The sequence below is a fragment of the Pristis pectinata genome, chromosome 25 (genome assembly GCF_009764475.1).
Source record: "Pristis pectinata isolate sPriPec2 chromosome 25, sPriPec2.1.pri, whole genome shotgun sequence".
NCBI classification, from domain to species: Eukaryota; Metazoa; Chordata; class Chondrichthyes; order Rhinopristiformes; family Pristidae; genus Pristis; species Pristis pectinata.
In genome coordinates, this window is record NC_067429.1 from 13,913,133 (window position 1) to 14,057,311 (window position 144,179).

The following is a 144,179-nucleotide window of genomic DNA, read 5'->3' on the forward strand; positions in this document are numbered from 1 at the left end:
ACAAGTGATGGATGATACTTTAGTGTCCATTTACTGCCAGTGACCAAAGGTGAATTTCTACTCCTGGATAAGTCCCTCTACCACAGTAACTAAGGTTTTGCTTCTGGTTTCCTGTTATCCGAACCATTGAACATCTTTTGCCAACGTTAACACAGAATTTGCATCCTCACTACTTTTTCTCATGTCTTCTTGCTCCACAGTTGTGGATGAATTGAAATATGGCTCCATTTGTACCTTATATGGTTCTTAATAGGCCCCTTTTATTTGTTCACTGTCAGAGTCTTCTCTATGTTATGTAGAAGTTACAATACAGATGAAGGCTATTTGGCCCAACCAAGCCGTGTTAGTGTTCCTTCTCTGCACAAGTCGTGGCCCAAATCCCACATGACTATGTTGTACATATTTCCGTTAATCTCTGCTTTGCCTCAACTATTTAACTAAACTATTCTAACCTTTTTCCATAACCTAGCACCTGACACCAGGCCCCAGTCTCATGATTCTCCTTATCACCAATTTCAGCACTCATTGTGCTTCAGTGACTAAATTGAATTTAATACTCAAAGTGCAACCAAAACAGGGCTCATTACAGCACTGTGACATCGGACTCAACTCACTGGCAAACCATCACAGCTCAAACATTCTATTTGTTTGGATGATTACTCTTCCATAGCTGTTAAATCTACACTTACTCCCAAACGTCCTTAATGTGATATCACCTACTTGAGGTTGAATCACTGGCTCTCATTTCCTGAAGGAGTGGAGGCACCACATGGAGGAAGGTTGACCTCTTAAAGATATGGAAAGGTACAAACAACTCTTGTTGATTGAAGATAATTGGCAGAAAATTTAGGGAAGAGATGGGAAGCTTTTTTTCTCAACCAATTGTTATGGTCTGAAATGCACCATTTGAAAGTTTAGTGGAAGCAGATTCAAGAGTAACTTTCAAATGGGAACTGTTTAATGCCAGAAAAGGGAAAATTAGTAGAGATAGTGGCAAGAGAGCAACGTAATGGGACAACTCCTAATGAACTGAATGGCCCCCTTCAGTGCAGTAAGATTATATGATTATAGCAATAAGGTTAAGTGTCACAAATCCTCACTGTAATTTAATTATAAAAGAGCTCACACCAAAGAGATGACATTCAGAGCCAGTTACTCTTGGTCACACTCAGAAACTGTTGGTTTAATACAGCAAATTAATTGGTTGAGGGCAATGTTGTAAACAGAGCATGGCTTTGTGTTCTTTTTATATTTTCACAGGTCAGGCACAGACAGATGGAAAAGATTGCAAACTATGCCATAGAATGGAAAAGGATTGCATTCTCAAAATAATGCATTGCTTTAATTTACACTGCACCATGGTGCAGGGTGTCTCTTGCTGACTTTTCAAATACATTACCTATGTTTGGCCCTCAGGCTAAACTACATTGAGGAACTGCTTGTAAATCATGCTGTGCTGCAGTTGTATCGGACACACTCGGCTGCCTTACTTAATTTTTTAACATACTGCGTCCAGGTTCATCTGCAGGCGCTGAGGAAGTCGTCAGGAAGAGCCAGTTAATGCATGATTCAGAGCAGAGCTCCCTGCTCATTTACTTTGCCAGCTCCTTCCATCTTTGGCCTTGTCTATACCCATTTCTTTTCAAGCTGATTCAGGGACCAGATCCCAGAGTTCAGGCTACACAATTGCATCCTATGGGCAGAATCTCGATAGGGCAGTTTCAAAATAATGCAGGGCCTTTCATAAAAGTTGCCATTGTTCTATTTCACACTTGCAGTTTGTAAGTCTGCTGGGAGCTAATTTCCTCAATCTTTTCCCTTTGATTTGACAGTTTGTCAGTTATCATAGTTGTGATCAAGGTTGCTGGCTGATATGAAGCAGGACTAACCCACCAACCTGCTGAATGAACAGAGCCTGATAGGAGAAACACAGTCTCAATTCTTTAATTTCGTTTTCAGGGAAGTCACTTCAAGCATTGCATAGCAAGAACCTCCGTAATGGCTTCATTTCTGCACCTTGGCCATCAAAGTAATTAATAGGTTGGCAAAGTTTTTGCTTGTACAGTTTCATTAGAGCTGTATTAACCAGATTTTCTTGCAAATTCTTTTAACCTGCAAACATTCATTACAATAACAGCTGTTGAAAGTATTTGTAAAAATAATACAAAAAAAGTTTTAAAATTTAAAAACATCGCCAATCATTTTTTTTCAGCAACTGGTGGATCCTTGAACCTGAATTTTGAATTGAGTGCTGCCTGATTTGGCTGAGTAGGTGTGGTGAATGGGATGAAGGAATGTAGGAAATGTGTTAAAGCTTTTGAAGTTTGAAAAACTACCATAATGAGGAGACACAAGAGACTGCAGCTGCTGGAATCTGGAGCAAAAAAACAAACTGCTGGAGGAACTTAGCGGGTCAGGAAATGTTGACAGTCCATTTCCCTCCACAGATTCTGCCTGACCCACTGAGTTCCTCTAGCAGTTTGATTTTTGCTCCAAATTACCACAAACAACAAGGTGCTAATTGCCAGATAATCTAACTTCACTTGTTGGTTGAAGAATAAATATTGGTCACGTGGTGGTCGAGCTGTGGTATGCAGAAGATGCTTGTATTTGCATGCATCCAAGAAACTGTCCACTTGTTCATCAAAGCATACAAGAGGAAGGGCCTCACACGGAACATCCACAATACCAAGGTGGTGCATGGTGCATCACGCCGCTGTCTGATAATAACGTTTCATAACAAGACCCTGGTAGAAGAGGACCACTTCTTATATCTTGGGGGTCACCTCTCTTCAAAGGCAGACATCAGTGATGTAATTCACCACTGCCTTCATTGCACCAGCACAGCCTTTGGTCGATTGAGGATAAGAGAAAGGAGTTCAGCTCTGGCACAAGAATCATGGCCTATTGGGCAGTGGTGATAATCCTTGCCCTCAGGGCTACATAGACCAGGCATCTTGAAGCACTGGAAAAGTACCACCAGTGCTGTCTCCTCAAAATCCTCTAAATTTTCTGGAAGGATGAGTGGCCAACATGCTAAGCAATGAGGCCCTGGTTACATTAAGGCAGCTACATTGGGTAGGCTAGGCTATTTGCATACCTCACATTGACTCCCAAAACAGGCACTCTGTTCCAAGCTCTGTCATGTAAGAGTTCATCTGTCATGCTGGTGACCAGAAAAAGAGATTCTTAGATGCACTTGAAGTTTCCTTTTAGAAGAGTAACAATTCCACTGACTCCTGGGAAATTCTGGTCCATGACTGCACAAATTGGAGAAGGAACATTCAAGATGGCATTGAGGACCTCAAAGCAATGGCCCTGGTTAACCGATGGATACCTTACAAACTACCCAGCTGCCCATCCCTACAGCCTCCTCCTGCTACATCTGTGGAAGAGTCTGTTTCCCCCACACTGGCTTCATAAGCTGCCACCTAACCCCGAACATCCTTGATCATGAGGAACTGCCCAAGAAGAAGAAGAAGACAACTGGATCACTCCTTTGTACATCATCAAGAATGATGGGGGATCTTACTTTCCACAACATAGAAGATCGTTCAATCATTCAGGTTCATGCCAGTTCCCAGTAGGTCAAACCCATTTGTCCTGTTACCTCTCTTCTTTCTTTGTAGCCTTGCAACTTATTGTGTCATGTCCACCCATGTCCGTTTGATTCTTTTCACCACTTACCTGCACTAAGGAATAACCTTCAGTAGCTAACCAGCAACTGTTTGGAATGTGGCAGGAAACCAGATGACACAATGGAAACCCAGTCATAGGGAGAAACTCCACACAGACAGCACCCAAGGTCCAGATCGAACAAGGGTCTCTGGAGCTCTGAGACAGCAGCACTACCTTGCCTCTTTAACAAGAGAGATGAGGCCCTGTCACAGCCCATTTAAATGATGGCTTCCTAACAGTCCAAAACTCCCTCAGTCTGCAGTAGAGTGCCAGCCTAATTCTTTTATTTTTGAAGTGAGATTTGAATTCGTAACCTTCCGACTCAGAGCCAGGACTGCCACTGATGGAGCTATGCTTGGTGCTGCTCCTGCCATAGTCTCCTGGTTACTCAGGATGGGTCGTCAGGCTTGATGGCATGGAGAAGTAATACAATTACAGTCTGCTATTGTTGATATCCTGCAGTCCTTCAAAGATGCCCAATTTTGATCTGTTCTAAATCTATTCCATTCACCAAGCTCATTCATCAAAATTCCAGAGCAATCAAAAAGTGAAGGCCAAATTCCTCTTTACACCTGTATTTAAAGTAAGAGATCTGAATGTTTAATCTCAGTAGTGGCAGAATCATGCAGTGCATAAGAATGTAAGTAGGAGCAGGAGAAGGTCATACAGGTCATTGAGCCTGCTCAACCAATCAGCAAGATCATGGCTTATCTTCTACCTCAAAGATCACTATCCTGTGCAATCACCACATCTCTTTATTCCTTTAATATCTACAAATCTATTGACCTCTGCTTTGAACACATCAATGAATGAACCTCCACAATTCTCTGGATAGAGAATTCTGTTGTGGCAAAAAAATTCTCCTTATTTCAGTCCTCAATGGCTTTCTCCTTATTTTTCAACTGTGACCACTAGTTCTAGACTCCTTAGCCAGCCGAAAGATCCTCCCTGCATCTACTGTGTTTGAGTCCTGTAAGAATGAGGTCACCATTGCTTATTCTTAACTGCTAAGCCTACTCAGCCTCTTCCCATATGACAGATCCACCATCCCAGGAATGTGTCTGGTAAATTGTTACTGCAAATATATCCTATTTTAGGTAAGGAACCCAAAATTGTTCACAATATTCCAGGTTGGGTTTCACCAAGGATCTATATATTTTTTTTGTGAAGACATCTGTACACTTGTACTCAAGTCCTCTCTCAATAAAGATCAACGTATCATTTGCCTTCCTAATTGCCTGGTGTACCTCTATGTTAGCTTCCATTGACTTGTCTACAAGGACACCCAGATCCCATTCTTAATCTCTTACCAGTAAAAAAAAAGCGCAGCATTTATGTACTTTTTTCTACTGAAGTGGATAACCTTACTGTTTTCCACATTATACATTATCTGCCATATTTTCTACCACACTTGGCTTGCCATAAACCCTTGAAACCTCTTTGCATCTTTATCACTCCTTAGATTCTCACTTAGTTTTGTGTCTCCGCTCATCGTTAATATAGATTTAGTAGCTTGGGCCCAAACACAGAACTTTGTGGTACCCCATTAGTCTCTTCCTGTCAACCTGAAACGAACCCATCTATTTCCACTCTTTGGTTTCTATCTGTCTTAATCCATGCTGTAGAAAACCCCAATTCCATACACTCTAACCTTTTTTTTTTACTAACCTTCATAGTGGAACTTTATTGGAAGCCTTCTGAAAATCCAAATACACCACATTAGTTTCCTACTCTACTCTATCACAATCCTCCTCTAATAGATCAGTCAAACATGACTTACCTTTCATATATTCACACGGCCCCTGTTCATATTATTTTCTGGAGTCAATAAAACAGTTTCCAGCATTTGCCAACCCCCAAGGTCAGGCAAAGCTGTTGGTAGTTCTCTGTTTTCTCCCTCATTTGCTACCTTCCATTCTGCAGGAACCATTCCAAGATCTATAAAAAATTTCAGAGCCTCCACTATCTCTGAGGGCACTTCTTTCTAAACTCTGTAGATCATCAGGTCCTTGGGATGTATGATTTTTCAGGTTCATTAACGTTTCAGGAGGATTTTCTCTATGAATACTTGTTTCCTTTATTTCCCCGTTTGCAATAGACCTTGGTACTCCATTGTTTCTGCGAAGTCTTTTGTGTCTTCTTCTACGAAACTCACAAAGTATTCTCTTTATTCCTCTGCCAATTCCTTAGTCTTCATCATAAATTCTCTAGTTTCTGTCTATACAGAAGAGCCTGACTTTATATCATAGAGCATATATAAACCAACGATATCATTGTTAAACAAGGGGAAGAAGACACGGTTGCCAGAGAGTTAAAATTTCAGATGAGGTACATTGAATATGATAAATATTTCCCCAGACAATCTGGTTACTGCAACACAATCAGTTGCCTCTGATTTAAATGAATGACAAAATCACTGACCCCCTCAATTTTCTGATGTTTCTCGTGTGACTCTAGAAAAATTACTCCCTGGTTATTTATAGAACAAAGAATTAAGACGGTGTGTGTTGGTCATTAAGCACACTCAGCACTCCATCCAGGTTCCCTCTCATATTGTTTCTACCTTCTGGTCATTAGATCTTCCACCTGTTCTCTGCTGTAACCTGCTGTTCTGTGCTTGTAATGCCTTTAAAATTATAAGCACAAGGAGGTTAAATCCGGTAGATTCATTCCAAGAGAATGCTTCTTGCAATACATTCATTATAGCATGCACAATTCACTTAAGTATACCAGGGTTCTTTTGCTACCTTACTCATAGTGTCCATGATAAAATTTCCCACTGTATAGTGATTCCTCTACAAAATACTATGATACTACTTTCTGCCTTGCCTCATTTTAAATGTGCATTTACTCTCCGACCCTCAGTACAGATTTTAAGCTTTTAGTCCTGTCTCCTTTGGTGACCTCCTAGCAACTGTAGCTTTCTTAATGAATATTTAAGGACCATCCTTCCCAGCTAACAGATGTGTCAGCAGCTTTCTAGTATAACTATAAAAATGATTTTTACTTGGTTTATATTCATCACTGAGTAGCTTTGAGCAAGTAATGTTGTATAGTGTGTCTATAGCACAGAAAGTGACCATTCAGCCCAACTGGTACATACCTGTCCCTGTCCCAATCCCACTCCATACTCTCTACTGCCCCCACCTTCCTACCCGTCCACCCCTTCATCTCCACTCTCCCAGCCTCCCTGTCCATCCTTTTCATTTAACCCTAGATTGTACACAGTGGAATATTTATATCAGTCATAGTCCTGTTTTGGAAAATATAAATGTAAAATATAAATATTAATGATCCATTAATAATTTTTCAAAATTATTAATGGATCATTAATACTGGCACCATATAATGTTCTGTTCTTCCTACAACCACATTCCCCCCTCCCCACACACCATGTCCAATACAAAATTCTCACCAATAGTTCTATGAACTGCAGACTCTTTCCAATTATGAATAAATCTTTTGATTCGAAATGAACATTTGCTCCAAATTTTTCAATTACAGAAAAATATTGTCCTACCAGACTGGAAAACAATTATTTTACAGAGTGCAGTGATTAGTCTGATATCCTTAGCATGGATCAATAAATTGATCATATGTGTTTGGAGGGCTGAGATCAATCATATGCAAAGATTTCTTCCTAGTTAGAATCAATAGATGAGGTGTTAGAAGGTTAGATTTTCCCTTTATTGAAGGGTAATGCTTACAGGCAATGAGTAATTGTTTCATCTATTACACTGGTGCTTGGGGACCCTTTGGATAGAGCTGACAGTTATTGATGAGCTGAAGCCATCTAGGTCTGCCATGAGGTCCAAGTTTATTTGCAAACTTTTGTAAAAAATAACTAGCTGAATATTGGTTCATATCTATTCCCAAGTTGTTGTCAGATTTTTTTTCCTCTGTGTTTGAGTCCGTTGAGAATAGTTATACCAATTTAGACACAATTATGCCCCAGTTTCTTTCTGTTGCCACACTTTTGTATTTGTTCCTGCTCCCTTTCCGCCTGCAGTTGATTTAATTAGAGGGAGTAACAATAAAACTGGTAAGTGTCTCAGAGTGCTCACTTTCCAGTTTCCTCACACAGGTATCAGCCACTCAACCACCTCCCTGCAGGTGCTTTGATTTTCTCTCTGGTTTAGTTTCGGGTGGGTGAGTAGCATCAGGAGTTGGAAACCCAACTGTAGCTCCAGAAATTAATTTTAGGCTTCCTTTAAGTACCATTATTGGACTTTCCACTTCTTTCAGGTGGGAGGCTGGTGGGAAGTGTCAGGGAAACCCCACCAACACGATTTGGGTGGCCCGATCAAATGCCTGCTCATCCTGCAGGGCTGGGGGCAGGGAGCAACACCAGTCTTCACTTCTTTTAAAGAATAACATTAATTTTCTTTGTCAGCCTAGGAGGGGCTTCCTACATCAAACATGCTTTATAAATGTCAGCTGAAAATGCATTGGGTCATTAAAAATTGGACTTCTTTAGATTCAAAATTGTCTACAAATTCAGATCTGGATCCAGGGCTCCCCCAGTGCACAAAATCTAAGCAGCAATGAAATAATTTTTGTCTGTGATCTGAAATAGTCGCAACATATTGTCGTCCACACAACTAGCGTCACACAGTAATTCAAAATGTTTTGTCCCAAATGTCGGAATGTGTATCACAATGAGCTTTATATATGGTTACATATTAATATTTCCAGACTGCTAGTGATTTGTACTAGTATTTTGAAAAGAAACTAAAGGTTTCTAAAGAAGGTTCTGCAACAGGGACCTGTTTACAGTCTACTAGTCACACTCATAAGCACATTCTTTCCACTCTCTCCACATGAATGAAATTCCCCTTCCAACCCACACACTTAACATCCAGTCAGGAATTGATGGGCACTGTACACCAATAATTTTGTTTTCCATGTGCAGTCAGACAATTCCCAACGTACAGGTTTGAAGGCAAGAACAACATAACAGCAAAAGGAACATTGAGAAGAAAGAAAGATATCTTTATTTCATGATGCACCAAAGCGCCTTGAAGCCATTGAAGTACTTTCAAAGGGTGGTTGCTGCAGTAATGCAGGAACGTGGCATCCATGTTATTAGCATTGACCAAAGAGACTGTTTTTTAAATAATTTTCAGCGAGGGATAAATATTGACCAGGATGCAGGATTGACTCTTCTTCAAAACAGTGCCATGCAATCCTTTACATCAGGGAGAATGTATTTATTTAAAGTTCCATTTGAATAATGGCACCTATGACAGTGTAGTACTCATTGTTCTGCAGTATCAGCCTACACTATAATTTTTTCATTGAATATTGTTTGAGGGTAAATGTGGGTCAGGATACATCCCTGGCTCTTTTTTGATATTTTATATCCAGTTTTAGGGGCAAGGGAGGTCTTAGTTTAACACGAAAACCATAAGCAAAGAACCCTTACTAAATGTTGCTAGCCACACTAACCAGAGAAATTCGTACTTCTGTGTTTCATTTGTAGCTTCAATTAATTTAACCCATAGTTGCAGCTGGTGAGATTGATTCCTGTGTCTTATGTTGGGTGGTTAGACAACTGTGTGAATCATTGGACTCCTTATCTTGTTGCTGCACGTGGAACAAATATATGATCACACAGTATCTACATTAAAAGCTTGCCTTGAAAAAAAGGCACCAAATCTAGTTTGCACGGCTTGCTACTGACGAACATTTTTTTAACCCACTGACCTGCATTTATCCCACTGGGAATCCGTTTATCCTTTCCTTTTAATGGGGAAAGATAAGCTTAATGGAAAGCCCTGTCAGGATGGACATGGGCTGGCATCTTCTCCATCACCTTGACTCCCTGCTATTGACATCAGAGCCTCCAGAAGACCTAGTCTCTATGTTTATTATTTATGCATCTTTCCAAATACAAAAAATGATACAGCTTCAAGAAATATTAGGCAAATATGTGTATATATATTCAGTTTTAATTTAAAAAAACTTTGTGGAGCCTTTTGTTTTATCTTTCACTGTTAATACGCATTACAACTAACATTCGCATATCACCATGGAGCACATTACAGGGTCCTTTAAGTGAGGAAGAGGGTGATACAGAACAGAGTGCAAAGGTTGGATGATAGGGGACTGAAAGCAAGTCTAACAGGGAGGTTTTGAATAAAGAAGCTCTTGAAGAAAGACTGAAGCAAGACAAAGGGATGACCACTTGGAATTTTATTGGCATTGCTTTTTCAAGCAACTGAGGGATAGATCTCATATGTGATGTAATAGTTAGATGAAGTCTGAGAGGGTGGAAAAATCAAAGGCATTTGACCTATATGTCAGGCCTAGCTCAAAGGGTTCAGGGGATTTTCTTCATTCTAGCTTTTGAAGGTTTACAAAGAGCATTTAAAAGCTTGTCATCTAACATCAGGGCTCAGATGACACCATAAATAACACAAGAAAAATTTGAGTAAGTTCTTACTTGTTATCTGAACCATGGCATTAGGTTAAAGCCTTGAAATTGTCCTTCCATTTATCATTATCAATAACTTTTTTGTCCAGTCTGGTAAGTTTTCCCATCTTCAGCTGTGGTCCAGTGGCAGGTTTCTCTGAACTTTGCATGACTCTGTAGGATAATAGGCACAACGATATAGTGTGTTCATCTGAAATTCCTTCCTGTGTTATTTTTATGCTTCCACCGAGCTGTTTAAAAACCATGAGTGAAGCCCTGCTGAAATATTGTATATGAGAGTTCGTGAAAAACATAGTCTATATCCATTACATGATTGAAAGAGCTTTCTTCACTATGCTGAATTTAAGGTATTGAGTTAATAAAGGATCAATCATTAACTTAAAAAAGTGAATCCAGAGAGGTGAAGTTGTTCCTGATTGTAGACATGCTCGGGATTCCACTCACATAGATGAAATGTTGAGAGCAGAACAATGTATCAGCAACTGTTTGGTGTTAAAGGGAATAGTGACCAGGTATTTCTGCTGTATATCATGTGATTGTAGCAGAAGCTCCAAGAAAACTTCAGGCCTCTGCCTTTCCCTCTTTCATTTCCAATTCCATCCTGATTATTATTCCACACATCTAGAAAATGAGCTCCAGTTCACAACACCCCTGAATAACAGTAATCTTGCAGTTTCTATTTTTATTTTAGTAAATTTCCATACTCCTATGCCTTTGGTTACAAGTTCTATTATTCCTATTAACATTAGTGGTGATGGCTACCTGGTGTACTCTGCAGGGAATTATATGTATCATTAATTCCTTATTCTCAATATTTGATTCACTGTGAGAAGCAGCAAAAAGAGAAGGTAAAACTGAGACTAAAGTTTAATTCTGGTTTAATTTTTTCATTGTGTCTGATCATGACTCTATAGGCTACATGCAGTCTGGCAAGTATATAGCCAAAGTCTAGTGGCAGTATTCTTTTCTCAGAGACAGGGAGCTAATCATAAAATCTGGAATGATACACTTCAGAGTAATATTAGTGAGTGTTGCAATGTCAATGGTTTTGGATGACATGTTAAACCTGGTCCCTGACAGATCTTTCACCTGGATGTAAAAGATCCCATGGTACCATTTTGAAGAAGAGTGGGGGACTGTCCCTTGTGGCCTGGCCAATATTTATCCCTTGACAGCTCCAGAATAGATTATCTGTTCATTATTTCACTGTGAGATCTTGCTCTGTGCAAATTGGCTGCTGCATTTCCTACAGCAACAATGTTAATACACTTGAAAACTGCTTCATTGGCTCTAAAATATCTTGAAGTCATGTTATGAATGCTTTATTAATACAACCCTTCCCTTATTAATCATACCATCTCAATGGTCTACCTCATTAGAATGTTCTGGAGAGTTTGTTGTTCTTTGAATCTTAAATCAGTGCCATTGTGTCCGTCAGAATCAACATATGCAAGTTAATCAAACACTAACTTCAACATTATATTTGGCCTGTAATGCATCATGTGTAGCCCTTATTGGTTCATGAAAAATCTTTACTGCCTTTCTATACTCTGAAGTATTGCCAAGAACTGTTTTACATTGTTACCTTTCAGAAGTGATTTAAAACTACATGTTAATGCTTAGACTAAACATATAACAAGTAGGCTGGGATCACTGATTTCTTCAGATTTTCCATTCATGTACTGTGATTGTTACTGAATTAACGGGATGCATCCAGATCAACTTTTGACATACTTTTTTACATTAATTACCAACAAGGGCTGCAAATGGACAATTAGACAATGTATGGCTCCCAGAATTATTCATCTGCCTGAAGGCGAATAGCCAGCCTTGTCCATGAAGTTGATAGTTGGCTAGCCAAATTGAAATCCACCCAAATATTTGTCCTCTGGAGTGACTAATATTTTATTCCTTCACTTCCAGCCGACTACTACCCCTGTTGTGGCATAGAGTGAAATTGAGACAAACTTGTCCTCAGTGTGTTGTGAAGCTAATGGGTTCCCCTGTGAAATTTCACTCATTAACGTCTTTAGATGGTGGAGGCAAAGATATGGGATTGGATTGGGGTTTGGGGGTGGGTCATATGCCAACTGTGATTTGGGGTGAATCCATGCTTTGAGCAATACAATTTGCAGACACAAACAATAAACCAAAATCATTTTGCATTGATACAAATTGTTATTGCTGTTATATTGAACCAAGTACTAGAGCCAATGCATGCACTTCAGTGAATCCATGAAGTACAGCCTGGCACTGTTGCTGATTGCATAAGACCCATTCATTAGGGGTTAATAGTGTAGAGAAGTAGAAAGGCAGCTGCAGTAGTATAACCAGTCTAAAGAACTCAGCCTGATCTTGTGTGGCTGGACTAATGTGAAACCCTTGATTCTGTTCTGGTAGGTTCTAGTCTCTAGTCACGGTAAAATGAGTTCAGTCGCTTGCAGGTAGTCACGCTAGAGTGCATGAAGGTTAATTTAGAATTCATGAAACTGATCTGAAGCTAACATTTATTGTAGTTTCCTAGGGAAGAAGGATGATGCAGTTTTTTTTTAGCCAAGTCTAATTGAACTGTCTGATATTGAAAAGACAAGATTCCACAGGTCATTAAACTTTTAGAGTTTTACCTTGAAGCGTTGAGAGTCACTCACTCATCACTGCATTCTCAAAAGGTTCCTGCAAAAGTAGTCCTGTGCACAGGAACAGAGCATTCATTCAGAACACTGGAGACAATTCCCAAAGGAGAGAAAATTGTTCAGCACAGCAGCACTTCACATCAACGATTCCATATAAAATGTTCATATGTGAATGTTTAAATACACCACTGTAATAAAGATATGTGCAACTCATTGGAGTGCACCAGTCCTGTATGACTGACTTGGTGAATTAAATCAATAAATTTGAAGTGTAAGGGGACAAGCAAGAGATCCAATAATTTTCTAAAAAACAGAGGTTATAGACATACACACCTTTGCCCATAAGGTTAAGGAACTCATACATGTGCCCCTAGAAGAGCTGACAAATTTAAATTCCTTCTTGTGCCTGTGGTTTGAAGCAAGGCAAACTCCATGGATCTGATATAATGGAGCTCAAATGTTACCTGGCTAAAGCATTTTACCTGGCTAAATGTTACCTGTCTCTCACCACAGATGCTGCCTGATCTGCTGAGCATTTCTAGATTTTTAAAAATATTTCATATTTCATCATCTGCAGCATTTTGCTTTTGTAAGCTTCGATCCATTCCAGGTCTACTGGTATTTTACCTTGGAAAATTCTCTCAGTGAGCAATTCTTCAGAAGCACAGAGGGTTCATTTCAGAGATATTGCCACATTTGTTAAAGTCCCCCAACTTTCTTTCTAGTCTGAAAGCTTACAAAGAACAAGCTTGTTAAGAATTGTCCGCTTCATCACATGTAACTACAGCTCACATGGCTGCAGTCTGAAGGAAGAATGTTCAAGCATTTGGGAGATTCTGAGCAACTGAAGTAAAACTGTAGTCAAAACATTCAATAAACTTAATCCTTGAGATTTTTGAACGTCTTATTTTGTTTAAAGTCTCATTTTGGAACATCTGGAATCCCATATCCTAAAAATATGGATGGATTGTCTTTCACAGCAAATTCTCAGTGGAAAATGATACTGAACCACCTAGTGGCTGGAGTCTGAAACCACACAATGACAGGATTCAGCTGATGTAAGAAAAATGAATAGGAAATGGGTATATTGGAATTTTTGCTGGGGAAAATAGCTATGATACAAGAGGTTATGACCACCAAATACAACAACATTAAGTACACCTTCCAGAGAGGAAAATAACAGAAGTGTGAGATCTTTCCTGTTAAAAATCTAAAATTAGAGCAGAAAATGATGGAAATACTCAGCAGATTATGTGACATCTGTGGAGAGTGAAACTGCTAATGTTTCTGGTCAGTGATCTTTCTTCTGAATAGGTTGTGATTAAAAGTTACTGACCTTAAACATTAGCTCTGTTCTTTTTCCACAGATGCTGCCTGACCTGCTAAGTATTTCCAGCACACACTTTTTTTCAGATTTCTAGCAACAACTGTGCTTTTTATTTCTGAGGAAAATCAATCCCTGCACATTTCTGTTTGTGAATATGGCTTGTTTAAATGGTCAAATCTACTTCATTACTCTCCGTTCCCCATGGTTTTCTACTTTATTTTATTACCAGCTAGCATTTCAGAGACAAGAATGCTCTAGCCATCTCTAGATTAACTATTCAATGTTCCTTATGAATGACTTGGGGTGACCCAACTTTTCCATTCATCGTGGTGAAAAACTTTTCTGCTGGCAGCTTGCTTCTAGTTGCTATTCAGGAGGGTTTATACATTGAACAAAGATTTTCTACATTCCCCCTAATGTTTTGCTGTGTCCTTATGTGAAATCTACAAAATATGCAATAGTTCTTACACTATCAAAGAAACACAAAATCTAATCTGTTTATTTCTTTTTTTGAATTCAGCCATAATTCTCTACCATCTTTATTGAATTTTTCAATTATTTAAATGGCCAAGTTAAGAAGCACAGATTTCTAATTTTAGTGATGTTAAAAGAAGCCATTAATTATTAACCTTTTGCTCTCATGTTTGTTCTCTGCTCATTTCACATTCCTCTCAGCCACACAACAGCCGACTTGTGTTACTGTCTCAGATCAAAAAACTCAGTCCAGCTTACATATCAATTGTTTTACCATCTCTCTCCCTATTCCCCAACCTGGCGTTCATGTTAGGAAGCTGAATGGCAGACTATTTAACTATAAGTATGTATATACAATAAGGCCACCACATCCTCTGCAAATATTTTTCAATGTACACAAAACATATTCTTATGGTTAAATGCTAAGGTGGTAAGGTTGAAAGCCCGGATGACCAGACTCCAGAACAGCTTCTTCCTCACTGTTATCAGACTTCTGAACCAATCACCTCTTTCACCCAGAGGTGCTGCCATGTTCTCGAAACATTAATTTTACCTCTTCCGTTATTGTCACTTTAGCATTTCTTTTTGCACTACTTCAGATTGCATACTATACTTTGCATCATTCTGTTGTTTTGCATTGTCACTGTATGTATTGTAGTTATTATTACCTTGTATACTGTTTGCCCTGTGAGCTTCACATAGGCAAGGAATTTGGAACTGGTTTATTATTGTCATGTGTATCAAGATACAGTGAAAAACTTCAGATTGCATGCCATCCAGGAAAATCATGCTATACATAAGTACATTGAGGTAGTAACAAGAAAACAGAATGCAGAGTATAGTGTAGCAGCTACAGAGAAGGTGCATTTTAGGTAAATAATTAAAGTGTAGGTCAGGGTCACCTGACTTGAATGTCTCAGACCTGGACTTTAGTAGGGAGTGGATCTCTCGGTTCATTCATGGTTTTGGGTTGGGGTACATTCAGATTGATTTCTTTGGCATGCAGTCCTCTACACACTTACTGATGAAATCTATGATGGCAGTAGCATACTCATTTAGGTTGGCCACTGACTCCTTGAATATGGACCAATCTAGTGACTCAAAGCAGTTGTGTAGGAGCTCACCTACATCCTCGGACTAGCGCCGTACAATTTTCTGTACTGGATCCTCACACTTCGATTTCTGATAAGCATGGAGAAGGATCACAGCTCGATGGTCTGATTTTCCAAAATGCCAGCGGGAGATGAACTGGTAGGTGTCCTTGATAGTTGTGTAGCAGTGGTCGAAGGTGTTTGGGCCTTTGGTGTGACAGGAGACATGCTGATAGTATTTTGGTAGCACACTCTTGAAGTTGGCCTGGTTGAAGACCCCGTCTGTGATGAACAGGGCCTCAGGGTACACCATTTCGAGACTATTGACAGCGGAGTATATTTTATTGATTGAGGCTTCATGTCCACCAGGGGTGGAATGCAGACTGCTGTTAGGATAGCCGAAGAGAATTCCTGCAGCAGGTAGTAGGCTCACTAGTTCACCGTTTGATATTCCAGGTCTGGTGAGCAGGAACTTTTCAGGACCGTCCCATCCAAGCACCATGAGGAGTTGATTAGGAAGCAGACCCTTCCACCTCTAACTTTGCCTGAGGACACGTATGGTCCATCTGGTGAATGGTGAAGCCCACAGGTTGAATGGCACAGTCAATGGAAGCAGGTGTATTCCATATCTCTGTAAGACAGAGCACACAGCAGTCTCTTGGTTCTCTTTGGTAGGTAAGTCTAGTTTCACGTTCATCCAGCTTATTTTCAATAGGTTGGATGTTTGCCAGGATTATGATGGACAGGGGAATTGAATTTCTTTGCACCCTGCTGAAAATGACAATAAAATAATCTGAATCTGAATTTAATCTGACTCTGAACCTGAATCAACTGAGTTGTATCACCAGAAATGTTTAAAGTTTGATGTCTAATACAGACTGAATTTTCTGATTTCAGAGAACAACTAAATTGCTGGTGTGGACCTCAGGTTTGTGGGTGAGAGATCCCAGTGTTAGAGTTTCTGATAGTAATCCAGAGCCTACTGTGAGTATTGGGCAAGAAGTCAATTAACTGCAGGGTAGTCCACCACAATAAAAGTCCTGCTGACACTTCCTGCATTCAGTCAACACAGGATGAGTGGAGTTTTCCTGATTCTCCCTCTATCCTAGCAATTGTATGTTGGAAGGAAGCAAGGAGAAAACAAGGGGCAAATAATCTCATGGCTTGTAAAATCGTAAGTTTGTGGTTTGAGCCACTTCTCATGTACAATGTGCTTGTGCTAACCCCCCCTCCTAAAAATGCTGATGTATTTTCATCTGTCTAATAATAAATTGATTGTTGCCAAGTATGCTGTAGGTCTCAGATTTATGAATCAAAATGCATCATCTTGTTAAATGAGAAATGTTTAAGGAGCAGTACATTTTTAGTAAGAAGTGTGCATTATTCCCCATGATCGTCTCCTACCCTCAAGAAAACTTAAGGCTAGGATTTGTAATGACACATACAAAATTCAACAGTTCTGAACCTTGTCCCTTCTACAAGACAGACTGATAATCTGCGTCTCTGTCCCATCAGTATTTGGTGGAGGGAGTGAGGGAATAGTGAGGAACAAATAGAGGAGAGCTGGCACAAGGGACTGAACCAGCTTCCTAAAAGGGAATCCAAGTTGCAGTTCCAGAAGTGTTTAAAACTTACTTTAGAATGGCAGGCACAGTAGTGTAGTGGTTAGTGTAATGCTACTACAGCGCCAGCGACCCAGATTCAATTCCGGCCACTGTCTGTAAGGAGTTTGTACGTTCTCCCCGTGTCTGTGTGGGTTTCCTCCGGGTGCTCCGGTTTCCTCCCACGTTCCAAAGATGTACGGGTTAGGAAGTTGTGGGCATGCTATGTTGGCGTCGGAAGCGTGGCAACACTTGCAGGCTGCCCCCGGAACGCTATGTAAAAGATGTGTTTCACTGTGTGTTTCTATGTACATGTAACTAATAAAGATATCAAATCAAATCAATCATTTTTCTGGTGAGAATAAGATCACAATTGACAGCAGCTCATTCCCCACTCAGTGTGCGTAGAAAACGGAAACAAAAATCAGAGTGACTCTGTCCAACTCCATGCCACATTTACTGATATGTAAAGAACTGAGGTTGATCAAAGATGCAGTCAGGATCTTTACCTTTTAGCAGTTTTTCATCAGTGAGTTACACATTTTCTCTCAACTATCATGAAATGCCGCAAGTAGGTGAGCTAGTTTCGATATCAGTGGGAGAGTGACTGGAGTTTAAGGTGTTAATACCAGCTGTGACTGGCTGATAAGGGTATGTTCGGAGAAGATTGACCTTTTGGTCCTCATCTCCCTTCACGTGTGAACGGGCTATCACATCATTATAAGGTGCTATCTTTTGCTGTCTGGCAGTGAACTAACGAAGCTTTGTAGTCGGCAGTAACAGGAAGACCTGAGGGACCTGAACTTGTGACTGTTTGGCTGGGAGGTAGTTTCCCTTTGGTTTTCAATCTGATATCTCAAGTACCATGGACAAGTCAAAGATAATTTATTTTACAGTACCTGCTGTTGAGTGGGACAAAACCATCTAATTAGGTGCATAAACAAGCCCAGGATTTTTTAAATTAATCTTTCTCCTTAAGTGATTCTGTGCATGTACCAATCAGTGATAGAGAAGATAAACAGTTTGGCAAATTATCAGTGTCATTTTTGTTCTCGCTGTTGTCTCTCAAGACAAGCCTGGAGTACCCCTTCTGCTAATATTTCTAGATGAAGCACCTTGCTTCCTACATATCTGTCCCTGATAGCATAGTTGCCAATGGTAACTGTGATTATCATGAGTGTTGATTATGTGGTTGAAATCTTATGGAATTGTGCTGTATCATACGTACTATTGTTTTTTGAAATTGCAGGCGTGAAGCTTGTTCACATGAAAATCGTTTACCTCTTGGCATGATGGACTATTCAGCTAAGACAACTGTTCGCCATGGGAACGAAGGAAACGACGGAAATGCAAGCTACCCTCAACCATTTCAAATTCTTCTTCTTCCTCCAGCTCCTATTCCTTTTGTCCTTCACCTCTGTTATGACCCTTCATGTCACCTGGTTAAATGGTTTTCCCTTTGTACACTTGTAGGTGCTGATGATTTTCAAACCCTTCTCAAGTTGCTTGAGTGACATTCAACAGAATCACAGTTAGAGCATGTTAATTGTGTGGTCCACCATTAATTCAGATGGAGGCATGAGCTGTTGTAGCTCCTGTTTGAATCGGAGGAGTTGGGGACATTGGGGTCCTCACAGGTATCTATGATCCAGTGACTAGTCTTGAATCGGAAGCTGTCTGTCTACTTGTTCTTTTAAACTCTATTGGTACAGTGGCTGCTGGAAAATAACCGTAGGCTAGTAACCAAGTAGCTACTTCTGTGTTACTGCCCATTCACTTACATCATTCTGTCATTGTAACTTAATGCCAAGCTTACGCACATGGAGTGGAAGCTCTATTTTTGCACTGTTTGCATGTTGATGTTTTCTCTGCATAAAAATCATTGACCTGAAACAAGACATTGCTAGAATTGGAGCATTTCAGTTATAAGCAGAGGCTGGGTTTGTTTTCCCTGGAGCAGGGAGGCTGAGGGGGGTAACCTAATAGAGATATACAAAATTTTGAGAGGTATAGATAGGGTAGATAATAAGAATCTTTTTTTGATGAAAAACACTATGATGCTGGAGGAACTCAGCAGGCCAGGCAGCATCCGTGGAGAAAAGCAGGCGGTCAACATTTCGGGTCAGGATCCTTCTCCAAAAAATTGCCCTGGAAAGTTTTTACTTCCAACGCTTAAAGCAATCAAATCCTGTCCAGGAGATCACATAGACCAAGTATTACCCTCTAAATATAGGGTCTCAACCCGAGTGGTTGACAATTCCTTTGCCTCCAAAGGTGCTGCTCAACCCACTGAGTTCATCCAGCAGTTTGTTTTTTGTTGCCTTCTATGTAGTCTGATTATTGTGCCCATCGGGACAGGCATCCCCTCAGATCTGTTCTGTCATTCAATACGATCATGGAACATCTGTGAGATAACTCCGTACGTGTTCCCTTTCTCTGTACCTCTTAATAACTGGTCTATCAATCACAGACTTTAACCCAATGAGTTCACCTCTCTCTTGAAAGCATTCAAGTTACTAACCAGCTGGGAAAGGAAAAACTGCCTAGTTTCCTAACAACTCCTACTCTTTTACGGTTTAAACTCCCATCTTTTAGTCCCCCCCCCCCCCCCCCCCAATCTGTTAAAGTGGAATCATCTATCATAGAGATGAAATCCAATCCTTTAATCAATTTATAAGCCTTTTATCGAATCTAAGCTGCTTTCCTTAACAAATAAGTGATGAAACAATGAGGGGTCAGTAGGGCTGGAGACTATGGGTTTAGGGGATGGTGCAATTAGTGGGTTTTGGATGAGCTGAGGTTTTTAGGAGGAGGAAGATGGGAAACCTGAAGGAACATATTGGAATGGCTGAAGGTGGAAGTAATAATGTGCGAGGTATGTGCGAGGGTGCTAGCAGCAGGCGAGAGAGAGGCAGGAATGGATTTGGATGATAACAAGGGTTGAAATTTTAAGCATTTGTGAAAGAAGGATTTGGGGACGAAAGGTAATATTTGGGTCAAACAGGACATTGAGGTGATGCTGGATAACTCAGGATTTTGGTCAGAGAAGGGGAAATGGACAGTGGTAAAGGAATAGAATTTATGGTGGTGTCCAAACAATGTTCAGTGACTACTGGTAGATATAACACACTGCTTGATGTGCTGGTGATTGTTTCTGACTTCTTTTCATTCAGTTTGGTCTATTTAAAAAACACAGTTGAAGTGGGTAGGGGAGGTATTGAAAGCCACATCTGGTGACACAGTTTGTTTCTCAGTGATTTAAAATTCAAATGGTTCTTCTTTACGTGTATTTTTCTAAAGGCCCAGAATATATCTGGTCCTTACACTTATTTATTTATACCAACATATCAGGAGAGATTACATGCATAGAGTCTGCGAATTCAAGCAATTGTGCTTCTCAAATTGCATATGCTAATGAAGCTCGCAGAGATTTGTTTAACCTTGTTCTTGCTCCTGGCCAGATTTGAGTAGGCCTGTCCACTCCATGTCGAGGCTGTACAATTTCCCAAATGAGGAAGTCTGACAGGCAGCAACGTAAAACCAAGTGACTGGTCCCCTTTGGGCACTGTAACATGACTGCTGCTTGTTCCAGGTGAACCTCAATTATGTAGGAGAACATTGATTCTCTCATTAAAATCTATAACTTGAAGATGAATTCCAGTCGCACTTTGCCCATGGCGTGATTTTCACATGTTGATAATTTTCTCAAATTAGATAACACACCATCGAAAGCAGACGCAATAGCCTGCTGAATAATTCATTGCATACACACAGCTGAGGCACCAACACAAAGCTTTCTTGCCAGATGGACAAGAATTGCTGTATGCAAATTACTGTTGTGCATAGAACAAAAGGAGTGCAGATTCTGTAAAAGAAGTTCATATCAAACTCTTTATTTAATTTGTTCCATTAAATTGAGAAATTATAGATGCAATTGAAGGGAGATAACATCTGGTTAATAATAACGGCACCAAGTCATTCTCTAATCAGACAAACCCACCTTGAGGAGATGTGACATTGTTTGACAGCACTTATCTGTGATAAATGGCTGAAGTTTGTCTGTTCACTGATAATGAATATTTTATCAGGCAGTTTGAAACACGAACACTTTCGCTGTCATTACAAGTATATCTTAATTTCAGAAGGGCTCCCTTATGCATCTGACTACAAGACTGCAGATTTTTCTATTATACTATTTAATATAAAATGATTACTACAAATCAGACATTTGATGCACTCTGGTTTATTTGACCACATCCTTAGTCCATTAGGAGTACAATCTGCTTGAGTCACCTGGAGTGATCTAACTATAGAGACTGTTGTGTATAGTGGATGCTTACTTAAGCAGGTTCTATAAATGGAAGTTTGACAATAGTGACATAAACACAGCAGGAGCTAAGTCTGATAGCCTTGAAGAAGGATGTGGTGATCGTGATCCATGATGAACTCTTCCATTGATGGCACTGCAGGGAGCATGCTAACTTTTGTCCTCCTGCATATTATAATCATTGCAGTCCTCATCCAGTGCGAATTGTGCTGCTGATTGACTAGATACACCAGCAGGGAGCCAATATTGTAGCTATCACTGGGTAAAGCTGACCTATAGTGCTTAGATCCAGGCTCCACTCTTATTGGTTGGAGCAAATGCTGGATGCCATTTTCTAAGAGAATCTGACCTGTGAAATAGAGTGTGGCAGAACGTGGGAGAGACCACGCTTCATTTGAAACGGTGGTGCAGGAATAGGAGAGATGTCTTGAGTTGGCAGGTTACCACTTGGCTTTCCAAACAACATCTAATTAGGCAGTGAGAGCAGATAGCTGTGGCAATTGATGCCAGGAGTCAAGTTCCAAGGATCTGAAAGCAGTATTGTAATTAGTTCAATGAACTCACATGAGTGGCCAAGGTCAGTGATTGCCTCTCCAAATCCTCCCAATTGCACCCTTGGATTCAGACTCTGCTATGTGTACCACACCGTCAAGATCACAGACCTAACTTTCATATGGTCGAGTGCAGGGAAGGGTCTAGCACCATTTGACACACGGTCTTGTTCAGAGCTTGGAGCCCATCCTTTCCAGTGTGGAAGTGGTGGCATCTCTGGATGTACACTTGCAAACCCAGCCATGATATAGCACCTGATGGTCTTGGTGCAGCAGCCACCCAGTGATTGGAGACTGCAGGGGAAGATCAGGCTGCTTTTATGCTGGCATTATGGCTGTGGATTTCCAGCTAATCTGTACTCCAACAAATTGATGAGATTGCTGATGTGAAGCCCCAGGGATGAGACGAAATTGGTGGTGGAAAATTTGTGAAAACTCCTTTGTATACAGTAACAGGTGATATCTCCATGCATCACCATGCTGTTGTTCTTTCCCAGGTGGATTGTGCCTATGTTATCACTGCCCTTGTCGGCCTACTTGCCACAATCCATGATGGGATGCTGCAGATCATAGCTGCATCATCCATACCCAGAGCTGAAAACAACCCTCCCCCCCTCCTCCTCTTGTTCTTCCTTCAGCTCCTCGGTCATTTGCTTTACAGATGGTTGCAAGGGCTGAACCCTGATGATAGGTTGTGCAACACACAGCAGACCATTCAAATCCTCATATTTGTTTGGATTTGAAAGTGGGGAGATGAAGGACAGACTCTTCACAAAAGGTTAGAACTACTGAATAAATAGTTTGCGGTTTCAGGTACTTATTTCTTTGCCCACAACAAACCAGCAGAAGTACTGCAACAGTGTGGCAAAAGCTACTCTGCCCTTGCTGTATTCGGTCTGCTCTTCACAACCAGTGATGTTTTCCACAACTGGAAAGATGTATTGAGCTGGCTGAGATAGAAATGTGACTTCACACTGAGAAACATATTTCAAATAACTGCTTTGGGCAATTATTAGAAAGCAGTGAAAATATATATTTATAGAATCGTAAAGTTGTACAGCTCAGAAATGGGCCCTTCAGCTCACCACATGCATGCCAACCTTTTTACCCATCAACACTAATTTCATTTGCCCGCATTAGGTCTGTATCCTTCTATCCCTTGCCTATTTAAGTGCCTGTCTATACAAAATGCTGGAGGAACTCAGCAGGTCAGGCAGCATCTATGGAGGGAAATAAACAGTCAACATTTCGGGTTGAGACCCTTCATCTGCAGAACCTTTTGGTCTCCTAAGTGCCTATCTAAGTGTCTCTTAAACTTGTGATTGTATCTGAGCATCACCACCTCCTCTGGCAGTGAGTTCCGGATATTGGCCACAAATATGTGGGTCTATGACCCAGTGGGAGTCAGTAAACAATAGATCATCTGAGTTTAGCTCCCCACCTGGGCCTGGCTGGATATGTGGGTGGAGATCCATTGCAGTAAGTGTCTGGCTCCAAAGTGCTGCCCATGAAAATGCAGCAACAAGCCTACAAGATGTATGGGGGCCTAGACTATCCCTCCCCAACTCACTGCCCACAATCCCTGCCTGGACATAGATTTTTAAAAAAGCTGATCCTCCATATCTCCCTGATAATCTGGATCATGTAAAAAATATTCAAATAAATTGAAATAAGAAAACAATTTTTTTTTGTATTTTAAAAAAGCAAAAAAATTAATTGAAACATACTAAATATTACTTAATCAAGAACTTTCAAGTAATGTAAAATAACTCAAGTACTTGCCTTCTCTAATAGAATCAGTGACTCCATTCATTTGAATGGGCTTGCAGTTCCTCCATCTGTCCTCTCTGATGTAGAGCTGAAGGCTGGAAGTATATCTGGCCCTTTCTTCAGCTCATTATTTCTCCTCCATTGTTACAAAGGATGGGTCTGGCCATGTTGTTGCAGCTCTCAGCCATTTGATGTCAGGCATTGCACCGTTGTGCCCAGTGCTGGGTACTGAATGTTTTTTGTTTGTCCTTTCAAAAATATACTTTAGTCATAAAAATTGCATTATATACTACAGTACATTCATTTATTACCATTCACCAGTCCAGAAGATCCTGGTCACAGATTGATGGCTGTTATTCCCAGCCGGGATGTTCACTTAGTACATTATAGTCAATGGGATTTATCATCTTTACAATACTACATCAACTTGCAGCTTAAGATCAGAGTGTTGCAATAGTTGTGGTTTATGTGCAAGTGCCCGCATGAAAACTATGATGAGAAAACAAAGTTTCTTGAGCCTGTAAAACCACTGAGTCAGCAACAGCTGTAAGTGAGATGAACTGTTTAGGCATTGATGTATGAGCACTTTTTTTGCAAATCTATTCATTTGGTGCATTGCCTGTCCTGTAGGGTTCAACTGCTGAGAGAAAACTTGCAAACTTTACCTGGAGAAGGACGGGTACTGGAGAAGGAGGTACTCAATTGAACAGATTAGTCAACCTTCATGAATGTTCCTGGATGGTAACAAAGAAAGCTGCTCAGAGAGACTTTAATTTAGAATTGGTTTGGTTTGGTTTATTATTATTGTCACATGTACTGATGTACAGTGAGAAACTTTGTTTTGCATGCCATCCATACAGATTATTTCATTACAACAGTGCATTGAAGTAGTACAAGGGTAAACAATAACAGAATGCAGAATAAAGTGTTACAGTTACAGAGAAAGTGCAGTGCAAGGCCATAACAAGGTAGATTGTGAGGTCAAGAGTCCATTTTATCGGACTGGGGGACTGTTCAATAGTCTAACAGTGGGATAGAAACTATCCTAGAGCCTGGTGGTACATGCTTTCAGGCTTTTGTATCTTCTGCCCGATGGGAGAGGGGAGAAGAAAGAATGTCTGGGGTGGGTGGGGTCTTTGATTATGTTGGCTGCTTTACTGAGGCAGCGAGAACTGTCGACAGAGTCCATGGAGGGTAGGCTGGTTTCTGTGATGTGCTGAGCAGTGTCCACAACTCTCTGCACTTTCTTGCGGTCAAGGGCAGAGCAGTTGCCATACCAAACTGTGTTGCGTTTGGATAGGATGTTTTCTATGGTGCGTCGATAAAAATTGGTGAGGGTCAAAGGGGACATACCAAATTTCCTTAGCCTCCTGAGGAAGTAGAGGTGTTGTTGAGCTTTCTTGGCCGTGGCATCTACATGGTTGGAGCAGGATAGGCTGTTGGTAATGTTCACTCCTAGGAACTTGAAGCTTTCAACCCTCTCGACCTCAGCACCGTTGATGTGCATCACTCCCCTTCCTGAAATCAATGACCAGCTCTTTTGTTTTGCTGATATTGAGGGAAAGGTTGTTGACGTAGCGCCACGTCACTAGGCTCTCTAAATCCTTTTTCTACTCTTGACTCATCGTTATTTGAGATTCAGCCCACTATGGAGGTATCATCTGCAAACTTGTGGATGGTGTTAGAGCAGAGTCCGGCCACTCAATCGTGAGTGTTTCGGGAGTAGAGTAGGGGTCTGAGGACACAGCTTTGTGGGGCACCAGCGTTGAGGATAATCATGGCGGAGGTGTTGCTGCCTATCCTTACTGGTTGTGGTATGTTGGTCAGGAAATCAAAGATCCAGTTGCAAAGGGAAGTGTTAAGTCCTAGGTCAAGGAATTTGGAAATGAGTTTGCTTGGAATTATAGTTTTGAAGATGGAACTGTAGTCAATAAATAAATGGTTTAATGTCAGTGTCTTTACAGTCGAGATGCTCCAGAGATGAGTGTAGGGCCAGGGAGATGGCGTCCATCGTAGACCTGTTTCAGCAGCAGGCAAACTGTAGTGGGTCGAGGTTGTCTGGGAGACTGAAGCTGATGTGTGCCACAACCAGCCTCTCAAAGCACTTCATGATGGTGGATGTTAGAGCCACCGGTTGGTAGTCATTAAGACATGTTACCTTATTTTTCTTAGGACCAGGATGATACTGGTCTTCTTAAAGCAGGTGGGGACCTCAGATTGAAGTAGGGAGAGGTTAAAAATGTCTGCAAATACCCCCGACAGATGATCTGTGTAGGATCTAAGGACACGGCAGGGGACACCATCCAGGCCAGATACTTTCCATGGGTTAACTCTCCCGAAGACTGATCTGATGCATTGGAGCTTGGCTGGGTAGGTAGTTTCTGTTCAAAACGTGCATAGAATGCGTTAAGCTCATCAAGAAGGGATGCGCTGTTGTTGGGGATGCAGCCTGATTTCGTTTTGTAGCTCCTTATAGCATGGAAGCCCTGCCACAACTGATGGCTGGTCTGAGACTTGATTTTTGGCTGGTATTGTCTCTTGGTATCCCTGATAGCTTTACAGAGGTCATATTTGATTTCTTGAATAGGTCAGTATACACCTTCCTTTTCTTACATTCCCTGATTTGAACGCTACAGTCCTGGACTTCAGTAGGGAGTGGATTTCTTGGTTCATCCATGGTTTCTGGTTTGGGTATACCTGGATTGACCTCTTTGGTATACAGTCCTCCATGCACTTGCTGATAAAGTCCCTGATGGTGGTGACATACTCAGAGCTAATATTAATTTAGCAGAGTTCATCCAAAAAATTCCTCAAAAGCCTCCACTCTCCTTACAGTGTCAATTAATATTTGTGATGCACTGTGTTACTTCTGCAAAAAGCTAATTTTCATGGCATTTATATCCTGCGTATGTATGTCTATGACAACAATAAACTTGAACTAATATTTCTATGGCACTAAATTTATATGCCACAGAAATGTTTTTGGAAGACCAATTCTGAAAATACATACATGAGTTGTTCAGAAGTAATTCAGTATGTCCATGAGATGATGCCTGCCTTTCTAATCAGAGTGACGCAGAGTTTACGACACAGTTGCTGAGAAACATGAAGGGTAGGCATTAGTTTCTGCCTAGTCCAGTTTCTACAGAGCACACAGTGTAATTGAAAAGTTCATGTTGGCATTTTAGTTCCCATCCATCATGCCATACCAGATGCAACTAAAACTTTAATATCTAGTATTTTCAAAGGGACTCAGCATGCAGCATAAATAGATTTATTGTTTAGATACTCACATTGACATCCAAGATGGTAACACCACTGTGTCTTCTATTCTAACAGTGTGTGTCTTTTGTGCTTCATAGTTCTTGAGGCAGGAAGATGGGAGCTTGCATCAGCACCAGGCTCTATTACTGTGAGTATGGACACCAGATTGGGTCACATCGAGTTGCTGTGGTTTCCCCACTGCAAAATAGCCCCTCACCCACCTTCCTTCCTACCTGTCCAAGGTCCCAGCTGTAAAGGGTTAAGCATGAGATGGTGGAGGCTGCAATCCACCATGTAACTCTCTTCACTATTTTGTGTTTCAGGACTATACCGATGGGGTATCAAGATTCCTATTGTAATGTTGCAAAACCTCCTGGGGATGTCAGCTAGTGATTGCAACCACCTTCCAAGGTTTGAAAGCACTCTTTCATTAAAAAAAAATTACAGATCAAAGACGTAAATATTTATTTTCCATACAATTAAAAGAAACTGTGGTTTTTAAAAGGTTAATCTAAATCTGCTTGCAGATGTTTCATGTTCCCGTAATACTTGTTTGATAGATCTGTGCAATTATTCAGCTACACAATAACATTACACAAATCTTATTTCCAGAATAATTTAAACAACTGAGCATTGATACATTTGTCCTTTGAGCTACTGTACAGGAATCTGACCACAATAGTGATCTATAAAAACATTACAATAATAGGGATAACAGATGTAAAGTCAGCTGTCTTTGAAGTAAGTAGCATGGAACCAGTTTATGATGTTTGCCTGCAGGGGATTCAGTTAAGGGGTTGAACACTTAACAAAGCTGCCATGCTTGAGGGAGAATGCAATAATAAAGGACTCAGACATTAAAAATGAATGTAGATACTTTTCAAAAAGTAAAATGAAAGATGTCCATTAGTGTCAATAAGGCTCTTGCTACCTGTTGTAGTCCAAATACAGCCCATTGATTGTTTATGCTCTGAAGTGAACTCCAGCTGGAAGTGGGACCAAGAATGGTTATTTACATTTCAAGTCAATAAACTAAATTGCATGAAGAACAGATTAGATTTTCCATTCTAAAGGTCTGAAGAGGGACTGTACTGATTTAAGCTGCTCGATGACATTCAATCCCTATATTTTGTAAAGAAATATGGTTCAAGCCTTATTGTATGGGAGCATAGGATTAGAAAGCAAATGGTTGACTCAGTAAATTAACTTAAATTGACCACATGTTGGTTTGATCTTGGAAATTTCATTATCCAAGGCAGTTCTCAATACTTGAGAAACATTAGGAACATCTCAGTATCCCAAAATTCCAGCAGAACCATGGGTTCAGAGATGGGTTCAAACTGGTGAGAGGTAGATATGAGATTTATGTCTAGAAATCCTTCATTCAAAGAATGATTAACAAACAAAAAGGACTTTTGTGCATAGCAGATAAAAATCAGTCTGGAAACAGGAATAATCTTCATGCTTCATACTAACACCTTTATCTTCTTACATTCCGTGCCAGGGCAGAAAGAGCTAAATTTAACATCATATCTGAAACTTAGCAGCTCCATTGGCATGGCAGTCCCTCAGCACTGCACTAGAGTATCAACCTATATATTTGTGCTTAATTCTCTTTTGTTGGATTTGAACCCATATTTTGCTGAATCAGTTCGGGTTGTGGAGCCATTTAAAAGAAATGACGGTATGACAACAGGAATACATGTTTGTTTAATTGAAAGAATTATGGTGAATTTCATCGCCTGTGCTTACATTGTGATGACCACGTAGTGAAATGTCAACATGAATTTTAGGAGAAACAGTTATGGCATTATTAATTCCACAAAATACAATGACCAACTGTGATGGGATCAACTGTGCAATAGTAAACAAGGTAACATTGGATTGGCAAGTGTGCAAGTCTCATTATAAACAGGCACAAGGCCAACTATTCTCTAACAGTACAAAAATATTATCTCATTCAACATATCCAAAGGTGATTGAATATTTGTCATTCATTACTCTTTGGTGGTGTTAGATATGGTGGAGTTATTCATCAGTTTGCTATTAAGCTGTAGTTCACTTGATAGCATTCACTGGGTATCGGAGAATGTGGGTTTAAGTCCCACTCAGGAAGTATGTACAGTATACAAATATAAAGGTTAATGCTTCTATAGAACTATGCTTCCAGAGGGGATACTGTGCTCTTGCAGGTGATATATTTCCAACACATGTTAAATTAAGATTCTAACTGACCTCTCACTGGGATGTAAAAGATCGAAGGTATTATTTAGAAGCAGGATAATTATCTCTGCTTCCTGGCTGATATTTATCAAAATCAATAAAAACAGATTATCTGGCCATTGTCACATTGTGACTGCCCATCAAGAATACTTCATTGGCTGCAATGCACTTTGGGAGATCCTAAGGTTATGGAAGATATTATTCTGTTATTTTGAATATTCCAAAGCTGTTAGGGGCAATGACTTTAATTCCTGTAGATAATGAAGTTCTGCTTTCAGCACTTAAACATGTTGTGCTGGAATAGTTATCCAAAAAGAACATAGATTCCTATTGCAGGTATCAAGGGGTAGAATGACCCTTGTCTATTAAATCATAGTGAAAGAATGTGGGCACTTTATATTTCATTGAGTAGATCAGTTCAGAAAACTGAAAGGTCACCAACTTGAAACGTTAACTGTTTCCCTCTCCAAAGATATTGCCTGACCTGCAAATTACAGTGAAACTCTGAAAATCTGCTATCTGACTATTCAGAAATCCTGATGGTTTGGCATCTGGCTCACCGGGTGGTGTTTACCACGCTCCCTTTCAGCTCACTGGGATCCTGGTTCACACTCCCTTGTTTTCCATCCCAGTGCCTCAGTTTCCTGTGTTCCCTTCCCACTCATTAGGGCCCTGGTTCTTGTGCTCCCTTCCCATTTACCTGGTTCACTGGAAGATTTATTATAACACTGTGTAACATCTTAAAAAAAAGTGAGTTAAAAAGTCCCAAGCATTATTGGAGTTTTACTGTATTTACAGCATCTTCTGTTTTATTGCAGGCTGGTCAGACCAGATGCAATTGCACGTAATGGGCCTTTCCTGAAGGACTAGTGGTCTCCTGTAGTGCATTGCTTAGAAGTAGGCCACACTAAATAGAAAGTTTCAAGTTAATGTGTTATTCTGTGATTTATTTGTTGGTCTCAGCCAAGATAGTTCTTCTGTGCCCAAGAGCCTGAGAGGAGAGAGCAAGCACTGTCGTGGGCAATAAGCGAGGGCAGGAGTCAGCTGTGCTGGAATGAACTCTGCTTGCTGCTGCTTGCTGCATTAGCCTTGCCTATACGGGGGATGCTGCCAACATTTGCAGAGCAGGGTAAGAGAGGTTATTGGTTGGCAAGCAATGAAATTAAGAAGAAAAGAATTATTAGGTGCAGGTGGATATAAATGAAAGGGTCTATTTTCAGATGTTTTACATTGAAATCATACAGATGTGCTGGTATCTTCTACATCACTTGTGCCTGTGCTTATCATTACCATAAAGCCATACATACCTGATGAAGGGTCTCGACCCAAAATGTTAGCTGTTTATTTCCCTCCATAGATGCCGCCTGACGTGCTGAGTTCCTCCAGCATTTTATGTTTGTTGCACCACACATACCATGTTGTGTAAGTTTCACCTGTGCATAAGTTGGCCTCACCTCTCAGAAAATTGACCAAGTTTTTCCATTTACATAGAACATTGTTCAGAGGACAGTTACTCGATTCATATCTGGTTATGAATCTGGACCCTGGGTTATCAAGCAAGCTTTGAAAACGTTTTTTTTAATCTTAGGAAGGTATGCCTGAACTCTTTAAAATAGTAAAGAGTCAAAGTTCATATGTACAGACATATACATCAGGAGCGGAAGCAGGCTGCTTGGTCCCTCAAACCTGCTCTGCTGTTCACTAAGATCACACCTGATCTGATCTTCTAGGTGGATGCATTATTTATATTAGCTCTCCAGAGGAAAGATGAGGAATATTAGCATGGTAGTGTAGCGGTTAGTGCAACGTTATTACGGCGCCAGCAACCCGGGTTCAATTCCGGCCGCTGTCTGTGAGGAGTTTGTACGTTCTCCCCGCGTCTGCGTGGGTTTCCTCTGGGTGCTCCAGTTACCTCCCACATTCCAAAAATGTACGGGTTAGGAAGTTGTGGCCGTGCTATGTTGGTGCCGGAAGTGTGGCGACACTTGTGGGCTGCCCCCAGAACACTCTACGCAAAAGATGCATTTCACTGTGTTTCGATGTACATGCGCCTAATAAAGATATCTTAGCTCTTAGCTATCATATTGGGGTGATCCCTCGGGATTTGCTTCCATTTCATTTCCGTGTGTCCTGAGGTCGATGGGACTGATGGGCACCACCACAGGAGGGCAGGAGGTATTTGTCAGGCTGAGCAGGTTGGTACTTTGGGAGGTGTTGCACAGCTTCTGCCACTTGGGTGCTCCTGAAGCAGGTGCTGAAGGTTTCCAGGGCCATCCTGCCTGTTCCTTCTCCACTTTGCATGTTTGTGGGCCAGCGATTCCAAGAGTGAGGATGCTTTTCCAGAATCCTTACCTCTGTCCGTCTGGCAATCACTTGCCATGACAGTGTTTGGAATAGAGAATCTGCTTCTGGTGTCCAGTGCTGGGCATGTGAATGATGTAGCAACCCCAAAGGACCTAACCAAATGTAATTAAGGCCTGAATGCTGGGAGGTCGGTGTTTACCCTTCCAGTGATGGTATCTCTCCAGTTCTTTTGAGGTACCTGCTCTAGATAGTAAGTCTCAGAAGCATACAGAAGGGCAGGAAAGCTGCTGCCTAGTGGTCCATTTGATGGGTCTCTCTGCGGTCTGCCACAGGGAAACTCATCACCAATGTCTTCCTCAGCTGCCTCCTTCCATTGGTCGAAGAGATGCTCACCAAATTGGAGTGTGGATTCTATCATCATGAAGCACAATGTACATAATCTTCACCATGTGACAATCCCTAAAGAAATACAGGGAGCAGCACCAACCTTTGGTCCAACTTCAAAAAGCCTTTGATTCTGTCATTTGTGAGGGATTGTGAGGCATCCTCCTCAAATTTGCCTGCCCATGGAAATTCATCTCCTGCTTTCATTTGCTTCAAAATGATAATCAACAACAATTCTACACAGAACCATCTTAGTGAAGACTGGTGTGAAGCAAGGCTGAGTCATTGCCCTGATATTTTATCAATCTTTCTTATCAAGATGCTGTGCTATAAAGTCCAATAAGCTTTCCACTGGAGTGGAGCTAATCTACAGAAGTATTGTTCAACATATAGCAACTCCATTCTGCAACCATTCATCTCAACCTCATTACTCAGGTGATGTTTGCAAATGTGCATGTTGAGAGGTGAAGCTCCAAATGACTGTTGAAACATTCACTAGAACATATGAGAAGATGGACCTTACACTTAACATCCACAAAACAAGAGTCCTTTTCAATTTTTTTTTAGAACACTACAGCACAGTACAGGCCCTTTGGCACACAATGTTGTGCCGACATTTATCCTGCTCTAAGATCTATCTAATCCTTCCCTCCCACATAGCCCCCTATTTTTCTATCATTCATGTGTCTATCTAAGAGTCTCTTAAATGTCCCTAATGTATCTGCCCCCACAACCTCTGCTGGCAGTGCGTTCCACACACCCACCACTCCCTGTGTAAAAAACTTTCCCCTGACATCCCCCTTATACCTTCCTCCGATCATCTTAAAATTATGTGCCCCCGTGTTGGCCATTGTCACCCTGGGAAAAAGTCTCTGACTGTCCACTCGATATATGCCTCTTATCATCTTGTACACCTCTATCAAGTCACCTCTCATCCTCCTTCTCTCCAAAGAGAAAAGCCCAAGCTTGCTCAACCTATCCTCAGAAAACATGCTCTCCAGTCCGGGCAGCATCCTGGTAAATCTCCTCTGCACCCTCTCTAAAGCTTCCCGTAATGAGGTGAATTGTCGATCTTCCTCTGCTGTACAACACCAGCCTCTGACAACAAAGGTCAGTACAAGACCCTGAAAAACATGGACCCCTCTCTCAAGAGCCACCTCTCAGTGAAGGCAGACATCAATGATGAAACTGACCATCATCTTCAGTGTGCCAGCACTGCAATTAGAAATCTGAGGAAAAGAGTTTTGGAGATCAAGACGTCAAACCTGGCACAAAACGTTAGCACGTATGTATAGATTTAGGTTAGATGCTAAGAAATACTTGTTTATCTCAAGTTATGCCCCTCTGGAATAATGACCAATACTTGGTAAGAATATGATCTTACTGCAGAATGAAACTGTGTGAGTTCAACGGTTGGAAGATGTCATGGGTTATGGAGATTGATGGTTTAATAAAGATTAGTGATATTAGTCACAGTAGTCTCCTGGAGTTCATTTGAACTCCACCGAGGGCGGGAGAGGAATTTGTCAGAGCTTCTGCCCCTACATTGGCCTAAGGTCTCTCCCTTTCCCCTTTGCTCTCTTCAGATGATAATGTGACTTCAGAGTGTGATTGGGTAGTGTGGTGGGATTAATATTTATTACTCAAGGATTGCTAAAGCATTAAGGGAATTGTTTATCTTTTTTTCATATTACAGGAGAAGTATAGTTTTAATTAGAGGAGGAATATGCAATTTAAACTGGATGACTAATGGAAAAATACAGTGCTGAAAACCAGTGCAAGATGGAAGAATTGTTCCTCTGACAATGCCCTAACCACTCCCACGGAGTGGAAAAATCATTTTACATTTACCATTCATGATAATGTTTTTTTAACCAAGTTGATAAATTGCCTTAAATTATACACATTTTAAAAGCTGCTTTGCAGTATGTTTCAACATCACTCAAAATGGCAAATTTACATTCCAATCATTTCAGAAATTTAATATTTCACAACAGCAGATAAAATGGCTTAAAGAGCTCTCAAAGCTTTGCTGACAATTTGAGAAAGGTCTGACCTGAAATGAGCTTTCCTCTAATGAGATGCCGCCACATCATTCTGTATGGCTAAAACCCAAATCCGTGTAAGCATTACTTTCACCACATGGAAAGATCTCTAACACAGTGGCCAAAATAAAATCCATTGAAAACTGGGTCATATGGTTGAAAATTCCTTATCTCTAATGGGACAACAAACCATATGAAGGCAAGTGTTGACATCTTAGTCAGATTAGTGCAGATCAGATAATGTCCATTTTCCACATTCTTATTGTTTATAGAAGAAATGATAGGCTGTTGTTTGTCGACATAATTTGTGCAGCAGATGGTTGGAACAGAAGGGTTGGGGATTAGTGTGACATTCAATTGTGAACCAACAGACATTCATTTCGAATCCTTTCAGAACATAAGCAATTTTACTATACAAGTGGCTGGGTTTGGTTGAGACATAGAAGAGAAGTGGGGGAGGTAAGTGAAAGAGTAAAATCCCTCCATTCCATAAATATATTAAAAAGTGGATATGAAAAGACTGGGGAGCTGTTTGTTCATCTGTGGTCCATTGACACTTCAACAAAATACGTTCAGAGACTTTCGTAAGAAATCAGTAGATAAATCATTGAATTTTGTATGAGAGGACTCCAAACATAAAGATCTCAGTGGACAAGGGCACAGGTTGGAGATTTGGGTGTGAGGATGAGTACGCCCACATTGTGGTGATGCCTGTTTTCCAGCCATTTACTTCAAGGGTCAGCAAATCAGGAACACTTCAAATCCAATTTATTAGCCTATACACTCGATATGCATTCCTTTTAAATCACAGTTCATACTAGGAGCAGAGCTTTTTAAAATGTATGCTTGTTAAGGTCTCATTAAAGTTCTTGATGAGACAGTCATCCATGAATACATTACTTACACAGCCAAATCAAAATGTGAGTATTCTAATGCTGCCCAGGACTGAGCTGTACAACAATTTTGTTTAAAATGTAAAATGACTTTTTTATTCTAGTGGGAGTGGTTGGAAGCATTGTCAGAAGGACAATTCTTCCATCTTGCATTAGATATTTACTGCCATCAAAATGACATATTCAGTTTCTAATTAAAACAATACTTCTCTTGTAATGGATGTAACAAATAGGTAAACACTTTCCATAACCTCTTAGCCATCCGTAAGTGAGAAATATTAATCCCACTGCACTTTCCACTCATGCTCTGGAGTTACATAACGCAGGCAGAGATATAAAAAGAGATAAAAGATTTGTTTTGTTAGCCACAAGTGGATTTGGCATATATTCTTGGAAAGGGGAATAAAACACAAGAGATTTTCTGCTTAAACAAGGTTTTTTTAAGCCAGCTAGGAAATTGGTGGGGAAGATTAGAACACAGAATGTAGGGAGGGTAAGCAAACTGAGCTTGACACCTTAGTAGATGGGGCCATTTAGGTTGGGGGAGTGAAGAGGAGTGTCATGGTAATAGGGGACAGTGCATTTCGAGGATAGGTTCCATCCTTTGCATCTGAAAGTGTGAATTCTGAAGGAAGTATTTCCAACCGAGTGCCAGGGTTAAGGAAATCTTAGGGCTGGAGAGGAACTTGGAGTTGGAGGGAGAAGATCCAGTTGTTGTGATCCACATGGGAGCCAATGATGTAGATGTAAAAAGGAGATTATGTTGAAGGCATTTGGGCAGCTAGAGTCCAATTTAAAAATAATATAAACCACAAAGGTAATAATCTTTGGATTGCTACTTGAGCCATTTGTGAATTGGCAGAAGGTTACTACAAGACCTAAGGACTCAAAAACTGATGCAGGGGAAATGGTCTTCAATCCATGGGGCTCTGGTGCTCGTACTTGGGAGAGGGGGAGCTGTGTCATTGGGATCGGCTTCACTTCAGTCAGGCAGGGACCAGAGTCCTTGGAAATTGAACAATGAGGGCTGTAGATAAGGCATTAAACTAAACAATATTCAGATTTAAGACCCTGGTTTCAGATTGAGCTAAACCACTTTCAATTACATTTTTCTGAAGGAAAGTTCAGAACGTTTAGAAGAAAAGGCAATGCAATAGTGCAGGATAGTGAGGTGTATGAGATTATGAGGGGCATAGATAGAGCGGACAGCCAGCACCTTTTCCCCAGGGTGGCAATCGTCAATACCAGAGGACATCAGTTCAGAGGAGGAAAGTTTAGGGGAGATGTCAGAGGTAGGTTTTTTTACACAGAGAGTGGTGGGTACCTGGAATGCACTGCCGGGGGTGGTGCTAGAGGCTGATACAATAGGGAAATTTAAAAGTCTCTTAGATAGGCACATGGAAGAAAGTAAAACGGAGGGTTATGGGTTGTGTAGGAGGGAAGGTTTAGATTGATCAGGGGGTAGGTGTTTATGTAGGTTGGCACAAACATTGTGGGCTGGAGGGCCCGTACTGTGCTGTACTGTTCCATGTTCTGTGTTCTATGATAGCAAAATGGGTAATGATACCCAGAGTCTGTTAGAAAGGGACTGAGTATACAAACATACACATATACCTGAAATTAGAATCAGAGCAGGGAAAGATGGTAAAAAGTAAAGCTAAAGGCTCTATCTGAATCCACATAGAATTTGTAACAAGGTAAGTGATTTAGTGGCAGCGATGGGGATGACCTGATAGCCATTACAAATATATGGTTGCAAAGTGATAGAGGTTGTAGGTTTGGGAGGTTGGGAATTAAATATTCCTGAATGCTTAACTTTTAGAAGTGATAAACAAAATAGAAGAGGAGGTGAGATAGCTCTGAAATTAAAAAAAAGAGGAATAACGGCAGTAGAAAAGAAGGATCTTAGTTTGGAAATTAAAGAACTAGAATCAGTTTGGGTGGAGTTAAGAAACAGCAAGGAGCAGAAAGCGTTGGTGGGTGTTGTCTATAGACCCCAAACAGTGGTGTTAATGCAGGGCAAATTTTAAGTCAGGAAAGTAGATGTGCCTTAACAAGGGTAGTACAATTATCACAGGAGTCTTTAATCTAAATATAGACTGAGCAAATCAAGACAGTAATAGTGTGAAGGACAAGATCATGGTGTGTATAAGAGATTGTTATTCAGACCATTATATTGAGGTACCAGTAGGAATTGCTTAAATTAAATATTTTTCAATATTCATTTACAGGACCTGAGTGTTGCCAAAAACACCAGCATTATTGCCTATCCCTAATTGAAGGTGGTGAGTTCCCTTCTTGAAGCGATTACAGTCCTTATGATGAAGGTACTCCTACAGTGGATTTTGGCAGGTAGTTCCAGGATTCAGATAAGTTGCTTTATTATTGTCACATATACTGAGGTACAGTGAAAAACTTTGTTTTGCATGCCACCCATACTGATCATTTCATTATAACGGTGCATTGAGGTAGTACAAGGGAAAACAATAACAAAATACAGAATAAAGTGATGAAGGACTGGGGCGATATCTCCAGGTCTGAAGGGTGCACCACATGGAAGGGAATGTACAGGTGCTGGTGTCGCCATGCATCTGCTGCCCTTTCCTTTCTTGGTGATAGAGGTTGTAGGTTTGGGAGGTCCTGCCTGAATAGTCTGAGCAAGCAACTGCTGTCCATTTTGTAGGTGGTACACACTGCATCCACTGTTTAGAGTGGGTGATGGGGTGAGAGTCAGGTGGGAAACTTTGTCCTGGATGGTGTTAAATTTCTTGAGATCTGTTGGCACTGCACTCACACAGACAAATGTAGTGTGTTCCATCACGCTCTCGACTTGTGTCCTGGAGATAGTGGAAAGGTGTTGGAATAACTTGCTGCAGGACATTCAGCCTCTTGTAGCTATGTTCTTAATGTGGCTAGTCCAGTTCAGTTTAATCCATGGATAACTCCCAGGATATTGATGGAGGGGTGGGGCAGGGGGGAATTTAACAATGGTAATGCCAATGAATGCCAAGAATAGGAGATTAGACTCTCTCTTGGAGATGGTCTTTGCCAGATATTTTCACGGCATGAATGTTACTTGCTTCTTGTCAGCTTAAGCCTGAATGACGTCTGGTTCTTGCTGTAAGCAGGTATGGGCTGCTCAATTCGCTGAAGAGTAGTAAATGAAACTAGATAAAATGATATCATCAGTGAACATCACCACTTCTGATTTCATGATGTAAGGAAGGTCATTGGTAAAGCAGCTGAAGTTGGTTGGGTCTCGGACACTGCCCTAAGTAACTCCTGCACTGATGTCCTGGAGCCAGGATAAATGACCTCTAGCAATCAAAATCAGCTTTCTTTACATGAAGTATGATGCCAGTCATTGCAGGTTTAGGCGTGTTCTCACGTTCCCTGAATGTCACACAGAAAGAACATTTTAACTACAACGTTAATAAAAAATAAATTAATGAGAAAAGCATAAGCATATGTCACTTGGGGGTATTATTGGCAGGTGAAGGCCAAGAGCACTATCTGAATTTCAAATTCTTATCCCCTTGCAATATAATTGTCCTATGAAAATATGCTTTTCAGGTTGTTATTTGCAATTTAAACAGCCACCTTTCTTATAACCATCAAACCAATCATTTCCTTTGGTGCAGTGAGAGGGCACATTGTGATGGGATATTGAATCTCTGCAACTGAATTGAGCGAGTAAATGGCAAATGGAGTTTAACGTGAGAAAGTGAGGTTATGCACTTCAGTAAGTGGAATCTAAAGGCAGACCATTATTTAAATGGAGAATAGTAAATGCAGCAAGTGGTTAGGAAGGCAAATGGCGCATTGGCCTTTATTGCAGGAAGATTGTAGTTTAGAAATAGGAAGGTATTGTTGCAATTACACAGGGTACTGTGCAGAGAATGGAGGGATATGGACATTGTGTAGACAGAAGGGATTATTTTATTTAGGCTTTAATTACTAGGTTAATTAGTTTGGCACAACATCATGGGCTGAAGGTCCTGTTTCTGTGCTGTACTGTCTATGTTGGAACATAACAACAGAATTAGGCCAGTTAGCCCCTTGAGAGTGTAGCATCATTCAATTAGATCTGTACCTCAACCACATTTACTTGCTTTTCTCTTAAAACCTTAAGACTCTCACTTAGCAAAATTCTACCCGTATCAGTCCTGAAAACTTAATTGGCCCAGAAATGAAAGTCTTTTGGAAGAGAAAATCTCTGATTTCTACTACCCTTTGGGTGAAATAAAGTTCCAAATTTCAGTCCTAAATTGATAGCTCTGACTTTAAAACTATATCCCATTACTCTAGATTACCCCACTGTGTCTGTCCTATTGAATCTCTTTTATCATCATGTGTTGGAAATATTGTCACATTCAATATATATTAATACCTCTTTGATAATAGTTTTCTGACTGTATCTGGTAGACTATAGGGTCAAAAACAAATAAGTCATTTTCATCTAACATGCTTCAGCAACACTCTCATTTTCATTTCAGTTTTATTTGTAAAAGTATCCCTAGACATATTGCATTTGGTTCTCATATATTTTAAATTGCCTATGGTGCAGTAAGTGTAGACTGGGCACCCCCTCTCTCAGTAACACTGGGAAAGATAAGACCAATCTAAGCTGAGACTGTTCTCTCCTGGGGCCTGCAGGGAAATCCTGGGTCATACTCACCCATCTTTAGCCCCATCTCCCTCGGCCACTTACACCTACTTAATTCCTATTCCTTATACCCTGATGGGTTCCTTAGCTTTGTGATGTTGAGCTGCCTGGAATGGCTAGCTCCAGGTTTGTGCCTGTTGTGGAAAACATATAAACGAAAGGTACTTATAAAAGTCACTTCATATTTCTCATATTTCCTAATGGGAGTGAAGGAGGCTACTTGGCCCATCTAGTCTATACTCTCTCTCAGAGAATTCCTATCAGTCCCATTCTCCCATTTATTTCCCTATGATCTATTCTCTCTCAAATCACCATCAACTCCCCCAAATCTTCCTGTCACCCACTTACATTGGGGCATTTTGAATTAGCCAATTAATCTACCAGCATGTCTTTGCCAGGTAGAAAGAAACTGAAGCACCTAAGGAAACTCGTCAGAGCCTTCAAGAGAATGTGTACACTCCATACAGATGGCAGCTGATGTCGGGATTGAACCTGGGTTTTTGGAGCTGTGTGGCAGCAGCACTATCCGCACTAATCTCGAACACCTAGCAGAAAGTCATTGACATAGTATTGGCTCCCTTCTCTTCCTGCTTGGGAGACCAAAACCAACCCGTCAAAATTTTCAGCTTTCATGAATATAGCAGAACATTCTGACAAACATTCATCAAACAAATGTTGGAACAAAATCTGATATTCAGAATTATAGTAGCACAATATTAATTGGATGAGGCGATGTTGCCCAGACTGGGTTCAGAATTGCAGCCACACAGTACAATAAACATAGCTAACAGTCGGAGTCAATTTGTGCTGTGAGAGAAACTCTCACAGTTTACATAGCAAGGTAACACTATGCTTCCAGGAGGAAATGAGTAATTTGGATAATGTAGCTGGAATATTATCACGTGCCACTGATTAAAGATACCTCTTCAATTTTCAATTAAAATAATACTGCAGATCTTAAAGATTGAAATATTTCATTTTTACATAAATTAATGATCCCTCCTCCACACCCTAACCCCCAACCTGACCATTGAGGTTCCAACACTGCTTCCCTCAACCAATTAATGCTCTGTTTCCCCCCATTTTTCTCCCCTGTTATCTATGAACTAAATATACAAGCCACCTGCTTTCTTTTACTCGTTCTGCAATGGTAGAGCAAGAACATAAGAAATAGGAGCAGTAACAGCCCAGCTACCCTTGGAGCCTACTCCACCATTATCAATATTGTGGCTGATCTTCTCCTTCTGTATCATTTTCCAGTGTTGTCACTATATCCCTTAATATCCAGAAACCTCTGTTTTGGGTTAACTGAATGACTGGACCTCTATGGCCTGCTGGAGTAAAACATTCCAAAGCTTCACCACCCTCCAAGTAAAGAAATTTCTCCCCATCTCTGTCGTAAATGTCTTTCCATTATTTTCAAACTGTGCCCCTTGTTCCCAGACTCCTCAATCTGCAGAAACATCCTCCCTGTATTTAGCTTGTCAAGCCCTTTAACAATTTTGTAAGTTTTGATGTGACCTCCATTCATTTTTCAAAACTCTAGGGAAATCACCCCTGGTCTACTCAATCTCTCCTCGTATGGCAAAATCTCCATCCCTGCAATTATGCCTAGTGAATCTTCATTACATTTCGCATGTCACATATATCCTTTTTTAGATAAGGAGAGCAAAGTTGTAGTCATTGCTCAAAGGACCGTCTCACTAAGGCCCTATACAATTGCAATAAGACTTCCTTATTCATATAATCAACTTGTGTAATCAAACCCCCTTCAAATAGAGACTAACACATCTCCTTCATGTTGGTATCTATGAACAAACACACACAGGTCCTTTTGAGCATCAACAATACCCAGTCTCTCATGATTTGACAAATACTCTGCTTTTCTATTATGTTCACCAAAGAGGATGGCTTGACATTTGTCCACACGAAATTCCTTCTGTCATGTGCTCACCCATTCACTCAGCTTGCCCTGAAGTGCCTTTACGTCCTCCTCTGTACTCACAATCCCGCCAAGTTTAGTATCATCAGCAAACTTGGAAAAATTACATTAAGTTCCCATAAGCCAAATTGTTGATATTGATTGTGAATAGCTGGGGCCTGTGTTACCCCACTAATCACAGCCTATTAACCAGGAAAGCATCCATTTATTCCTGCTCTTTCCTTTCTCTCCATGGAGGAAAAACCTGTGAGTGTGTAAACAATGTGAGACCTGTCACAAGGCACCTAATCACCAATGATTTGTGTGCAATATAACGTTGCAGTGACAGGTCCTGGCAAAATTGATTTATTAAATTGCCATACATCACAGATAAAGTGCATTTTGTTTGGGGGGGGGGGAGGCAAAAGAATTCTAGCCATTTCACCACAATTAACTATTATGTAAAGTATTTTACAGCATTAATTCTTGTGGACTGAGTCTAATATTTGCTTCAAGTGCTATTTCTCCTACCTAACTAACGCTTGCTCAAGGTTTTAACTTTTGTTCAGATAAACCTTCTATATTTCTCTTACTAGATTTTTCTTGTTTTTGCTTTGTTCTGGAAAAGAATTTAGTAGCTTTTATTAAAACAATTCTTAAAATGTATGATTACAAAATGTATTGAGCAAAATGTTTAATTCTTAGAACTATTTGAACTGAAATTTGACTGTTAACATATGGCCTTACTGGTTTGGCAACTTCTGTTTAAAAGATGCCTGTTCAGTGCACTTACCTGACAGCAGAATAGTTTGTGGAGGTTATTGTATCTGATTTACAGCATTTCCAGCTTGCCAATAACTTATGTTGCAAATACTTTGCATTCAGGTATGCTGGCCCAATTTAAGCTGCTCATATAAGCAGTCTGTTGGGCTTTTCATGATACCCCCACCCCTGAAATGCACTTTATATATTGCTGCCTGGTTTGTTTTATTGCTGATAAGATGAGATATCTTTACTAGTCACATGCATGTGTTCAGGGGGGAGCCCGCAAGTGTCGCCATGCTTCTGGCACCAACATAGCATGCCCACAACATCCCAACCTGTATGTCTTTGGAATGTGGGAGGAAACTGGAACACCCGGAGGAAACTGGAACACCCAGAGGAAACCAACACAGACACAAGGAGAATGTACAAACTCCTTACAGACAGCGGCCGGAATTGAACCCAGGTCGCTGGTGCTGTAATTGCGTTACGCTAACCACTACACTTCTGTGCCTACCCTTACACTACCATGTCTGAGGGGTATTGCCTGAGGGGGATAACCTGAGGGGGATCCAGTGCTCCCATGTTAGGCTTCTGCCCAAGCCTCGAATCTCGTGGATTGTACTTCAAAAACTGCTGTACTGCCCTGAAAGGATGGCTAAATTATGATCGATCAAATTATGAAATGGCCTTCTTAACCTTTTCAACCCCTAATCTTCAAGCTCAAAGCTGAGAGTGCCATCAAACAAGCCAAAAGTATTGGACTCATAACACGTCATTGTCTTTTAGATGCTGCGTGTTTTCTCTTTCTCTTGCAGTCTTTGGTATTCATTTGCCAATATTTTCCACTGACGTCTTTTCTATTGGCCTTGAGGTGTGCACTTCCCCTCTGACAATGATGAAGAGTTTGCACCAAGCCATGTATTAGCACCATGATGTTTGGAAAAAACACACACATTGTACCCGAATATCTACCATACATCCTGAATGGATGAATTCCCCTGATGAGGCTACAAAGTTTCAAAATTATCCTGACTGTACTGAACTGTGAATTCAGTGCACTGACTGGTTAAATATACCTAGATACATGAACGATACTCTACAATTTCCAGAAGTGCCCAATGGGTCAGGCTTAGTTACTCAATAGCACAATGCTATGGCTGCCTAGAATTAGATCACATAGAGTTGTTCTGCACAGTGCAATGTATCTGAAGATAGGTTTTACTTGAAATGATGTCCATTTCCATGTTGTTCATGCCACTCTGGAAATTTGACCGGGTGTTTCCGATCGTGATATATTTCAGATGCTTGCAAGCCTAGTGTTCTTTCAGCATCAGAGGAGAAAACTTCTGCGTGTGCACTTTTTCATGTCTGTCCAAGTGCCTTTGTGTGTGTGTGTGTGTGTGTGTGTGTGTCTGTGTGAGTGTATCTGTGTGTGTGTGTGTCTGTGTGTGTATGTGTTGTGTGTGTGCGTGTGTGTGCCTGTGCGTGTCATCTCTTGGGCATGTGACAATGTGTGCAGCTGAGTGCATGGGTTTGCATCTGACCATGTCTGAATGTGCATTTGAAGGTGGTCTTTGAGGATGCCGAAGGGTTGGACTTCTCAGCTTGAGGTCATGGTATTTTTGTTCTGTAGATCACAACACAGGAGGAAGAGGAAAAGCAGGGGTGGCAAGACAAAGAGGATAAATAAGCAGATGAAGAGAGGCACATTATGTTGTTTTGTCTGATGTGACAAACTGCAGCTCAGATACCAGCACTGTGAGGCAGGGGGAAAGAGAATAGAGGCTCCAGATTTGATGGAATATTGCTCCTGGAGCTTAGCACTTCCACAATCTTCTGCCAGCTTCTCCTGATATTGCTTTTGAGGACTGTCTACCCCCTCTGGAACATAACACCTTCACAATTTCTGCCACAAGAACCTTCACATTTTTGTTGGTGAAACATTGGGTTTGCTCCCTTCCTCTTCCTGCCTCTCCCTCCAGGGTTGTTACTGCCTGTTGTTACTGTTGGGTTAGCGTGATGTGTGTCCTTCCAAGGACTGAAGCCCCAACTTTTATGCTGGGTGTGTAATCACCAACTGCATAAAAATTGACAGGAAACAATGGCATTAGGCACTTATTTTTCATAGTATGGTGTTGCTCGAATAAAAACAAGCTTGTGCAGTTGCAGAAGTGTCATGATCTACTGCACTGAGTTCAACCTGCACGGGTGCAGCATGCAATAATATTTTATACTCCAAACATGGAGCTGATGAATTACTAGGCAGCCAAACATGGACTTTGTTTGCCATTCAAAAGAACACAATAACAAGGGGAAACCAGAAGGTTAGGTTTTACACATGGCTTAATACTGAGAGAATAACCAAAGATTGTAGCTTTCAACAGCAAAATGGAAAAGAAGTAATTAGTCATTAAAAATAGAATCCATCTAGAGGGGATTTTGACAATAAAGAAAACCCTTCTAATTATTTCCAAATGTACTAGTTGCCCTTCCAATGAAGTAGCTTTCAAAGAGCAACCACTGTTGTAATGTAGGAATCACAGCAGCCTACTTCCTCAAAGTACGTAGAATTGAATTCAGAAATTAAACCAACGTCTCCCCAAACACAAATAAAAATATAAATCTGACAGTTGGCCTCAGAGTTACAGTGAAGTTAAACCCAGTGAGGCCATGAAGTAGGTGCGGGTGATTTTGACATTTAAATGACTTGACAGGTTTGTAACGTGACTTCCACATTATGCGTTTATGCACTTAGAGTTTTAGATGCAGCATATAACAGCTGAGCTCACTCCTTCACTATAATTTCCATGACAACAAATACATTTGGAAATAATCAGAAGGGTTTTCTTTATTGTCTAAACCCACTCTAGATGGATTCTATTTTTATTGCTAATTACTTCTTTTCTGTTTTTCTGTTGAAAGCCACAATCACTGTGGTTACTCTTTCAGTTTTAGTCAGAGGTTGTGCATATAAGTAACCTTCTGATTCCCCTTTGTCGTTGATTGGCAAACAAAGAGAATGTTTGGCTGTCACATAACTGCAGTAAAACAGTGCAAAAACATTTCATCGCAGCTGCCTAAATGAAAGAAATATTTCCTTCATTTTTCCAGTGGTGGAAACATTTTGTTAGCTGATCAGAGGAGCTTTAGTCACTGATCTTCAGGTCATTCATAATCCCAGAACAGTACACTCTGATAATCCATCACCTACGGACTTCAGTGGTGCTAGACCAGCAAATTTTCCCAACTATTGGATATTACCCCTACTAATACTCAAACAGACTTTTATTTCACTTTTTTTTACATGTTACCCGGTGCTATAATAAATTTTCCAATGAGATGAACTTAAACACTCTGGATAAAAGTGGGAATGATGACACAGGGAGAGAAAGGAACATGAGGCGGTGGGGACCTCGGAGAACAGAGAAACTACATGTATGAGTGAGACCACAGAAGGAAAGAGGACCACATGGCGGAAAGAGAGGGAGGACTAGGGAGTGAAAGGATCTCGGAGAGAGAAGATCTTGGTGGAGAGAGGGGATCTTAGAGAAGAGAGTAGATCACAGAAAGAGTGGGTCATGCAGAGAGATGGAAGGGATATCCTTCACATTGTGGACCCAAATTCTGGGTCTGACTGCACATCAGTTCCCAGCACTTTGCTTGCATCCTGACTCACATACTGGACTAATGAATGAGGCAGATACTGGACCATTAGAATTTCTGAACAATTGGATGCTGGATTATCAGAGTTTTAATGTATTGTGAAAAATATCTAGACACTCTCCTTACATGTTCGGGCTTGCAGTTTCCAAAATCTAAGATTCTTTTGCAAATGTCACGGTAAAAGTTGATTTCATGCTTTGCTGTTTGAATTGCTCACAAAATGAAATTACGTTTTCATGATACAGTAGTTGTAGCACAAAAAATTTAACAGATTTGTTTTACCATAGTGAAAATCAAATTGGTGGTGTTTTCTTTAAATCCACCATCAAAGTAGTTCATTTTCTGCGTGAGGAGTTACTACGGTACTTTGTACGTCAGAAAACTCCCACAACTGTTCTGAAGTGGTTTGTGAAACAAATTGTAAACTGCTGATACACCATTTCAAAAGCAAATTCCTTGTAATGAGTAGAAGTGATGCTTTGGATGAAAGACTAAACTTGGCATTTTTGTCTTCATTTCTATATTGAACATAGTGGGGAGATAGCCAGTGTAAAGAGGTGAGGGGAAGGGGTGGGGTCAGAGCTGACAAGTGATAGGTGGATCCAGGTGGGGAGGGGTGATTTGCAGATGGATGAGGGAAGGGTGGAAATAACGACAGAGGCTGGGAGGTGAGATGCGGAGGCTGCAGGTGATGGAATCTGCTAGGAAAGAAAGGTGGAGAATGGAACCAAATCAGGGAGGTGGGGAGGTTCAGATGGGAATGGGGGGGGGGGAGGGGACCCAGTGGGAGGAGTATGTGGGTGATAGGCAGACAGGATAGGTGGGGGAGGGGAAAGAAGCTGGCTGAAAGGATTAGGGGGAATGTGTTTGGGTGTGTGCAGGAGGACCTGGGTCAATCAGAAGGAGATAGCAAGGAACAGGGGGTGGGACGAGCAGGTTACCTGTAACTGGAGATTCAATTCTCATGCCGTCAGGTTGTAGACTACCCAAGTGGAATGTGAGGTACTGTTCGTCTAGTTTGCGTCTGGCCTCACCCTGGCAGTGGAGGAGGCCGAGGGTAGGCAGGTTGGTGTGGAAATGGGGTGGGGGGGTTAAAATGGTGCAGACTATGTGACCACTTTTCTAAGCACCTGCGCTCCGTCTGCCATGGCCATCTGGAGCCCCCGGTGGCTAGCCATTTAAATTCCCCTCCCTATTTCCACTCAACCTGTCTGTCCTTGGCCTTCTCCACTGCCAGGGTGAGGCCAAGTCCAAAGTAGAGGAACAGCACCTCATATTCCGCCTATGACAAATGCACTACACACTGTGTTACCTTGAGTGCCTTATGGTCAGTTAGTATATCTGTCTGAAGCAGTGTTGAGGCTCTTTGTGTTAGGTAGATTGGGTCTTGTGAGAGATGTAGAGCCTTCAAAGTGGAACTTGGGTTCAGATAGGTGAATCTTGCACTGTGTAAGCTTTGCTATGCTTTTCTCTGCCATAAGCAGCCTAACCAGTGATCTGTAAAGGGATTGACGGTGACCATTCTGAAAAAAGGAAAAGAATTCAAATTTTATATTTTATTAATCAGGCAGGTTATTATATTAAAAAGTTGCTCAATTTCCAGCCCATTAAAATTCCCTTGCTGGAGTTGCAACCCTCCTCTACAGACCCAAGCAACTGGATGGTTCAGGGGAGGAACAGACTACTTTTGTGCTTTTCTTGGTCAGTGGACTGCAGAGAGGAGCCCCTTACCCAGGGGCACCTGAAGTAAATAGTTAATAAGCCCCGATGCCCTTGGACTTCATGCACAGGCCGCAGCTCGTAGACTCATTGCTCCACCAACCTTGTGCTTGCTCAGGGTTAAAGTCAATTTTCTCCATGGTAAACTCTTGACCTGATGAAGATTCAAGAACTCTCTCTGCAGCCTCTCAGCTCATGATAGATGGGACTGTTAGGAAGTAAATGAAGCCACAAGGAAATATAATATTATACTTGCTGATTTTTGCAACGTTTCTGCACGTTTGCACTTCAATTTTAAAATGATGGTATAATTCTCTCTCTGAAAGCCACATAGAAACTGCATTAAGAAATAAATAGAATAAAGATGTTATTCTTGAGGGAATATTGTGATCATAAATTTCATTGGTGGTGAAATTAGATTGCTTTGTACTCATTGCGATCAGCATCTGAGCACCACAGATCAAATATGGGCCCAGTTCAGTAAGGCGAATCCCCTCTCTGTACTGCTCCAACAAATCTTTACGGATATCAGCTTTAAAAGAGTACTTGAATCTGTGGTTAGTGTGACATTTCTATTTCCCACAACAGCTATCATCATGACCTCAATTTAGTGACTGTCAATTTAGTGTGAAATGATATGCAGTTTTATAATATGAACTTCTACCCACCCGCTGCTTTCAGTTTTCCCAAACTCATTTGGCTTGGGATCGTTACAGCCCATGGGGAAGAGAAGAGATTTTCAGAGCATTAATTTGGTTAGGATATGAATACAGGCCCCGAGGTGACAAGACAACGTTTTAATGTGCAGCCTCCCTCAGCCTCCAGAGAGAGATTTGTTCTGGTCTTCAATCATGGACGGAGTCATTGCCTGTTGTACCAATGATCATAAATTGTTGCTATTCTCTTTAACGGTTCTGAAGGTTTATCCACAGACAAAAATGGCCTCACGTTGCAATAAAAAGAAATTGCAGGTTTTTGGAGTACAGGGAGACCCCAGGTTACATAAGGGTTCTGTTCCTGAGAACTGTCTGTAGGTTGAGAACTGTCTGTAGGTCTGTTGTCAATAGTAACCCATATTGCATCGCTCTACATACAATTGTTATAATTCTTTCACTTCATTGAATAATCATACTAACACTACCTATATTTAAACTAATAGAATATGTGTAGTATCCAGTCATTAAAGAATACCATGAAACATTTTATTATTATTATTTCTGGCTTGAAAAATGCTTTAAAAATGTGTGGGAGAATTTGCATAAAGTTGTATTTCTGTAAGTCATGTCATTCGTAACCCAGGGAGCGCCTCGGAAGGGAAGGAGAGGAGAGGATAAACATACACAAACAAAATGAATGGGTAAAAAAACCCTTCGTATAATAATTGTAAATAACTCTGTCATCATTCTAAGATGTACTTGATCATGTCTGAATGCAATCTAAGAACTTCAAATAAACTACCCACACCTTTTAATCTCTCCATTAGTCCCACGTGTTACTCTACACATTCTGCAAGTTACTTTACCATGGACTGGGAACCATGGGGCGAATATACTACACTGGCAACGAGGCAGAACAGAAAAGTATTGAAGCTGCCTGAAAAAATGAAGTCATTGAACACATTGCACCGCATACTCATGGTGGTAGGGTGAGTCTATAAACTCACAATCAGCAACAGTGACTTCAAAGAGCTGAAGTGGTAGGACTTGAGTTCACATCCACTTACAGGAGTAATAAAATGTAGTGCACTGGGGCATGTATTGTGCAAAGAGGCCACATGAGTGGCAGTGGTGCTCTGTACACAGAATTGTGACAACACCACAAATATATAGACCTGATAACACTCTGAATGTATAGACTGGGTGACCAGATGCATGTAAAGAAAGCTATGCACTATCTTTGTACTTCTTCTGTACATTGTTTATGAATAAAGATTATTTTTGAAATTAAAATAAGTTAAAATGGGAATGATGCAAAATGGGAGCTCAGACCCAATCCAGTGAGATTAGGAACCTTGGCATTTATGATAAAGTTTGTGAGTCTTTCGTTTCTAAGATAGAACAAACGAAGATGCCCTTCAGGACAAACAATATTGTTGAAGATGAGGGCAAGGATGAAGGTGTGCCTGCTCAAGGCAATGCCATATGATCATGTTTATATCACTGCTTGGATACGCAGTCACTTCGCAGATTTCCAGGCACCTCACAAGATGAAAGGTGTTTTATTTGATGAAGTGATCAAGAGATTGTAGAATCAATTTGATTTTGCACCTTCAGGGATCATCAAAACTGGGACCAGCAATTGAAGGTCAGGTAAAGCCATTGGTGATTATATTATTGTGTTGAAGAATATGTCTTGATTTTATAATTTTAGTGCCTTCCGAAACTGAGCAGAGCAGGCAGGTTTATGTGCAGTTTAATGGGTTAGCAACTTCAATCTGAATCATTAAATACAAAACATTTAATGTTTGTGCTTGCATTGTAAAGTAGCCAACATCAAGGAATTTCAGCCGGTGTACGGTGTCGGTGTTAACGGGCAAACAGCAGTGGAAAAGGCAGTATTTCTGATGCTAAACCCAAACTGTATAAGCAAATTAGGTGTGAGTGGCAAGAATAGGAGGAAAAATTGCTACTGACATAATGGAGATCATTCAGCACATTTACAGCAGTTTAAAGCAGTGAAGCACTTCAACTGCAAAAAGAAAGGCATTAAACCCCAGTGTGTAATATCAGACACTGGCCTGACAGAGGAATGTAAGACAGAATAATATCAGCCAAGTGGGCTCTCAACAAAAGAATGGCATGTGGAGTATTGAAGATGATGAATTGCGTTAGTGGCAATAATGGAAAATGCAGCAATTTTAAAATTAAAGTGGAAGTTAATGATCAATATATCAATATGAACCTTGATACAGTTGCTGACTGTGTGATAATGAGAAGTATAAACAGCAAGGAGTTCAGCAAAGTGCCATTATCAAACTGAACATGGAGACATAATCTGGTGAGATATTGAAAACCTTAGGTCAGATGTGATGTGTAGTTTCTCATAACAGTTAAAGAGTGAAGCTGCCAATCATAGTATCCAAACACACAAACAGACCATAGTTATATTGAAAATGTTGGTTTAAGCACTTAAAAATAGATTGGAAGAATGTATATAGTGCAACTATTTCTATTGGAGCAATACATAGATATGTTCAAAGATTCCTCGAGCAGCATTAAGGGGCACAAAATTCACATATGCAATAATCCAACTGACAAACCATTTTAGTACTGGCCTAGAACAGCATCATAATGCTGAAAGCTGAAAGAGAAGGGGGAAGGGGATGGTGGTAGATATGGAGTTGGAAAAGGTATTTGAATAAGGTCCTCATAATAGGCTTGTCACCAAGTTGGGACGAAAGGTGCAGTAATAGCACAAAAAAAGATTGGCTAAGTAACAGGAAACAGTGTAGTAGTAGAAATTTGGTTTTTAGACAGGAGGGAAAAGTACAATAGAGATCCTCAGGGGTCAGAGCTAAATCAAATGCTTTCCTTAGTATATATTAATGATTTGGATGAGGGTGTACAAGGCAAACTTTCCAAATTTGCAGATGACACAAAACTTGGAGGTCTCGTAAACTGGGAGGAGGAAAGTAATAAACTTTGAGGAGATAGAGAGAGGCTGGTAGAATGGGCAAATACTGTAGGTGGCAGATGAAACTTAACATTGAGTGATGGGAAGTGCTACATTTTGGTAGGAAGAATGAAAAAGGGCAATGTAAACCAAAGGGTGCGATTCTAAATGAGGTATAAAAACAGAGAGATCTGGGTATATCTGTGCATAGGTTGCTGGAAGTGGAGGTTGTGAAAGTTCTTTATAAACAGAGGAAATGGCAAAAAGAGGGAGGAAGGCATGTTCAACCACAAGTGGAAAATTGTGTTCAGTTCCAAATGACACATTTCAGGAAAGATGTACATCGTGGGTAATGACTCATTAAAATGCTTCCAGGGATGATGGACTTTGAGTTATGGGGTCTACATTTAGTCAAGGGAAAGGTTCAGGCTATTGTCTGTAATAGATGTCTTAGAAGTAGATACCTCCTGCTGCCCTCTGAACCCATTTATACGCGGAAGCTCATTTATGCAGTTGGGGCAGTTTTACACCTTATTATGGATGAGTTCCATGAAAAGCCTACTGCACTGCTGTGCTGCATGCTAACAAAGACCAAACTGAATAAGTCAGATAGGATACAAGGCTTTGACAATCATATCTAGGATCACCTTTGTTCCCCTGATTTTTATTAGGCAGAGCATTTACATTGGACACCAACCACAAACCCTAGCTGGCTAATTTTGAAGACAAGACCACAAAGGCATCCTCAAGAATGCAGCAATGAGCCAACATCCTGAACAAGTATGAGTACGACGTCCAATATTGAATATCGAAACAGAATGTTACAATGATGAATAGTCAAGAATACAGTGCAAAGGTGCTGATTCAAACATAGAGAACACAATGTACACCTGACATGGAGTTGAGGATGGAGATACAAGAGACTGCAGATGCTGGAAGCTGAAGCAACAAAAAATCTGCTGGAGGAACTCAGCAGGTCGAGCAGCATCTGTGGGGGGGCGGGGGAGGGTGGGAATTGTCAATGTCTGGAGTCAAAACACTGCATTAGTACCTGATGCAGGGTTTCAACTGGAAACATAAACAATTCCTTCACTCCTCCTCCCACAGATGCTGCTCAACCCACTGAATTCCTCCAGCATGGAAGAGAGGATGATTTCCTTATAACAGCAATGGACAAAAGGAAATTGATGCAAAAGGATCTAGTATTAAACCAAGTTTATGAGTATACTCTTGAGCAGCTAGACTGACTTGGACACATTTGGATGAGAATATAAAGTCTTTCCATCACAGACAATCTGAACTGCCACAAACCCGGGCTGCACCAAATGAGGTCACAGAGTAGTTGTACTCAAAGAATGAAGATGATCCAGGATTATGAAGGAACTTCATTTGGATTATTGGTCATCATTGGCATGGAAGGCTGCAACTTGCAGCTTTGTCTTTTGGCCTGGCAAAATAGGAACCAGGAAGACCTAGCCAGCAAGTGGACTAGAGCCCATGAGCACCACGGCAAATGTGGAAATGGCACACAAGGCCTTTCTAGTTTCCCCACATAGACCATTGTGTGAAGTAGGTGGATACATTCTTTATGTTGTTGGATAACCATTCAAAATGGATTGAGGCAAGATATGTGGGATCATGCACTGCAATTAAATGCAATTAAGAAGAACTGAGATCCATTTTCATAACACAGGTCTTCCTTGGGCAAATGTATTGGTTCATGATTTATAATTTCAGTCATTTCAATTTGAACAGTTTTGTGAAATGAAAAGGGATCAAACATAACTTCACATTCTCTTATTGTCCAACTTCAAATGGAGAAGTTGAGAGACTACTATGTATAGTAAAGAAGCACCAAGGGAGCAAGTCAGGCAGGCAGATCAGGTCTTATTATGAAACATTGACTAACAGTACATGAGTATATCCTGTCATAGCGTACACCATCAATCTGAGTCACAGACTGATCCTGTAGTTCATGACAGGATATACTTCTACAGAAGTGCTGATGCACAGAAGACTCCGGATGCTTCTGAGTTTGGTTCAACTGAATCTGGAAGGGAAAGTTGAAGAAAGCTGGATGAAACAAAGTAGACAGCACGACACATGCCATAAGTGGAAAAGTTTAGATTACGTGATAACGTTAAGCAAGTGAGAGACATGAAAATGGGCTACCAGTGAGATTGTAAAGCTATGTACTTCCAAGAATGATCTTCTAAGAGAATATTCAGAATCTTTCACATAGGCAACTTGTTCTCACCAAATGTTAAACAAGAGAACAAAGAACTTAAGTGTCATCCTGACTGTTTATTGGTAGTTTTTGATGGACAGTCCATCCATAAACCAGGACCTTTTCACACAAAAGATCATGAATCCTATTGTGCAGCTTTATCCTAGGATTTCTGGTGGGTAAAGAATGCCCAGGGATGTTCCCCAGGGATTCATTGGTAAGCTTACATCTGCAGTTGTTATCAAGAGCTGGTCTTTCCATTGCTAAACTCGCCTTGACTGGATAAGTATTAGTCATCAACAACAATGCGTTTATAAAACTGGATTGCCTAACAGACCTAGTTCCTCTAATCCAGTTGCTAGGACAACCATTGTTCTTGAATTAAACAGTACCAATACACTCCTGCGACATCTTGGACCAAGCCTCAAATTCAATATCTCTCTAACTTCTTCCCTCTTTACAAAACCTATCATCTATGATTCCATTTTCAACACTTATTACCTTCCCTGACCCTTCCCAAGCAATTGTTAGAGGAAGAGTTTATGCAGAACATAACTAAAGAAAGTAAGGAAGTGAATCCTTTAATAAGTACACAGATGGATACTACATCACCAGCTTCATTTGAGTCTCCTGGATCGACACAAATAACATCAGTATAGTTATGGTCAATTTGAAACTCAGTTAATTGGTTTATTTTGTCAATTTTTTTGAACTTGTTGCACTTTTCTCTTTCAAAGGGGCAAGCAGTTAGTACATGTAAATAGGCATGATGACACTGTATGACATTTTGATCACACATGTATTGCTGTCTGTATGTGCAGCACCTGAGAAGAAACTTGAATGAACCAGGCATACATTTGGGAACTCTCTGCGGTTCCCATGTACTTTGCATGTTACTTCACAGTAGACTAGAAACTCGCAGGTGCATATATATTACAGTGGTGAACAGAACTAGCTGCAATTATCTTAATAAGATAATAAGAAGCAAAACAAACAAAATTAAAGACATAAAATTAGCAGGATGAAATGGGTGAATCCTGTTTTCACTGAATTCAATGGTCAAAAGTCATGTGAAAACATGTTGCCAATTCAGCGAATCCATTGTTTGCTACTTTTTCTCTTGAAATCTCAAAATAGAATCATTGAGACATTAAGCACCCACCCAAATGTACGTGTCACTGCATGATTCAACAGGGGGGGGGGATCGGTTGGAAAGAGAGCATTGCATGCAAATTGTTGGCCATCCAACTGGGTTATCTGGTAATTATAGGATAAGATTTCTTTATTAGTCACATGTACATCGAAACACACAGTGAAATGCATCTTTTGCATAAAGTGTTCTGGGGGCAGCCTGCAAGTGTCGCTACGCTTCCGCCGCCAACATAGCATGCCCACAACTTCCTAACCCGTACGTCTTTGGAATGTGGGAGGAAACCAGAGCACCTGGAGGAAACCCATGCAGATACGGGGAGAACGTGCAAATTCCTCACAGACTGCGGCCAGAATTGAGCCCTGGTCGCTGGCTCTGTAATAGCGTTACGCTAACTGCTACACTACCATGCCAGTATGGTGAAAGAATTCTTAGTAAGCTTTATAGTACATATTCTGCATTCCTTTGAGATAATATCACCTTTCTGCAGGTGAACTGTTAATCAGAGCATCAGTCTCTGGCTTCATATAGTACTGAAGCTTCATACTTGCTTAATTTGTGGCTTTCCCATGCAATGATTCAGATGGATCCCGTTTCACAAAACATAGTGTTATTGTGACCTTCAGAGCCATGGGAAGAGTCACTGTAACCTTCAAAGTAAATCAACCTGCACCAGAGGCCATAGCTTTGTCACAGTTTTGGTTGTGAAGTGACAAAGGGAGAGACAGATCTGATATCATATATCCAGGTTAGGATGGCATAGTCTCGAGAAGCAAGCACCTGAGTATTGATGGAAAGACACATACAGCCTGAAGTGTTGTCAATTTTGACCATCAATAAAACGTCTTTTCATCAAGTTTGTGTCAACATGGTGGGAACACACAAAAGCAATTTATCATGCAGCATTAATTAAGACAGATTGCAGAAAAGTCTTGTTAGCAGACTCAAAGCTTTAGCAAAAATGAATACATGCACAGGCCAAGAAATCAATTCAGGATGTTAATTCCTCGCTACATAATAGGGATGAAATTTTGCAGAAGGTTTTGTGAAATTATGTATGGGGTCTTAGTTTAATTATTTTTTTCATTTAAATTAGGCTCCCCCTGTCTCCTCTGGCCCACAAAAATGGCACCTTACAAAATTCTGCATGGTATAAATCCCTTGCAGAGTGCCTTCCTTCCGATCTCATGAGCTGTGCAAGGCTCTAATGAGGTTCTGGGATGCCAATAAAATCTTGTTGAATCCGGGATCACACATAAACAGACACTCCAGATGGGACTTGTACTTTGCCCAATTTTTTTATTAGCACCAAACAGAAAATAGAAAGTGCTTGCATTTAAAAAGCAGCTAACCTTCTATCTGAAGAAATGTTTGACCTCAAAGTATCTAATTTGAATTAGTTCCTTAAAATTTAAGTTCCATCTTTATGTTCCCTTTCCAGTCTAACTATGTCACCTAATACTTGTCATGGAAAGGGAAGCTAAATACAAAGGTTACACTACTATAACATTTCTCATCAATGATTTACATGACTCTGTATTACAAAATGCACAATGCATCTGAACAATGAAGTCTGAGCTGCTGTCCAAGGCTGCACAAATGGATGGCAAATTGCTACTTGGAATCAACGTGTGCTTTTGCAGATTGCGTGCTCTCCCACACATAATGGTTTGTAGTGAATATGGAGATAATCTGTAACTGGAATAAATGGTGAGCAGATCTAAGACAAATGATAAAGAAACTGAGATGAATGGTTATTTCACAGAATGTCACAGAAGTGCAAGAAGTAAACATGGATTGAGAAAAAGACAAACAGAAATGAATTCAGAGTCGAGCACTGGGACTGTCTATACAGCTCAGTAAAACTGTGACAGGAGGATTATTGCTCAGTTGAAATATTTACCTTAAGGGACTAAGAAAGTCAAGTCTATGTTGGCATGTGAACTAATATTATTACAATATCACTCTTTAGGATTTGATGGAGAGGGGCCAGTAGTTTAGAATCTGCTATCAAAAAACTTAACCCTGAACCCAATGTCCTATCAGCTCCATCTTCAACTACCCCGTGACCCCCCTTCCCTCCCCTTTCTGCTCCCAAGTCCATGCTTGGGAGACTACAACACTTGATGAAAAACATGATGATGCTGGAGGAACTCAGCAGGGCAGGCAGCATCCGTGGAGAAAACCAGGCGGTCAACCTGAAGAAGGGTCCTGACCCAGAAGGTTGACTGCCTGCTTTTCTCCACAGATGCTGCCTGGCCTGCTGAGTTCCTCCGGCATCATCTTGTTTTTCATCTAGATTCCAGCATCTACAGTCCTTTGTTTCTCTAGACTACAACACTTGTTGGAATCCCTCCATCCCTTTCACTGAGACATCTTATGTAATTTTGACAGAAGTAGTCCAAACGTCCTTGTCATTTTTGATCTGACTGTGATGTTTGACATGGTTGACCAGTCCAATCTTCCAACACCATTCTAACATTACCCATTTGGATGGGACTGCAACTTTTAAACCTGGTTCCATTATCATCTACCCCTTCTTAGCTGACAAAATACTATTAATGTGCCACACTGATATCTTCTGGTGTCCTTAGTAAACTATCCTTAGCTTTTACTTTTTACCCTCAACATCATTAGTGAAAAAATGCTGTCTGTTTCCACATCACACAGAGGGAAATGATGGAAGGTTGTTTTTGAATTTGGAAGTCTGTCTGCAGTGGTGTTCCACAGGGGTTGGTGCTGGGATCCCTACCATTTGTTATATACAATAAAGATTTGGATGTGAATGTATCAGACATGATAAGTAGGCACAAATGACAGAAAAAATTAGTGGTGTTTTTAATAGTGAGGAGAATGGCCTCAGGCTACAGGGTGATATTTATGAGTTGGGAAGATGGGTAGAGTAACGGCAGATAGAAGTTAATCCTGATAAATGTGAAATGATGCCTTTGGGGAGGACTAATAAGGCTAGGGCATACATAATGAATGACAGGGCCCCAGGGACAGAGGAAACTTGGTGTACTTGTCCAAGGATCCCTGAAGCTGGCAACAAAGGTAGATAAGGTGGTTAAGAAAGCATATGGGATACTTTCCTTCATTCGTAGGGACAAAGAATATAAGAGCAGGAGGTTATGGTACAACTTATAAAAAACATTAGTTAGCCCGCAGGTATTGTGTGCAGTTCTGGTGTCACACTTTAGGAAGAAGGTGATTGCACTTGAGAAGATGTCAGTTATATAGAGAGACTAAATAGACTAGGGTTGTTTTCCTTCAAGTGGGGGAGGCTGAAGGGGGAGCTGATTGAACTGTAAAACTTTTGACTGTGTAGGGTAGATAGTAAGAAACTTTTCCCCATGGCAGGGGGTACAAAACTAGGTTGACGGTAAGGGGCAGGAGGTTTAGAGAGGCTCGGAGAAAGAATTTTTTCATCCAGGGTGTGATTGGAATCTGGAACACACTGCCTGGGGGATTGGTGAAGGCAGGGACCCTCACAACATTTAAGAAGTATTTAGATAAGCAGTTGCATCACCAAAGCAAAGAGGCTTTGGGCTAAGCACTGCAAAGTGGGATTAGCATTGAATGAACTTGTTGGTTGGTATTTACATGATGGACCAAGGGGCCTGTTTCTGCCATGTATGACTCTATGACTCTGTCTGCTAACAATTCTAAGCTTTGCACTTCTTGATTGACCTTTACCTCTAAATTATCAGACAGCTCCTCCAACATCTGTTACTGGATGGACAGAAATTATTTCCAATTAAACATTGGGATGACTGAAGCTATTGACTTGCAACTTTGCTGAGGTATTTGACTCAGTGAGGAACTTCCAATCAGATATCTGCGTTGTCATTAATAACGACGTATTTCGCCCTTTGTAACATCATGTGACTTCACCCAACCTCAGCTTATCTGCTGCTGTAACCTTATTGACAATTCCAATGGAAATTTGGAACATAATCTACGTTCCGTAAACTTGAAGTTATCCAAAAATGTGTTCCCATGTTTGAACTCTCATCAAGTCAAGTTCAACAATTATCTCTGTACTTGCATTGAATCGGAGGTAAACAATGCATCTATTTAAAATTCTTATCCTATTTTTCAAATCCTTCCTTATCCTCTTCCTAATATGCCCCTCCATATTTTTCAGAGCTCTTTCAGCCCTATAACCACTGCTTCTCCAATTTCCTCTTGATCATCAGCGAATTTAATTGCTGCACCATCTGTGGTCATGAATTCACCTGGCATGACCCTGAACTCTGCAGTACTCTCCCAGATTTATTGGCCTCTCCAGCCCTTTCTCTTTCTTTATGTTGCTCTTGAAAACATGTATCTTTGACCAAGTTTTTGATCATCTGTCATCTCTGTCTGCATCAAATTTTAGTTTGATGAGGTTCCTGTGAAGCTGTTTTTAAGCTGATGCTTCATCATGCTGTCTTCAATTATCTGTTTCCCCAATTTCAAGTGAGCTATAGGTGAGGGCAGCTTTAAGATGCTTGTTTCATCTGTTAGAAGTTGAGATCTAAACACATGTCAATGGTGCTTCTTACATCCATTGTAATGCATGTGGTAACAGTGGGACGTAAGATGAAGATTTCTATTTCTACAGGATCTTTCATGATGTCCAGATAATTAAAAGTACTTTACTGCCAGTGATGTACACTTTACATTGTGAAGAAGGGAAAAGTTTGGGCCTGATCAGGCTCATCTAAGACTGATGGTTCCATAAAGAACTGCCAGCAAATTCCTCCTCATTGTCCAGCTCAACTCTCACCTCCACATCTGTGCACTGGAGGAGCAGGTCAGCTGCCACTCGACTCAGCACCCAATCCAGAGACTGATGCACTGATCCTAAAGTCCAGAAGCACTTTGCATCTGACTCCTCATCACTGCCATTGCTGAGACCAGAGTAAATAGATGATCCTGAGTCAAAAGCTAGATGCATGTAAGTGTTTTATTTATTTTTCTTTACTTTATATTGTCCTTAATTAATTTACAGTATTTTAGGGTGCTTTTAATTATTTTTATTAATTATTGTTTTTCTATTTTTTAATTCCTTAAACCCATTCAATTTTTCTAAAGGATAAAGGTCAAAGGGAGATCAGGGGGCAGGGCTTTAGGATATGTTGCCACTCATAGTCTGGGCCTCTTTGGGGGAAGACTCTCAGCATTGAGGGATAACTGACTCTTCAGATCTGGGGGAGGTAAGTGGCAAGTTCGGACGGTGAACCAGATCTACTACACTCTGGGTCATTACTTGACGTCATCCCTTCATTACACCCATTTGGAATTTTTTTTATTTGAGCACCAACATCTGATATCAGTCATTACATTCAATACAAATCTCAGAAGTCACTAGTGACCAGCAGGGAACTGGGGTAACACAACTTCAGGGCAACTGGGTGAGCAATGCCCTGTTTTCTCTGAGCATTGTTCTTTTTCAGACCAGTGAGGTTTAACGTCACCCCAGAGATGAACTTTGCACGTTGTACTACAGCTTACGACATTTGGAGAATTTTACACTGGAAAATGTGTCAGGGCAAATAAAAGTTTCACCACAAAAGTCAGAGTCAAATTCATGAAGGCTGTTTCGGCACTCAGAAATGGGTGCAGTATTGCTTCACTCATTATTGCTATTCCATTTTCAATTTCACAAAACCTTTTTTAAAGAATTGTGTGAATGAATCTCCATCAATTGACTGGTCAATATGATATTGCTCTCTGTGGGACCTTGCTGTGTGAAAATGTTATCATAAGAACTTAATCGTCTGTACTTTGCTTTAGAATGACATGAGATATGAAATAAATGCTTTTTCTTTCTGTCTTTACTCAGGGCACATCCTTCTTCTGTTTAACGTGAAGAGAAATAGCCCACAACCTCCTACAGAATGATCTGTTTCTTGCACTTTTATTCAGACAACTTGATCCGGGGACAAGAATGACAAGGTTTCTACTATAGGTCAAGTACTTTTAATTTTAGTTCATAATTTAATATTTAAAAGCAATGTAACATAAAATATTCTATCACATGAAATGATAAGTTCTTCGTAGCTATTTGTAAACATTTTAAAAATAACTTTCCTTTTGATTCCAAGGAATGAAATGCCACATTATCAGTAACTCCCACCAGTATCTGATATAGGGTTTTGCTATTGTGATTCATCAATATGACACACATTCTTATTTGATATGGGTATCTCCTTGGTAAGCTTCAGCAAGGGTTCTGAAGGCAAAAGTTAAATGTCAATGCACATCATTTAAATCCCCTCAAGGCCTCGTGTGATTATTTAGTGATTATATGAGTCATACAGGCCATAAGGTTTGTGGGTTCAATCCCTGGTCTCTGCAGAGTGAACTGATCTCTGTAAGGATGCTGCTATGGCCTTGGATTAAGGAGTGTAAAGATCAGCCAAGTTTGCTGCTCCCAGTCTGAATTGCTGTCAGGTTTGTGCGATTGTTACAGAAGGATAGACTTGGTCTTGGCCATGTTGCTTCATGTTGACAAGTAACCAGGTGATGCTCAGGGGCATTTTGTTTTTTGATGCAGGAATTGTGTAATTCCATCTTAAGGAATGAAAGCTGAGTAATGTCTGCTAAACCTGGTTACTTATCAAATTCATAGTCAACCTTGCAGCTGTTAGAAGTTGGAGCACATTTGTGAATGTCAGGGATGCACCACCAGGGGAAGTAGTGATGACAGGTTCAATAGTGGCTCAGAAAAGAAACTTGAAGAGAAAATATTTCCTATGGGGAAAGACCAGGGGAGTGGAAATAGCTGGAATGATCTTGCATTGAACCAGCATGTTTTTGGTGGGCCAAATGGCCTCCTTCTGTGATCAGGAGGGACGAAGCTGGTGTTGCAGTCTATTGTTCACCACAGAAATCCATGTGACCACATTTGAAGTCATGTGCTGTTTCCTGCCACTGCTGAGGATGTGAATGCTCACACAATTCTCTCCTCTTATTAACTGCTTGGCTTTTTATCCCCATTTAAAACTGGAGCTGGTACGAGCATGGAGTTTTGACCTTAACCTTTGATTATGAGTCACTTGATTCTGTGTAAAGCATGTTGTTTCCACTATTAGTATGCATGTGGTCCAGCATCACCAGGTGGGTATGTCATTTTACAGTATGTCTTTTGCTGCTTCTGGCACACCTTAAATACATGTTACGAACCAAGGTTGCTCCCCTGGCTTTACGGCAACGGTAAAGGGAAAAGCTTGCCCTGCTGTTACAAATTGTAGGGCTGTAAAGTTCTTTTACTGATTTTCGCCCGTTGTGTCTCATGGATACACACTTTTGAGCTACTAGACCTGTTTTAGATCTATTCTTCGTGATGCACTAGAATCACCACATAGCAGGAGGCTGTCTTTGGTGCAAAACTGAGACCTGGCCTCCACCTTAAATGTGCTGATGTCGGTCTTTCCAATATCTTAATCACAGATCCTCCTCATTTGCTATTAAGTTCTTCTCTGTGGTTGCCATTTTTATTGATCAAATTCCTTTTGTTTCCATTTAGGGAACACCAGGTTTTATATTCTGCGGCATCATTTCAGCAATTTTCTCCAGTGACAGCTCTGCTCTCCTTTGAGCATCTGACATAATTTTTCAGGTCAAAGGGTGCCTGGGATTGTGTCAATGATTCCAGAGAGTCCCAGCATGAAAAAGTTTATAAACCACTGATATAGGATGACCTCATTATTCCAGCTGGTTAAAATGTCACTTCCATTACTTCAAACAGTCATATCGATGGGAGACCTCAATAAACCTGGCCATCAAAGCCATCAATGTCTTTAATATACCTGTAGGCCAAAACTGACCTATAAAACCTGGAGCACTCCATTGGTTGAAATGGGTGATACACAGAATGTCTTTTCACACCTTCCCTACAATTTTTACTCAGCTGTCGGTGCTGGAAACTTATTTATTGTCTTTACTTCACTGTCAACCTCATCCTTCAACAAAACTAATGAAATGGTTGCAATCTGAGATCTGGACATGACAGGTGTTCTTGGACTTCTCAAATCACATAGAAATTAGATTCCAGTGAATTAGTTCAAGTATAAGATCTAACCTGATTGGAACATCTGATTCTCTGGATTAATTTTCTATACCTAGAAATTGGACCCATTGGCACTCAATTTTATAGACAGCTTGCACATATAAGCCAATTTGCACCCCTTAAATTGCAATAGTGATCAATTCTGGTTATTTTGCAACTGTTTGGAAATTTGCCCAGGCACTACCCAGGCACATTTCCCCTTAGTATTATCGACATTTGCACAGTATTCATTCCACAGCCAATGATGTAATCAGAGGTGATGCAAGAATTGCTGCCTTTACCAAACTAAACTGGAGATAAAGACGCAACCTATGACCTTTGATGACCAAACACAAAAATAAAGGAGCAAATCTGGTTGTGAACTGGCAAATTCACGGGAATAACAGGTTCCCAATATGACCTTGTTATTACACTTAGAGTCTCTGGAAGATTCTCAGTGGGCAGCGTCGGAGCGGGCAGCGGAGTGAAAGGGAGCTGAGTGGTTGGGCTTTGGCTCAAGGGGCTTAGGTGGTAAAGGGGCAAGGCGGATGAGTAGCTGGTAAGTAGGTAAAGGTAAGGTTTTACCTGTTAGCTGTTTATAAATTCTTAAGTAGGAAAAACTGGGGGGAAAAAAAAAGAATTAGTTCAGATGGAGGACATGGTGGTGTGCTGCAGCTGCTTGATGTGGGAGCCCGTGGACCTTGCTGTGGTCTACGATGGCCACATCTGCAGTAAGTGCTTGAAGCTGGAGGAACTTCGGCTCAAACCTGATGAGCTGGAGTTGCAGCTTCAAACACTGTGCAGCATCAGGGAGGGGGAGGGTTATGTAGATACTGTACATCAGGAGATGGTCACCCCCCTTAGAGCAGGTACTTTTGGAGTCCAGGAAGTAGATAGAAGGGTGACTGTCAGGGGAGGGAAAAGGAAAAGGAAAACTAACAGGCAGATAGAGCAGAGGACCCCGGAGGCTGTTCCCCTCAATAACAGGTTTTCCACTTTGGAAGCTGTTGAGGGAGATGACCTGCCGGGGCCTAGCAGCAGTAGCCAGGTCCCTGGCACTGGGACCGGTCTTGCTGCTCAGAAGGGAAGGGAGAAGAGGAAGGCAGTAGTGATAGGGGACTCGATAGTCAGGGAAACAGATAGGAGGTTCTGTGGCAGTGAGCATGAATCCCAGATGGTATGTTGCCTCCCAGGTGCCAGGGTCCGGGATGTCACTGATCAGGTCCACAGGATTCTAGAGCGGGAGGGAGAACAGCCAGAAGTCGTGGTTCATGTTGGTACCAATGACATAGGTAGGAAGAGGGATGAGGTCCTGAAAAGTGAGTTTAGGGAGCTAAGCAGAAGGCTGAAGAACAGGACCTCAATTTAGCAATCTCAGGATTGCTGCCAGTGCCATGCGATTGTGAAGGTAGGAATAGGAGGCGATGGCAAATAAATGCGTGGCTGAGAAGTTGGTGCAGGAGGGAGGTTTTTAGATTTGTGGATCATTGGGATCTCTTCTGGGGAAGGTGGGACCTGTACAGAGAGGATGGGTTACTCCCGAACTGAGGGGGGCCAATATCCTTGCAGCCAGGTTTGCTAGGGTGGTTCAGGAGGGTTTAAACTAGATTGCAAGGGGGAAGGGAACTGGAGGAGTAGGTCAGAGGAAGAAGGGGATGGGGAAAAATCAGATCTGACAGGTAGAGAGGCTTTGAGGAAGGAGAAGCAAAGTACAGGCTATAAAAGTAGTAAGGCGGATGGGCTAAAGTGCATTTACTCAAATGCAAGAAGCATCAGGAATAAGGGAGATGAACTGAGAGCTTGGATAAGTACATGGGACTATGATATTGTGACTATTACAGAGACATGGCTGACATCAGGGAAGGAATGGATATTGAATATTCCTGGTTTTCAGTGTTTTAAAAGGGATAGGGAGGGGGGAGGAGGAGGAGGGGTGGCGATACTGGTCAGGGACACTGTTACAGCTGCAGAAAGGGTAGATAATGTAGAAGGATCCTCTACAGAGTCAATATGTGTGGAAGTTGGGAACAAGAAAGGAGCAGTTACCCTCCTGGGAGTATTCTATAGGCCCCCAGTAGCAGTAGGGATACTGAGGAGCAGCTTGGGAGGCAGTTTTTGGAAAGATGCGAAAATAACAGGGTTATTATAATGGGAGACTTCAACTTTCCAAATATTGATTGGCACCTACTTAGTGCCAAAGGTTTAGACAGGGCGGAGTTTGTTAAGTGTGTCCAGGACGGATTCCTGTCACAGTATGTTGACAGGCCGACTAGAGGGAATGCCATATTAGATCTAGTTTTGGGTAATGAACCGGGACAGGTGACAGAGCTATCGGTGGGTGAGTATTTGGGGGTCAGTGACCATTGCTCCATAACCTTTAGAATTGTCATGGACAGGGATAGGAGCAAAGAGGACGGGAAGATATTTAATTGGGGTAAGGCGAATTATGAGGCTACAAGGCGAGAACTTGGGAGTGTAAATTGGGATGACATTTTTGAAGGGAAATGTACTATGGAGATGTGGTCAATGTTCAGGGATCTTTTGCAGGATGTTAGGGATAAATTTGTCCCGGTGAGGCAGAGAAGGAATGGCAGGGTGAAGGAACCGTGGGTGATGAGAGAAGTGGAACAACTAGTTAGGAAGAAGAAGGCAGCATACATAAGGGGTAAGCAGCAAGGATCAGACAGGGCTCGTGAGGAATATAGAGTAGCAAGGAAGGAACTTAAGTAAGGGTTGAGGAGAGCGAGAAGGGGACATGAAAAGGCTTTGGCGAGTAAGGTTAAGAAGAATCCCAAGGCTTTTTTCTCGTACGTGAAGAGCAGAAGGATGGCTAGAGTAAAGGTAGGTCCGATTAAAGACAAAGGTGGGAGGATGTGTCTGGAGGCTGTGGAAGTGGGTGAGGATCTCAACGAATACTTCTCTTCAGTATTCACCAAGGAGAGGGGTCTTGATGATGCTGAGGACAGTGTTGGTAAGGGTAATGTTCTAGAGTATGTAGATATCAAGAGAGAGGATGTGTTGGAATTGTTAGAAAATATTAGGATCCGGGGCCTGACGGAATATTCCCCAGGCTGCTTCGGGAGGCGAGGGAGGAGATTGCTGAACCGTTGGTTAGGATCTTCGAGTCCTCATTGTCCATGGGGGTGGTACTGGAGGATTGGAGGGTGGCAAATGTTGTTCCCTTATTCAAAAAAGGTAGTAGGGATAGTCCACGGAATTACAGACCAGTGAGCCTTACGTCTGTGGTGGGCAAGCTGTTAGAAAGGGTTCTAAGAGATAGGATCTATGAGCATTTAGAGAATCATGGACTGATTAGGGACAGCCAGCATGGCTTTGTGAAGGGAAGATCTTGCCTCACAAGCCTGATAGGGTTCTTTGAGGAGGTGACCAGGAAGATTGATGAGGGTAGTGCAGTGGATGTGGTCTACATGGATTTTAGTAAGGCGTTTGATAAGGTTCCGCATGGTAGGCTTCTTCAGAAGGTCAGAGGCCAAGGGATCCAGGGAGGCTTTGCATTGTGGATTCAGAATTGGCTTGCCTGTAGAAAGCAGAGGGTTGTGGTGGAGGAAGTGCATTCGGATTGGAGGGCTGTGACTAGTGGTGTCCCACAGGGATCGGTTCTGGGACCTCTACTTTTTGTGATATTTATTAATGACTTAGATGAGGGGGTGGAAGGGTGGGTTAGCAAGTTTGCAGATGACACAAAGATCGGTGGTGTTGTGGATAGTGTGGAGGGCTGTCGAAGCTTACAGAGGGATATTGATAGGATGCAGAGCTGGGCTGACAAGTGGCAGATGGAGTTCAATCCAGAGAAGTGTGAGGTAGTACACTTTGGAAGGACAAACTCCAAAGCGGAGTACAAGGTAAATGGCAGGATTCTGGACAGTGTAGAGGAGCAGAGGGATCTGGGGGTTCATATCCACAGATCACTGAAAGTCGTCTCACAGGTAGATAGGGTAGTTATGAAAGCTTATGGGATGTTAGCTTTCATAAATCGTGGGATTGAGTTTAAGAGCCGCGAAGTAATGATGCATCTTTACAAAACTCTGGTTAGGCCACACTTAGAGTACTGTGTCCAGTTCTGGTCACCTCATTATAGGAAGGATGCGGAGGCATTGGAAAGGGTGCAGAGGAGATTTACCAGGATGCTGCCTAGATTAGTGGGTATGGATTATGAGGAGAGACTAAAGGAGCTAGGGCTTTACTCATTGGAGAGAAGGAGGATGAGGGGAGACATGATAGAGGTATACAAGATATAAAGAGGAATGGATAGAGTGGACATCCGGCGCCTCTTTGCCAGGGCACCAATGCTCAATGCAAGAGGACATGGCTTTAAGGTAATGGGTGGGAAGTTCAAGGGAGATGTCAGGGGGAGGTTTTTCACCCAGAGAGTGGTTGGTGCATGGAATGCGCTACCTGGGGTGGTGGTGGAGGCTGATATGTTGGTCAAGTTCAAGAGATTGTTAGATAAGCATATGGAGGAATTTAAGATAGAGGGATATGTGGGAGGAAGGGGTTAGATAACCTTAGGTGTGGTTTGAAGGGCGGCACAACGTGGTGGGCCGAAGGGCCTGTATTGTGCTGTATTGTTCTATGGTTCTATGGTTCTATTAATTTTTCCATGTTCATTTCATATGCACAAGTATCACCCTGAGTTTCCTTGATGATTACAGACCTCTAATGTTATGCACCTCCATGTTATGCACCTCTGAGTCTCTTCCTAGTTTTCAGCACAGCAATGATGTTGTAGCTGAAAGGTCTACGTACAAATCTTGATGGGAACCATGAGTCACATTTCAGCAAATGAATTGATTTGCAAAATTGCCACTGCACTACTTTTTGCCTGATTTCATGATTTTTTTTTCAGGAGACCAGAGTAGATGTTCGTGTCCTTTTCTGCACATGTTTACTGCACCAGTAGTGGATGAAGTCCAATTGACCTTGTAACAGAGGATATATGTCCTTACAGGTCAGCTGAGCTCTGCAATTATTTTTTTTGGTATCACGATAGACGACTAGATTAGAAATACAAAGTTATGGAGTCGTGATCCAGAGGAATAAATTCAAATTTGAGCCCTGCAGCTGAGAAATGTACACAGAAGTATCAAACTTATCTGCATTGTTGCAATACTTTTACCACTTAAAATACAGTGAGTCAAAATGGTGGCTCATTTACTCAAGGGAAACTGGAGCTGGGCATTAAGTCTTGACACTGACACATTTTGTGAATGAGTAAAAAGAAACTAGTTACTTCCAGATAGTTTCATTATTCTCTACTTCTACTTAAACATACCATATAAAATCTATTTTGCAATCCTGGCAAAATTATTATTACATGAAATAAAAAGAGTGATCACCTTTGCCTCTCAATGAGAATGCCATTGCTTTAGACTCATAGTACTGGAGGCATGGAGTCAGTTATACAGCACAGAAACAGGCCCTTTGGCCCACCACATCCATGTCAACCATTTTGCTCATCTGCACTAATTCTATTTGCATTAGGACCACATCCTTCTATGCCTTGCCTATTTAAGTGTCCATCTAAATTCTTCTTAATTGTAATTGTAGCTGATTGCACCACCTCTTCTGGCAGCATGTTCCAGATGTAAACTACACTCTGTGTAAACAAACTTACCTCTCAGATACCCTTTAAAACTCGTAACTCTCACCTTAAACCCATGCCCTCTTGTTTTTGATACGCCTATCATGGAAAAAAGATTTTGACTATCTACATTTCTATCAGGTCACTTCTTAGCTTCCTTCACTCCAGGGAAAAGAGGTCCTGCCTTTCTAATCTCTCCCCATAAATAAAGCCCTCCAATCTAAACTGAAGCCTTTGCAAAACCATAATGAAAATGAAAGAGATGGATAATCATTCTAAAAAGCATGATTTGAAGGAACGTTTGAAAAATACACTAAAACTGCCTCAGGCATTAACTCTGCAATAAAATATAATTCTTACATTAGTTTTAATGAATCAGCTTTTGGGAAAATAAGAGGGAAACAATTTAAACTCTCAGTCTTTGCTTATCAAAGCATACAGTTCCTTTGTAGATCTGTGGGTGGATTTAAGTATGGTGCAAAAATTCCTGTCTGAGTAAGATTAATATCATTTCACAATTTTTTTAAGCAGCTTCATGCAAGGGGTTTTGCAATCCTTGTTTGCTGACGATGAAATCCCAAAAGAGTTATGTGTTATTTTAGAATTAAAAGATGATTTGGAAATTTCACAATAACCTGTTACGATGTGATTTTTAACTTTGCACTTTGGAAACAAAAACTGCACCATTTCATGTGAAGATATTATCATCTTAAAGCCTATCCACGTGGTGAAGTGCCAGCCGAGCAGATAGGTATCATCATAGTACAGAATGTCAACAGTTGCAGTGTGGTTACATAGCACATTTAACGTTTGGATCAACATGGGCATTAGGATAACTGAACTGCTTCCTGTAGGTACAGAGGCGAAATGGACCACCTGGAGGGTCCTAAATGGCATTGCTACCAAAAACAGTTGGTTGAGAGCCAACATGGTTAAATGGGACTGTGCCTTGTGGTATTGAGGCCAAGACTGGTTCACCCATGGTCTTATTGAATGTTCCTGCTTCTTATGTTCCACAACACTAGACCACTTTGACACTAGATAATGTAAATTCCTCTGAATTTCTGTTTAATACATCATGTGTATCTCTATCATTATCAAATCCAGACATCTAGATTTCACCACCTAGGCCAACATAATACCCTGTCTTCTCTCTCTTCTTTTGGCTCCACCTGCATGCCCCTTGAGGTTTTTAAACTTGGTATCCATGCCTCTGCTCTCCCCCCCCCCACTCCCCCCCACCACCAGCTGATCCCCTCATTGCATCTCCATCTCCTGGTTTTCTTGACACATCAGACAGGTCCCTCATGGTTCCTCAACCTGATTCTCACCCTGCTGAGGTTACAGTTAGATTGGCCATGATCTCATTGAATGGAGGAGCCTGCAGCTTCTAATTCATATGCTCATATGTACAATAGCTAAGACCTGGGGTTGCAGTGAGTGGTAGACCATGCAACATCTTCAAGACTGCCCTTTGCTCAAGGACAGCCCATGCACTGTTTATGATCTCGATGATGCAACTCACAAGCTTTGTTTGTGTCTGTCAAAGGAAAGATTTATGACTTCGATGGATGGAGACAAGAAAAAGAATTCAGTACAATCAATGAAAGTTGCTTTCTTCTTAAAACATGAACAATAGAAATATCTGATTGCCACTATATAAAACCTTTAAGGATTTTATCATATTTCTTCTCAATGTTGTGTTTCATGATTATGTTGTGTCAGAATTTGTGTTTAAATCCATTTGTTCAGGTAATCCCTGATTGCCCCTGAATTTAAGTGTTGCAGGCACTTCAAAGGGCAATCAAGAGTCAACTGCATGGCTCTGGGTCTGGAGTCACATCTGGACCAGACTAGGCATGGACGGCAGACTTTCTTCAGTGAAGAAGATCAGTGAACCAGATAAGTCTTCATGACAATCTGGAACTTTCATGACCACCGTCATTAGCTTTTTATTCTAGATGTGTTTAATTCCTTGAATTCTGAAGCTGTCATGGCTAGATTTGACCTTGTGTCTCCGGATCAAAAATCAAGGCTTCTGGCTACAAATCTAGCAACTATGATACCATACTCCTTATTAGTTTTTAAATGATGCTACTACCCTCAGCACCACTCCTAAACCCAATAACTCAATAGTCTCTTTATTTCTTTTTGGTGACCTGATGCGTGGAAACTCATCACCATACTGCTGAGCTATGGATATGTAGAATCCACATAAGCTAGAGAACATTACTATAGGGGAGAGATAATCTAGCTGAAAGTGTGCATAAGGTATAGGTAAGTCATTCAATAATTTTCTCAGACAGGCAGCAATGTCTGTTATTTTTCATTCATTCTGGACATTGGCCTGTGTAGGTTTGGACTGATGCTCTCCATTGATTTTCACGTACCTCGTATTGCTGATACTAATAGACCTAAGTTTTCTGATTTAAGATTTGTCAAGGGAACAACGATAGGAAATCTCCTGTCCAAAATTCCAGGACTACACATTTAGAAGAAAGAAATGACATGAATAAGAATGTCTATCTGGAACTGTACTGGAGGACTGGATTTGCAGAGCCTGGGGGCTTCATGTGGCCCATGGTTTGAGCATGAACCTGATGCTGAGTTTGTAGAGCCACATCTCACAGTGAGAGGCCGGCCGCTCTTATCTCATTAATCAGCTCGACCAGCTGGCAAGTCAGCCATCAGGTGTCCCTTGGTCATAGTGGAACCATTCTAATGTGGATGCTCCTGGGTGACAGGGGCCAGGCCTCAACTGGCGGGCATATAGTCCAGCACATGTAAATTAACCTATCACAGGTTGAGTGTGAAACAGTGGAAGTTCAAGGTGCTGAATTCTGATAGGCCCTCGCACAGTTAGTTTGTAACCCAAATTACATGCCCAAAGCCATGAATGGCAATCGATGAACAACCTGGGATACAAGGTAGATGGATTCATGACATTAATGATGAGTTTTTGCAAGTGGCAAATGCTCTATATTGTTTCTGCAATACAGTAAAAAAAATCAATTTGAACATGTTCAATAGTATGTACTTTGTAGAAGGACTTCAATACAAAATCTCTAACTGACATGAAGGACAGTTCACAAACAGTGCATCTATAATAATTATCCCTATGTTAATTTATCATATTTGCTACTATTTTTGCTTCAAAGTCACTGAAGACCCCTTGACAAATACCTGCCGAGGTAAATGACTGGTCTGTATTATTGGCAGGGGCAGTCACCCCATTCACTACTCATTCTGTGATTGCCCTCTGCTGTTTCATCCACAAATCTACACCTCAAGAAATTCCAGCATTGTTTCCAAACACAAGTGTAACTCATCAGACAAGAGGGGCCTGGAGTTGTACCCACTGGTCATCTCTAATGCTGACCTTGGTGGATTGACACCTCATTGTCATAAAGTGGCTGGGCACCTGTGTTACATTTCCAGTGACCAATTGTCCAATGATGTTTGGATCTCCCAATGATATTGGCTGTGGAATGAAGGATTGGCTAGGAGAACTTCCTTCATATAAGAGTATAGGAGAAACAGGTGGGCATTAATTTAACCTCACCTGAAGCATGAAAGGTTGATGTAAGATAAGACAATTTTAAAACATCTAACAGGGGAATGAGCCAGGTTCTTTGATCATGGCTTCAAACTCACCTCTGGGTAAATCTCCTCTAGTAAGAGTTCAAACTCTTCTCACAAACTTTAGTCTTGATGGACACCAGAGTATGATGGAGTGCTGCACTGTTGGACCTGCTGTCTTTTGGAAATGACATCAAATCAAGACCATCTACTATTTCAGGTGGAATAAATTTGTTCCCAGCTGAACAGGCAAAAATGCAAGATGCAGTAACGTACTTACCTTGACCTGAAATTCAGTTCCACAAATGTTGGTAGAATTGAACCTGTGAAGAGGAATTCAACATACAAACCATACGATATTGGATGTTTAGCCCATGTAAGCGAGAACAAATTCCATGGATTTATCTGAAGAAGAGCAAGTGAATTCTACTGGCCTCTGGACCAATATTTATCCCTTGAACAACACCTAAAGCAGATTATCTAATCAGCTATTTCACTGCTGCTTGTGAAATTATTGCAAAAAGAGCAACTTCATTTCCAATATTATTAAAGTGACTAAGGGTCAAAAAGCATTTTAGGACAATCTGAGGTCATATTAGGCACTATATAAATGCAACTGTTCCTTCTGCCTGTTATTTTGTTTCATAAGCTTTAATTTGTGTTGAATTCTGTCAGATAATAACTGTTGGAAATCCTTATAACTGATGTGGTGTGTCAGAGGGGCACAGAGTATTACTTTGCTGTGGTACTTAGTGGTCATGGTGGCAGGAGGGGAGGTCAGTGAGGAATGCTCATATATTCACTAAACAAAGAGTAAGGCAAGTAATACAATTTGTGTTAATAGTGGCAGTCTCTGGGGTCACTTAAAGCAGTATTCCTTTAATAAAATGAACCATAGCAATCAATGTGATAGTGGAATTCACGCATTATCAGTAAGTGTCAAAAACACCCAAACATCCCTAAAAATTATGCTTGCACCGCTGATATTGATAAAAGATGATGAATGAGAATAGTTGAGTCAACAGCTGGGATATGACTAACTCCATTAAAAGGCATTAAATAGCGTTTGAAGCCACATTAATATTTTCTCTGCTTTGCATTTTTTCTATCAGTTTCTTGGTTCCCACAAGAGCTGCAAACCTTGAGGCAAAGAAACATGGAATCTGGTTGAATTTATTGATGTGCCAAAGTATTCATGAAAATTCTGAGGCCTCATTCTATGAAAAAAAGCAGAAGTGGAAATTCTGGACAACCTCACATCACTGGCCTGTGCCTCTGATTCCCCAGATATTGAGAGTTGGCATTTTGGAATGAATGAAGCACATTCCATGCACAACTATTCTGGGAACCTCATGTGAGGAGCCTCTGATTGAGTTAATAATCTACTTTCTCATCTGGGGGAAATAAGATATGGACAGCCCAAACACAAAGTGAAAGATCATTAAAAGACAAGGGTGAAGGGATCACAGGGAAAGAAATATCCCTTGAAAGAGCTAGTTTATTCCAAATGATTTGGCATAATAATTTTAAACCAGTATGAAACACAAGTATCCTTGGCTTAACCTGCAGGACAAGATAGTTTGCAGATACAAGAGACTGCAGATGCTGGAATTTGGAGCAATAAAACAATCTGCCAGAGGAACCAATAATGGGTTGAGCAGCATCTGTGAAGGGAAGGGAATTGTTGACATTTCAGGTTGAAACCCTACATTAGATCCTGAAGCAGGGTTTTGACCCGAAACATCAACAATCTGGAGCAAGAAACAATCTGCTGGAGGAACCTAGTGGGTTGAGTGGCATCTGTGGAGGGAAAGGAATTGTCGACATTTTGGGTCGAAACCCTGCATCAGGTCCCGAAGCAGGGTTTCAACCTGAATCATCAATAATTCCTTTCCCCTCACGGATGCAGCTCAGCTACACAAGATAGATTAACTTGCAAAGAACTGTGGAATATGTTACAATAATTGGTTATAAAAAGTTTAATGCATATTTGGCTCATTACTTTCATAACATTGCCAAATTTCCTTAATAACTACTGAAACTGTCATTCCTGTTTTTTGTTGCCTCTGGACTTGACTATTCTGAAACTCTGTTGTCAACCTCTCACTCTCCACACTCCATCAATATGAAGTCACCCCAACTTTGCAACCTGTGCCCTAACTCACACCCAGGCCCCTTTGTCTATCACCTCTGTGCCCCTTGACTTTCATGGGCTCCTTTAAGATTGGACTTAACACCTGCCTTTTTTGAGCAAGCTTTTGGTCAACTGCCCTAAGTTTTTCTTAATGTAACTTGGTGTCAAAGTTTGTTTGATAACACTGCTGTGAGACCTCTTGGAATATTTTAAGAAATGGTGGTAAAATGGGGAGGAGAAGATAAGAAATATCCAGGAAGTAAAACTACGTTTGAACCAGATGTTGATTTTGCATTTGTTTAGAGACTGGGAGGGATAACAAAGATCTACAATGCAAGACATCTTGAAGGTTGAAACGAGTAGAAAAAGATACAGTATAAATGAAGAGCTGGCTAAGAAGTAATGCCAAACTTGCGGCCTGAGCTCAGTGGAATATAAGACAGAATATATTGAAGAGCAGCATTGTTTGGCAATCCCAGAAAAGAATGAGTTTGACAAGGGACAGTCGGTGGACCTTGATTTAAGCAGTTATCATCTAGTGATGAAGTGTGTGACTGTGTTACAATTCAAGCATAAATTGATTCCTATCTAGATTTTTATAAATCATAGTTAAACATTTTTACAATTAATATCCACCATAATGACATATTTCAACATGTAAAGACGTACTAAAGTAGAAAATATAAACATTGATTTATTTTTTAGAAAAGCTACTTAACCTTTGCAGAAAGCTCTATATCAGTAGCTTATGATTTATACACCTTCAGCATTGACCTCTGTTTTTTGCCCCATGGTCCCCAATTATCATGGGGACAGAAACTAAGGCTAAGTTCAAAAGACAGAGGTCAGCAGCGTGTATTAATCACTACTCTTAAAAAATCAATAAGGAATGATGTAGCGATTGAATTTTCCCCTTACACTCCACATCCTAATTTAGAGACAGGAAAATGCAGTTGGGAGATTGCCCTTTTGAATCATACATGACATGATATTATAAAATAAAAGATGATGGTGCATAAAGGGCCAACTGCAGTGAAAAGACTCAATTAAAGATGGAAAATAGGACGTATTCATCAATAAATGGATGAGCCTATGTTGTTCAAAACCATTTTTCTTCCAAGGCTAAGTATTCCCAGATGGTGTGCTTCTAATTTTTTCAGTCTGTTTCAGTTGTAGAGGCAGAACTCCCACATACTATATCTTGGCAGCTGGGACCTTTTCCCAAGGCAAGTTTAAATGACCTGACAGCTGATGGAACCTCATTAATCAACAAGGGACATGTACAGGGTTATTTTTCTAAAGCAAAAATTATTACAGTAAATTGTTGCTATTTATCATGCTCACTGACATGCTCAGTGGCTTACCAGGTTAATGTACTATTCTCCAAACTTGCTGACACTAAGTACAGCACGCTAGCATGATTCAAACTCATCTATTAAACACATGTCAAACACATGACAGCAAGCTCCAGACTTGATTCTTTGTGTCATCTTTGAATCAATGTTATCTTCTCTTTCATGGCAATTATTGGGCTTAATAAACTGCTTGGTTTCTTGTGTAAGGTTTGAGTGTTCCAGATGAGAACGTCCGAAAGGACATTGCTGCCTGGTATGTGACAAATTGTACTTTTATTTGATTAGTGACGGTGACTGAAGTGATGAGCACATTTTTGACACAAAAGCAAAAATACTGCATGTGCTGCAAATATGAAATAAAAGTAGAAGATTTTGGAAATAGCAGGACAGGCAGCAACAATGGAGGGAGAAACAATGTTAACTAATTTTCCATCAGAATATTTTTGGCACTGGATATGATTCACCTCCTTTTAAATTGTTTTGATTAAATAGAATATTGATAGAATTATTGAACACTGAAATAAACCTTCTAGTCCCATTTTTACAGTATGTGCCCAGAATTGGTTTCAGGACACTTGAATCCTTAGTTACATTGTTCAAGAAGTGTATTTTATTCTCCATCCCTCTCTTTCTTTGGAAAGCTCCAGGTTTTGTCCCTGGCCTTCAATACTTCCTGTTGTCTGCTCTGCTACCTCAAGTAATTCTGTACATTGAAGACTTTATATAAATTGTTGCTAATGGGCAAGGGAGGGGTTTGGCTGACAGGGTAAACATTGTTGAACCTGATCCTGTATTGCCCAGACATAACCGTACAGAATCCAGTTCAACAGCCAAGAAAAATACAGGAAGCAGCACAATCATTGTACATGGCCTTCTTCAACCTCACTAAAGCCTTTGACTCCATCAATTGGGAGGGATGGTGGAACACCCTTTTCAAATTGGTGTACCCACAGAAATTCATCTCCATCTTACATGTGATCCATGATGGCATGCCAGCCACAATACTAATCAATTGATCTACAATGGAATCAATTTCAGTGAAGACTGTGTCAGACAAGTCTGTGACATTGTCCCGATACCTTTTTCAATCTTTCTTCTGCAATGTTGCACTTCACCTCCAACAAACTTCTCATGGGGATGGAGCTAATCTTCAAAACTAATGGGAAACTGTTCAACATACGACAATTACCCTTCAGAACCAAGGTCACCCAAGCCTCAATAATCAAGCTTCAGCATATAGATGATGCTTGTGTGTTTGTGTGTGTGTTTGTGTGTGTGTCTGTGTTTGTGTGTGTGCTTGTGTGTGTGTGCTTGTGTGTGTGTGTGTTTGTGTGTGTATGTGTGTGTGTGTGTGTGTGTGCGCGCGCGCGTGCTCCAAGACATTGTCGACTGGTTCACTGAAGCGTATGAGAGGATGTGCCTTACACACAACATCTGCAAGACAAGGACCTGATGAATACATCATTATGGAGGATGTTAATTGTAAAAATGTTTAACTATGACTTATAAAAATCCAGATAGGAATCAATTTATGATTTAATTGTAGCACAATCAAACTCTTCATTGCTGGATGATGACTGCTTAAATCAAGGTACATTGACAAGACTCTCGAAAAAGACACTCTATTCCAAACTCTTATGGAAGTAGATTACCAGGTGGACCGGGAAAAAGATTGAAAGATGTGCTCAAAGTTTCCCTGAATAAGTGCAATGTCTCCACCATTGTTCTGGGAACTTATTGACCATGAGAATTCAAAGTAGAGACAGACCCTTTGAGATGGTATTGAAATCCTCAAGGCCATGCATCAGGAGCACACAAAATCCCTGCATAAGTATCAGAAGGAGTGGACCACCTCATCCACCCACCCACCCAGCCCATCAACCAACTTCTGCCCCTTCTGTGGAAGAGTCTGTAGTATCTACATTGGTCTCATCTGTGACCCCCAGGACTCACAAAACTGGAATGGAAGCAAGTCACCCTCAATCCTGAGCAGAGGAAGAAGAAGAGTCTCCATTGGCAAGTTTAAAATGTGTGTACTTGAGGAGAATTTGAAGCAGATGCAACAAGTCCCTTCTTAAGTCATCAAATGGTTATTGACTTGTAATGATAACTCTGTTTCCACCTCCACAGCTACTGCCTGACTTGCTAAGTATTTCCAGCATTTTCCAGCTTTATTTCAGATTTCCAGCGTTTGCAGCTTTTCTTGCTTTTTGAAGTCATTTCTGATGTTAGATCCCAGGCAGGATGATATGATTATGGATTGTGTGGCTGTTACTAGCACTGTTGTAATCATGACAGCAATAGATAATATTGATCTTGCTTCACTGCTTGATAGGGTTATTGGATTTGTGAGATGAATTCTAACTGGGAATGTCGCTCGCCAAAACTACGGCCACTGATCTCAAAGCAGTGACGGCTCATGGAAACATAACTGAGAGACACAATGCTTCCTTCAGTCACAAGAGTTTTAACCATAGGGAAATGTCCCAGGAATTTTATTGCATAAACTTTGATACCTAGCCATATAATATAATATTAGGGCATAAAAAAACATAGAGTTTAGAAAGAGATAGAAAGATGGAAAGGTTTGGGGAGGGAATGGGTTGTACCTGAGTTCAGAATTAGAGAAGGACAGAGACCTCAGAGAGGTTTATTGAAGGAAGAGGTAATAGACATGGGAGAGATGAGGCTGTGAAGGGACTTTAGGGAAGCATGAGAATTGTTTCTTCATACCTTGTCTAACTGGTTTCAAAGTGAAGACATGACAAATCTCTGAGCATGTTAGCAGGCCATAAGAAGGATTGCCTGTTCCTTCTAATGTAGAATAGATTCTGTTTTACAAGTTCCATCCAGTCTAAGCAATCAAGTAAATAGACACTCTTAAAAAAAGTCTGCACAAGGCTAGAGTTGAGGACAAATCCAAAGAACATGAGGTGGCTGAAAATCAAAACTCTACATATATTGGAAACCTGAATTAAAATAGAAAATGATGGAAATACTCAGCAGGGGAGGCAGTATCTGGGGAAAGGGAAACTGTTAATATTTCAGGATGAAAACCCTTCCTCAGAACCTGTCTGACCTTCTGAGTGTTTCTGGCATTTACTGTTTTTAAAAATACATAGGATGGCTTTTTGCAGGAAACGTAAAATTTCATTGCTGTCTAGTCTTGATGTGAGATCTCGGACATGCTGCCACTTTTTAGGTCAATCCATATCCATTCTGCATCAGCTCAGCAGCAGCATAAAAAATGCATTCACCAATTCACATTCTCCTTCAATACACACGCTTCAAATTTGTTAATGGAAATGCAGTGATGTCATTTGCCATTGAGATGAACAGACTTTTGAGAGAAGGTTAGAACCTGTCATTATGTGGAATGATACAGATCTTAATTAAAACTGTGAAATCACATTTGCATTCACCATTTTATTTATTGATTTTGCATCCATTTTACCATCATGTGAAAAGCACGTCAAAACAAGGGGCTGCTGTAGGATGTACAATTAATGTACCACAAGGGCAGAGAATATTAATTAATGTTTTTCTTTTCCCCTTTAATGACCTGTATAATGCTTGTATGTCTTTTCATTTCATTTGTTTTGTATTAACATCAGTAACATGGGCTCAGAAAGGGCAGGAGAAACATGCCCCCAGTTCAGCCTGTTCTGCTCAAAAGAACAGGTGCAAAGTTAAATGTCATAGACCCCGCTGCTTCAGCCTGTAAGTGCAAATAATACCTTGCCCTCATGCAGACTAATACCAAATTGAATACCTAATTAATATGTCAATAGCAATAAATTATTCACTGAGATAGGCAAACTGTCTGACCTAATATGCCAATGTGTACCATTCACTACAAGCAAAATAAGATTTAAAAATCGTATGATTCATAAAATATGTGCTCAGGCACACAACTGAGATGTGCACAATTTCTTTCCATTGAATTAGGTGTGATTTATGTCCAGCTCGGTAACCTGCAGAGATTTCATTCATTTGAACTCCTGCTGGAGCAGGTGACCACCAGACTGGGTAAAATGAGAGCAGTATTTACAGACTTGTGTGAATTAACAAGGGGGATACATTAAATCACTTCTTTCAAATGGCATTTGACAAGAGAGCCAACCAAATCCAATGGTAACCATTTGGAAAAGCTTGCCACCAGCCTGATGTGTGCTATGTGGTACTGTAATATCCCAAAAGACTGTCATATTTATCATAAGGAAGATCCTCTGGGGAAACCCTGTACCATGGATGAGCTGTGAAAAATATGAGCATAAGTGCAGGCATTCCAGCTGAAGAACAAAACTTGGTCTGTGTTAATTGAATTCACTCTGGTTAAGATATTAGTGGTGGAGTGAGTGTGAGTAGTAACATTTGCTGCTCCCTACATTGCCAATGTACAGATTTATGAGTTCTTCTATTGTTTTATCAACATTGTAATACCTACACTAACCTTTTATATCAGATGTCACAGATCCATCATTGGCTGGGCTGAGAAAATGAAAGCCCCCTCTGGCTTACAGACTTTAAAGGCCTATTCTGAATTCCTCAGCAATAACATCCCTCACTTGATGAGCACAATATTCATTGCAAAGAAAGTTTCCAATTAAAAGTGCTCAGATTTGACAGAGACCTCCACATGTACCTCTGCTATTCCTTTTGACCTAGAGTTAAATGTTATTTTAAATGTATTTAATTCTCTCCTAACTACAGCTGCCTGTGTGCATGAGGTTGGTTTCAACCAGCATTCCAGTTTCAACTGGTCTATCCAAGTCTCGTTATTTCCAGTTTAATACCATTTGTCAAAGCTGAAACATTAACTCAGTTACTCTTTCCATGGATGCTGCCTGACCTGCTGAGAATTTCCAATATGTTCTGTTTTCACTTCAGATTTTAACTGTCTGCAGTTATTTTTGCTTTTCTATTTCAGTTTAGGCACCTGATTCCAAAACTTTGATACAAAACTCACATGGTCTCCAACCCATCTGGCTGCTGAATAGGCCTGGAGATTAAATGAAGAGGGATCTTTCATTCTCTCAGCCCAGGCAATGATGGAACCAAGACACTTGAATTCAAAGGTCAGCATTATTATGGTAGCTTTCATGACCTTAGGTTATCGCAAAGTGCTTTACAGCCTGTGACCTATATTTGCAGTCAATGCTGTATTGTAGCGGATTGTATAACTGGAGTCGAGATGAAATAAGTTCTTGTCTGCTGAATTGAATGTTCCTGGCCTACTCCTATCAAGAACTTGGCCATTTCTCTTATTGTTGTTATTTTTATGAATAGCTGCCTGCAGGCAACTCATTTTCTGATGGGCATGATACTTGTTCATCTTTGATGATACAGATTTATCAGATAGGAAGATATTTGTTTAATCGGTGATACTCCAATGGTGCTTACTTCTAATTGTTGCCAATTTATAAGTGAGTATGAATGAATGTTTACTATCAGCATAACAGAGGAAAGGTCTCAGGAGGCTTCACAGCTAATTAATTATTGAGTGTTCATTAGCCTTGACAAATGGTTCTGATCAGCAAATAACTGGGGTAATTTGACCAGTTCCATGAAATTGCACATTTGTTGCACTTGATGGCAGTAGAGACTCACCATGGGCACAAGTGAATGCTAACATTTATATATTAAAAGGTTGTGTACAAAGGATTGTACCTTCTTGTTGTAACATTTTAGCTATCTTTGTTTAACAGTCAAACTTTTAATTTGATATTTCATCATATTCTCCAACATACCATGGGAGATTAGGGGAGATCAGCAGACACAAGAGATTCTGCAGATGCTGGAATCTGGAGGAACACACACAAAATGCTGGAGGAACTCAGCAGGTCAGGCAGCATCGATGGAGGGAAATAAACAGTTGATGTTTTGGGTCGATACCCTTCATCAGGTCTGGAAAGGAAGAGGGCAGAAACCAGAATAAGAAGGTCGGAGGAGGGGGAGGAGTGCAGGCTGGCAGGTGATAGGTGAGTCCAGGTGAGAGGGGGAAGGTAGGTGGGTGGGGGAGGGGGGATGAAAGGGTGTGATGTAAGAAGCTGACAGGTGGTAGGTAGAAGAGGCAAAGGGCTAAAGAAAAAGGAATCCAGTAGGAGAGGACAGTAGACCATGAAATAAAGGGAAGGAGATGGGGAATAGGTGGGCAGGTCATGAGGGTAGGGGAGGGGAAAGAGAAAGGGGGCCACAGGAATGAGGGAAAACAAAGAGTGGGGAAGGGGGTGAGGAAAGGGTGGGGGGGAAGTGGGGTGGGATTACTGGAAGTTAGAGAAATCGATGTTGAGGTCGTCAGGTTGGAGACTACTAAGGCGGAATATGAGGCGTTGCTCCTCCAACCTGCGTCTGGCCTTTCCAGTCCTGATGAAGGGTCTCGACCCAAAACATCGACTGTTTATTTCCTTCCATAGATGTTGCCTGACCTGCTGAGTTCCTCCAACATTTTGTGTGTGTTGAGCGGAGATCAGCTGGTATTTTTAAAAGGCAGAGACTCATTTTGGGTTAATGCACACATCTAATAGTGTGTAGGACTCTGTTATGATTTTACTTTAATTACAATTATATATTTGTTTAATGCTGAGTTCTTTATGTCTGATGGTTAGTCATTTATATTGGATTAGTATAAACCCTCCAAGCATTAGGCCAATGCCAATCTCTTGCCATTTGTGTATTAAATCTATCAACGTGCTCAATTCTCGGCTTCTCCATGTGGTTCTCCTTTCCACATTTTGTTCAGCTCTGTAATGATTGGTTTCAATTTTAACAGTCTACGCCCCACCAATAACTTGCCTTTTCTCTTTACTTGCTTATAGTTCCAATAAACTGTGTCTTCAGTTCAGTTTCCCAGTATTCAGTTTTCTGGACAAGCCATTCAAAGGAAAAATTAAACATGAAGTTTAAAGAGATCAGAAGCATTTACAGTGAGGAGCTCTTAAAATGACAATCTTTGTCATCTTTCATTCTGATCAATAAAATTTCCAAAGGCTTTTACACAAAGGCTTCTTCTTAGGCAGTACCTCGGGATCAAAGATGACTTGGTTCCACTCTAGTTTTGTGGGTTCTGAGGTGGCTAATGAGGAACCACAGGTTCTTCCACAGATGACGCAGGAGGTGAATGGCGAGGTAAGTAGGTAGATAGTTTGTGTGAGGGGGGTGTGCTTCCTCCTCTTATACGTGGCTTCTGTGGCTCCTGATACATTGCCTCGAGGTTCTCAATCCCGTCCCAGAGACTTATTTTTCACTTTAAGCAGTCATGGGCAAGGGGTTCCCAGTATCCAGTGGAAATATTGCACTTCTTCAACGAAGCTTTGAGCACATCCTGAATCATTTTCTCTGTCTACTTGATAATCTCCTCCTATGATGGAGCTCGCGATAGTGTCTGTTTCAAGATTCTGGTGTTGGGAATGCAAACATCGTGGCCTGCCTGTCATAACTGACTGAGTGTAACCATGGCCTCAATGCTTGGGGTGTTGGCCTGGTGAACAATGCTGATGTGGTTTACCTTTCCTTCTCGGGATTGAGGATTTTGCAGAGGCAGTATTGGTAATTTGTTTCCAGTGCCTTGAAATGCCTCTTGTAGGAAGCCTATGCCTCAGAAGCATATAGAAGGGCAGGGATCACAGCTGCCTGGTAGACCATACGTTTTGATCTAGGTCTGTGGTCATGATCTTCAAACACCTTTTGCTCAATTGACTAAAGACTGTGCTGGTGCATTGAAAGCTGTGGTGAATTAGATCATCAATGATTACACATTTGTAATTATAGACTATTTTTATTTCAAGATGTCCTGACCAAAGCTCAAATCTCTCAGAGAAAGATTTGGATTTATTTCAGTTGATAGATCAAATGATGAAATTTGATTTAATGGCTATTGAGGCTTTGGATTGACTTTTGTTCCTGCATTTCAGGATACATTTCTTGCAGCTCAGTTTCTTGGCACTTTGACAAAATGTGTTACAAAAATTAAAACAAACCTGGAAATTTTAAAGTAAAACTATTATCGCAAGGAAATTCATCATACATGTGTCTGTATCCGACATGAAGTCACATAAGCAACTCCACCTCTGATGTGCAGAAAATAATTAGTGTACCCTTAAAAAATAAGGGATGTAATAAATAAATAATATTTGATGATTCACAGTTATTTCCTGTGTTATTTATGTGAAAAAAGTAAAATCTTTTTCTGTAGTGCTTGGTATAAAAGTTAATCTAAATAAAATCCTTGGTATAAAAGTTAATCTAAATAAAATGTTCGATTACCATTAATCTTAAAAATCCATTTAATCTTTCTTGCAGGTATTTATAAATATCCAATGTATTTCAATATTTGATTTTCCTATTTATATTTCTCGTATTTAAAGTTTCACTTGTATACAAAATTAAAATTTTGTACCGGGGGCGGGGGGGGGGGGGGGTGTCAGAGAAAATAGTGATAAGCCAAGGAAGTGAGCTTGAGGTACAGAATCAATTATGATTATATTAAATGACGGGGCACGCTGGCTTGATGCTGTTGTAATTCTTGTGTCTAATAGTTTTGCAAGCACCTGCACAAACTCCTAGCCTGTCCCATCTCGGAATCTTGGACGTGCTGGTCCGCAGCGGCCCCTCGCGGTGACAGAGCCGAACTTTCCACCCGAGAATGTCCGGAAAGAGCCGAGCGGGATCCGAGCGACGGGCGCGACGTCAGGAGGTGAAAGGCGAGAGGTGACTGTGAGAAGATGGCGGCTCGGCGGAGAGGGCTTTGATTTGATCCACTGCAGGGGAAGTGAATGGGGTTTTTCTCGGGCGAATAATCATTGGGAAAGGCCCGGGAGATGGCGGAGCTGGCGTTGGAGGAGCTGAGTAAGCTGGAGTACCTGTCGCTGGTGTCCAAGGTCTGCACCGAGCTGGACAACCACCTGGGCATCAACGACAAGGACCTGGGTAAGGGCCAGGCCGGGGGTGTCCCTCGGGGCTTGAGCACCGGCTCCACGGCTCCTTCCCTCTCCCCCCCCCCCCCCCACCCCCCTTCAGCAAGGGAGGAAAACAGAGTCTGCTGGAAATACTCAGTGGGTCAGGCGGGATCTGTGGAGAAACAGTCCACGTTGCTGGGTAGACACCAGAGACTGCAGATGCTGGAATCCGGAGCAATAAACAATCTGCTGGAGGAACTCAGCGGGTCGAGTGGGGATGGAGGTGGCTTAGGATGGGGGGTGGGGGTGGATGGGTAGATGGGGGTGGAAAGGTATTGTTGATGTTTTGAGTCGAAACCCTGCATCAGGACTTGGAGGAAGACTTCGGCATACCTTGAAGAGACTTTGCAGTGGAGTAGTTTCAGGTCAACGTTTCTCCCTTTCCTCTCTACTGACGCTGTTTAACTAGCTGATTGTTTCCAGCATTTTCTGTTTCTTTTATTTCAGATTTCTAGCATTTGCAGTTATTTTTAAATGTTTCTTCTGTTGTTGGGCTAGCGATTCTCAGGAGCTTTGAGCGCGTCCTTTTGTCTTTTCCTCCATCCACCGTTGTTGTCACTTGTGACAGAGCTTGGAATAGAGAGCATGTATTGGGACGCTGGTGTTGGGGACGTGCGAGTGGCATTGCCTGCCCAAAGTAGATTACCAAATATCATTGGTGTCTTGGTACTGGGGTTGTTGGCCTGGGAATGGGCAATTACGTTGGTTCGCTCATCCTTCTGATGAATTTTGAGGTTTTTTTCAGAGACAGTGCTCGTGGCATCTTTCCAGCACCCAGGAATGTCTGCTATAGGTACTTCAGGTCTCAGAAGTGTGCAGGAGGGTGGGCACTGCTGCTGTCTGGTAGACCATGAGTTTTGTGCTGGGTCTGAGGTTTTGAAGAAAATCAAATAACCAAGCTCTGTCCTATTATGTTGAAGTAGATGGCATATTCTTCAGGATCTCACAGTGAACCTTCACTGTCAAACAGTTGTGTTGTACAGTGCGGGCAAGTTGATAGAAAACCTTTGTCTCGCAGATGTTGAGTATGAGGCTTGTCCTTTTGTACGCTTTGGTGAACAAGTCAACAATGGCTTGTAGTGCAGTCTCTGGTGAATGGAAATGTCTACAGATACTGCATCTTGATTACTTGAGAATCTGTATGTGTAACCAGCCAGTACAGTTTTCACCCTGGAATTCCCAAAATGCCTCTGAGTCGGGAGGTTGTAGAGATTTGAGCACAAGTTTCATCTGTTGTACGTGCTGTCTCACAGTGGAGACGTCACATCCTGGCTCTTACTGCCCCGCGTATAGATGCTGAAGATTCCTTAACAGTATTTCAGGGAAGAAAAGGGGAATCATTCCAGATGTTCTCATCAATATTTGTTATTCAACCGATGTCACTGAATTCTGATTTGTTGGTCATTGATTTTTGTGGGATGCTGTTGGTATCAACATTTCCAACAATACAACAATGGCTACCCTTCAGGAAAATACTTAATTGTATAGGGCTTTGGCGTATTGTGATTGTCACTTATTGAATGCATGTTTGTTTTTTCCTTGGGTTTGATATTAGTGATAGAATCAACAAAGATCACCATTGTTTATCCATAATAGAAATAATATTTTGTATGTGTAAATGTAAGGCTAAGTTTGATTTGCTTCCATTGAGTTGTGCAATATAATGTGCTGGCTTTTCCAATGTAATGTTTTTCTGTTTCCAGCTGAATTTATCATCAGTCTTGCTGAGAAGAATATTACTTTTGATACGTTTAAAGGAGCACTGCTTAAGAATGGAGCTGAGTTTACAGTAAGTTCAATATAGAACAATCATAATCTGTTCCTGATTGATATACCAATCCCTTTTACCCAAAGGGATGGGAGATGTTCTATAAATCCTCAAGGTAATCTGACAAAAAAGGGTCTTTTTTTGGACTATCTTGAATCAACAAAAGTCTTCCCTTAACTAGCCTGCCTGCCCTTTTCTGCAACACTGAAATATATTTTTCAGATGCAAACATTACTGAAACAGAGTGCTTTGTAGAGTTTAAACAGAACTGATATTTCCAAATTCTTTATTTTCTTTATATGCTCGGTGTCAGTTATTATTTCCACTTTCTGGTACTTTCGTTACTATAGACATCCTGATTGTGTACGTATCATACATACCTCATCTAAGATTGTTAGGAAACATTAGTAAAACTTAAGATGGTATGAATCTGAAGTGTAAATAGAAAATGTTGGGAAAAATGTTAAAGATAAGTGAGCATCTGAAAGAGCAAAGGCAGTTTTTTTTTATATAGAATTGGAGTACTGGTAAAAGGCCTTCACTAAAATGCTAACCATTTTGCTAACCAGTTTGTACTTTCAGCATTTAATTTTAGTACTTATATAAATGTTTATACTACTTCAAAAAACTTCACTGTCTTTGCATAATACTACCGTGGAGTTTTTGAAGTATCTTGGCAATACATGCTGATGTTAGAAATTCATTTACGGTGGTCAGAATGTCTGTTGTATAACTCATAAGGGTTTATATTAATCAATTGTGCATATTCCCATCAAACAAAGCTCAACAAATTCATAGACCTAACAAAGGCTGTGCAGTAACCTTTTTTTAAATGAATGTTCTCCAGAGAGTACAGTAGGTAAGGAGGAATACATGCTGGATTTGTGCTGTGTAACATATTGGGAGTGCATTATCCTGCTTGAAACAGATGATTGGTCCTTTGCTTAAGCAATAAAGGGTTTAACATCTATTTAAAGATCCCACTGCAAAACTGTAGTGCCAGCATATAATTGGATTGTTTTTGTTAAAATACAATCTCCTCTTGAGTCAATATTTCTAAATTCGAATACTGAATTATTCTTTTTTTTAAACTGACAGAACAAATTCTTGTGATCAGGAGTTGGCTGTTTATTGCCCTCGTCATGGTCAGCCAAATATTAAAGTTGAACAAACACAGACTGCCGAAAGAACTCAGTGGGTCAGTCGGCATCTGTGGGAGCTAAAGGTGTAAATTGACGTCTCAGGACTGAGAGGGAACAGGAAAGGTTGCTAGTATATAGTAGTAGGTAGGGAGATGGGATAGAGGCTGGTAGGTAATAGGTGGAACCAGGTTGGGGGTGGAATGGGAGGATGAACAAAGGGAAAAGAAAATCTGGTGGACAGGTGAGTGTGTGTGGGAGGAGAGCACCAGGAGTGTGGGTTACCTCAAAATTGGAAAATTCAATATTCATACCGTTGGGTTGCAAGTTATCCAAGTGGAATATGAGATGGTCTTCCGAATTGTGTTTGGTTTTTCTGTAGCAATGACAATACACTGGCAATCCTTCCTGTTCCCTCTCAGTCCTGATACAGGTTCTCAACCCAAAACATTGACTTACATCTTTTGCCACCACAAATGCTGATTGACTGAGTTCTATCAGCATTCTGTTTTTGTTCTGGATTCGAGCATCTGAAACCTCTTTTGTCTTCATTAAAGTAGAACATTTCCTTGCAAATGTGGTATATTGTTGCTAAGTGTTAACCCCACAAGTGACTTTTATTGTGGATTCTAATTGCTTGCACTGACTGTTGTTCTTAAATTTCGTTGTTTTCCAGGATTCACTCATCAGCAACTTGTTACGTCTGATACAGACTATGCGACCTCCAGCCAAACCATCAACTTCCAGCAAACGTAAGAAATACAGCACCTTCTCTCTTCGTACATGTGCAGTAGATTGGATTTCCAGAGATTTATGAAATTTTAGAACACAAGAAGTCATACAGCCCATCCCAGCTACTCTAGCTCCCTGAAAAGCTATTTATTTTGTCTTAATTGCCTTTTTATTCTTAATGTTTATTTAATTCTTTCTTGATGTTTCTTAATATTTTCACAGCTGAATTACCAAAACAAAAATCAGAAAAAGAGAAAATGAAGGAACTATTCCCTGCCCTTTGTATGCCTGATAACCCATCAATAAGGGTAAGTTCTGCACTTATTTTTAGGCCCCTTACTAAGGAACTTCATTGTTGTTTTCCAGTCTCTAACTACTCTTTGACATTCAGCTGAGACTTTGTACATTCATCTGAGGGTAACTTTGCTCGATAGATTTATTTTCATCCTTGCGTTGAAATTGAAACAACAAATATTGGAAGTGGATGGGGTTGGTATCTGAAAGCGAAACGGCATGAACATTTTGGGGGTGCCTTTTCATCAGAACAGAGTTCTGATTTGAAGCACTTTGCATTTCACTACTCAGTGTACTGATCTCATTCTCAAACCCAACAATTTGGACATCTCAAGTATTTTGAAGGAGTTGATGGAATATTAGTAATGTGTAAACATAAATGAAATACTATTAGATTTACAAAGGTGTAAGTTTTGGTCTTTGCTTTTAAATCGTCTTGGCTTTGTTTTTTAGGTTTTTTTTTAGTACTTAACTAATTACCACTGTTTTATATTGATAAAATCAATTTCCATGATTTTAGACTGGACTCTCTTTCATGCATTGTTACTGTAGAAGTCAAATGGTTGTCTTTTTGGGTGGTCACCAACTAAATAATTTGAATAATATTTGCATCCCCTGATATTCTATAAATTTAACCACAACCCAGTTAATTATGTTCAAACAACACAATATTCTCGATTAATCTTAGAAAGGTATTCCCTTGTGGAAATCTTGAATTATTCTTCATTTGAGGTAATCAATTGCTGCATGGGAACACCTTGAAAATGTCTTTTGCTCTTTGTTAGGTTGAAAGAAACCAAGCCTGCTCTTTGTTTTGCAGACTTTACTGGATGAAGATGATATGAAAGTGGCTGCAGATGCATTGAAGGAACTTGAAGCCTTGATGCCAACAAAGAATGATATTAAAAAGAGTAGCAAACACAGGTATTTTTGCAGTTTCCTTTTAAATACATTTTTATAATTTGCCTTTCTTAATAGATTAGTAGAAAAAGACACCAAGTGATATGTAATAAGTGGTACAGACTGGGAAGTCCTAGGTCTGTTTATTGATCTAGGTTGACCTACCTTACATCAGTTGGGTAGCAATGGTTTAGTACCACGGATTAAGTTAGGGCACTGGGATGACGAGATAGAACTCAGCCAGGATTCCCACTTCAGCCTGTCGTCCAGTGACTTTAGCTGAATAGTGTGCTTGCAGTCATTGGGGGATGGTCAGACAAAAATATTTCCTGTGATCCCCACATTTGATAGAATACCCTGCAGATTCAGAAGTAAATGATTAAATTTGTAAAGATACAGGAAAGTTTCCAATGCATGTGGAGTGTTACATAAGTCAACAACATATTGTTGGAACACACAAAGAAGGATGGCCACTAATGAATTCAAAGTGGAATAGTTTTAATCTTGGACTTGATATTGAATTTCATTCTGATTCTCACCAGGATCAGAGACCTGGAAATAGTTCTGTTTTCAAAGTAGATTATTTTCATCTATTCATTAACTGTTGCATGGAAATTACAGCACCTGGGGTCAAGGCAAACAAGCTACTGCAACTTAACTGCACCATTTAATAACAGTTTAAAAAAACTAAAGATCCAAGTGTGGTGTAACCAAACCCTTTTATATAACTGCAATATGACTTCCTGACTCTTATACTTTATGCCCCTAGTGATGAAGGCAAGTATGCCATACGCCTTCTTTACCACTCTGTCTGCTTGTGTTGCCACTTCCCAGGGAGGTGTGGACTTGGACCCCAAGATCCTTCTGTACATCATTGCTGTTAAGGGTCCTGTGATTTACGGTATTCTTCCCCTTACATTTGACATCCCGAAGTGCAACACCTCACACTTGCCTGGATTAAACTCCCTCTGCTATTTCTCCACCAAAAATTGTAATTGATCTATATCCTCCTGTATCCTTTGACCTGTCTGCAACTCCACCAATTCTCTTGGTGTCTACAAACTTACTAACCAACCCACCTACATTTTCTTCCAAGTCATTTATATATCACAAACAACGGAGGTCACAGTACCAATCCCTGTGGAACACCAATGGTCACAGACCTCCAGCCAGAATAATACCCCTCCACCACAAAGCTCTGTCTTCTATGGGCAAGCCAATTCCTAATCCAAATGGCCAAGTCACTGTAGGTCCCATGCATCTTAATTTTCCTGATCAACCTACCGTGAGGGTCCTTGTCAAATGCCTTACTAAAATCCATGTAGATAACATCCACTGTCCTACCCTCACTAATCACCTTCATCACCTCCTCAAAAAAAAACTCAATCATGTTTATAAGACATGACCTGCCCCACACAAAGGCATGCTGGCTGTCTCTAATTAGCCCATGTTCTTCCACATTGGAATTAATCCTATCCCTAAGAATCCTCTCCAGTAGCTTCACTACCACTGATGTGAGTCTCACCAGCCTATAGTTTTCTGGATTGTCCCCATTTCCCTTCTTAAACAAAGGAACAACATTGGGAACGTGTAAGAATTTCTTGGAGAGCAGTTGATACAAAGAATCTGGAAGCTTTAGGTATTACTCAGAACCAATGGACCAAATGTCAACCTTGTGTCACAAATTTCTCTAAATTGGAACCATTTAGGCAAGTCCGCCATAGGCACTTGGTTCACAAATGATGTGTTGAGCAGAATGTGACCAGTAGCTCTGATCTAACTTTGGTCAACATAATGACAGTTTACCCTCGTAAATATTAGATGGGCATTAGACTAGATTTGTAGTTGATATTCAGATCAGCTATGTGAAAGAAGAAAAATGTATTTCTGGCCTTTCTCAAGATTCTCTTCAAATGTTTTTCTGTGTCCTGTGAACAATTGTCATGATTTATTTCAAGTTGGTAAAAGTAGAATTATGTTTCTCATTAGTAGCTCGAATGAAAAGGGAAGGAAAAAGAAAAGGAGTCGCAGTCGTAGTAGAGACAGAGACAGAGACCGAGACCGGAAGCGCCGACACAGGTCAAGGTCCAGATCACACTCCAGAGACCGAAACAAAGGTAAATCCAGCAAGCGATCCAGAAGCAGGAGTCGGAGCCCAAGCCGGGATCATAAGGAACGCGTCAGACCCAGAGAAAAGAGCTGTGAGAAAAGGAAAGAAAGACATATCGACAGGCCTCCACCTGAAGAACCATCCGTGGGCGAAATATACAATGGCAAAGTCACCAGTATCATGCAGTTTGGATGTTTTGTACAGCTGGAGGGATTAAGGTATGGTATAGCACAAAAGAAGCAGCAGGTAGTGTAAGAAATCATTGCAACAGTCTAAAGACTTAAGTTGGATTAGAGTGATATGAGTATAGTTTTTCAAGTGGTGGAAAAAAAATTCAAACATGCTGAGAAATGTTGGAATGTATAGATACTGGTAAATGACATTGCATTATTAAGGCACCTCTCACAACTTTCCTTTTGTGTCCATTTTCTGCATGTGAGTAAAATTTCCCAAATCTCCTTCAGTGTTTTAATTTCTGTCAAACAGTTTCTTACAGTTATTGCTGCAAGGAGGAGTGTTTTCCTTTCCATGTATACTGCTCAGCCAATACTTCCAAGTTCTGGATGGTGAAAGGAGATATCCAGATGTGCTTAGAACAAAAGGCTTGTTCTTCCTTTGTGAAATAATAGCCATGCTGTCTCCTCATTTGTTCAAATGGATTATTAAAGTAATAGATTAAAAAAAGTTTGCAAGAATAGTTCACAATTGCTTAAATATTTTGAAAACGAAATTCATAACTAATTCTTCAGAGCTGAGCTTTTAGTCCTCTGATTGTTCCAGTTCTGTACATTTACAAGGCTCAAGCCTGTACAATATTAGTTTCCATTTATGATAGTTTTTTAAGGCATTAAAAATATTTTAGTTCCTTTGGGAAATTGTTGCTTTACAGTCGGAGCTCCTGGGTGGGAGTGTGGGGGGTGAGGGAGTGGAAAATGAAGCATGCCATACTTTGACTCGAGTACTTGAGCAGCAAACTTTGGAGGCCTATTTCTCTACCATGTATTAAAACGTTTGTTGAAATCATTACTGGGAAATGGTGTCCTAGATTCTATATGTCTTAGAGCTTGATTTTAGAACTTATAAAAATTTTACAATATAGTTACATGCAGATTTTGTCTCTAACTATTAAGACTAATGCTGATTTTATGGAAATACTTAACCTGAAAATTGCAAATGTCTATTGATTTTTTTTATCTGTGTTTTTCTTGGATGTTTCAGATACCAACCGTTCCTCAGGTGTGTCTCATTGTATTAACTGTTTCTAAAAAAAAATGTAGAATTTGCATTTGTATTTCAAAATAATTCTATGTACATGGTGAATGACTTATGTATAACTATTGTGGTCACTTTACCAATAAATGCTTTTTTTTTCATTGCACTTTCTTTTAAGAAAACGATGGGAAGGCTTGGTGCACATATCCGAGCTCCGGCGAGAGGGGCGTGTAGCCAATGTTGCTGACGTTGTTAGCAAAGGTCAAAGAGTAAAGATTAAAGTGTTATCGTTCACTGGGTCCAAAACAAGCTTAAGTATGAAGGTAATTATCAGCAATTTTGAATTGAAATTTTTGAAAGCAAGCAAAGTTCAAAACTTATTAAGGTTTGATACGTGTCAGAGTGGAAAAAAATAGACCATATCAGTTTCAGTTTGAAGTCCAATTTTAGGGAAAAGATAGAGTTTCTGCTCTGAATTAACATTGTTCTGGTTTAATCTGGTTCATTAGGATGTCGATCAAGAGACTGGAGAGGATCTGAATCCAAACCGGCGCCGTAATGTTGGAGGTGAAAGCAATGAGGAAACTGCCATGAGGAACCCTGACAGACCCAGTAATTTGTCGTTGGTGAACACTCCCGAGGTAGAGGATGATGTACTAGAACGCAAACGGCTCACAAAGATCTCTGATCCAGAGAAATGGGAGATCAAGCAGGTAGGACCCTGTGTAGAGATTAACTTATCAAATGGCAGACATAATAATGGATCTTTTTTAAGCTAGTGTTTCAGAGGTGATTAATTAACTAGAACAAAGTGCCAATAAAATTCCTTTAGTAACATGCACAGAATGCTGGAGGTGTGGTGTCCTATCATCAGGAAGCACTAATTCATATTATTGGATCCATTGGGCTGAATTGGGTAGGGCCCACACTGCCACCTGAAATCTCCACCTGCTGTACTTCCTGGAACGGATGCAGAGGGTGAATGGGGCTGACTCTTGAGGTGTAACAAGGTCACGGCAGCAAATAGGCCTCTAGTAGCAGAGTGCTGAGGCCCTGCCTCTGGAACACTCCACAGCCATTAATGGAAGAAAAGCTGGGCTCAGATTCTTGCCTCCTGTGAAAGCTGTAAAGTTCAAATATATCAGCAATTCAGAAATCTATAAAAACATAAAATTATTGTAAATAATTTTTTTAAAAAGTGGAAAAATAATTGTTTATAAATAACTTTCCACTTTCCACCTAATTTTCAGGCCAGGAGCCACTATGAGTGGGATCTCCAGTTCTGCGCCAGGTCTGTCTGGCAAAGGAACTGGGAGATGGATTCCTCAGAGTGATGTTGGGTAATGCTAACAAGATAGGGCTCCATTGTTTGAGTCCAGCAGTGGAGCAGAGTGATGGATGCACTGGGATCTGTTACTAGGCATGTCTGTTTAAGAGAGTCTGCCAAAGTTTGGGAGTGGCTGAATGCCAGTATTTCCCTTGGAAACTGGCCACAGCCAGCAAAGTTTGACCGATTTGTATTTTTCAGGAACCAATTATATTTGAAAGCTAGATTGCTTCTATAATTTTTTCTGTATAAACTTTTAATATTTCAGATGATTGCAGCAAATGTTATCTCAAAGGAAGAGTATCCCGATTTTGATGAAGAAACAGGTATCCTGCCTAAAGTTGACGATGAAGAAGGTATGAGTAAATTTTCATTTTACTGAGTGAAAAATGAACACTAATTGTTAAATCCTATTTTTGTATCTGCTAACTTCATGCTTGGGTTTCATCATGATGAATTCACAACTATGCCTTCAGCTGCCTGGGCCTTAAATTCTGGAATTCTTTCCCTAAACCAAATCTACCTGACCCACAACCTCTGCTATTGTCTCCTCAATCTTACGCAGCACCACCCCCCCCCCCCCCCCCCCCCCCCGCACCCCCAAAACTTTGCTAATATGTCGCATGTCTGATCTGTGCGCCATGCCTCCTTTAAGATACTTTGTAAGATTTATCTGTGCATCATAACATTTGCATGGCGTAATGTTAAATTTTGTTTGCAGATGTTCCTGTTAAGTGCCTTGACTTACTGTATTTAAAGCACCTTCAATAAATCAAAGTTGCTGATGTTTATGTTGGTTTGTAACTTATAATTTTTATGTCTTTATGTCTTGCACTATACTGCTGCTGCAAAACAACATATTTCATGACATTTGTCAATGATAATAAATCTGATTCAGATGAAAATAAACCCGACTGTATCTCACTCCTGTAAAATTCGTTGTTGCATTTCTGTTGCTTTTTATTCAAGGCTTTATTTTTAAATTTGCCTTTTAACTGTAAATAAGCATTTGGCACTTCAGTATATAAAAGGCTGTTCATTTTGTACAAGCTGAGTTGTTTCAGTCGGTTTTGTGCTGTGATGAATCATGAGGCATGTGAGGGAGACTCCGGTGAATTAATCAAAATGGGAATTAGACACTGGACTGCCCAAGTAAAGATAAAATCCTTCTGTCTGGATTGGTGAAGATGCAATTTAATCAATATTTTGCATTCAAATTTTAAAAATCTACTTACCTATTTTTATTGCAGAGCTTTGAATCATTGCTTGATTTTCTCTACTATTTTACAGATGAAGACCTGGAAATAGAGCTTGTGGAAGAAGAGCCTCCGTTCCTCAGAGGGCATACCAAGCAAAGCATGGACATGAGTCCTGTTAAAATAGTAAAGGTATGCAGAACAATTAGATCCAAGGACTCACTTCTATATATGCTTTGAATAGAATTTGCAAAATATGTTTTAAGCTCTCACTCCATTTGAAGCATTTTGCTGCTTATTTTTAGTGTAATAAGTTAGAAATTAATCCATGGTTTATCATCGAGGCATGAAAGTTCCTATGCTTTATATTGTTATAATTCTGTAAGTGCAATTTTGGTTGTGGGGTAATACATATATTTGTGCAATGAAATCTTGAACTCATTTAAATCCACTAAGTATAGATGCTGTATTTAAAAACCATTAAGCCAGAGTTTCGGAGGCTATTCCTGTTGTAAGCTTCGTTCGTGCAGAGGTGTAAGTAGCGAAGGCAAAGTGAGATCTTGGTTGCATTGAGAATATTTCCTGAGGCAAGTTCTCTGACACAGTTTGTATGAGAAGTTTCAAGCCTCAATTGTTTGGATTGTTCCGATGAAGGGTCTTTGCCCTGAAACATTACTTCTGTTTCTCTTTCCACAGATGTTACCTGACTTTCAGCTTTTACTTGTTTTAGGTTTCCGCATCTTCAGTTTTTTAATTCACAGTTATTTGGTGATGTGAATGTTTTCTTGAATTACTAATCTACTGGTTTATGTTTTATTTAGAACCCTGATGGCTCTCTATCCCAGGCTGCCATGATGCAGAGTGCTCTGGCTAAGGAAAGGCGGGAAATGAAGCAAGCGCAACGAGAGGCAGAAATGGACTCGATCCCAATGGGACTCAATAAACATTGGGTTGATCCACTACCTGACGGTATGCTAATGGCTAAAATATTTTCCTTGTGCTGAGGATGGGGAAAGAACGATATTGATTATAAATTGTGGCTTCTGCTCATCCTGTATTTCAGTGATTGGTAATGTAGTATTTTAATGGTTTTTCTAGTCTTAAGTTACTGTTTGGGTGAGTTATTAAAAATATTGTAGATTTGGTTTTATGCGCTTTTTTTAATCTGCTCAAAGTGGGTTTTTTTTAATGCTAGGGATTGGAATCTTTTTGCCACGTTATCAATATCAAATGATCAAAGGTGAGCTGGCAGGACAAAGCACTGATATTTGGCATTAGCAATGTACCCTGAACAATAGCGCCTCTCTCCATTGCCTCAGTGCTGCATACTTCATACAACCAGTTTGCCTTTCCTGAAGTGGTTAGTTATTACAAATGTTATGACAATTTTATTTTGTGACCTGACTAGAAACCAGCTGTACACTTTTCAAATTAGTGTTTTACAGCTGCAAATGGAGGAACATCTATGCTTAGAAGTCTGATTGGATTTGAAAAATGAAATGTCACACTCACTGCAACTTCTGTTTCTCCCTTCTCTCCAAGTAAAGTTTCATTTTAACGTGTGATATAAATTGTCACGGTTGTACCAGACATAAAAGGTAGCTGATGGGCAAGTCAGTAGTGTGCTCTTTATTTTCTAGTTGATGGCCGACAGATTGCAGCAAACATGAGGGGTATAGGAATGATGCCGCAAGACATACCTGAATGGAAGAAGCATGCTTTTGGAGGAAACAAAGCATCTTATGGGCGTAAAACCCAATTGTCAATTCTTGAGCAGAGAGAGAGCCTACCAATCTACAGGCTTAAAGAGCAGTTGGTTCAGGTATGTCGTTTGTAATCTATTCTCTTATATCATATTCTATGTGTATATATATTCTTTTTCGAATGTCATCTTTCACTCTGTGAAAATACCACTATGATGTGTTTGATTAGAAAGGAAATTCCTTCTTGTCAACAGGTCCTTTGATTGCTGTAGCAACAAAAGAATCTGTTGCTCCAGATTGCAGCATCTGCAGTCCCTCATCTCCACTGTCTCTGATTGTTGAAATCATAGGCCACCAGGCGGTGCTGTAGCTCCACAACCCTGGATGATGTTGCACTTGTCAGTCAGTAGCAGCACCTATTGCATCCATTAAAGACAAATAATACATTTTTTCAGGGCTTGTTATACAAGAGCATTGAGGTCATGTTATTAACTTGAAGACTGAATGTCTGGTCTGATGGAGGAAAGACAGAACAATGCTTAATTTTGACATTTTTAATCTACAGCTGTTAGTTATCTATTCACAATGCTGTTTGCACAATAGCTTTGAAGTGCAAATATACTGCTCGATGTTCTATCCCCCTGATGCTGGCACATAATAGGAAGTTCCTGTATGGGGCCTCTTTGCTGACGACTGGTACTTTGCTGTTCTGTGTAATTATGTCAGTGTTTTAGGCCTTGCAGCCAAAAACCTTGTGGTTTCTGGGTTACAGCATTTGTCAACTGGAACATTTAGCACCAAGAAACAGCAGACTACACTAACCAAGGTCAATGCTGTCACTGAATTTATTGTTCGATATTGGTAACTAGCTGTAGCTGTGCAACTAAGGTATTGTTTGGTTACTGTTCCTTTGCTTTAAGAAGATACAGAACTTGTGAATTTTCCCTGAGGCTTGCAGCTAGAAGCCTTCTTTTAACAACTTATTAACTGGTCTGACATTTTCCCTATAGCAAAACGTATAAAATTTGCCATCTGTAAATTTGTCAGTTGTGAGGTAGCAATAAGGAAATATTCACTACCATAGATTTGCATTGCTTTATAAAACTTTGGCAATAAAAAGTAGTTGTTTTCATGTTGCAAATGATTTAAGCCTAATGAGAAAGTCCATTAAAGTATTTGAAGGATTAGTTATTATTTCAGATCCTTCCAGGGTCTTTCCCTCTCTGATTTTATAATTTCCTCCAGGCCAGAAGCCCTCAAGCATTTTTACTTTTCGTCCTTTAATCATGTTCTAATTTAGCTGCTCTGCCCAGCTTGTCGTGCCTCAGTAGCTAAGACTGCCAAGCACAGAAATTTTCTTTCTATATTTTTCTGCCTTTTTTTTCTCCTTTAATACACTTATTAAAACCTACCTTGTTGGCTAAGTTTTTGGGCAACTGGTCCAATATTTACTTATGTTTGGTTTTGGTTGGTACCATGCCTGTGAAACACTTTAGGCACTTGCTAATTGAAAAATTCCTATTAACTGTTTCAGTTGTGTTATTTAAAATAGTTTAAGAATAACATTTAATGCAGAAGTAACAATGTTTGACTTTGAAATGAACCGGTAATAGAAGTGGCAGTGACTGCAAATATGTAATTAATTTTGATTTGATTTAATTCCTCGCATTAGTTGTCTCAAAATATTTCAGTGCCATGAATAACATCAATTTTGAAAATCTATCCCCATCTTAAGTAGGCATTGACTATTATTAATAGTAGTAATAAGCTGGAATCCCATGGAATTTGTTCAGTTTTCAAGAAAATTATTTAGTGTTATTGCTTGTAAATTTCCACAATCTCTTTTTGTAGATTGATATGGATATCATTTGAAAATGCACTTGTACTTACCAGAAATCGAATATAGCCTCATGTCCTTAATTCTTTTGGAAAACAAATTTCTGGTAATAAAACATTTTTCTCTTTTCTAGGCTGTGCATGACAATCAAGTCCTCATTGTCATTGGGGAGACTGGTTCTGGTAAGACTACTCAGATCACCCAGTACTTGGCAGAGGCAGGATATACAACCCGGGGCAAGATTGGGTGCACGCAACCAAGGCGTGTGGCTGCAATGTCGGTTGCCAAAAGAGTGTCAGAAGAGTATGGTTGCTGCTTAGGTCAAGAGGTAAGCTGAAATCATCTGCCTCTGTTAAAATGTTAACCTTCATAAATTACTGGATCCTACTATGGTTAGTCCTTTGCTGTCATTTGAGATTGCTAAGATAAATTGATTGTTTTCCAGATTTAATGCTGCAGTAGTGTCTCCTTGTCTATATTGTCAGTATATAATTTTGTAAGGAATCATTATTTGCTCTTTGTTAGTGTGAACAATTGCATATAAAATAAATGTTTTTTAAAGACAGTATATTATCATTCATATAAAAAAAACCTAATATCTGGTATGAGAAACGTTTACCCCTCCAGAATCCTCCACAGTCTGGCCTGGCATATCCGTCACTAAATGATTACAACCAAGCCTGTGGATTAGTCCTGATTCAGTGAGAGTACAGAAGGGTATGCTCAGAACAGCACCAGGCATACCTAAACATGAGGAGCAGCAGAGGGAAGTAATCCACAATCAATGGATCAGATCAAAGCTCTGCAGTCCTGTCACATTCAGTCATGAATGGTAGCAGATAATTAAAAGATTCTGAGAATATCCCCCTCCTTAACAGTGGCAGGAATAGAAAAAACTAAACAGCTGGAGGAAATCAGCAAGTCAAGCAGCATCCATGGAGACAAAGGGCTGGTCGTTTCAGGTCGAGACCCTGCATTGAGTTCCTCCAGCAGTTTTAAGCTTGCATCTGCAGTCTCTTGTGTTTCCGATAGCAAGAATAGAATGATAGCAGACTGGCCTGAACTATTTAGCCACCATTTTCAGCTGGACATGCTGTTTGGCTTTAGGCTAACACCCGAGATCAGCACCATCACAGAATCTGGTGTTCAACCAGTTTGATTCACTCCATGGGATATGAAGAAACAACTGAGAAAACTGGATACAGTGAAAGCGTTTGGGCCAGAAAATGTCCTGGCTGTAACACTGAAAACTTGCACTTGAGAATTAGCCGTTCTTTCCACCAAGCTGTTCCAGCACAGCTACGACACTCCATCTTACTGACAAATATGAAAAATTGGCCAGTTACGCTCTGTGCTTAAAAAGTAGGATAAGTCCACTGTTGCCGATTACTTCCCAATCAGTCATCTCTCAATCAAAGTGATGGAAAGTCTCATCAATAGTGCTATCAAGTGGCATTTACTCACCAATAACCTGCTAGCACATCATTTGTTTGGGTTTCACCAGGATCACTCTGCACCAGACCTCATCGCCACCTTCGTCCAAAGAGCTGAGTCCCACTAGTTAGATGAGAGTGACTTACTTTGGCATCAAGGCATCATTTGACCTGATGTGGTATCAAGCTGCTCTGGTAAAACTGATCAACAGGCATCAAGGGGATAATGCTCCCCTTCATGGTTGGAGCCTTGCTTTGCACAAAGGAAGACGGTCGTTGGAGATAAGTTGTTCCAGTCCTGAGACCTCGTAGAAGTTCCTCATAGCAGCATCCTGGGCCCAGCCATCTTCGGCTGCTTCATCGGTGACCTTCATTCCAACATAAAGTTTGTGAAGTCAGAAATGAGGATGCCTGTGATGATTGCACAGTGTTCAATTCCATTTGCTGCAGCTCTGAAAATGCGGTCCATGCCTGCGTTTGGCAAGATCTAGACAACAATCAGCATTGTTAATAAGTGGTGTAACATAGGCACCACACATGACAGCACGAGTCCAACCACCTATGGCTGACAGTCAATGTTATTGCCACTGCTCCACCATCAACATCCTGGGGATCACCATTGACCAGAAACTTAACTAGACCAGCCAAATAAATACTGTGCGCAAAGGAGCAGGTCAAAGAGGTGGGTATCAGAAATGAGTACAGCTCCAACATGCTGAAGAGATACAGTTAGTGCCTTAACTAAAGCTGAGAGAAATCGGATGCAGTAGGTTAATGTGATGATTAATTCTTGTTCTTGTGTGCCCTGTATCCTCTATATTGTAAAGTTAAAGAAAACCAGTTTCAGTTAATCTTGCAATGCCAGTCTATAAAACTGTGATCCTTTTGAGTGTGTGCCTGGTATGCTACATTCAGTGGTGTGGATCAAGTTGCTTTGACCTTGCTGCAGCACTTTCGTCCATTCTTCACCCAGGTTTTAGTTTCTTTTCTCATGTCTCTGTGACAAAGAGACACATCGTAAAATCTGGGGACCGATTTGCAGTACCTAGTATTTAATTGAAGTCTATTTTATATACAGCACTAAGTAATTTTAAACTGTGTAAAAATATCAGGTGGTAACACTGGCTGGTGGTGTGCTAGCAATGGGAGAGGGCATTCCTTTTCACTCTTTCTATTGAATGTTGTAGGTTGGTTACACCATTCGATTTGAAGACTGTACCAGTCCAGAAACGGTAATAAAATACATGACTGATGGTATGTTGCTGAGAGAGTGCCTAATAGATCCTGACCTGTCTCCGTATGCTATCATCATGTTGGATGAGGCCCATGAGAGAACCATACATACTGATGTTCTGTTTGGGCTTCTGAAGAAGGTAAGCTGTCTTTTTTTTTCTTGGTTGAAAAGCATATTAAACTCCTGAAATAAGGTAGACACACAAGTGGATCAGCTTGTCTGTTAAAAGTATTTCCCCTTAGTACTACTTTTGCTCACTGGGCACAAAAGGCAAAATTTAAAATCTGACAGGCAGATTAATGGCCCACCGATTGGACTGAATCAATCTAATTTGAGAGATTGAGAGGTTCATCCTAAATTCTGAAATTGATGTTTGATTTTACAACTCTTCTCTAAACCTCAATTTGATTACATGTTTAAAATGAACCAGTTACTTATTTCAAATGGACACTTATCTAATATGTCAAGATATTATGTTCAACTTTGTATTGCAAAGTTATACAATTTGAGGTGGAGTTACTGATTCTATGTAACATGATTTCCTTTTCCAGTTTTTCCTGTTGCTCACTTTACTCCAGACGTTTCTACAACGTAGAGCAATAAATCTGCCTGTTGTGTTTGTTCATTAGAACTTAAGCTTTTCCTATTTTAACACAAGTTATGTTAATGCATGTTTCTTTTTCTCTAGACTGTTAAAAAACGTCCTGATATGAAATTGATTGTAACATCAGCTACGCTGGATGCCGTTAAATTCTCCCAGTATTTCTATGAGGCACCTATCTTCACAATTCCTGGTCGAACATACCCTGTGGAAGTGCTTTATACAAAGGAACCTGAGACTGATTATCTAGATGCTAGTCTCATTACAGTGATGCAGATTCATCTGACTGAACCACCAGGTATTAAGATGTTTGGTTACTACATGTTTTATACTTCTGATCTACTGCTCTTCTGAACATAGAACAGTACAGCACAGGAATAGTCCTTCCACCCACCATGTGTTCACTGACCATGACGCCAGTCTAACTAATCCCATCTGTCACCACGTGGTCTGTATCCCTCTGTTCCTTGCCTGTTCATGTGTCTGTCTAAGTGTCTCTTAAACGTTGCTGTTGTAAAGAGTTGCATTGTTTAAATTGGAAATTCCAATCTGTATTGTCTCTTCCTCCAAATAATCTTAACAATGTTTAGATAATGTAAAAGTTGAATTAACCTTTTATAATCAGCAAAATTAATTGATGTCGGCTTGCATTTAGAAGTAAAATAAAGAGTGAGGTGATGAACAGTCAACATTATTAAAGATTTAATTGTGCATGAACTTCCTTTAACTATATCTGAGCAGCAACTTGCAGAAATCAGGAGTTTGCTTACAACTTCTGCTGCTCCAGAAGCTTCAATATACTGTTACTTCTCCTGATTGAGACAGTTATAATTCAGGTGCACGAAGGTGGTGTTGTAGCTAAAGAATGCTAATGACAAAGTTAGGGCTTATCTATTCACGTGTAAGTGATGCCTTTATTATTGCTGCACTACTTGTGGCACTACAAGTTATTTGTGCATGTGTAGAACTTCGAATTAGGTGTTGCATCTTACAATTCTGGTTTAAGCTTCACATGCCTCAGTAAGAATTCTTTCATCAGATTTACTAGGAATGAATAGAAATGCTTGCCCTGGTCACGTATTTTCTTATGATGTAAAAGGAGAGAATTGAGCCCACCGAGGCTATGCCAGCTCTCGGATTAATCCTATCAATCCCAATCCTCCACTTATTTCCCCATGACCTATTCACTCTCACATGCTCACCAACTCTCTTGACCCCAGAAACTAATTCTCCCAACTGCCAACTACACAATGGGTCATTTACATGAGCTGATTAACCTACCAACTGTCACATCCTTGGGATATGAACAGCAACTGGATTATCCAAGGGAAACCCACGTGATCACAGGGAAAGCGTGCAAACTCCACGCAGGTTAGGATTGAACCCGGGATGCAGGAACTGTAAGGCTGTACTGTGCCACCCCAAATCCCTGGTAGAGACACATGATGTTTTGGGTTGCTGATCACTGCAAGTTCCTGTGTAAATGCACGTGCAATGCCTTTGAGCAAGCGCAAATGTAACAAATGAGAGTACTATTTGTTTTCCACTGGCTGGAAACTTCAGGCCTTTTTGTTCAGTATGTTTGCACATTCAACCTGATAAGCCATCTTCTTTCCACTCACTGCCACCAAAGCGAACTGCAGTCCCTTCAACAGACCACTTTCTCCATTTCTCCAAGTACATTATTGTCTTGATAGATTAAACTGTGTTCTATTAACAAAAATTTTGATTAAAGCTTAATGTTTACCTAGGTGATTAAAACTTTCAATCCACCTTCAAAGTCTACACTCAAATATTTTTGTTGTTAGGTGATATCCTGGTTTTCCTAACTGGTCAGGAAGAAATTGACACTGCATGTGAGATTCTGTACGAGCGAATGAAATCGATGGGTCCTGATGTGCCTGAGTTGATTATCCTGCCGGTGTATTCTGCTTTGCCGAGTGAAATGCAAACTAGAATTTTTGATCCAGCCCCACCAGGCAGCAGAAAGGTAAAAGTGCACTTTATCAATGCCATTGTTAAATAGATAATGCTGTTTCATTTAAATTAAAATCAGCTTACATTGAATTGAGAACATATTTTGAATAAAACTTAAATAAGAGCTGCCTGAATATTTGGCCATAACTACTTCAGAAAAATGAGAGCTAATTCTTTGAACATTGAATGTCTAGTTTTTTTCTTGGTATAGCATGTGTTATTAAAAAGAGACTAGGATCTGTAAAAGTTAATTGGTTATACTATTGTTTAAAGTAACTAGCTATTAATGTTCCTTGAGAAAACCATTCCTAGAGCATGATTAGTAGGAGTAGGAGATGGTCATGTGGCCATTAAGCTTGGCATTTCAATAGGTTGGAATCAGCCTTGAATATGTTCAATGATTCTGCCTCCCCTGCTCTCTGAGGAGAGAAATCCAAAGATTCATGACCCTTAGGAAATATCTTCTGATGTCTAAAATGGACAACTCCTTGTTCTGGAGCCATGATCCTAGTTTTTAATTCCCCAGAGGTAAAACATCCTCTCAGCATTTACTCTGTCCAGGTCCACAAGAATCTTGTATGTTTCAATAAGATCATCTCCCAATCTTCTAAATTCCTGGGAGTATCAGCCTTGCATGCTCAGACACTCTTCATAAGACAATCCCTTCATCCAAGGAATTTTCTATGAAGTTCTTCCATTGGAAGTATTTCCATCCTTAAATAAGGAGGCCATTAGTGTACTAGTGTTATAGGTGAGGTCTTACTAACACCCTACATGATTGTAACTGTAATTGCCTACCTTGATATTCCATCCCTCTTGCAATAAATGCCAAAATTTCCATTGCCTTCCCATTTACTGACAGGACCTCTATACTGACTTTGTTTCGTGTATAAGGACATGCAGATATCTCTTTACAATGGCATTCCCTACGTCCATACCCTTGAACCGCATTCTGCTTTTTTATTATTCCAACAGAAGTGGATAACCTCAAATTTCTCCACATTATAATTGATCTGACAAATTTTTATCCATTCGTTTAAACTACCTGTATCCCTTTGCAAACTTTTTGTATCCCCCTCAAAACTTTGTTGGCACCTATTTTTGTATCATCAGCAAATTTGGCTACAATATATTTGGGTGTCTTCATCTAAGTCATTAATAGTAATTGTAAATAGTTAAGGCTCCAGCACTGATTCCTTTTATAGCTTGCCAACCTGGAAGTGACCCATTTGACCCAACTCTTGTTTTCTGTTAGTTATATATTTCTCTGTCCAAGCCAATGTATGCAACGTCAAGTGCTGTTAATTTGTGCACTTATTTTTTATGTGGTATTTTGCCAAATACCTTTTTAGAAATTCAAATGAACAACAACTACTGGTCCCCAGTGTCCACCCTGCTGGTTGCATCCTCAATGAAACCTTGTTGACTTTCTTTAATTGTATTACATCATGTGTGCCTGTTCGTATATTGTTTACAGTTCCATGCCGCAGGCTTTTGTTCCCCTTGCTTTGCCTGCCTTGCTTTCTGCCTTCTTTTCAGTTTCCCAAAATTCCTGCCTTCTATCACGCCATAGGCACTCGCCCTAAGCTGCTCCTCTTGTTAGTACAGCCTGTTCCAGCACCTGCAGATTTTAGATTTTTATACACAAGGTGCTTTGAAAAGCCTTCTTTCACGTCATAGACAATAGCGATGGTTGACGGCTGCATTGAGATCTGTGGGGAATTAAGATGAGATGAAAATAGCCACTTTATTGCTTCTGTTTTTAATTCAATCATCCAGTTGTGTTTTTTTTCCTTCCTTAACCTTTTCCATTACAACTAACTCTTCTTTGTAATTATAGGTTGTAATCGCCACTAACATTGCTGAAACATCACTGACCATTGATGGCATCTACTATGTTGTGGACCCTGGTTTTGTTAAGCAAAAAGTCTATAACTCCAAGACTGGTATTGACCAGCTAGTGGTGACTCCAATTTCACAGGTTCTTTTAAATAATTATTTTAAATGTAACTTATTGTTGGTAATATTATTAACTCTTTATAACTTTTGTTAGAAGCAAGGCTGACATTATGCATTAAAGTGACATGGATTAGATGCCTTTTTGGGATTCCTCACAGCCTACATAGAACAGTACAGCACATTACGGGCCTTTCGGACCATGACGTTGTGTTGACCTTCATACTGCATCATCATTGTTTCTGAAAAAAAAAATTGGATTAATATTCAGTGTTATGCTCCACTGCAATTTAGAGTGAGCCTTTGATGAATTTTATTTGCTGGGTATGGTTCTAGTGCTATCAGATGTTGTATGGTACCTTGCCCAAATGGATATTGTCCTTCCAAACCTTGATGATGAATGTTGGAAGTCATTTAATCAGAGGGTCTTTCACACCCAAGCTTGATCCTTTCTTGACTTCCACTGTGACCCACAGACATTAGGAACGTGTAGACATTCAAGATGCCAGTTGGCTGAAAGGTTGAGTCAGGTGCCAGAAGGCTGAAGTTCAACTCTAGTAATTCCTCCTGTAAATTGCACTGTTTAAAAAAAATAGTAACAGACCAGCTAGAAAGTAATGGGGAAATTCAAAATAGTTTGTTTTCATTTGGGTAAATGCTCTTTAAAATGATAATTGTCCATGATGCAAAAGATATTGAACAGAAAAGGATGAAATTATTTTTTAAATTGAAACATTCTCACCTATTATTAAGTGTAGTGTGGTATAGTTGTGTAATTTTAAACACTGCCTCCACTTTCATGGTTCTGATATTATCCATTGTCCTTAGGCTCAAGCTAAGCAGCGTGCTGGCCGTGCAGGAAGGACAGGACCTGGGAAATGTTATAGATTGTACACTGAGCGTGCTTACAGGGATGAAATGTTGACCACAAATGTTCCTGAAATTCAAAGAACTAATCTTGCAAGTACAGTCCTTTCACTTAAGGTAAGTTAAATATAAGTTGCAGTTGTATCATAAAGCACTGCTGTGTTCTCTGTATGCACTGAGGTTTATTTTAAGAGTACCAAGGATTCTCTCCCCACCTCTTAATGACAATGAATTCTGAACTGCATCTGTGTCATGAAACCAAAGAATATTACAGCATAAAAGGAGCCCTTGTCTCTGGTGACTCCGTATGGCAGAAATCTAAAACAAAGTGCACTGTCTTCTCATGACCCTTCAAGTTTGATGTAAATGAGTATTCACTGGATGCAATGGTTTCTACCTCTGGTAACAAACATTCAATGTTGAGGTCTTTTTTAATTGTTCTTGCACTCTTCCTGATGGCATGAAATACATTACCTCATCACTGAGTTTTTATTCGCAGTATAAAAACATTTCATTATTTTAAAACTCTATACTAAATTTCTCCATCTAAAGAGTCTTGGAATAGTTTGAATATTGAACATGTGACTTCAGTCCGACTTGTGTTGTAGAACTATCTTACGATGCGTACAAATTCCAGCTCCTCGTGCATTGCCCTGGTTAGGAATCTGGAAACAAAGCTTGATTGCCCCATTGAGATTCGGTTCTTCATGAAGAATATCTATTGTATCCGAGTATGCTGATCTTGCTGTATACACAGCCGTATGCTGGGATTGTAAAGACTTAAAGACCACTCTTTGAATTCAATTTTGATATTTAAAAATAACAATTGTTACAGGAAGTTTGTGTGGTTGGTAACATATCATTTTATAACAAAAGGGTGATTTGAAGAGTAAATTCTGTATCATGAAATTTATATTACTTTTCATAATTCCCAATCAAAGTTTGTGGAAGTTTAAACTTTCAGACATAAAAGTTTTCATCGCACTGGATAATTTGTTTTATTCGCATGATCTGTGCACTTTCACAATAAAACATCTCTCTTTCTCAGGCTATGGGGATCAATGACCTGCTTTCATTTGATTTCATGGATGCCCCTCCTATGGAGACCCTCATCACAGCCATGGAACAGCTGTATACATTAGGAGCTCTTGATGATGAAGGTTTGCTGACGAGGCTTGGGCGTAGGGTAAGAGGATCTAGTAGATTCTTGATTTTCTAAACACAAAGATGTTTTTCCCTTTCAAATTCGACCTGAACATGTTTTTTCCTTTTACTGTAATTGCTGTTACAGGAGTGAGTGGGAAATCATTCAGCATATTTCACTTTATTTTGTGACTTGGGTGCTGTGCATGTTGCTTATTTTGTAATGGAAAATTTATCACGTTATTAAGTTAAGTGAACATTAATGATTGAAGTATGTTCATTTTAATATTAGTACTCAAGTACTAAGCAGGAAGTGATTGAAGTGAGGCTCATCATGTAGGTCAGTCCTGCAGCTATTAACCTTGCAGGGTTTGCAGATGTCGTTGTGATAATAAAACTGTCTTCCTTAGAATGGGATGAGATGTGTCTGCACAATTTTTCAATGGCCAAATTGGCTGGGTGGACAAGGTGATCAGTCTTATTAAATTTTCTGTTGATTTAAGTTTTTGTATTGATTTTATTTTGATTGATTGACAGAGCTGAGCTATGAGCACATCCTGATCGAATGCTTAAGTCTTTCAGGAAAAGGATCTATAACATAAAAAATGCTGTACATAACTCATATTGTCTTGCAGAGCCTGAAATCCTGTTTTAGATGTATGGGCAAGCACTCGGTGTTTACTGAGCTTGATGCAGTCCACTTATTTGAGTTTGTTTAATGGATTCTATTAAGTAGGATTGGCAAACAAAGAATTTTTTTATAATAAGTAACAGGAGGCTGCACTGCATCCTATTCACCTTTCAATATAATAAATTGTGGGGAAAGTTGAATTCTGATTCGCTTCCGTATTAAGCTGTTCAATTTTTCCCATGTTTTTTAGATGGCAGAATTTCCTCTGGAGCCCATGCTGTGTAAAATGCTGATCATGTCTGTACATCTTGGCTGCAGTGAAGAGATGTTGACTATTGTGTCTATGCTGTCAGTACAAAATGTTTTCTACCGACCAAAGGTAAGCAAATCTAGCCGGACTGATGATTGAAAGAACTAGTGGAATTGCTGTGAATTGAAAATGCGTCCTACTATCCTGGTAGACATGGGTGTGAAATTTTTAATTAAGGGATGCTATTATTTTCTGTTCAAGCTATGATTTCTGGAAAAACTATTTTAAAAATAAGGGATCTGGGCCGCCATCATTTGCTTGCATTTATTTTTTTATTATTCTTAAAGCAAATGAAGGAGCTCGGGGCTTAAGTGATTGTTGACCTTGTAAAATAAGTGTTAGTGTTACAATTGAAAATGTTCACTGCATGTCAAAATAAAATGTCAGGCATGCCCTGCAGGTCCATCGTCAAATGTTACAAGAAAATATGTTAATATTTCAGTTGTACCAAGATCAATAGGATTGTACCAAAGGAAGATCAACAAATGAGTTGTTAACCATCTTCTCTCTGCAGCAGTTAACCAACCTGTACACTTCTAGTTCCTTTGTGTTTATTCCAGATTTCCAGTATTTTTATATTTTTTTCTTCTTTCCATTTGAACAGCTGTAGTTATTAATCCAATTTGCCTTCAATTATTGTTCACGTGTCTTTTCCCTCACTATCAGGATAAGCAAGCACTTGCAGACCAGAAGAAGGCTAAGTTCCACCAGGCAGAAGGGGATCACCTCACCTTGCTTGCTGTTTACAATTCCTGGAAGAACAACAAATTCTCCAATCCCTGGTGCTATGAAAATTTCATCCAAGCACGTTCCCTTCGCAGAGCCCAAGATATCCGCAAACAAATGCTGGGCATCATGGACAGGTAAAGGAAATGTTGTACTTGCTACACATCTCTTAGAAATGAAGTGAAACAAAATACTCAATATTAATTTAATTACTAAACCAGTATACAAAACCATTGGTAAGTGATGTATATAAAAGTTTCACTACACAGCAGTTTAGATAATATGAAGCTTTATTGCATTACAGGGTAAATCTTTTTGTTCTTCCTTTGGTACAATAGACAATGAACAAGTAACACTCTGGTCTCTGGCCTTTTAGCATCAACTACAGTAATGCTATATAAAGAAACAATTTGACCTGCCTCTCTTACAGTTCTGTTTTTTTTTCTGTGTGGAGAAAATTGTCTGCCTTCCAAGCAGCACTTTCCCATGTGCACAAGGCATTAATGGTAACTTATTCTTTGAATCTATGTCCTACAACTTCATGCTATCTATGCAGTGCATATGCAGTATGCTAATAGTTAGCAATAACTGACTAGAAGAATTTAGAATAATCTGTGGGCTTGGGAAGAGTGGGCAATGGAATAATAAATCTGAAACATATGGAAATCGTAAAGGTGAATCCTTATAGTTGTGTACAATGGTTAGATTTACTGGTTTTTATCATGAAAAATGTACTCCATTTTCCTTAATTTTTCTGGACTGCAGCTTCACAGCTGCTGCCAAAAATGAATGGTTGTAAACATGTTCTGTTCTATCAGTAGAAGAAAAGGAACTGACCTGATTATTGTGGTCTTGTACTGTACAAGCATGTTATGTAAAAGACTTAGAATAGTTACTTGCAAACATTTCTTGTTCCTGCTTCAGTAGATGCTGCTTGGGACAATTCCATGAACTGCATGTTAGTTTTCATAAGGAATAGACCCAAGTGAAACTTCAGAGTTTTATCTGAAGGTAGTAAAAATTGCAGTTTTAATTTGCATAGAATCATGAAAAATTAATTGTGTGTGGCTTATCAAATTGCTCTGTCAACTCTAACTTCATTTCCCTAGTTTTTGAGCATCCCTTTTAATCTCTTTACCCTCTGAATCTAAATGATATGGTCTCTGTCTCTAGGTATAAGCGAGTGTAAAACTGCCCATGTTCTGTTAGGCATATGGAATAATGTGCTGAGAGACCTTGGTGCAAGTACATCGTTCTCTGAAAGTGGCTACAGAGATGGATAGGGTAGTGAAAAAGGTATGCTGGCTTTCATAAGCTGAGGCATTGAGTATAAGAGTTGGGATATCATGTTGCAGTTGTACAAAACATTAGTCAGGCTGCACTTACAGTATTGTGTACAGTTCTGCTTGCCACACTACAGGAAAGATGCGGTAGCAATAGGGAGGCACAGGTTTAAGATGAGAGGGGAGAAATTTAAAGGAAGTCTGAACGGTAAGTTTTTTCACACACAAGGTGGTGAATATCTGGAACGAGCTACCAGAGGAGGCAGTGGAGGCAGATACAATTACACATTTAAAAGGTGTTTGGACACCTACTTGGGTAGGAAAGACATAGAAGATACAGGCCTAATGTGGGCAAATGGGATTAGCATAGATAGGCATCATGGCATGGATAAGGTGGGCTGAAAGGGCCCTTAGCTCTACATTTCTATGACTATCATAATAGGTGTGCAAAGATTCTTCTAACTTCCTTTTGAAGTGATCCTATATTTATGTTGCAGTCTTTCATTATTTAGCCTTTCAAGGCCTTTGATAATTTAGAAAACATACAATAGGTGGTTTTCCTTCCAGCAAACAGTGTCAAGTTTTCAAAGCTTTATTAATTGTAGCCTCACATTCTTATAATCATTATAGTAGCTCTTCACTTTGTACTTTCTAAAGCACTATTCTTTCTGTAGTTATTTATATAAAACTAAGCAGTACTTCCACCTAAGCATAATTTTGTCCAACATCAAATCTTACATTTTCCCATTACTGTCAGTTTAGTTGTGTCAACATGCTATTTTATCTTTCCTTTTTTCCCCAATCTCCAAATAATTCATATTAATTGAGAGCAAAGTGCTCCTGCAGATTTTTGGAGCATCCCACTTCTTCCACCTTGCTACTTCAAGGAGCATTAATTTGTTTTATTCTACTTTCCATTCACAAGATCTTTATTTCCAGTGGTTGTACAAATGTAATTTAATATATAACATATCCCTGGAAAGAAGATAATCTTGTGGTCAGTGTACCCAGTACAATAGTTTCGATTATCATCTTCTAATGAGGTCCCTGCTATCAAATGTAAAGGTCCTTATGTAAAATTGCTCAGTTCTGTGAGCGTAGAAATTAAACTGAATAATGCAATGTTAGGATGCAATGATTATTACTACTTCTAGTGATCAGTGCACTGGTTTATTTCTTTGTTCATAGCGTTACAAGCCCTGTTGACATCTACACAGCTTAGATCATCCTACTTCTCCATCACTCCATTGTTTGTGAAGCATTTCTTGTCAGGGCAGGTTAGCACCAATGCCTGCTTTGTTGATGTAGCTCTAATTCCAAAAGTAAGGAGGAATATTCATAGTTTCTTTCTGAATTTCCAACCTTCCCCTCTTTAGCCTGTAGAAAGCCACAATTTCACAGTTCATGCTAGATTACAATAGGTGATGCTGTGGTTTAAATTCCTGTAGTGGAGGATGATTTTTGCTGACTGTTGAATGTTGAAGATCTAGGCCCAACTTTCAAGGGATCCAAATTTTTTTTTAAATTTAAATTTTATTTACAGCGTGGTAACAGGCCCTTCCGGTCCAACGAGTCCGCGCCGCCCATTTTAAACCCAAATTAACCTACCCATACGTCTTTGCAATGTGGGAGGAAACCGGAGCACCCGGAGGAAACCCACGCAGACACGGGAGAACGTACAAACTCCTTACAGACAGTGACGGGAATCAAACCCTGATCACTGGCGCTGTAATAGTGTCACACTAACCACTACGCTACTGTGCCGCCCCAATATGGGAAGTACCTTGGTCATAATTCCCTCCCTTTCCATCTCTATTTCATGTGTGGTTAAGCATGCTCTCCACCACCTCCCCAGCCCAGATGTGCTGTAAAAATGATGGTTAAGTGAAAATCTAGGCTGGATCTTTGAAGTAAATTTGTATCTTCTGATGAATGCTTTCCCACATTCTGTCTTGGAACCAATTTGCTAATTTATAAGTTTCCCTTATGTTTTCACACAGGCATAAACTGGATGTTGTTTCATGTGGAAAAGCTACAGTGCGAGTTCAGAAAGCAATCTGCAGTGGCTTCTTCCGCAATGCAGCTAAGAAGGACCCACAAGAGGGATATCGTACGCTGATTGACCAGCAGGTGGTGTACATTCACCCTTCCAGTGCTCTCTTCAACAGGCAGCCTGAATGGTACGTAATGTTGATGAGGTAATCACAATACAAACCACTGTGTTGCGTGACCCAGCGGATGGTTGGTCTGGTTCATATTTTACTGCTGAAGTGTATTTATTGAGGAGCAAAAGTATAATCCTTTTAGATTAGAACTAGGGGACAGAGCCTCAGGATTTGGGGGAATAGATTTAGGGCGGAGATGAGGAGAAACTGCTTTTCCCAGAGAGTACTGAATCTGTGGAATTCTCTGTTCAGGGAAGTAGTAGTGGCTACCTCATTAAATATATTTAAGACACAGATAGATAGATTTTTGCATAGTAGAGGAATCGAGGGTTATGGGGAAAAGGCAGGTAGGTGGAGCTGAGTCCACGACCTGATCAGCCATGATCTTATTGAATGGTGGAGCAGGCTCGATGAGCCAGATGGCCGACTCCTACTCCTACTCCTAATTTTCTTACTACATTTCTGAAGAAACTTAATTTTGCTCATTGGCAGATACCTACTTCTGCACAGAAGGAGGCCAGTTGGCCCATTGTGTCCATGCCAGCTCCTGGCAGAGCAGTCCCATCAATCCCGTTCCCGCATTTATTTCCCTTTAACCTCTTTTCGCTCATGTACTCATCACCTAGCATTTGATTCTTTTTGCTACTTACCTACACTAGGGATAGTTTACAGTAGCCAGTTAACCTATCAGCATTACTTTGGAGTATGAGGGGAAATTGGAGAAACTATGCAGTCACAGGGAGAAAGTGCAAACTCCACACAGATAGCACCTGGAGTCAGTATTACACCTGCCTTGCTGAAACTATGAAGCAGCAGACTTAACTGCTGCATTGCCTGAGCATTGACTCTTGATACAATTTGCTTTTGGCAGAAAGATGAGATTAAATTGTTGCCTAGCCTGTTTTCCTTTATGGGTGGAAGATCGAGTAGAGGAGGAAAATGGCACTGACATAGTTCAAACTATCCTTGCCTTGATAATGTCTGCATGGTGTTGCATTGGCCAGCAGAAACCTCTACACTTTTTAACTCCTGTTACATTCTCTGCCTCAACAGCTGTTTGTAATAAAGCATCTGTTTGTGTGTGTTGGCCAGTATGGGAATAATTCTAATTTTACTCTGTATCCTACTATCTTGAAACTTTGTCAATTGTCATCTATATGCAAAAATATTGTCACAATTTGCATGTTCAAACCTTTCATGAAAGCTTCTTGGATCATCCTTAAACTTGAAGAGCTCCATTTTGAACCATTCTCTATATCTGTAGCCTGTCACTCATGAGTTTTTAATCATTGCTTTTCATAATAAATCTTTTGAAGGCTGCAATACCATTTCCAGTAATGTAATGATTAAAACAGTACTGGCCGCAGCAACTGCATTCTAATCGGTATTTTTTTTTACAAATTTACTTGCCATGTTTGTTTTATAATTGTCACCTAGAATATACTACAGTCTTTCTGCATTGAACTGAATCTGCCTCCTATCTTCACACTTTACTAAATAGTCTCCTAGCATTCTTCTTGACTGTTTGCCAGATTTCTTGAGGTTTGCATCATCAACAAATTTCAATATCAATCCTTGCTAGGTATGTCCAAACCAGTTCTGAGTTAATTTTCCTTTATGGTAACTGAGGCAAAGTATTTATTAACATATTACCACCAGACCTTTTACTTTCTGTCACACAATGGTTTCCTTTGTATGTATCTCCATATCAACTGTGGCTTTTTTTTTAAACTCTTCACATGCCCATAAAAACTTCTGTTATTTCATTTCATGACGACTTTTCTCATACAGCCTTTTACCCACTTTAATCTTCATGTTTGCTGTCCTGTTATTGCTGTAGTGTCTTTGAATGTTCCTGAACATGTAGGTGTAATTTCTCTCATGGTATGACCTTTCCTAAGCTAACATTCTGGTAGGTTTTTCTATAGTGATTTTTATAGCAAGTATGACAGTAAAAAGTTCATTGAGGGTATGTGTCTGTAAACAGTTTACATTAGCCTACTGCTTGCATATTTTTGGTATTTATAAATACGACTAAGGTCACTTGATAGCTTGTTGAATAAGGGTCTTATCTAAGGTACTGAGTTGTACAAGACATGAAGGTTCTGGGGTTGAGCAGTATTGGCGATGGGGAGTTTCCACTGCAACAGGGTTCCATGCTCAAGGGCCAACAAGAGGAAAAATTGGTAGAATTCCTGTAATTAATTGGTGCCCACATGCAAGATGTGGGTGTTTAGATTCCAATTGTGAACAACATCTGGCTTGGCTGTCATCCCGTTCATTTTGAATAATATGCTGTCATTCACTAGACTTACTAAAAGTTTAGTAAAGAAAAATATTGGAGAGCTTTGCTGACAGTGGGATTGTGTAACAGCTAGAGTTTACATCGTTTGTGTGGAGAAAGAAAGAGAACATTAAGGTACTGGAGATGCATTGTAGAATCAAGGCAATATTATTGGTGACATTATTGTGAAGAGAAGTAAACGTGTTAAGACTTAATTTAAAATGGCAGAGAGCTGTCCCACAAATGCATTTGAGGGTTTGTGTTGGTATTGCCAATATTTTATACTTTAACTGTTTTAATGGGTGCTTAAAGGAAATAAAAAAGGAAATAAAATCAGGTGATGAAAAAGTAAATAACTCCTTAATTGTGAATTTTGTGCTATCTTTCAGAACTTATTGGGAAATGTGCTGAGATTGGCCAAATTCCAATTTGCTGGATCACAGAGCAAACTTCATATTAATAATTCTGATTTTAAGCATAGTTCCTAAATGTGAAAAGGCATGCTGTGACCCCTGTCACTTGTACCCACCTATCCGGGTTTTGCAAAGATCAGGTTTTTTTTGTGTAATACATACAAGTGAAAGTTACTACCAGTATAACTTTGCAACCTGAGTGTAAGATTGTGGCTTTGAGAAATATACCTCAAAATTAACTAGAAAAACATCGCAGAGTAACAACTAAAAACATATTATCACAATAACGTGCATAAATACAGTGCCCTGTTTCCTAATAGATCTCAAGAAACTGCACAGGAGCATTATCAAATAAAATTTACCACATGAAAAATTAGGACAAGAAAAACTGAAAGTTTGGTAGGTTTAAATACCTTTATAAGAAGGTGAGATAGATGGAAATATGCTGTGGGAAGACTAAAAGGCAAAATGTAACTGACTTTTAAAAAAAAATAGTCTTCTATATTAATAAAGTTGTGCAGTTGACCAGAAAATCTGGATCGGAAATGTTGGGCTTGTTGTCTAAAGTTAGGTGGTGACTATCACACACTGCATCAGGTACAATGCAATATGTGGCTAATTGAAGGAGAGGTTGTTGGTTGGAAACCTTGGTTATACTTTCTAAAAAAAAGCATTCCCCAAGACCACCCTACCCCCACCCCTCATACGTTAGGGATCATGGAAGTTTTGAATTTCTTAGCTGATTATATTCTCCACTGGTGGAACTCCACCAGGAAAGGTGATTAGGAGAGTATATCTGAAACTTAATCTAAAAAGAATTGATGTAATTAGCTTTGTTTTAGAGTGCTGTAACAGATTCAAAAGTGGATATAGTAATAGACCCTATTAGCAAGAACCCACCTATAACATTATGGTAGTTTTATGCAATTCTAATTCCGTGATAATTTCTTTTTTTTAATACATGAAGTTTCTTCTGATTGGCTTACAGATATTGTCAGCCCATATTCCACAGTGAATTGTGGTATGGTAAACCCTTTGGGCTAAGTGAGTCACTTCCCCATTTATTTAATTGATTTGCTGCATTTGGCAGCCTGACTTAACATTCTGTCTACACAGCATGAATATCCTTGTACAGATGTCTGTTTGCAGATCTTTGTTTCACTTGAAGAAAAAGTAATCCTTTATTCTGTAACCTCAAACATTTTATGCCTTATCATTTCTGAAAACTAGCTATAAACTTAGTATAATGTATAGATTTTTTTCTGTGTACATAAATTACGATTTACTTTAAAGTTTTCCATTTTATGAAGTGTTTTTTCTTCTTGTCACATCCTTTAATTTTCACCTAACCGGTTTGAGGACATTCTATTTCCCCTGTTTGGGCAAAATCCTGCTAATACCAGACCTTGTTTCGAGTGGGCATCCCACAGGAAGAAACCTCAGTTTAAAAAAAAACACCTCAAAAATGTGAATGATCTATTTCCAGTTTCCAACTTCACTCTGGGCACCAGAACAAGCCTTGAGGTAGTGTCCTGAACAGAAACTACTCCACAAGTTAGTTCTTGTTCAGGACTTTGCTGGTGGGCTCATTCTGGTGTCTGGAGCGAAGCTAGAAATTGAGAATATTTTTTTTGAGATGGCGTTTTTTTTCCTGTAGTTTTTTCCAGTGGTGCAAGGTCTTAACTAATAAATCTGTGTGCACAAAGTTGCTCAGAGCTTTTTGGTATAATCTTCAAATCAAATTGTTTTCATAACATTTATCAATGTTAGTTAAAATTGGTGTAGGAAAGCATAGTATCGTGCATTGGTTAATTCAAAGTATAATAGCCTGACAGCACTGGATTTGGCCCTACAATTGATGGAGTAATGCAGCACCGAGGGAGGTCCATCACGTTTGCTCTGCGTCTTTCAAAGATCAATCCAGTTGGTCCTCTGCAATTTTCTCTTTCAAGTATTCATCTCAATCCCACCTGAAAGCTATAATTGAATCTCTTTCCACCTTCTTATCAGGCAGTTCGTTCCATATCCCAACACTTGTTACATAAAACAACTAAAAGACATCCGAAGGAGAAAGAAATTAGCGAATTGAGGACTGCCAAAAAATGACAGATCATTTTCCTGTTTTATAACTCAGATCAGGCATGGACATGCATTAAGTATAAAACAAAAGAGTTGTCTTGCACATTTCATTACCTCAGGACTTCTCAAAATGCTGCATAACCAGTTATGATATTTTTAATGTGCAAATATGGCTTGGTTGTGCACAGGATATCTGTCAGTAAGATAATTGACTAAATGAGCTTTATTTGATATTGGGGGTAAAGTGCTGGGAGAACTGAACTTCCTCGCTGCTCTTTGAACAAGAAATCTTTATATATTGATATGAGAAGGCTGTTCCCTCATCTGAAAGACTATATCCCAACAGTGCAATACTCTCTCAACGCTGCAGTGAAATGGCAGCCTAAATTATGTACTTGGTTTCAAGAAGAGAGGCAAGAACCTTCAGCTTTCTGACTTGGTCTTAAGTGTAAACACTGAGCCAAAGTGCCCTCTACATAATTCCTAACAATATAAAGCAGACCTTGTACTGCACCATTGTGCATCTCCATTTTTTTATTGGCAGTGTTCTTTGGGGCATTTCTTAATAAGGTTGCTACTTTGTGTTAAGCTACAGGAGGGGGTTCATTGGACATATTTCACATGGAAGCCCTACTGTTAATAGAGGGCAGGAACTTCCAGCCCAGCAATCTCAGCTGACCTCCAGATTCCAGAGGTGAATGACCCATGTTGGTAGCTCTTTCTCTCTCCTGTTCCAGCACTTAATGACCATCATTGTCAAAGTTAATAACTGGTTAGAATCCACTTATAAAATATCCATTGTAAATAGAGATTCTTTCCTTGAATTGTTTATGATCTCCTAGGATAAAACTGAATTTTTTTCCCAAATGTGAAAAGATGAAATATATTAAAGAAAATAGGAAACGGAGCATAAAATATTTGTTTTTTTTTTCAGGGTTGTCTATCATGAACTTGTCTTAACTACTAAAGAGTACATGCGAGAAGTGACCACGATTGACCCACGCTGGTTGGTGGAGTTTGCACCTGCCTTCTTCAAAGTGTCCGATCCAACTAAACTCAGCAAACAAAAGAAACAACAGAGGCTGGAGCCCTTGTACAACCGCTATGAAGAGCCCAATGCCTGGAGAATTTCTCGAGCATTCAGACGACGTTAGACTGCTGATCATCTTGAGGGCAGTGATGGGATGGGAAGGATTGATAATGTATGGGTGGACTGCAGGTTGAGAAGGGGGACTCCATACTCCACCCCAGGAAATGAAAATTGGTACCTTGAATATTTAAAAAGACTTGTGCTTGCTGTCCAATTTGCTTTTAGAAGTTTTTTTAAAAAACTGTGCAAGCTTTTTATACAAGTTATGTCTTGATTTATTCTTCATCTGTCATAGCTTTGCAATCTGTCACATGTAAACTTGGTTCGAAGCTGCAGTTTTGTGTCTCTGCATAATATATCATTGTAGATGTCTCCAAGAAAATATTTTTCTATTGCATCAGATAGAAGATGGTGGAATTTTTGTTTTCAATGCTGCATCCCCTTTACCTTCTACATTAGCATAGTTACTCCTGTGGACACTTGCACAAAACAGAATGGAGAATATGTTTAACTTTTTTCAAATAATTAGTGTTTGAAGTCTTGTCAAATGAGGTGCAGAGCTATGACATAAATCTGGAAAGTTGGGTTACAACAGAAGAAATTAGATTAATGGTGTTGGAAATTTCTTTGCTGGTCTCTTCATACTGAAAGATTTGGTGTAGACCAATCTTTAATATCAACCCACTTCCTCCTCCTCCCCCACCCCCTCCAAGTTTTATTTTACCTGGAACATAAACTTGAGGGATTAAAAAGATTATTATGACTCTTGAGAGCTGTAAACATAATTGAAGTAGATTAAACATTTATATGTAAAACATTGCCTGTTAGTCATTGCCTTTTTAAAAAAGATTGTTCCAGTGGAGTGCCAGATATTAAAGAGTTGCCCTGTGAACAGAGCGATACAGGTGTTTATGTTTCCGTTTAATTTCAAAAGGAAATTTCAAATTCTAAAATTAAAATAGAAAACGTAACATTTCTATGTGTAGTGTTTAATCCTGACTAGTGGTTTGCAGAGCAGCTGTTGCAGCAGCTGGAATGAGAAACAAGGGAATTTTCTACATTGTAAGACTTGTGCCAGCTTTATTTACAACTCAGATGTATTTATATTGAGATTTCATGTACATACTGTAAAAAAAAAGTACATTTTTATTGCATTGTATGTCAAGAATACAAATAAAAACTGCTGTATATTTTACATTCCACAGTGTTCCTTTCCATACTACCAGCCCACAGTTCTGTCAGACATAATTACAAAGTTATAATTACAATGTAATAACTTCGTTCATACATGTAGGAACCACAAGGCCAGTTCATTACTGCCGTGTGTGCTAATATGTGGTTACTGCCAGGAAATGCACCCACACATGTCATTCTGCATGGTAATTACTGTTATAATTTTGGGAATACAGTTTTACTGGTTTTTGTTTTGTTTTAGGTGATGAATATTGACAGTCAGAATGTCAAAGTAATTAATGCACATTGCACTGTTAAACTTTACATAATGAAGCTTCGCAATGGTGCTAACTTGACTACTGGGGTAATAACGATCTACATTAACTAAATTCTCTTGTGCCTGGAACTATACATGGGATATCCTATCTAGCTGCTTGCCCTATTGTCCTATGGTTCTGTTTGCTACTAGCTTCTGAAGATTTTTAGCATCTGCAGTTTTTTCGATTTCCACCTTCTGAAGATAATTGGAGTGGAGTTTTGTTCCTAGTTGCATATGCTAAATGTGTTTGCTTCGTGTTATATGTTATTTTTAAAATTTTCTCCCTTTGGAGTCAGTTTTGGAAGTACAATCAATGTGGGTCTGTTGCTGAATTCTGCCTTTGATGCATGCAATCAGGAAGAAATGTCTGTCCTTTATTCTGGAAGTCCTGTTTCAGGTTGAGACCATTCATCTGGATTGGATCTGCTTATGGCTGTCAATGAAGGTTCTCGACCCAAAACGTCAACTGTCCATTTTCCTCCACAGGTGCTGCCTGACCCACTGAGTTCCTCCAGTATTTTGTTTGTTGATCCAGTTTCCAGCATCTGCAGTCTCTTGTGTCTCCATTTTATGGAATTACTTTGGGAGTTTAGTGTGTGAGCAAGTAGCTGCAAGGATTCCCAACCTCTTAGGCTAGAGAATGCACTTGAAGATCCAGCATAAGAACAGGCCTGGTGCAGGGACACATCTCCATTGATTTCACTAGGGAGAAATGGCAGTGAGGGATTGTGGTGCAAGTATTTTTAGATATTAATCATTTTGAGTTTATTTAAATGCTTGGTTTTTATTCTTGAATTTTTTATATTCCATTCTTCAGACATTTGACTTTTTTAGTAATTTTCAAACATTTTTGAATGTTTTGAAGTCCCTGCTGCCAAGGATTGGGAATGGGTCAGCCCTGGGAGATAAAAGGTAAGTGCTGACCCAAATCATAGACACAGTCAGCAAATTTTGGGCCATCTTTTCTTCCCTCTTGCTTTATCTAATTTCTTGATGCAAAATGTAGCCCCTGGCTGTTGTGCGGAGCTCAGATTGGGAATTGTGCTATGTGACCGGATCAATATCCTACATAGGTGATTCGGGGAAATAGAAGGTACTTTTTTGTGAGATGGCATCCTGACCATTAGGCTCAGAATCCTTGGATCTGACATCCAACAGACCAAGTAATTGAAGAAATCATTTTTACTGCATTCCCTGATATCTCTGAGTTAGAGAATAAAATTACTGGGATGAATTCTTATCCCAGACATTGTAACGTCTTCCTGACTGAAGTGGATATGGGTAGAGGAAAATCCTTGTTGCCAATTAGTTCAGGAATATCATTCTTTGTTCTTCAGTTGCTAGGGACATCCACATCCATAATAGCAGCACTTGAAAGTAACAATATTGACTTATTTCCAGTCGAAAAGTAGAACATAAAGGTTTAGATATTCTGTAAAAAGTCTGTTTTATTACAGATTTCAAGCTTCTGCATTCTCCCTTGGTCTCCAACCTACCACAGCCCTTCCCATTGTTCTCTCCACCCCTTCACCTTCTCTGCAACTTAAAACATGTTTGATCTCTAACTTTACTCAGTTTTATGAATCACAATTTCTCTCCACAGATGCAGTTAGACCTGCTGCCTTTTTCCAGCATTTTCTGTTTTTACTTCAGATTTTCAGCATTTTTGCTTTTGGACGTTGAGACCACAAAGTGCAAAAAATACACAGGAATCCAAATCTGGTGGTAGTTCTGCATAGAACCATCAAATATTAAGGTTGAATTCTCTCAGGAAAATTCGATTCCTTTGCAAATGGATTTTAGGGGTGGACGGGAGTGGAAGAAATAAAGGTTTTAGGAAGTATATGGGAATACTAAACTGCAACAAGTGTATTGGGGGGGGGGAAGAAGGATAAGCAGAAGGTTTAAGGAAGCAAATCGAGAAAATAAGGTCTGGGTAGCAAAGGACACAGTCAGCAACCTTGGGGAGAGGTATGGAGGATGGACAGAGGAATTAAGAGTTTGAGGAAAGAATTAAGACTGGAGAATGATTCAGAGGTGGGGAGTGTGCACCATGAAGGGATTCAACTGTGAGGATGGGCATTTTGAATTCAAGACTGAGCAGGGAACCAGGATTTATAAATCAGATAATCGCCTCTCTATTTCCATTTGAAATTTGGCTATTTAAATGGACCTGTTGAGAGTCTAGCATTTAATCAGGTTGATGCCCCATTCAAGCTGCCACCTCTTATTCTCATTTAATTGCATCATGTAGTCTGACTCGTCCTTTGTTTATGTTGATTCAGTGTAGATACATCAGTAATGGTTGCCTCAACCACTCCTAATGGTAGTGAATTCCACATTCCTAACCATTCCCGACTTTCTCTTGAAACCATTTGTTTGCAGCTTGTATTTAAATCCTAGGTCAGGTCCTCTCAAACCTACTAATACAACTGCTAACAGACTTGCCCAATAGCAGTAGTAATGTCATCTTCCAAATAGGCATTTTTCTTCCAATATGGAAGTTACTTTTCCAATGTCATTGGAGGCTCGTGTCCAAACTCTAGCTCAGCGATAGGGGACCGGTTGTAAAAATGTTTTAGCTAACTATAAGCCCAAACTTGCTTTTCAAAACACTAAAGAACTCTCTTGGATAGCCTTAAGCACAGGAAATTCATCAACATTTTGCTGTCCTGTAAAGATGAAATGATTTGGCTTTGATCCATTGCCATCAAATGACTGCACTAAACTGCAACAGTAAGCTCTTACTTCAGGATATGAAGCCAAAGTTTAAAGGACGCCTGGTTCTTTGTGTTGATTGATCATGCCATATACATGTTTAAAAATTTTAATGTTTATGTAGTTAAAGGTTTAGTAAGGTCCAAAACCTTAGAGTTTGCAAGGACTTAAGTAGGAAGAAAATTGTCAGAATTTTTTATTGCAGCATTTGACACCTTAGCACTTTTAATAAAAACAATTACACATTTTTCAAAGCTATTTTTTCTTGAATTGCAGGATTCAATCTATGGATCCCACTCAGTTAAACTGTCTCCAGTCACAATTAGCAGCAAATATTTATAATTCTGTATGGTCTCATTGTTTTAGACAGGAACGCTTTATTCTCACCCCCATGTAACAGCAGCAGTCTACCATCTTGTGACAAAATGAAATGGTGTACTTTCTGATACAGTCCTGACACTAGGGAAGAAAATTATAAGGTAAATGTGTAATTACCACACTTGTATGTGAAAGTGTTTGGATTTCTTCAATTCCTTTCACCTTCTAAGAACCACAGTTCATTGAGTGTGTGCCAATATTTGTTGAAAAAATGGCATTGGTCAAATCCAGTTTATTTGTCATTGTTTATATAAAGTCAATCGAACAAGCTGGCTTGTTGGTACTGTTTCTTTAATATGTTTTCTGAAACATAGCATTTGGCTGTTTATGTGCTTGAGGGTGGTTAATTTTTGGCCTTGCTGCTGTTTACGCTGTGTGTATTCAGTTTGACCACTAAATATAGGATATTTCTTTTTTTATTTAGCCTTGTTTTTGGTCCTCCACCCAATTGATTTGGTCACTATAAACACATCTTTAACCCTTTACTCCTCAAGGGGGATAGTTTTCCCTTTTCTTAGAATTGCAGTTTCAGCTTGAGCTAGTTGGATTCTGAAAGAAAGATGGTTTGAAAGGCTTTGCAAACCATTTGAAAACCAGTTTTAAACACAATCATTTGGAAATCTAAATTTACCCCAGTTTTTCTTTTTTAAAAAACATTTGTTTTAAACTAAACATGGGGTCCAAAAATTAATAAGTAAGTTGAGGTGAATTATGTCTAAACCTGGTGTATTTTTCTTTTTTGACAAAGAACACGTTGCAATTGATGGTTGTGTTTTAAACCGGATGGAATGTTAATTATGCATGTATAGTAATGTCAATGTGTTTCTGAGTCATAGTCTAATCCATAAAAGTAAAGAATGAAGCTGTAATCTTGTCATTCTTGTACTGTATTTAAATTAAATCTAATCTCTTACATTGGATAACATGTTTATGTAATAGTATTAAAAGTTTATGTTGAGGTGATGCGGTGTGTCCGTTCTGGGTTTATAGTTCAGATCAAAGTAATGGAGTCCTGCGACAGCACCCAGTTGTGAATGGTAGTGGGCAATTTATTCAATCAATGTGAAGATGAGGCTCCCTGAACAGCTCAAACCTCAATGAAGAATGCAAAAAATGAGAATGAAGTAGTTTGAACCTCCTTTAGCCAAAGAGCTAAGTGGATTAACTATCTTGTTGCCTTATAAGGGTCCAGACACAGCTAATTCAATTCACTCCATTCCACATGATACAAGAAGTCAGCACGGACCCAATGGGCTAAAGGGCCTGTTTCTGTGCTGTATAACTCAATGCTCTAAGAATGTAAGAAAGAGGAATAATTTGGATTCTTGAGCCTGCTCCACCATTCAATAAAATTTTGGCTGATCCAATCTTGGCCTCATCACTACTTTCCCATTCTCTCCTCTTACTCTTTGATGCTCTCAACACGTAATGACTCTGCTTCCATAATTCTCTTAAGTAGAGAATTCTGAAGAGTTATGACCCTCTAAGAGAGAAAATTCCTCCCCATCTCTGTCTTAAGAGGGCAACATGTTATTCTGATACTGTGCACCCTAATTCTAGATGCCCATACTAGGGGAAACATCCTCTCAGTATCTCCCCTGTCAATCACCCTCAGTATCTTGGGTGCTAGAATAGGTCATCTGTCTATAATATTGCCTCTGTCTTTTTTCCACAAGCATGCCCTAATCTGCTGGGCATTTCCTACAGCTATGTGCTTCACAGTTTTTACATTCCTTCAGTTATGTTCTCTCGCTCCCATTAACCTATCAACCAGATAACTTCATCACTAGCTTATCCCCAGGACAACCTTGGCTTCACCCTATCAGATGTATTCTCTTTGTCCTATTTGTCCCTCCTCCATTCTCTGTGCAACTTAAAATTAACTTACTTTCTCTCTTTCTCATTTCAGACAAAGGATCTTCAGCCTGAAATGTTAATGCTGTTTCACTTTCCACTGGCACTTCCTGACCTGAGTGTTTTTAATACAGACTTTCAGCACGACTAGTTTTTTTTTTCAATTTTCATTTTCACCCACAGAACCCAATGTATTTCAGTAGGAAGAACTCTCATTTTTCTGAACTCCAGTGAGTATAGACCCAACGTGCTCAACCTCTCTTCATATTGCCAACCTCCTCATCCCAGGAATCAACCTAGTGACCCTTCCTTGCACTGCCTCCAATGCAAATATAGTCCTTATTAAATATAGAATTGGATACTGTGCAGAGCCCTCCAGCTGCAGTCTCAACAGTGCCCTGTAAAGTTGTAGAATGGGATATTAAGAAATAATAAAACATGTAAAGCTTTAACAATATTGCTAGGTTGTTAAAAATTTGTGTTGCAGAACTAACTATGCTTCTAACTAAGCTGTTTGTATAGCTAAATTCTAACATTAACTTGCCAAAGTGGAAGATTGCCGAGATATATTCTGCCCACATAAAACAGGCCAAATTTTCAATTTGGCCAATTAGCATCCATCAGCCTGTTCCCAAACATTAACAATGTGATGGAAAGAATCAAGCAACATTTGCTAATAAACTCTTTTGATTCTGCTAAGACCAGTCGCTCCAGACCTCATTACAGCTGTGATCCAAACGTGGACGTGAGCTTAATTTTAAAGGTGAGGTGAAAGCACTGACCGTGACATCAAGGCAGATTTTACCTGATGGGACAGCAAGAGCATGAGTAAAATTCAAGTCAATGGGTGTCAAAGGAAGCAGTCCATTATCTGGAATCCTTCCCTGCACAAAGGAAGATAGTTGTAATTACAGCAGGTCAAAGATCCCAATCCCTGGATAGCACTGAAAGAATTCCTCAGGGCAGTGTCCTAGGTCCACCCATCTTCAACAGCTTCTATATATTATCCTATAAAGAAAGTGGCAAGAAAGATTTTTATCAATGAATGGCAGGCAATGACCATCTCCAACATCAGAATCTACCCAACTCTCCTTGACATTCAATAATGTTATTAATGTCAAATCTCACATCATCAACAACATCTGGGTTACCATTGACTGGAAACTTAACCAGCCACATGGATATTGTAGCAATAAGAGTCAGTCAGAGGCTAGATGCCCTGTGGCAGTGACTCTCTCTCTGACTGCCCAATGCCCTACACAAGCAAGGAGTATGATGGAGTGCTCTCCACTCGCCCCGATGAGTGTAGTTCTAACAATGCTCAAAGTGCCCAGTACCATCCAGGACAAAGCTGTTGTCAGCCCACCTACCATCTTAAACTTTCACTCCTTCCAATTCTGGTGCACCATATCTGTTGTGTGTAAAATCTATAGGACCCCTCAGATCCTGACTTCTACCATCTGAAGGGTAGTGCTCAATCCTTCTGGGTAGAGGATCAGAATGAAGTCGAAACGATTTCTGAGAAACACTCCAGTGAAACAAACTTTATTGTAACCACATATAACTAGGTACTAATATCTTTAGTCACGTCATTGAAAGTACAGATGCTGGAATTTATTAACAACCCAGTCTTCTGTACAGAAATATGGTAGAAACAATAGTATAGTAGTGCAGCTACTAGATTTGCTACCTCTCAACTCCTGCGACCTAGGTTCAATCCTGAGCTTTGGTGCTGTCCGTGTGGAGTTTGTATGTTCTTCCTATGACCTCATGGGTCTCCCACCAGGTGCCCTGGTTTATTCCCATATCCCGAAGATGAGCAGGCTGCTAGGTTAATTGGACACTTCGCATTCTTCACATTGCCACAAGTGTGTAGCTGAGTGGTAGTAACTGGGGGAGTTGATAGGAATATGGGGAGAATAAAAATGGGATTAATGTAAATAGGTGCTTAATGGTTGGCAGAGACTGAAGAGCCTGTTTCTATGACTCTGGCTGTATGATTCTATAACTCAACAACCAAACTACAGCAAGCCAATAATATTTCCTTATTTAAAATGCAGGGAGTTATAACTTGTGGTTCTTTGCAAAATCTTTTTCAGCCTCAGAAGTCCTGGACACTTAATAGCAATTTGGGGCAATATCAAAACATCCCATCGTTGATGTTATTAATTCACTGCACAACAAACTAAATTATACTTTAATTATTAAAAAAATACAAATTTACCACCCACTTTCCGTGTGGAAATTACTTTGTTTTGTTTGTTGACTGCTCTGACCACAAAAAAATCCTTTTCCAAATTGTTTGCTGATGAGTTGTACTTGTCTTCCATCTCTCCCACCTCCCAACCAGAGTAGATGTGGCTAGGCTGTTTCCCTTGTGGGTGAGTCCAGGACCAGAGGGCACAGTCTTAGAATTAGAGGGTACAGTTTCAAAACAGAGATGAGGAGAAATTTCTTTAGCCAGAGGGTGGTTAATTTGTGGAATTCCTTACCAGGTACAGTAGTGGAGGCCAGATCATTGGGGGTGTTTAAGGAAGAGATAGATAGATATCTAAATAGTCGGGGTATCAAGGGATACGGGGATAAGGCCGGAAATTGGGATTAGAATAGTTTTTTTTCCTTCCCCCCCCCCCCCCCATTTCTCATTTCTTTTTCTTTTTTCCCTTTTCCTTGGAGCAGACTCGATGGGCCGAATGGTCTACTTCTGCTCCCTTGTCTTGTGATCTTGTGATCTCCATTTGCTGAGCAGAATTTCCCAGCATGCATTGTATGCCTAGACAGAAGCAGAGAGGTGGAAGACTGAGGAAGGGCAAATGCCTTTGCATTTTTTCTTCACCAAAGCTTAGAAAGAAACACAAGATTCAATTTTCAAAGTATTAATTTAAGGTAAGTGATGTCTATCTCTACTATTATGCAATTTTATTATACACAGCAGTGAAAAACAGGATGTGAGAACAGATGCTGCCAAGTTTGCTATGTTCATCATTAAAAGATAAAGCAATGCATATTTACAGAGAATAATTTTGCCTTTAGCCAAAAGTTTCTTAACCCTCTCTAAGCATTCCCAGTATTCACAACCCCTTCAAAATGTTGCTGGGGCCTGCCCAGTGCAGCCAGATCTTGAACTTTATTTGCAATGCAGTGAGATCCATGGACCAACCTATAACTGGTAGGTTAGCATTCATGAAATGTTACTTGACAAGAAGACTGTTTTGGAGAGTTTTCTTGATGCAGGCAGAAGAAAATTGGGACAAACCTTATCCTCAGGAGACCAAGAACACTGAGACATAGTAACCCTTACTCCTATGGAGGAACAAGTTCATTTATCATGCACTCTCACGACTGAGACTGCATCGAAGAAACCTAAAGACAAACTTATCATTGATATCAAAGCTATATGGTATCAATAAAGCTAAAGTCAGTACTCTTATCAGGCCTGGTGGTGAGAAGAAAGCCTATGTCAATTTGGCCCCCAGACTATAAAGCATTGAATGTTGCTACTGAGATTTGCATTATCTGAACTGGTTTTAACAATGGCAATAAAATTTTAACAGACAAAACAAATTCAAGCAAAAACTCCACGATATATCAGTTATTTTACTGGGGATCTGCTGCTAGGTATTCATTTTAGATAATCACATCATCTGTAATTGGTTGTGTTGTCATATAGCAATGACAAAGTTAATTATTCTATACAAAAACAAATTGCAGCAAAGCTTGAAGATATATATTTGCCAATATCACACCCAGGATGGTAGACACTTTATTTTGAGTTTCCTACCCAATGACAAAATGTTACTGAGCTTAGGTAAAATGATGAATGAAAATCTGTGAAACCACGCGAGCAAGGGAAAAGATTGAGCAAGCTAATACAATTAAAGAAATGGTTAATGTTTAATGAGCCTGCTTCGTCCATGTCTGAGCTCAACCTGTCTTGAATTCTAGGTAATTTTGTACCAATGCAATGTTTCTTTGTCTCTGCTATGAAGGATATTTTCCCTCAAGAAGGAATTGTTCTTCCACTCCAGCCAGAATTTTAATGTTAAACTTGTGTGTTAGATGCAAATTTAGGTTAGAGAGAGAAAGCTAAGTTTAAAAATACTTCAGGGTCTGTGTAGAGACATTGATATAGGCTCCCTGACTGGGCACCATAGCTTAAGATCCCCAAAAGGTTGCAGTTCACCTCAAGTCCTCTAAACAGCCTTGTCATCATTAAGGACCCTCATCATCTGGCATATGCCCTCTTCTCATTACTACTATCGGGGAGGAGGTACCTGAAGATCCTGAGCCAACATAGCATGCCCACAACTTCCCAACCTGTACATCTTTGGAATGTGGGAGGAAACCAGAGCATCCGGAGGAAACCCACGCAGACATGGGGAGAAGGTACAAACTCCTTACAGATAGCAGCCGGAATTGAACCCGGTTTGCTGGCAGTGTAATAGTGTTACGCTAACCGCTACACTACCGTGCCTGCATATGTCAGTGATAACCTGATTCTGATTTTGATGGTTCATCAAAAGATTTATCATTGACTAGCTTTCAAACTGCTTTGTTCCCCTTCTGATATACTTCCTGATGTAAACACGTTGCTTGTTTGAATCTTTTATTTCAGTAAGGGTGAGAAGATGACCCTCTAACTTGGATAAAGAGGGCATAGTTATAACATATAAAGCCATATACTGAAATGATGTTCTTGCAAAGCATAAGATCATTTGCCAGATCCAAATAATGATTCACTTTCTCTAGGTCATGTAATATTTCATGGACTTGTTGCTTCCACATTATGATGTCATATACATTATGTTGAGTGCTGAAATGCTAACTAATGATAATTAAGTGATTATTCACTGTGAGCAATGCATGCGATGTTAGGAATGAATGTTAATGAAAAGGACAACACCTTATTGTAAGCGATGTGGGAACAATGGCTTGTGTCATGAACTAAATCAACAGAAACTTATTTTTAGAAATTTGGATTGGTTAGGGATGTTGTTTTGAGTGTTCTTCTGCACTGGGGTTGTTTGTATTAATTTTTCTCTGTCATGTTAAAGCATTGCAGCAGCTCTGTCCATATGGTAGGAGCCAGAGGTTGAGTCCTTTCAGAGACCCTGGAACAAAGGGTTTCTCTGATCAACTTGTGCTCCCAAAGCATCAGAGGAGTTGTTTGGTGCACTGCTCCAAGTTCCATTGGAAATATCATATAAGGAGGAGAAATCTGAACATAAATACAGACATTTTGGTTTCCAGTTATACTTGATTCAGCAGTTCCAGTTCTATTAGCATCAATACCACAAAATGTGGGGAACCGAATACAAGTGATGGCTGATCCTCCTGCATGGGTTTAGTTTGGATAAATTACTCCGCATATGAGTCAAAGTTTTATCAATGCAGGATCTGCTCTTTGCCACTAGAGGCCCCAAGTGAGTCAAGAAATGAACAGAGCTACTCCCCTTCCCCCTGCCATCTGCCCCTACCCCATCACCACCAACCAACTTCTTCATTACACTGGTACCTCGCACAGAATGCAGGATGAGTTCTCAGGAGTGAGACCCGCCAATGGAACCAGCATTAAAGTGAGTCATTAGAGAGAACTGTGCCAGGAAGCTGGTGTGAACTGCTGCCCCTTGCAATGAATCACCCACAATTCAATGTGGAGAGGTTGTCTAAGGGCATATGCTGATTGGGTTGGGATAAGCAGTGAAGCCTCTCAGTAATTTCTCGATAGAGAGGAAGATGTGGAAATTTCTGGGCTGGGGACAGCCTTGTAGTCATTCAAAGAGAGGGAGAGAGCAGCTTCCATCACATCCAACAGGAGGTGAGGAGAGAGACTGTAGGATCTAGGCGGTCTGTCAACACGCAGAGCAAGTGCTGCCAGTCCCCAGTGACGGATTCACTCACCGTACCGGGCAGGGTGCAGCTACACTGCTGGCTCAATATCAGCCCTCACAGGGTGCGGTGATTCATTGCTGGGCTGATTCATTCCTTGATTCTGTATTCCTACATTCCATTCTCCCTCATCCTTGTCTTTACCTACCCACAAAATTTACCTCATTGGTCTGAAACATTAGCTCTGTTTCTCTCTACAGCTACTGGGCATTACCAGCCTTTTCCATTTTTATTTCAGAATCCAGCATTCATAATCTTTTCCATTTGTGCCATCAAAATCAGTTTGGAGTAACCACGCATATTGTTGTTGTTTGTGGGATCTTGCTATGCAGAAGTGCAGCACATTTGCCATATAACAACCATCACTGGATTTCATAGCAAGTCATTAGATATGAGATGCCTTCAGACTGGTGTGGTAAATACAGCAGTGTTATATGAACTGAAACCATGCTTTCTAATCATTAGAATTAAATCTGACTGTCACACTTTGCCTTTACAATTGGCATTATTCTATGTCCTTGGAAACCAATTACTGGCCACTGGTGCAATGTAACAAACATTTCCTTGCCCCTGCAATCTGCAAAATCAAATAAGTCATTGGACAGATTACTTTTTTTCTTCTCTGGTGGTCATTAGACAAATATTCACTGCCTTAATTAGAAGAATGGTCAGGCACAGTAGTGTAGCGGTTAGCATAACGCTATTACAGCGCCAGCGACCCGGGTTCAATTCTGGCCGCTGTCTTTAAGGAGTTTGTATGTTCTCCCCATGTCTGTGTGGGTTTTCTCCGGGTGCTCCAGTTTCCTCCCACGTTCCAAAGATGTACGGGTTAGGAAGTTGTGGGCATGCTATGGTGGCGACACTTGCGGGCTGCCCCCAGAGCACTCTACGCAAAAGATGTATTTCACTGTGTGTTTCGATGTACATGTGACTAATAAAGATATCTTATTTTGATGACCATCTTGAAAAGAAAGACTTGCTTGTATATAAAATCCTTTCAGTGCCTTGAGTCTTCCTGACACTTTATGGCTAATGGAAGGGAATGGTGGAGAAAATATGGCATGAAATTAGGCCCCTTGGCCCACTGAGTCCACACCAACTATCAAGCATCCAGTTTGAGGATTTGTCTCGACTATAACATAGGGATCCTGATAATCAATTTGTGTACATCAATCTCCCATAAACTGGAATGTGATAATAATCTATGATGTTGATAAGTGTTCAGTGATGCCCCAAAATTCCTCAAAATTTTTGCCTGTCACACGTGTGCCTGAGTGAGCAGATAGTGCCTTGGATTAGTTAATTACTAACTTGAGATATGGCACCATGGACATTGTGGAACTCCCTTGGTATTGCACAGAATGTCAGCCTAGATTTTTGTGTTCAACCCTCTGGGGAGGACTTGAAACCTTAACCTCTGAGACAGGAGTGGTGTCAACAGCTGATACGTTATTCATGAACTCGATCAGGATATTAATTTTCAGGAGGGAACTATCATCAGCAGTTCTATCATATTTCAAATCATGGTTTCCATACCAAATGACAATGTTAGAAATTTACAGCATAGTTCACATTCTAAATAACAATAACTCCAAAAGTATATGGTGCTAATACTTTGGGATAGCAGCAATAGATGATACATCAATGAGCACATTCATCCATCGTTATCTTGAACAAATCAAGCTTAAAATTGATTCTCATTGTTGGCTTCTTGTAAAGCTATAGACATGCATATAAATGCATTTTGATGTCATTTAGTGACTTGTATTCAGGATAATGGGAGTGTTTTCAGAACCTGCAGGACATGTTGATCAAACTCTACTTAATGAGGCATTCTTATATTTAACAATACATGAGAAACTCTGAATGTAAAACTTTTACTTTAACAATAGTACTCAAGTTCATAATCATGTTTTTTCTTATATTTAACCAAAATATTTGCAATCTAATGAGATTGAGATTAATCGTTAACTATTGAAAGTATAGGATTTCTTGACACTTAAACAGTCCTTGCATTTTGTTTTCAGAATTCGGTAAGAAGGTGTTCAGTATAACTGAGGCTTTTAAAGCTCCAGTTCCTACAGACTAATCCAATTTTACTTTTCTCCCAGTTTATGTTACTTGCATTTAAAATGTGATCCATGTGTGGGATTGGTCCATTTGTGTTCTAGACATAGGGTTCATGAGTTTGATGGTTCATTGATGCAAAATGCTGACCTGTATTGTGCTTAATGGCTGCCATGGTACCTTGAAATAGGGTGCCAGAACTGAACAGTGTGTTCTTGGCAGGGTTTGACTCGCACTACAGAATGTCAAATCCAAGTGAGTCATTTTCACGACTTTTCAGGCACTGTGCTTTTGATGGGCTTTTCATTAATTTGCAGGGCACTGGATCTTTAAGATGGAGCATACTTTACTTGGGGAGCTGTACAGAGGAAGTGCCATTTGCCAGGAGAATAATGAACTGATGACAGACAGCTTATTTATTCAGTGAGTCCCTTCAGACAAAGGCCTGTGCTTTGTTTGAAATTATCCAAACTGATTTATGAGGAAATGTCTGACCACAGCAAGTAACACACCATAAGTCTGCCATATGTATGATTTATATCTGCAGAAACTTCCGGACACCCTTTCATTTCAAAATACTGCTTGCTGGTGTAAATGTACTCCCCTAGGTTATGATAATGATATCCGAGCATAGACTTAATTATGATGTAATGAATTGTTGAACTTAATCATTTTAGCAGCCTAAACTAGACAACAACAATAATGTGTTCTTAAATGGAACCTTTAACATGGTAAAATGTCCCAAGGTACTTCACAGCAGTAATATCAAATAAAAGTTGACACTAAGTCACATAGAATCGACGATAAATGGCATTAGAGTGGGACTAAAGGAGGCCTTTCAGCCCATAGAGATTATTCTGGCTCCTGGTAGGACAATCCTTTCTGTCCCATCCTCCTCCTTTTGCACTGTGGCCCTGAAAATAGTTCTCTCTCAAGCATCTTTCCAATTCCCCTTCAAAAAGTCCTGATTGATTGATTCTGTTTCCCCTGCTCTTGCAGGTTGTGAATTCAAAATCCTGCTCATATACCCCTTTGCATCTTTTGCCAAACATTTTAAATCTATGTCTTCTGGTCTTCAGTCCACCCACCAATGAAAAAAGCTTCCATCCATCCTCACTCAGAAGGACATGCGAGAACAGCTGACTAAAAGCCTGGCTTTGGATGTAGGTTTTAAGCAGCACATTAAAGGAGGAAAGAAAGGAAGAGAGAGAGATAAAGTGCTTGGTACCCTGGCACCCAGGGTAATGCTCAAGCAGGGAAGCATAGCTATCTTGGTGATTGGTGAGACTGCAAGATACAAGATATTTATTTGTCACATGTACATAGAAACACACAGTGAAATACGTCTTTTTGCGTTGCTAAGAATGTTCTGGGGGCAGTCTGCAAGTGTCGCCACGCTTCCGGCGCCAACGTGGCATGCCCACAGCTCCTAACCTGTACGTCTTTGGAATGTGGGAGGAAACTGGAGCACCCGGAGGAAACCCACACAGACACGAGGAGAACGTACAAACTCCTTACAGGCAGCAGCCTATCCAATCTCTCCTTCTAGCCACAGCCCTCCATTTCAGATAACATCCCAGTGAATCTCTTTTGTACCCTCTCTCTATTGCTACCACATCATTCCTGCAGTGTGTCAACCAGAACTGTACACAATATGGTGTTTTCTCCAGCTGCAATAACATCCCAACTCTTAAACAGGTTACAGTAGTGAGAGTCGACATCAAGAAGGGCTTTGAAAATGCAGATTAGAAATCTTAAAGGCAAGAGTCATCTTAAACTAGAGTTGCAGAGTCATAGAAAGATACAACGTGGACACAGACCCTTTGGCCCATTGAGCCCATGCTATCCACCACCCACTTGTACTGATCCTACATTAATCCCATTTTTTATTCTCTCCACATTCTCAGTAATTCCCCCGCAACCCCAGATTCCCAGATTCTAGCACTTGCATACATGCTAGGGGCAATTTACAGTGACCAATTAACCCACCAACCCGCATGTCTTTGGGATGTGGGATGAAGCCAGAAGAGCCCGAGGAAACCCGTGCAGTCACAGGGAGAACATACAAGCTCCACCCAAGGTTAGGACCCAGGTCTCTGGCGCTGTAAGTCAGCAGTTCTACCAGCTGCACCTTAAATTGCAAATGGAGACATTGTAAACAAGCAAGCATATGGGTGAAATGTAACTGAAACTTGGTGCAGGTTGGGACATGGGGGAGAGGGTTGGACAGAAGGTGGGAGGGTGTCCAGGAACAGGATCTGAGGAGATGTGAATGAGGTTCCTGCAACAGAAGAGCAGAGGCTGGGGTGGAGTCAGACAATGTTACAGGCTTGAACTATTGATTTTGGTGTGAACATCAGTTTGAGATATGGGCATGAAGGTTGCAAACTTGTTGCCGTGGCGTCAGTAGCTAGGATAGTTGCAATGAAGACCAAAAACAATGACATAATCTTCCGAATATTCAGATGGACAAAGTTTCTCTTCCTCTGATGCTGGATGTTGGTTGAGTAAGGTTATAATTGAGAAGTGATGGAGCAACCGAGTGGATTGGCTGGGTATCATCAACATTTTGGCACTTCATTTTTGGGTGATGTAGGTGAGGCTATTTTCCAGTGAGAGAGAGCATGACGATGAGAAATAGGAAGGGGCCAACGGGAGATCACTGGGGGTCACCAGGAGTAATGTTGTAGAAGAGAAAGGATATGAATCACAGGTGATTCTCTGGCTGGGTCCTGGTCTCTCAGCTGCATGAAACTGCAAGGCATTGGACCTTGGCTGAAAAGGGTTCAGAATGGTTACAGTCCCACAGGATGCCGCTTGTAACCTTGGAAACAGCTGGTTTGATGTGGCAGAGGTCCAATTGATTTCTCTCTGATGTAGAGATTCAAACGTGGAGTTCTGGGATAACTCTGCATATTCAAGGATTTTGAAGACAAAAGGGAGTTTGGAGAAGGAAGAAGAGTTTGCAAGGTCAGAAGAATCAAGGGTTTTTTTTTATTTGAGGAGTTGGGTGATGAAAGCAGATTTGAAGAGGAAGAAGGTGTAACCAGCAACAGTTTGAGCTAATGTGGGGAGCACAAGAGGAATCTATTAGCAGCTTAGTAGCAAAATGGTTGAAGGAGCAGAAGATGGGTCTCGTTAACAGTGAACCTGGAGGGGACATGATTGGGTGGGTTGTACTCTGTGAGCCACTACTGCAGAGCTATTGAGTTCCTCATTGAATAATCTCGAGGAGACACCAGGAACATCAGGGAAATGTGTTAACGGAGACAACAAGAAGTGTGTTAAATCTTTATTGAAGACTATCAACAAGTACCAACTCTGCTGTTACGTCATTACATTACATAGACAGGAGTCTCATTTACAGTTATACGTAAATATGCTTTCCCTCTTTGGAAGAGCTTTACAGAGATGTGCAGCAATTACAAGATAAGATAAGATATCTTTATTAGTCACATGTACATTGAAACACACAGTGAAATGCATCTTTTGCGTAGAGTGTTCTGGGGGCAGCCCGCAAGTGTCGCCACACTTCCGGCACCAAAATAGCATGCCCACAACTTCCTCACCCGTATGTCTTTGGAATGTGGGAGGAAACCGGAGAAAACCCACGCAGACACGGGGAGAATGTACAAACTCCTTACAGACAGTGATGGGAATTGAACCTGGGTTGCTGGCACTTTCTGTTGGGCCTACTTAACTGTGTTTGAGTCTGTAGCAGTGTAGGTATTTTTTGATATGCAGAATGTGAGAAATCTTGACTCAGCTCATTGTGGAGCTTTGTCTGCTCTTCAGTAGATGGTTTTATATCCACTTCTGCAATAAATTCATCATGTATTTCTCCAATCTCTTCTGGTATATCCCTCACTGCAATCATTTGGTTAATGTGAACATTTCTGACCATTCCTTCAATTTGAACAAGATAACGTTTAGTACTGTAGATCTCTAGTGTTTCATGAATATCCTTCTGTGTGTTATGCTGGAGGATCAGCACCCCGTATTCCCCCTGGGTAGTCTACAACCTGGCAGCATGGACACTGAATTCTCCAACTTCCGGTAACCACTCCCCCTCTGTCCCTTTTCTCTTTCTCTCTCCTCCTGATCCACCTGGCCCCCATCACCATGTCTCATTCCCTTCCCCCACCCTCTCCATCTGGCAATCACCCACACACTCCTCCCACTGGTTCCTCCCCGCTGTCCCCACATCCCTCCCTTTATTCCAGACTCCACTTTCCTCTCCTATCAAATTCCATCATCTTCAGCCCTTTGTCACTTCCACCTATCACCTCGCAGCTTTTGACACCATTCCCACTCTCCCGTCCCCCATCCACCTATCACCCCCTTCTCACCTGGAGCCACCTACTGCCTGCCCACTCTCGCCCCACCCCTTCCCTCCACCTCTTTATACCGGCAGTCTCCCCTCAACTTTTCAGTCCAGGTGAAGGGTTTCGCCCTGAAATGTCCCATTTCCCTCCATTCATGCTGCCTGACCTGCTGAGTTCCTCCAGCGTTTTGTGTGTTGCTGTGTGTAACACTTGTTGGTTATAGAGTCAGAGTTATATAGCATGGAAGCAGGACCCTTCAATCCATAAGAACTGATCCCTTTTCATTCCCCTACAATGCCATTAACTCCCCAAGATTCTACCACTCACCTGCATATTGGGGTCAATTTTCAGTGGCCAGTTAACCTACCAACCTGCACGTCCTTGGGATGTGGGAGGAGACTGGAACACCTGGGGGAAACCCAGATAGTCACGGAGAGAACATGAAAACTCCACACAGACAGTGCTGGAAGTCAGGACTGAACCAGAGTCACGGGAGATGCAAGGCAGCAGCTCTTCTAACTGTCATTTCTCGTGTTGTTCTATCTGCTTTTCTTCCCAATGAGTTTTTTGATTCATTCTTTGGGATCTGAATACACCCATCTGTGGCCCTCCAGAAGGTGGTGGTGAGCTGTCTTCTTGAACCACTGCAGTTCTTCTGGTGAAGCTTCCCTCGCACAATGCAGTGTTTTCCTTTTGCTGTTCATTATCTTAACAGGGAACATGTTTGGATCAAGACTTTGATGAGGTTAGGTGATTGGTCCAGGTGAAACCCAGACAGAAACCCAAACTGATCTCTGTGAATAGGATATAGGCGAGTTATTGCCACTAGAAGGCACAGTCAAAGTCAAAGTTGAGTTTATTGTCGTACACACAAGTACATGTATGCACAGGTGCAAAGAAAAACTTGAATGACAACTTCCATGAATTTGATGATTGAGAGTAGGCTGATTAGCTGGTAATTATCTACATTGGATTTGTCCTGCTTTTTGTGAACAAGACATCCAATCTATTGGGCAATTTTCCACAACGTTGGTAGATTCAAGTGTTGTAACTGTACAGAAATGGTTTGGCGAGAGGCATCATTAGTTTTGGAGCTAAATCTTTAGTACTACAAGTGGCAGGTTGTTTGGTCTCATAGTCTTTGCTGAATCCAGTCCTCTCAGCCTTTTCTTGATGTTAGGTGAAATAAATCGAACTGGCTGGAGACTGCTGTTTGTGACCATGGGGCTCTCAAGAGCAAGCCAAGGTGGATCAGCCACTCAACACTTCTGGCTGAACATGATTGTGAATGCTTCAAACTTTTCATTCCCATGCAGCGTTGAGGATGGGAATGTTCTGGGACTCTCCTCTTCCCTCTTGCTGTTTCGTTGTCCACCACCATGATCAGCTGTGGTGGGACTGCAGAGATTCGATCTGGTCTATTGGTTGAGAGAGTGAGCTGTTGGGCTTCGAGCTGTCTCCGCTCTCTACTGCGTGGGCAGTAGTAAAGTCAATTGCTTTTGCAGTCTGTGATGCATCAACAGCACTACCGGGGTGAGCACTATGTGGCATTGTATGAAGCTTAAATATGATATTAGCCAGACTATGATTCATAGCTAGACTCAAACAACCCTGGAAAACTTGTGTCTTCAAAGTTTCTTTGCGTATCCGTACAGATCTATCCATTAAACCATTAGAGACTAAGGAGGAATTAATGTGTATTTGATGCTATTCCTATACTATGAATTGCAGATGTCAGTTTCAGCTTCTCAATTGTACATTCTGATGTTGTTCATGACCATAGATGTAAATCTTCAATCTATTTAGATCGAGCTTTGATAAGGGTCTCGTTGTCTTTCTGACAGAAAAAAATTGATGAGATGTGTCTGGAAAGGTCATATAAGCCACTTGCACGTTTCCAGAGGCTTTGGTAGTTACGTATTGGACTCTTGACAAATTGAAAAATGTTTGATTCCCCCACTAGTTGTGTATCTCAAGTCACTGGATGAAAATTAACATTCTCTTCTCTGCCAGTGATAAAGACAACACTTTATTGTTTGGGAATTGCTTACCTTCTACTTCTCACCCTCTTCCCCATCTTTGATTCATAGAAAATCCCTTTGTTCCCAACCTGAGCACTAAAGCTCAACTCTGACCAAAGTCACAGAGGAGTGTGCTACAACAAGTACCAACAGTTGAGTTAAGGATTTTAGGCGATCTTGGGGAAATAATATTGTTTTAAAAATCTCAGGAGCTTTGTTCTGTCAATTTTGGAAATGACGCTCCACTGGGAAGCTGGAAATTTTTCTTCAACCTCATACATTTCCAATTATGTGGTATTGGAATGTAACCAAATGAAAAATGGGAACCAGGAGGATTAAATGCTGCTACTGAGAAAAAAGATGAATGCTTTCCCAAAGTTCCCTGTGCATTTTTAAATTATAAAGTTAGACAGGGTTCATCAATCCTTTGATTTCAGTTATCACCTTTAGGTGTTTTTTCAAGCAGAGCCAAATCAGCTCACAATATTTTTGTGAATGTTTGTGTTTGTTATTTATTCCTTTTTGTGCATGAGAGAATGACATATTGGAGACACAAGAGGCTGCAGATGCTGGAATCTGGAGCAACAAACAATCCGCTGGAGGAACTAAGTGGGTCGAGCAGCATCTGTGGGAGGAAAGGAATTGTCAACTTTTCAGGTCAAAACGCTGCATCAGGGCTGAGAGTGTGAGAGTGGAGAAGTGAGGTGGCCAGTATAATGAGGAGGAGAGTGGTGAGAAAGGATTTGAAGGTGATTTCCCCCTCCCCTCACCTTGCTCCATCTGTTATTTTTTTCCTTTTTTCTTCTCCCTCTTTGTCTCCTTCCATCTATTATTCACCAGCCACTGTTTCTCAACTCCACCTTTGCTCACCTCCCCTACCTGGCACTACCTGCCTGTCATCTCACACCCCTCCTCAGTCCATCAACCCTCTCCTCTTCATACTGGCCATCTCACCTCTCCACTCTTAGTTCTGATGTCGGGTTTCAACCTAAATATTGAAAATTCCTTTCCTCCCACAGATGCTGCTCGAACTGCTGAGTTCCTCCAGTAGATTGTTTGAATGTCATATTGGATCCCTTTCTTTCTTCAATAACCCTTTCCTCAATTTTATTTAATTTCTTGCTCACCAGCCCATTTTCCTGCTCTTGCTGTTCTTCCTTTTCTGGCCCACCTTTGTTATGCTTCCCATCTTATTTGCTCATCTTCGGTTTTGGCTTGCCCATGTCTGGCCATGTCTCTCTTGTTTCTCATGGTCTCTGCTAATTCTCATTCTTCTATTTAATTACCTCTGCGCCAGGTAAGACCCTGAAAGCTGTGACTGATGCAGAGAGCTGGGACGTGGCTATGGTAAGGTGGGGAGAACACAGTGGGCAGGCAGTTACATACTGTCAGGATCAGTGCGCTGGGGGTCAAGCAATCTCCTTCTCCTCATTATACCGGCCACCTCACTTCTCCACTCTGGGATCCAGGGAGATTCCTTTCCAGTAAGCTAGAAAAAAAACTTTATTTTTGAATCCATACTGGACTGACTGGAAATCAAGGTGAGAGCCCACTGTGGTCTCTGTAGCTCTGAGTGTTTAACAAATTAAAACTCTCAAAATTCTGATCCAATGAGAAAATCATAAACCTATTTAAAAAAAACCAAGTCATACAGTGTATTGATTAGTTATGTAAGTTTTTTTCTCATTCTTTTTTTTATTCTAGCAATCATCCACTCCTTTCCTTACTCGACATGTTCTCCTTGTGTTTGTGACTCTTTTTCTCTCCTTCTCTGTTGTCTTTCATTTTTGGTAAAAGATGAACAAGTTCTGGGATCTGGAAATGAGGAATAAGGTATATAATTTAAGTATCTAATACAATATTTTTGGGTCAATTTGCGAGCAAACTTATGCTAACAGACAAGTAGATGATGAGGTAGAAGAGTGTGGATCCTTGGGAATAATAGAGATGAGGTTAGAATTAAACCTTGGGTCAAGATAGAGCACGTCACCTGTGAACTTCTTGAACCATTGGCCTAGCAAAGGTCTGATGTTTGTAGTGGGGGCTGAAGATAATATCTGTGATCTTAGTGTTGAGATGAGAGGTTCAAAATTCATCTTTGATCTAGGGAGAATAACATCTGCCAACTTTTGGCTTCGTTGACATTTTTGGGCAAGGATTTTGGATGTGAGTACAACATGGAGTTGCTGCTGGGTTGCATTTCTGCGCCAATAATTGAGGGCAAATTTCTGCATGTGAAGACTGACAATGCAGTGGCAGTGGATTGGTAGGCAGAGGTGGAAAGGTAGATCTCAACATGGAGATGGAATCTGACAATGAAGTCCAATAATGATCGTGTTATTAATATGTTTAGGGCTAAGCAGTGGTACATCTAGTAGAGCTGCTGCCTCACAGGGCCAAAGACCCAGGTTCAATCCTGTCCTCCAGTGCTGTCTATGTGGAGTTTGCATATTCTCCCTGTGACTGCAGAGTGGGTGTTCTGGTTTCCTTCCACATCTCAAGGAAGTACAGGTTAGTAGGTTAATTGACCACTGTAAATTGCCCCCATTGTGTAGATAAGTGGTAGGATCTAGGGGGAATTGATGAGAATGTGGGGAAATTAAAAAATGGGATTAATATTAGATTTGTGTAAATGGGTGGTTGTTGGTCACCACAGACGGTAGGCCAAAAGACCTGTTTCCGTGCTGTATCTCTCCATGACTATGACTATGTTGATGAGGTAGGAGATCTTTGGGAAAGGATGCCACCGCTGGAAGTGGGCTAGAGTCTTCCATTTAAGAGCAATTGCTCACATCTCTTCTGCTGTGATCTGACCTTATATACACCATATATGAATATTCAATCATTTTTCAGTATTTATACAGCATCTTTAATACAGCAAAAACACTCCAAGATGCTTCATTGGAGCAATACCAAACAAAAAAAAAACTCAAAGCCAAGATGCATAAGGAGATATTACAGTAAATGAATGTAGTAGACTTTGAGGAGCAATTTAAAGGAGAAAAGCAAGGTAGATAGGTTTTGAAAGGAGATTAAGGCCTTGATTGGTGACGGCACAGTTTCCATTGATGGAATGATTAAAACTCAGGGATACTTTGGAGGTCAGACCAGCTCTGATGCTTATAGGCTTGGACGATCTTGTAAAGATGGGCTGTGTAGGTCAACAAGTACAGAAGTGATAAGACTTGCAATGAGTTAGGGCACAGGCAGCAGATTTTTGGATGATCTTGAATTTATTGAGAATATAACAGGGAAGTTTAGTGAGCTGTCCTTTGGAAAATTCAAGTCTGGTGGTGGCAAAAGCAGAGGTGAAGGTTTCAGCCTGATATGAGCTGAAGCAGAGGTAGAGTTGGAAGTGGAAATAGATATTTTCAGAGATGGCATGGATATGAAAACAAAAACTTAATCATGGGCCAGATATGACACAGAGGCTGCAAACAGTTTTAGACAAATGTCAGGCAGAGAAATGTGGTAGATAGAGAGTTTGTTCAGGGACAAAAGATGATGGTTTTAGTCTTCTCAATATTTAATTGAATGAAACTTCTTCTCATTGATTACTTGTCAAACACTGACAAATGTATCACTCAAAGTAATCATCCAATGTTAGCTACCTGGTTCACTCAACTCTACCGCTCACCTACTGCACACTTTACATTGTTAAACTTATCCTTGTCTCTAATAAGGTTTAATGGTGAAGATGGGCATTCCACATGTGTTCAATGCTTAGATCAATGAATAACAGCAATAAATGCTGGAAATTCTTTTTGTTTTGAAACAAATGGTGTCTATGCTGCTCCCAGACCAGCCGTCAGTTATGGCAGGGTTTACATGCTAGGACAGGCTACAAAATGAAGTTGGACAGCATAGTCAACAACAGCGCATCACTTCCTGATGAGCTTAATGCATTCCATGCACGTTTTGAACAGAAGGGGATTGATTTGTCACCACCCACCCTGACAGCCTCCAATGCAACTGAACCTGTGGTCACTGTCGAGGATTTAAGATCAGTCTTCCAGAGAGTGAACATGAGGAAAGCATTTGGGCCAGATGGTGTGTCTGACTGTTTCCTCAGATATTGTGCTGATCAGCTGGCGAGAGTATTTGCAGACATATTTAACCTCTCCCTGCTTCAATCTCAGGTTCCCACCTGTTTTAAGAAGACAACTATCATCCCGGTACTGAAGAAAAGCAAGGTAATATGCCTTAATGACTACCAACCAGTGGCTCTGACATCCACCATCCTGAAGTGCTTTGAGAGGCTGGTCATGGCACGCACCAACTCCAGCCTCCCAGACAATCTCGACCCACTGCAATTCACCTATCACCAAAACAGGCCTACAGCGGACACCATCTCCCTGGCCCTACACTCATCTCTGGAGCATCTGGACTATTGTTTATTAGACTATTGTTTATTACTACAGCTCCGCCTTCAATACTATAATTCCAAGCAAACTCGTCACCAAACTCCGAGACCTAAGACTCAACACCTCCCTCTGTAACTGGATCCTTGACTTTCTGACCAACAGACCGCAATCAGTGAGGATAGGCAGCAACACCTCCAGCACGATTATTCTCAACACTGGTGCCCCACAAGGCTGCATCCTCAGCCCTCTACTCTACTCCCTACACACTCATG

The 144,179-nt window shown here is 40.3% G+C and overlaps 1 protein-coding gene and 1 long non-coding RNA gene across 3 annotated transcripts; both read left to right on the forward strand.

The window, feature by feature from the left end:
• Positions 1-60,603: 60,603 nt before the first annotated feature.
• On the forward strand, positions 60,604-84,035 carry LOC127583149 (uncharacterized). Its single transcript, XR_007958216.1, has 3 exons — positions 60,604-60,680; positions 67,630-67,731; positions 83,970-84,035. It is a non-coding gene; the product is annotated as an uncharacterized LOC127583149 (long non-coding RNA).
• Positions 84,036-84,103: 68 nt separating this feature from the next.
• On the forward strand, positions 84,104-119,999 carry dhx8 (DEAH (Asp-Glu-Ala-His) box polypeptide 8). Of its 2 annotated transcripts, XM_052038626.1 has the most exons (23): positions 84,104-84,360; positions 86,093-86,178; positions 87,973-88,048; positions 88,251-88,336; positions 89,143-89,246; positions 91,212-91,550; positions 92,723-92,867; positions 93,054-93,257; positions 94,140-94,227; positions 95,162-95,259; positions 95,889-96,036; positions 96,708-96,889; positions 98,741-98,935; positions 101,228-101,413; positions 101,963-102,173; positions 103,684-103,865; positions 105,693-105,833; positions 106,637-106,792; positions 107,724-107,861; positions 108,700-108,828; positions 109,426-109,622; positions 112,769-112,948; positions 118,644-119,999. In XM_052038626.1, the coding sequence occupies exons 1-23, from the start codon at positions 84,252-84,254 to the stop codon at positions 118,861-118,863; spliced, it is 3,600 nt and encodes a 1,199-aa protein (XP_051894586.1). In that variant the 5' UTR covers positions 84,104-84,251; the 3' UTR covers positions 118,864-119,999. The 2 variants fall into 2 exon arrangements, with proteins under 2 accessions (XP_051894586.1, XP_051894587.1); XM_052038627.1 differs by lacking the exons at positions 84,104-84,360; positions 86,093-86,178; positions 87,973-88,048; ... (1 more) ...; positions 89,143-89,246; positions 91,212-91,550 and adding an exon at positions 92,311-92,568.
• The last annotated feature ends 24,180 nt before the right edge of the window (positions 120,000-144,179 follow it).

Excerpts from the sequence above, each read along its gene's own strand:
- dhx8 (XM_052038626.1), top strand. The coding sequence starts at position 84,252 with ATGGCGGAGCTGGCGTTGGAGGAGCTGAGTAAGCTGGAGTACCTGTCG. Across the intron at positions 89,247-91,211 it reads AAAAAGAGTAGCAAACACAG|TAGCTCGAATGAAAAGGGAA; the intron begins GTATTTTTGCAG and ends GTTTCTCATTAG. Across the intron at positions 96,890-98,740 it reads TTAAAGAGCAGTTGGTTCAG|GCTGTGCATGACAATCAAGT; the intron begins GTATGTCGTTTG and ends TCTCTTTTCTAG.